At 54.7% G+C, this 137854-nt stretch overlaps 2 protein-coding genes across 10 annotated transcripts; both read left to right on the top strand.

Moving 5' to 3' along the window:
* Positions 1-73839: 73839 nt before the first annotated feature.
* Positions 73840-116910, top strand: LOC135190374 (histone-lysine N-methyltransferase PRDM16-like). Of its 9 annotated transcripts, none has more exons than XM_064171713.1 (9): positions 73840-73963; positions 82752-82857; positions 89284-89482; positions 93379-93526; positions 95034-95187; positions 98508-99909; positions 105274-105358; positions 112663-112832; positions 115517-116908. In XM_064171713.1, exons 1-9 carry the CDS (start codon positions 73862-73864, stop codon positions 115596-115598), a joined length of 2448 nt encoding a protein of 815 aa, XP_064027783.1. In that variant the 5' UTR covers positions 73840-73861; the 3' UTR covers positions 115599-116908. The 9 variants fall into 9 exon arrangements, with proteins under 9 accessions (XP_064027783.1, XP_064027782.1, XP_064027791.1 ...); XM_064171712.1 differs by having other exon boundaries at positions 105271-105358; XM_064171721.1 differs by lacking the exon at positions 73840-73963 and adding an exon at positions 78429-78455 and having other exon boundaries at positions 105271-105358; positions 115517-116907.
* A 355-nt stretch (positions 116911-117265) lies between these two features.
* LOC135190406 (histone-lysine N-methyltransferase PRDM16-like) lies at positions 117266-132320 on the top strand. Its single transcript, XM_064171759.1, has 6 exons — positions 117266-117270; positions 125487-125656; positions 127069-127243; positions 127836-128066; positions 129863-130037; positions 132186-132320. Exons 1-6 carry the CDS (start codon positions 117266-117268, stop codon positions 132318-132320), a joined length of 891 nt encoding a protein of 296 aa, XP_064027829.1.
* The last annotated feature ends 5534 nt before the right edge of the window (positions 132321-137854 follow it).

The following is a 137854-nucleotide window of genomic DNA, read 5'->3' as shown; positions in this document are numbered from 1 at the left end:
CAGGGTCCCTCCTGCTCCCTTTGCTCCTGCAGTGGCAGTAGTGAACTCAGGGTCCCTCCTGCTCCCTTTGCTCCTGCTGTGGCAGTAGTGAACTCAGGGTCCCTCCTGCTTCCTTCTCTGTAAAACTGCTTGGTAATGACCCAGTTCACCCCTGCCAGTTCTCTCTGCCCTCCTCCTCCTCAGGATGCTGCTTAATTCGCACTAATTACATTCCATTCTGACAGGAACTTGGACATTGTCTGCAGCTCTCAGGTGTTTTCAGTGCCCTGTTCTGAGGCTGGGATGGAAATGGCAGTGAAGTAGTGCATCGAAGTGGACTTTGTGTAGGGCAGTGCAGGAGTGGTTTGCAGGTAGTGTAACCTCTAAGCCACAAATACTCCTGGACTTTGCCTCTGGGGCTCCAATCTTGAGTTGTCCCTAGGATCCAGGGGGGTTGGTGAAGCTCAGCAGTGGTGGATTTGAATGATCAATACAGTTCTTGGCTCTTGGGGTGGTTTTGCTTTGGTTTGCTTCCAGCATCCCAGGGCAGATGCCTGAGAATAGTTCTGAAGTTGATGACCACTACAGGAATTTCTAATTCAAAGAGGCCACTGGTGCAGGAAAGGTCTTCTGCAGAAAGGAGAACACCTGCAGGGAAGGGGCATCCACAGCCTCCCTGAGCAACCTGCTCCACTGGCTACCCCACCCTCACTCTAAGGAATGTCTTCCTCACCTCCAGGCTCAGTCTCTCCTCTCCCAGCTCAAAGCCATTGTCCCTCATCCTGGCACACCCAGGCCTTGTCAAAAGTCCCTTCCCAGCTCTCCTGGAGCCTCTTCAGGTACTGGAAGGCTGCTCTGAGACCTCCCTGGAGCCTTCTCTTCTCCAGGCTGCGCAGCCCCAACCTGTCCCCGCAGGGGAGGTTCTCCAGCCCCTCATCACCTTTGTAGCCTCCCCTGGACCCTCTCCAACAGTACCATGCCCTTCTCGTGGTGGAGGATGATTCTGAGGACCCCTCAACCCTCCTCATTCGTGCTCTTGGTGCCCCTTTCAGAAGCAAGGAGCTGCCCTTTCCCCTCGCAGAGGGCAGGTGGGCACAGCCTGGTGGCTGTAGCCGTGTGGTGAGCACAACCCTGCCACAGCAGGCAGGCGGTGAGGAGCCAGGGAGCTGCACCTGGGGCTGGCAAGGAAGAGCTCTCCTGATGGAGGGAGATCTCCTCACCCAATCTCAAAGCCTCCAACGCTTGCCAAGGCTTTGTGCTGCTTCCAGAGGAGGAAGATAGGAGCCATTGTTGGAGCCTTAGGCAGGCTTTTAGGCACAGACAGGGTCGGGGAAGGAGTTGGATGTTTCCAAATATTGTATCATTTTAAAGTGCAGCCCCCATGAGCTGAGTGAAACGAGATACCCCCAGGCGAGCCCTGTCAGATAAAGCAGCTCTGTGTTTGCAGAGACAGAGGCACCCCGGACCCCAAATCCCTGGAGCTGTCTGTCAGAGAGGCATCGTTACGGAAATTAGCGGCGCAGAAATCCACCCTGATCAGTCAGCAGCAGCCTTATTAACTGTCCTACCACTGCCATTAGCAGAGGGCCTGGCCCCCGAGCAGGGCAGCAGGGCAAGGAGCCACCTTTGCCAGATTCAACCCCCCCCCAACCCCAACCCTGCCCCTCAGCCTCTTCCTCGCAGTGGAAATCGTTTTGGAGGTGAGGGGGAAATGATCTCCCCTTGACATCAGCTTCTTGTGCCTGGCAGAGCTAAGAAGTGTAGCATCCCAGAATGGTTTGGGTCATGGAGGGATCTTCAAGATGATCCAGTTCCAACCCCCTGCCATGGGCAGGGACACCTCCCACCAGGCAGGGTGGCCTCGTTCAGCCTGGCCTTGAGCATCTGCAGGGAGGGGACGTCCACAGCCTTCCTGGGCAACCTGTGCCAGAGTCTCCCTACCCTTGCTCTAAGGAATTTCTTCCTCATCTCCACTCTCAGTCTCCCCTCTCCCAGCTCAAAACCATTGTCCCTCATCCTGGCACTCCCAGCCTTTGTCACAAGTCCCTCCCCAGCTCTCCTGCAGCCCCTTCAGGCACTGGAAGGCAACTCTGAGGTCTCCTTGGAGCCTTCTCTTCTCCAGGCTGCACATCCCTAACTCTCCCAGCCTGTCCCCACAGGGGAGGTTCTCCAACCCTCTCATCACCTTCATGGCCTCCTGTGGACCCTCTCCAGCAGCTCCAGGTCCTTCTTCTGCTGGGTTCCCCAGAGCTGGAGGCAGTGCTGCAGGCGAGGTCTGAGCAGAGCAGAGCAGAGGGGCAGAATCCCCTCCCTGTGCTGCTGCTCTCCCTGCTCTGGCTGCAGCGAGCACACAGCTGGCTCTGGGCTGTCAGCAACCAGTGCTGGCTCCTGGGCACTTTGGCACCAAGTGACACCCCCAAGGCCTTCTCAGGCCATTAATGAGGGGAGCCAGTTCTGAGGGTGAGCTGCTTCTGCTCCTCAGTGTCCACCTGAGGTCTTCTGCCTGACCTTCCTTCTACCCAGGGCTGGCACAGGACTGACTTGAAGGAGGAGACCTCTGAGAGGGCTCTGACCACACTGCCAGGCTGGAGCTGGTTTAGTCCCTGGTGCCTGTAGTTCTGTGAGGCTGCTGCTTGCTTTGGGTGGTCCTGGCTGTCACTGGGCCAGTGCCCTGTCCTCAGAGGCTGTGCCTGGAATCATTGTGCTTAGCAGCCTGGGAGTCACCATAACCTCTCTGTGCTTGTTGACAAATTCACCTAACTAAGGAAAAAAACAACCACAGTGCCTGGCCCAGCTGAGCTGCTCCCAGGCATCTTCCACCCCAGCCCAGCCCTGGAACCTGTGAAGCTTTGCCTGAAACTTTGCCTGTAGTTTCTTCAACTGTTTTGGACCTCAGAACTCATTTCCTAGGAAAAAGAATGCCCTGGGAAGGGTCAGTTCCATGTCTGACCCTTGGCATCCCTGTCTCCTGCTGGCTTCAAGTGAGAGAAAATGAGATGTCAGCCTTGGGGGGAAGGATTCAGCCTGGGAAATGTCATCCTGGGCTGGAAATTTCAGCTTGGGAAATGTCACCCTGGAATGGAAAGACTCAGTCTCTGAAATGTCACCCCAGGGTGGAAGGATTCAGCCTGTAAAATGTCACCCTGGGATGGAAGGACTCAGCCTGTGAATCTTCCTGCAGCCTGTATCTGTGCCATAAGGGAAACACAGAGCAGACAGGGGATAAATACTTGAGGAAGACAGGATCCTTTTGTCTGCCTCTTTATCTGCAGGGGTGGCTGTGAGCCTTAAGTGCTGAAAGGGGCAAGTATGACACAAATAACCTTCACCCTTGACTGCACTGCCTGAGCCGGGTCCAAACGTGAGGAGAAGGGACAGGAGCAGGAGTTCCTTTAGATGACTTTTTCTGATGATAAGAGGGCAGAGAGGAGGAGGCAACCCTGTGGGAGCTGCTGCTGTCCCACAGCAAGGTGCCTGTGCCTCTGGAGGCAGAGCAAGGCAGCAGGACAGCCTGTGCCTGAGCTCTGGCACGTCCCTGCTGAGGTACCTGGAGCTGATTCTCCTCCAGAGAGGGCTGTGCTTGAGCTGCCTTGGAGCAGAGGTGAAGCAGCTGAGGAAAGGGATGGATTGAAGCACAAGGAGGGCAGGCTGAGGCTGAAGATGAGGATGCAATTCTTTAGAGGGAGAGTGAGGAGACACTGGGGCAGGTTGCCCAGGGAGGTTGTGGAGCACAGAAACACAGTGGTGAAAGACTGGCACAGGTTGCCCAGGGAGGTTGAGGAGCACAGAATCACAGTGGTGAAAGACTGGGACAGGTTGCCCAGGGAGGTTGAGGAGCACAGAATCACAGTGGTGAAAGACTGGGACAGGTTGCCCAGGGAGGTTGTGGAGCACAGAATCACAGTGGTGAAAGACTGGGACAGGTTGCCCAGGGAGGTTGTGGAGCACAGAATCACAGAATGGGATCAAAGATCCCATTCTGTGATTCTGTGCTCCACAACCTCCCTGAAGGTGTTCAAGGCCAGGCTGGATGAGACCATGAGCAACCTGGGCTGCTATGAGGTGCCCCTGCCCGTGGCAGGGATCTTTGAGCTCACTTCCAGCCCAACCCATCCTATGAGTGTGTGTGTCCATGGATCTGGTGCTGTGATGCTGTGGATCCCTCTCTGTGAACCTGGGGTTGGTTTGAAGGCTTCACAGAGCCTGTGTGGAACTCAGGGCAGGGATTTAGTCCTTGAGGACCAATGTCATGATCCCTTTAGGTTACATTCCAAAGAGCTCCTCAGGCTTTGTCAGTGCTCTAAACATTTGTGTTTAGCTTGCCACAGCCCACAGCATCTGCTTGTGTTTATGGTGTGAGCCAGCCGAGGCTGTTTGCTTTCTGCCTCTCCCTTCAGCAGAGCTTGGCAGGGAAATTCTCTTTCTTTTTAGAAAACACCTTTTAAAGATTATGCTTCAGATTGTAACTTCCCTGCTGGGAGGATTCAGAGCCCTGCAGCAGGCTGCCCAGAGAACCTCCATCTCTGCGGAGGTTCCAAACCCACTTGGACATTGTGACCCCAGGCAAGCTGCTGGGGGTGCTCCTGATGGGGCAGGGGGCTTGGAGTGGGTGAGCTCCAGGGGTCCCTTCCAACCCCTCCCTGCTGGGATTTGGGGGTGCTCTGTGTGACTTGGGTTCTTTTTAAGTGTCTTTCTGAAGGATGTAGGGAACTGCAAAGCCCTGCATGAAGCCCACACATGGACTCTGTGCTTGGCAGAGTTGGTGCTCAGGGGGCTTTGACACCATCATAGAATCACAGAATCAGGCAGGCTGGAAGAGAGCTCCAAGCTCAGCCAGCCCAACCTAGCACCCAGCCCTGCCCAACCAACCAGGCCATGGCACTCAGTGCCCCAGCCAGGCTTGGCTGCAACACCTCCAGGCACAGCAACTCCACCACCTCCCTGGGCAGCCCATTCCAATGCCAATCACTCTCTCTGCCAACAGCTTCCTCCTAACATCCAGCCTGAACCTGCCTGAACTCTCTCTGTGAAGTTGTCCAAGCTCAGGTCTAACTCTGGGGTGTTTGCAGAGCTGTTTGAGTCTGGCCACATTCAGGTCTCATCCATCAGACAGCTTTCCCCCTGTGGGGTCCTGGAGTAGGTTGTTAATGGTGAGGCAGCTCCTGCTGGGGCTCCAGGGAAAGGTAGGGAGGTGCAGCAGCAGCCAGGAGGAGGTAGAGCTGAGCAGCAGGAGAGGCTGGAGCGGGAAGGGGATGCTGTGGTGCCTGGGCTGCTGAGCAGGCTGCTGGGCCATGAAGGAGGTGCTCTGTTTGGTCCTGAGGGACCTCATTTCTGGTGGGATTAGCCGTAATTAGTGAGGCCTGACAGTGCTGAGCACTCAGCTCAGGCAGAGCATTGTAGGTCAAGCCTGTTTGGGGTTCCAGCACCACCAAGCTGTGGTCCTGCTCCACGCCTCAGTTCCTCATCTGCACAATGGCTTCAGCAGCTGCATGCTTGTCTGTCTGTCTGCCTGTCTGTCTGCCTGTCTGTCAGCAGCCTCATTGTGCAGCATCCAGGCCTCTGAGCATTTGGCTCCTTTGGAGCATTGAGCACTCTCCTTTCCTTGCTGGGATTCCCTCTGGTGTTTCTCAGCTGCTGTTCAGGGCAGGGCTTTGTGTTGCTGGCACAGCACAGCCCCGAGCAGTGCAGTGCCCTCTCTGGGTGGGTGTCTGGGTGCCAGGGCAGCCCTGGCATGGGCACCATGTCCTTTTTTGTCCTGGACAGAATCAGCTCTTGTTCCTCCTGTGGAGTGCAGTGCTTTGCACATCTGCATGAGGGACTCCATGGCTGTGCTATAGAAACACAGAATAGCTCAGGTTGGGAGTGACCTCAGTGACCATCATGTGCAGAGACACCTCTCAACTAGACCACATCTGACCTGGCTTTCAACACCCCCAGGCAGGAGGCAGCCACAGCCTCCCTGGGCAGCCTGTTCCAGACTCTCATCACCCTCACACTGGAGAATTTCCTCCTCAGCTCCAGTCTCACCCTGCTCTGCCTCAGCTCCAAACCATTCCCCCTTGGCCTGTCTCTGGACAACCTCAGGACAAGTTCCCTGTGCAGCCTTCCTGCAGGATCCCTCAGGCCCTGGCAGGCAGCTCTGAGGTCCCTCTGGAGCCTTCTCCTCTCCAGGCTGAGCATCCCCAGCTCCCTCAGCCTGTGCTCAGAGCAGAGCTGCTCCAGCCCCTGGCTCATCTTTGTGGCCTCACTCCAGCAGCTCTGTGTCCTCCTGGTGATGGAGGCACCAGAGCTGGATGCAGCAGCCTAAGGTTGGGGTCTCAGATGTGATCAGCTTCCCTGAGTGTGCCAGGCAAAGCCTCCTCCAGCTCCTCCGGGAGCATCTTTGTATGCACTCCCCACTCACACCCACCCTGAGCACTGCACCATCCCCATCCTTTTGTCCTTCAGGGAAATCCTCCTTTTCTCTTAATTGAAGCTGTGTTTGGATCTGCACAGGGGAAGTGTAGCTGTGTGCAGAGCTGTAGTTTGCTATAAAATAGATAGCCCCAGCTGGGAGTGCAGGAGAAAGCAGAGCCACACCAGGCAAACGCTGTGCTCGTGGCACTGATTGGGAGTGCAAATGAGATTTAGATTTCCCCCAGTCCCTACCAGCAGCTCAACATTTCCCTGTCCTTTGTGTATGAACATTTCCATTCCCATTTACAAAGGGTTTGAACTGGATTAGACTCCCACAGTCGCTTTGAAATCACAAAATACAACTTGGCTGACAGGAGCTGTTTAGAAACCTTTTGCAAACCTCCTCCCCCCCCCTCCCCCCCAAAAAAAAAAAGAGAAAAATAAGCAACCCACCAAAATGATCTTTCAGGAGCCTTAGCACTTAGCAGCTACAAAAAGTCTGCTTTTGTCTTGCCCCCTCTGCCAAGTTCCCTTTTTTGCCTTGCCACGAGGAGGATAAATTACTCCACTTGCAGAGATAAACCACGGAGAGGTGAGATTGCTGGAGCTGAAAGCTGGAACCTCCCAGCACTCTGTCCTCCTCTTCCAGCCTGAATTCAAAGCCCTGCCCCTGGCTGTGTCAATCAGGCACTTAATGAATACATTACTAAATGGGGTTGGGGTTCTGGGGTTTTTTTCTTCCCCCCCCCCCCCCCCTTCCCCTCCCCCTAGAAGATGCAATTAATGGTTTTGGCTTGAGACATCCAGCTTATAATAAATGTATGGAGTGCAGCAAAAGGTCTTGGGAGTGATTCAAGGAATTATCTGCAGAGAAAAATAAAGGCATCCAATGTTGCTCTGAGGGGTCTGAGCTGGGTTGGGGTAGGGCAGGGAGGGGGCAGTGGCACTTTGGATGTGCTGCCATAAATAGTCCCTGGCCTGACTGAATAAAATAGAGTAGAACAGAACAGAATAGGACAGAGCAGAATAGGACAGAACAGAGCAGAATAGGACAGAGCAGAATAGGACAGAACAGAACAGAATAGAGCAGAGCAAAATGGAATGGAATGGAATGGAATGGAATGGAATGGAATGGAATGGAATGGAATGGAATGGAATGGAATGGAATGGAATGGAATGGAATGGAATGGAATGGAATGGAATGGAATGGAATAGAACAGAATAGAACAGAACTGAACCAACCAGGTTGGAAGAGAGCTCCAAGCTCAGCCAGCCCAACCTAGCACCCAGCCCTGCCCAGTCAACCAGACCATGGCACTAAGTGCCCCAGCCAGGCTTGGCTTCAACACCTCCAGGCACGGTGACTCCACCACCTCCCTGGGCAGCCCATTCCAATGCCAATCACTCTCTCTGCCAACAACTTCCTTCTCACATCCAGCCTAGACCTGCCCTGGCACAGCTTGAGGCTGTGTCCCCTTCTTCTGTTGCTGGCTGCCTGGCAGCAGAGCCCAACCCCACCTGGCTACAGCCTCCCTTCAGGTAGTTGTAGACAGCAATGAGCTCTGCCCTGAGCCTCCTCTTCTGCAGGCTGCACACCCCCAGCTCCCTCAGCCTCTCCTCATCAGCTGGGAGAGGGCTGAGGGCATGGACACCAGGGCTGTGTTCCTGTGTGACCTGCCCTAGATGATCCTGCTCTGGCAGGGGGTTGGACTCAGTATGCTTTTGAGGTCCCTTCCAACCCCTAATGTTCTGTGGTTCTGTGCAAAGCCTCTTGTGCTGCTGCAGTCACAGCTTGGATTGGGACACTTGTCCAGCCCTCTGCACTCAGCAAGGACCCCTCCAGCTAGAGCAGGCTGCACAGGACTACAGCAAGACTGACCTTGAATATCTGCAGGTGTGAAGCCTCAACCACATCCCAGGGCAGCCTGTCCCAGTGCCTCACCACCTCCATGGTGCAGAACTTCCTCCTGATGTCCAACCTAACTCTGCTCCAGTTCCAAACCATTGCACTTCCTCCTATCCTCACAGGCCCTTCTGAACAGTCCCTCCCCAGCCTTCCTGTAGGTCCCCTTCAGATACTGAAGTGCAGCTCTAAGTAGTGCTCTTGTGTGGCCAGTGTGTACAAGAGTGTTGAATACAAGGAGGGAGATCTAGGAAGTTGCATCTTAGAATCCTAGAATGGGTTGGGTTGGAAGGGACCTTAAAGCTCATCCTGTTCCAACCCCCTGCTATGGGCAGGGACACCTCTCACTAGCCCAGGCTGCTCAAGGTCCTGTCCTAACCTGGCCTCAAACACCTCCAGAGAGGGAGGCTTCAGTAAAAAGAGGAAGAGGCTTTTCCTTCCACGATAGCAACTTCTGAAGCAGCAGTGAAATGCAAACTGACTGCAGCAGGAGAGCAGCAAAGAATTTTAGCAGGAGGTGCTGACAGCTTCTTTTAACCTTCCTGATGTTCTGCATGTATTAGTTTAGTGGCTGACTAACAGTATCTTTGGATCCATCTAGCCAAGAAGCCTCTTGACAGGGTAATTTTCCCCTCTTACTTGTTTCTGAAGGTTTGTGCTCTGAGGATGTGGTGATGGTGAGGTTGGAGGGCTTGGAGAGTTCCTCTGTCACAGGCAGGAGTGGCAAGCTCAGGGCAGAGCAATGGCACAAATCTGTTTCTGATGGGTGGAGGTGGTCCTTGAACTGGGTCACTGATAGTGAAAACCTGGTCTGTGAGTGGTTTCCCTGTACAGGCTGGGCAGTGCCTGGCTGGAGAGCAGCCCTCCTGAGAGGGACTTGGGGTGCTGCTGGAGGAGAAGCTCAATGTGAGCCAGCAGTGTGCACTTGCAGCCCAGAGAGCAACCAGAGCCTGGGCTGCAGCAGCAGCAGTGTGGGCAGCAGGGCCAGGGAGGTGATCCTGCCCCTCTGCTCTGCACTGCTTTGCTGAGACCCCACCTGGAGTACTGCATCCAGCTCTGGAGCCCCTGGGACAAGAGGGTATGGATGTGCTGGAAGTTGTCCAGAGAAGGGCCACGAGGATGAGCAGAGGGCTGGAGCTGCTCTGCTGTGAGGAGAGACTGAGGGAGTTGGGGCTGTGCAGGCTGGAGAGGAGAAGGCTCCAAGGTGACCGTGCAGTAGCTTAAGGGGCCTCCAAGAGAGCTGGGGAGGGACTTTTTAGGCTGTCAGTGACAGGACTGGAGGGAATGGAACAAAGCTGGAAATGGGGAGATACAGCCTGGATGTTAGGAAGAAGCATGAGGGTGCTGAGAGCCTGGCATGGGTTGCCCAGGGAGGGGGCTGAGGCCCCATGGCTGGAGGTGTTTGAGGCCAGGCTGGCTGAGGCTGTGTGCAGCCTGCTCTAGGGTAGGGTGTCCCTGGGCATGGCAGAGGGGTTGGAACTGGCTGCTCCTTGTGGTGCCTTCCAACCCTGACTGGTTGTGTGATTCAGTGATTCTGTGCTCAGGGTTGAGGCTGGCAGAGGAGAAGGCTTGCTGAGGAGAGAGAAGCCAGGAGGTCTCACTGTGTTTTATCCTGCTTTGCATTTCCATCCCTGGAAGCTGGAGGTGAATCCAACCTCATCAGTGAAGTTTGGGTGCTACTGGGTGCTGTGTCTGACTGCGATGCTTGGGCCCAGCCCAGCCCTGCAGGCTCCTGCTGTGCCTCTCAAGCTGTGCAGCTGCAGTCTGTGCCAGCCCCAGAGCCTTCTCCTCTCTCTTTCTCTCTGCCTGGACCTCAGCCACGTTTGCCCCTGCGGCGTGGCAGTGGGATGCTGTGTGGGTGTGCAGTGCATTCCCCACACAACAAGGGGCTTGGACTGTGAATTCCTGCTGCTGTCTGTGAGGAGCACCCAGAACAAGGCAGCTCGTCCTGGCTCACAGCTTTCCAACCAGAGGATGAGCCCTAAGGACTGCTTCTGAGATCCACAGGGCAGCTCTGGCTGGTGTCACAGGCTCACAGGATGTCAGGGGTTGGAAGGGACCCAAAGAGATCATCCAGTCCAACCCCCCTGCCAGAGCAGGACCATCCAATCTAGCTCAGGGCACACAGGAACACATCCAGACAGGCCTGGAAAGGCTCCAGAGAAGGAAACTCCACAGCATCTCTGGGCAGCCTGTTCCAGGCTCTGGGACCCTTAGAGGAGAGAAGTTCTCCCTTGTGCTGAGCTGGAACCTCCTGTGCCGAAGCCTCCATCCATTGCTCTTTGTCCTACCCCAGGGAGCAGTGAGCAGAGCCTGTCTCCCCCCTCCTGACCCCCAGCCCTCAGAGAGTTACAGACATTGATTCAATCCCCTCTCAGTCTTCTCCAGGCTAAAAAGTCTGCTGCAGCTCCAGCCTTGGCAGCCCTTTTGCCCCAGGTGAGCATGTGGAGGGCACGGACCCACGAGCTGCATGGTTCCAAAGAGAAGTGATCTCCAGAGGTGCCTTCCAGCCCCCACCCTGCTGCATCTGGGCCTTCTATAATCAACTCCTAAATTCCTTCCAGCTTCCAAGACAAAAGCTTCCCTGTCCCCCTCAGCTCTGCAAGCATCACCCAGAGCAGCCTGGTTCTGCACAGCCCTCTCAGCCCACACGTGTGGTGCCAGGGCTGGGGCTGGCAAGCTCTGCTCCCCACCACGTCAAGGGTTAACTGCCAACCCCCAACACAAACAAGAGATGCAAGCAAACAGTCCCCAGCAGAAATTGGACCCATCACTTCCCTCTAATGAAAACCAGATTCACTCCTCCAACAATCATTCCACTGTTCCTAGATACCCTTCCCAGCTCCAGAGGAGCATTATTGTTGTTTCTGTTAAACTACAACCCCCCAGCCCTGCCTTTTTAGAGGTGGCCTGCTCTGAGCTGTTTCCTCACCTGACTTTTCCTTCTGGAAAAGGCAAAACCATGGAAAGGTTTCTCAGGTCTGGCTGCTGAGACTCAAAGTGAAAGGAGAAAGGAGTCTGCAGTGTCCCTGGGCCAGACCCTGGTGTAAATCCATAGCAAATCAGTGCAGACAACTGCAGTCATGCGAGTCAGGGTCTTACATATGTGTCTTGAAGCCTTTTTCTGGGGGGAGGGGGACACCTAAAAGGGCTGTTTGTAGAGGGGATGAGCTTCAGGTGCCCCAGAGCCTCTCTGGCACACTGCCTGGGCACCCAAAGGGTCCTGGCCCCAGAGAGGTTCACTTCCTAGTGCACAGCTGGGCTGGGAGAGGTAAGCTGAGAGAGCAGAGCTCCTGGATGGCATCTCACAGCCCAGACCACTCGGTTCTGATCTCCTTCAGCAGATCCAAAGTGACCACAGCTGAGACACAGACGATTTTTTTCCCCCTTAGTGGGAAAAAAAAAGGCTCAGCTTTAAACCCAGACCAGTCTCTTAGTGCAACCTTGCAAGTGCAGCCTCCCTCCCCCACCCCTGCTGGGGCTGGGAATGGTTGTGCACATCCCTGCTCGGCTCTCCCATCTCCCGTGCCTGTGTTTCTTGGATGCCACTCGAAGGCTTTTGTGTGCTTGCAGCTTGCTGACCTGCTGAGCCACCAGAAACTTGCTCTCTAGCAACCTGATCAAAAGCTGCAGCCTGAAGGCTGTCCCTGGCTGTAGGCTTAGATTTCATGGTGGGGAACTGATTGGGGAAGGGATCCTGGATCAGGATGCAGACTTCTATCTCGCTGAGCGTTTCCTTCAAGCAGACAAATCAGCTCTGAGCCCTTTCTAGCTTTGCCCTGCCCTGTGGTATCTCCCAGCACAGTCAGGCTGTTCTGCTGGGGCCAGGACTGCAAACCCACACAAATATTCCACTGCTTTTGAAACCTCTTCCAAACAGACATTTGTTTTGGCTACAGCAGTGCTTGCCTTTTATTGCTGTCAGGAGATGCAGCAGTTCCAGCAATAACTCCTGGAAGGTGCTGGAGGCTCTTGGGTGAAGCTCTTGTCAGACACAGCAGGAGAGGGTTTTGCAGTGCACAGTGTCTGCTGAGGTGGACTTGGAGGAGGGCAGATGCACATTTAGGGCCTGTGTGACCTGTCCTGGGTGATCCTGCTCTGGCACAGAGATTGGACTGGATGGTCTCCAGAGGTCCTTGCTGACCCCTGACGTTCTGGGATTCTGTGGGAGTCAGTTCTATGCAGAATTATGAACCACAGAGTCATGGAATGGGTTGGAAGGGGCCTTTGAGATCATAGAGTCATGGAATGGGTTGGAAGGGGCCTTTGAGATGATGGAATCATGGAATAGGTTGGAAGGGGCCTTTGAGATGATGGAATCATGGAATAGGTTGGAAGGGGCCTTTGAGATCATAGAGTCATGGAATGGGTTGGAAGGGGCCTTTGAGATGATGGAATCATGGAATGGGTTGGAAGGGGCCTTTGAGATGATGGAATCATGGAATGGGTTGGAAGGGACCTTTGTGATCATAGAGTCATGGAATGGGTTGGAAGGGGCCTTTGAGATGATGGAATCATGGAATAGGTTGGAAGGGGCCTTTGAGATGATGGAATCATGGAATAGGTTGGAAGGGGCCTTTGTGATCATAGAGTCATGGAATGGGTTGGAAGGGACCTTCAAGATCATGGAATCATGGAATGGGTTGGAAGGGACCTTTCAGATCATGGAATCATGGAATGGGTTGGAAGGGGCCTCTGAGATCATAGAATCATGGAATGGGTTGGAAGGGACCTCCAATGATCACAGAGTCATGGAATGAGTTGGAAGGGACCTTTGAGATCATGGAATCGTGGAATGAGTTGGAAGGGACCTCCAAAGCTCACCCAGCCCAACCCCCCTGCAGCCAGCAGGGACATCCCTCACTAGAGCAGGTTGCCCAGAGCCTTCTCCAGCCTCACCTTGAATATCTCCAGGGATAGGCCTCCACCACCTCCCAGGGCATTCTGTTGCAGTGTTGCAGCAGCCTCCTGGTGCAGAACTTGTTCCTCACATCCAATCTCAATCTGCTCTGCTCTTACTCCAAACCATTGCCCTTGTCTTGTCCCTGCAGGCCTTTGGGAACAGTCCCTCTGCAGCCTTCCTGTAGCCCCTTTCAGCTGCTGGAAGGCAGCTCTTGGGTCTGCCTGGAGCCTTCTCCAGGCTGAAAATCCATCAGGTTCCTTTCCCACAGCCCTGTTATTCCATACATCCACTGTCTGAGTGCTCACTTGCTGCTTCTGGTGGTTGCTGAGCAGCTTCTGATGGTCACTGCTGCTCATTTCCCCCAGGGACTGGGCACTGCTGCTGGACAGAGGTACTGAGGTACCTTTAGCAGTTGCCTGAGAACACAGAGCAAGCTCCAAGAGCTGCTGAGGGCATCTTGCCCTCTCCTGGGTCTTTCCTGTGTCATCTGGCATCTGTTGGGGCATGGGAACCCCACCACTGACTTCAGCCAGCGCCAGACCCTGACCCTGCGCTCTGGGGGCAAAGCTGAGCTGCTCACTTTGATCTTGGCTCTCACAGGGTTCCTTTCCTCTTGCCTCCCTCCCCAGCATCTGGGTGCTTCTCTAAGTGGACTGGCCTAGGACCAGGCAGTTTGAGCTCTGGAAAGATGGAGTCTGTGCCCATGTAACACCCACCCTTGTGTGGTGCCAGCGTGCAGCTGTGGTCTGTGCCAGGGGCTGGCTTTGCTGTTGCAGGAGGACGTCCCTGAGGGTGCTGGCAGTGGGTCCTTCTGCAGGACTGGCAGCAGACTTGCAGTGCTGCCTCCTGACATGAAGTGTAGGGGCCTGCAGGGCATTCCCTGGGTGTGCAGCTGTGTGCAGCTGTGTGCTGCCATCTCCCTGAGCCTGGGACCTCAGGAAGAGGCGTTTCTGAGGAGCTGTGCCTGCTGGAGGTTGGTGTTTGCAGAGGGCTGCATCACTTCCCATTCCTTCCTGCAACACTCCCAAATCTGCTGACCCAAGCCAAAGCCTCTCCACTCTTCTGCTCTCGGGGAGGAGTTGGGGATTTGTGAATGTGTGAAAGCATTTGCTGCCAGTTGGAACTGGAAAGGAGCCTGGAAGAACCCAGAGCCTTCAGCAGGAAGGTTTCTAACACTGGCCCAGCTCCCAAGCCCAGGAAGCATTAATAGCAATAAATGTGAGCACCATTAGCACTTCCAAGGGCAGGATTTATTGGCCAGGCTGCTTGCAAAAGCTTCTTCAGTGGCATAATCTTCTTCATTTAAATAGGAAGCATCATTCATGGAGTCATTTCTCCTCTGGAGAAGAGGAGGCTCCCAGGTGAACTTCTTGTGGCCTTCCAGGATCTGAAAGGGGCTACAAAACAGCTGGGGAGGGACTTCTTAGGCTCTCAGGCAGTGCCAGGAGTGGGGGGAATGGAGCAAAGGTGGAGGTGGGGAGAGTGAGGCTGGAGGTGAGGAGGAAGTTGTTGAGCAGGAGAGTGGTGAGAGGCTGGAATGGGTTGCCCAGGGAGGGTGCTGAGGCCCCATGGCTGGAGGTGTTTGAGGCCAGGCTGGCTGAGGCTGTGGGCAGCCTGCTGTAGTGTGAGGTGTCCCTGCCCATGGCAGAGGGCTTGGAACTGGAGAAGCTTTAAGGTCCTTTCCAACCCTGACTGATTCTATGATTCTATGAAACTGGCTCCTTGCTTCCCTGGTCCCACATAACCCAGGGCAGAGCAGGAGGCAGCTAAGATCAGCCAAGGTCTGCTTTGGGCTCAGTGCTGCTGCTGCTGCTGCTGCTGCCCAATATGCACCAGCATGGCACTGAGCTCTCAGATCATTGAGTCATAGAACCATAGAATCAAGCAGGTTGGAAGAGAGCTCCAAGCTCAGCCAGCCCAACCTAGCACCCAGCCCTGCCCAACCAACCAGACCATGGCACTAAGTGCCCCAGCCAGCCTTGGCTTCAACACTTCCAGAGATTATGCCTCCACCTCCCTGGGCAGCCCATTCCAATGCCAATCACTCTCTCTGCCAACAACTTCCTCCTAACATCCAGCCTAGACCTGCCCTGGCACAACTTGAGTCTCTGTCCCCTTGTTCTGTTGCTGCTTGCCTGGCAGCAGAGCCCAACCCCACCTGGCTACAGCCTCCCTTCAGGTAGCTGCAGGCAGCAGTGAGGTCAGGATGGTGCAGGTTCTGCTCTCACTGCACTTTTGCTCTGTCCTTCCCCAGCCAACAAGCAGCAAGACTGGCAGTAGCCATCCCTGCCTGGCTGAAGTAAACCATCAGCAGGAGCAAACACTTGGCCACTCAGCACTGGGTTTAGTTAGCTGCTGTGTTTTGCTTGCTGCCTGCCTGCCTCTCCCAGGCCATGCTAATTGCTCTGCCTTTTTCCCATTACAAGGTATTTTTCCCCTCCCCATACACCCCCCCTAATGTCCTGCCCCTGTAGCCAGCCTGTTGCCTGTAAAATCCTCTCCTTTCCTCTCCTCCTTTGATCTGCTGCTTAGGGTTCACCTCCTTCATTTTTTGCAATTACCAGTCTGGAGTGAGGATGGCCCTGACCCCTGAGCAGCAGTCTGGCAGACACATGGGGCAGGAAGCTTGGCTTTTATTTCAGCCTTTGCCACCATTCATCTTGGATGGATTACAACAGTAGCAGCTCCAACTGTCCTGGAGGCCCTTTAGTGGGAAAGTAGAGGAAACCTCTTGGATAAAGGGAAATTTTCAGGCCAGAGCTCTCTGCTTGGAGATGGACTGCAGGGGAGAACATCTTTGGTGGCTTAGCTGATGAAAATTGACCTTCCAAATCATCTCTGGTGAACCAGAGAGGGAAGGAGAGGCAGCCTGAGGGCAGTGCTTCAGGAAAGTGCTGAGGGTTTAGTCTCACCTCTCAGGTTCTTTTTGGGGTGATCTTTGGCTTTGTGCTCTTCTCTAGCTTGGGCTGCTCCCTGCTGTTGTAAGGTGCACCCCCCTGGTTTCCAGCAGTGCCAGGGCAAGGGGGAATGGCTTCAGGCTGGAAGAAGATGGATTTAGGTGAGACATTAGGAAGCAATTCTTGCCAATGAGGGTGGGGAGACACTGACACAGGCCACCCAGGCAGGCTGTGGGTGTCCCTCCCTGGAGGTGTTCACAGTTGGATGAGGCCTTGAGCAACCTGGGCTGGTGGGAGGTCTGCAGAAGACCTTTCCTGCACCAGTGGCCTCTTTGAGTTAGAACTTTCGGTGGTGATCATCAACCTCAGAATTGTTCTCAGGCATTGCCCTGGGATGCTGGAAGCAGCTGTGGGAGTGTGAGCTTTGCCTCCTCTGCTGTGCCACTTCCCAGCCCAGCGTGCAAGCCCAGGCAGAGCTCTGCAGAGCAGGAGGATCTGCTGATTCCTTCAGCAGGGAAAAGCCAGGCCAGGCTCCTCTGCCAGGGGGAGGGGAGCCCCGGAGATGAGCCCGAGGAGTGACATTAGAGCTGTACCTGCCCGCCGAGGGCATCTGTGGATTTAAATGACATCTCAGGGGACAGGATCAGACTTCTGAATTCCATTCATCCATCAGATGAGAGAACAAGACCTGGCTTTCAGTCAGGGGGGGGGGGCTGGAGATTTCTCCTGCACTAAATGAGCTCAGACCACACAGATAAAGACCTTCTTCTGTTCCCTCTGAGCATTTCAGGGCAGAATCATCTGTCACTTGGCTCCAGCCTGGAGGCTTTTCAGCTCCAACTGAGGTGCAACAGGAACTCTTTTTAGACTCTTTGCCAGTCCCTCATTCCATTTGAACTCCCAGAGTTTGCCTCACAGCTTCTCAGAGCTTTAAGCACAGTGCCCAGCGTGTGGAACGCTGCAGGGACTGCCACAGCCCTGCCCCTGGCAGAGGGGAGGCTGACTCCTGCCTGGCAGCCTGTGCTCCCCAGAACTGCTGCTTTGGGGCTTTTGTGGCCAGTCACTCCTTTGCCCTCCACTGAACATCCTCCCAGCTTAGCCAAACCCAAACCTGTGGGCATGGCACTTGGGGGGCATGGTTTGGTGACCACTGTGGCTGATGGTTGGAGTGGATGACCTCAGAGGGCTCCTCCAGCCCAAACCATTCTGTGAGCCTGTGAAAAAGGAAGCAAAGCAAACCAGAAATAAGTAAAGCAGAGAACAAAGGAATGAATAAAGCAAGCAGCTAATTAAACAACAAATAAACAGATTAGTAGAGCAAACAACAAATGAATAAAGCAAACAAGAAATGAATCAGTGAATCAAACTGAAACTGAAATCATCTGTGCTTGAGGAGGCTTTCTTGGTGGATCCTCCACTGGGCTCTGTTGTGTCCAGTTTTGTCTGGATTCAAAGGTCAGAAACCCACAGCTGGTCTCAGAGAAGGGTCTTGAATATGACTCTCCCCTGTTCTTTTCTTTCCCATTGGCTTTAAGGCACTGCCTCCTGGGGCTGTCTCAGCCTGTACTGCTCACACATGGGATGGGTGTTGCAGGAGGCAGAAAAGGACTGGGATGAGCTTTGCAGCTTTGTAGTTGTCCTGGAAAAGAATCAGAGAATGGCAGAGTGGTCTGGATTGGAAGTGACCTCCAGAGGTCATTGAGGAGAGTGGGTGTAGAGCTGGAAGGGAAGACTTGGGTCTTCCAAGAGGCCTTGAGCAGCCAGGGCTAGTGGGAGGTGTCTTTAAGGATGATCTTTAAGGTCCCTTCCAACCCAACCCATCCTCTGAATCGATGGCAAAGCAAAGCACACAGAGATCAAAGCTGGATTCTGGCTTCATCTGTCAAGAGAAGCAAACCCTGCAGGGTGTAATGAAATGGCCTCGTGGTCCCAGCCTGTCAAACCCCAGGCTCATGGGAAGCTCTTCTGGGCTTGGGTTCAGTGTTTCAGCTTCATGTGCAGGACGAACGAGCTTGGGTAGGGTGGAAACAGGGATCTGAAATGTGACTCAGTGGCACATCTCCTGGGGAGCTGCCCTGCAAACACAGCCCCTCTGAGCTTCTCCATCAGCACACTCCAGCCTAACCATTCCCACCCAAATCCCAGCACTCAGGGCAGACCTCACTGCTGTGGCATCTCAGAGGAGCGGCTGCCTGCTGGACTTGCAGGGAGAATTCCCATCCAGAATGAGAATGAACACATGGATAGGGGAAAGGAAAGGAAAGGAAAGGAAAGGAAAGGAAAGGAAAGGAAAGGAAAGGAAAGGAAAGGAAAGGAAAGGAAAGGAAAGGAAAGGAAAGGAGAAAGGAAAAGAGAAAGGAAAAGAGAAAGGGAAGGGAAGGGAAAAGGAAAGGGAAGGAGAAAAGGGAAGGGAAAAGAAAAGGGAAGGGAAAAGGAAAGGAAAAGAGAAAAGAAAAGAGAAGGGAAAAGGAAAGGGAAGGAAATTAATAGAAAAGAGAAAAGGAAATTGGAAAGGAAAGGAAAGGAAAGGAAAGGAAAGGAAAGGAAAGGAAAGGAAAGGAAAGGAAAGGAAAGGAAAGGAAAGGAAAGGAAAGGAAAGGAAAGGAAAAAGGAAAAAGGAAAAAGGAAAAAGGAAAAAGGAAAAAGGAAAAAGGAAAAAGGAAAGGAAAGGAAAGGAAAGGAAAGGAAAGGAAAGGAAAGGAAAGGAAAGGAAAGGAAAGGAAAGGAAAGGAAAGGAAAGGAAAGGAAAGGAAAGGAAAGGAAAGGAAAGGAAAGGAAAGGAAAAAAGGAGAAGGAAAGAGAAAAGAAAAGAAAAGAAAAGAAAAGAAAAGAAAAGAAAAGAAAAGAAAAGAAAAGAAAAGAAAAGAAAAGAAAAGAAAAGAAAAGAAAAGAAAAGAGAAGAAGAGAAAAGAAAAGAAAAGAAAAGAAAAGAAAAGAAAAGAAAAGAAAAGAAAAGAAAAGAAAAGAAAAGAAAAGAGAGAAAAGAAGAAAAGAGGAAAGGAAAGAAGAAAGAAAAAGAGAAAGGAGAAGAGAAAGGAAAGGAAATGAAAGGAAAGGAAAGGAGAAAAGAAAAGAGAAAAAGGAAAGGGAAAGGAAAGGGGAAAGGAAGGGGGAGAGGAAGGTGAAAAGGAAAGGGCCTTTGAAGGCAAGGTTTCACTTCGCTGCAGAGGAGCAGCGGGCTGGGCGCGGCAGCCCGGGCTGGTTAACCTCGCGTCCTGAGGCTGCAGAGATCCGCTGCCAGCCTTGCGGCGCTGGGTTCGTGGTTCCTGGCACGTTGCATTAACTAATTTGAGCTGGAATTATCAAATTTGCTCATTGCTGCTAGCACTAATTTGAAACCTTACAATAAAGAACGGTTTGAGAGGCAGATGAAAGGTTGCCACCCACAGAGGCTCCAAGACCTGTCCCTGGTGGATCACAGCAAGGTTCGGAGAGATTTGGGGTAATTGCAGTCATGAGCTGGAGTTGATTGAAGAAAATTATACCCCAGTTTTTTACTACAGGCCTTTTTTTTTTTCCCCCTCCTTCTCCCTTCCTTTCTTTTTTTCCCTCTCCTCCTTTTTCTCCCCTTCCTTTTTATTGTGTGTGTGTGGCTTGTCTTAAATGATGCTGTGAAATGTTAGTGCAGGGAAGAGCAAGCATTGCCCTTGGAGTGACTTCGTTAAAACTTGGCTCCCAACTCACTCAGCTGAAGAATTCCTCCTGGAAAAGCTACCTGGCTTGCCCAAAGAGCCTTCACCTTTTATTCTCTCTGAGGTCTTTGTCCTGTAGGCAAAAAAAGGCATTGATGAAGTTCAAAATGAGATCAAATCTTTCCATTCTCGTGAGCAGGGAGAGGCTGAGGGAGCTGGGGGGGTGCAGCCTGCAGCAGAGGAGGCTCAGGGCAGAGCTCATTGCTGTCTGCAGCTGCCTGCAGGGAGGCTGTAGCCAGGTGGGGTTGGACTCTGCTGCCAGGCAAGCAGCAAAAGAAGAAGGGGACACAGCCTCAAGCTGTGGCAGGGCAGGTTCAGGCTGGATGTTGTTAGGAAGTTGTTGTCAGAGAGAGTGATTGGCATTGGAATGGGCTGCCCAGGGAGGTGGTGGAGTCTTTGTGCCTGGAGGTGTTGCAGCCAAGCCTGGCTGGGGCACTTAGTGCCATGGCCAGGGCTGGGTGCTAGGTTGGGCTGGGTGAGCTTGGAGCTCTCTTCCAACCTGCTTGCTTCTAGGGTTCTTTTTGTGGGAGAGGTTTCTCAGGTGCCAGGTTTGAAGATGACAGCTGGGAGCTGAAAGCAGTTTTCTCCACCTCAGCATCTCCTGCTGCATGCATCAGGCTCTTAGCTGACCTCTTCAGATCCCCCTGCTCACGGAGCTGGCAGCTGAAGCAGCGAGGCAGGCTGCAGCAGCAGGGGTCCTGAGAGAGGCATTTTCTTGCTGACCTTCTTGAAGATGGAGTCTAGATAAAGCTCAGTGTCAGAGGTGAGAGGTCAGCCTGGCTGCCTGGCCTGAGAGGGAAAATTGCCCTGCTTGCCACAGCCAGCTGTGTGTCAGCAGGAAGCTCAAGGAGGGTTTGCACTGGTGAATGTAGGCAGAGCTCTGGAAGAACAGAGCTGGGGCAGAGAAGGTCTCCTTATGCTCTGTATCACTCAAATGATGCTTCTGGAAGTGTCCTTCTCTGGTCAAAGTGAAAGGAGCAGGTTAGGGGATGGTGAACAGGCTTGGAGTCTGCAGTGTTCTCTGCTCTGGAGCCCGAGGGCTTGAAGCAGGCTGTGCAGATGGTGGAGTTCTGTGCTGTGGAACAAGTCCTTACCCAGCAGCCTCCTCCAGGGGCTTTGTTAAGGTGAGCAGGCTCAGTCCCCCTGCAGCTCCTGCTCGGGGCTAAGGAGCAGCAGCTCAGCAGTGCACTGCCACCAGGACCTGCTTCCTGCCCACACCTCTCACTTTGCAGTCTCCTTGAAGTGACATTTTCAGCTGAGAATCATCCTAAGGAGGTCACAGCAGGCCCTGGGATGGGAATCACCTCTGGGCATGGTGCCACTGCTGCTTGGAAGGGAGCCTGTCCTGGCAGAGGGGGGGCACACAGCTCACAGGAGCAGGAACTGAACTGTCCCACCATGGCCTGCAGCTGAATGCCTCTGCTGAGCTGCTCCCCCTGGTTCAAGGCCATCAAAAGTTCCATCTGAAGGTGAGGAGGAGCTTCTTTAATTGAAAGGTGACAGAGCACTGGAGCAGGCTGCCCAGAATGGTGCTGGATTCCCTACCTGGAGACACTCCAAACCCATCTGAGTTTTGCCCTTCTCTAGGTGACTCTGTCTGGGCAAGTTGCTGGACTGGATGATCTCCAGAGCTGCCTCCTAACCTTGGCACTCTGGGATTCAGGGATTCACTGACTCCCCAGACAAAAAGAAACTTGATCCATAGTGAGGTCCTTGGAAAGCTGCCACCCCTCTGAGCCCTGCTTGCCCTGTTCAGCAGACATCACTTCAGGAGCAGCACTTCAACTCAGCTGAAGGTTTGGGAGCAGTTTGGGAATTGTTCCTAACAAACTAATCCATGATCATTGGAGAGCCAAATTCTGAGAGATGGAAAACAGGGTGGGGGGAGAAATCCACCTGTCCTCTCCAGCCCTCTCCTGCCCCCATTTCTCTGTTCCTGGGCTCATTCTTGGCCAAACTCTGAGAGATGGAAAACAGGAAGGGGAGTGAAATCCACTTCCCCTCACCAGCTCTCCCCATCTCTCTGTTCTTGGGCTCATTCTTGGTCTCAGCACTCTGCTCTGAGAAGTTTCTCAGTAGACAACCCCAAAATGGCATCAAAGTGACCCCCCCCAAATGCTGGAGTTCAGCCCTGTGACAGATGCAGACCTGTGAGCCTTTGTCCCCCAGCCCCCAGGTGTGCCAACCCTGCATGGGCAGAGCTTCATTCAGCTTGCAAGTGCAGTGGAGAGCTGGAACCTTCTGCTGGCTGGCTTTGGGGGGAAGCTTTCTCAGCAGACAACCCCAAATGGCATCAAAGTGACCCCCCAAATGCTGGAGTTCAGCCCTGTGAGCCTTTGTCCCCCAGCCCCCAGGTGTGCCAACCCTGCATGGGCAGAGCTTCATTCAGCTTGCAAGTGCAGTGGAGAGCTGGAACCTTCTGCTGGCTGGCTTTGGGGGGAAGCTTTCTCAGCAGACAACCCCAAATGGCATCAAAGTGACCCCCCCCAAATGCTGGAGTTGAGCCCTGTGGCAGATGCAGACCTGTGAGCCTTTGTCCCCCAGCCCCCAGGTGTGCCAACCCTGCGTGGGCAGAGCTTCAGCCTGCAAGCGCAGCAGGGAGCTGGAACCTCCTGCTGGCTGGCTTTAGGAGGGAGATGCCCAGACCCTGTGAGGCTGCTCCTGGACAGTCTGTCCCCAACTCCAACCCAGGCAGTGCAGGGGAAAAAAAAAGGAGCTGTGCCTTTAACTGTCCCTGCAAGATGTCCGCAGCCTGAGCTGCCTCTGGTTTTGAAGAGGGAGCGCTTGGGGGCTAGTTCCAGAGCTCAGTGACAGAGAGGAAACAGGGCCAGGAATAAATGGCCTGTTGATTTACTCAAGTTACATCATTTTCTTCCCCTCAAGAGCCTATAAATCTCACGCTCCTTGTAAAAACAGAGTTTAAAAACAATTGAGAGCTTCTGAGGCGACCCCAAAGCTCGCAGCCTCCCACTCCAGAGCTGCCTTTCACAGCCTGCCCCACTTGCTTCACATTAGATACTGGGGAGCTCTGCTTCCAGCTAAGCAGCAGAAGCTGTTAAGATATTTTATAGTCATCCTCGTGGTTTAGATAACTCTCCCCATCCCCAGCAGATGCAGCTCTGGCTGAACAGCAGCCTGCCTGCCTGGCCCTGCAGCCCCCCTCCCCCCCCCAGTCCTTAATTCATGCAGTTGGGTTTCTCCTTTGTGATAGTTTGAGGCTAATTGGAGTATTTTAATGAGAAAAAAATAGATTATAGGTTGGGAAAAGGAAGAAGAAAATGCTGATGGATGCTGCACTCCGAGGCTTGGAAGGTGTCCAGAGAAGGGCAGCAAGGCTGGGGAGGGGCCTGGAGCACAGCCCTGGGAGGAGAGGCTGAGGGAGCTGGGGGTGTGCAGCCTGCAGCAGAGGAGGCTCAGGGCAGAGCTCATTGCTGTCTGCAGCTGCCTGCAGGGAGGCTGTAGCCAGGTGGGGTTGGGCTCTGCTGCCAGGCAGCCAGCAAGAGAAGAAGGGGACACAGCCTCAAGCTGTGCCAGGGCAGGTCTAGGCTGGATGTTAGGAGGAAGTTGTTGTCAGAGTGATTGGCATTGGAATGGGCTGCCCAGGGAGGTGGTGGAGTCCAGGATGATGTCCAAGAGGCATTTCCCAGCCTGAGCCAAGCTGTCTGATGGCTAACATCCAGCTTTGAACACCACAGCCCTGAAGTTCTGCTCTCTTTCTTGTCGCCGATAAGCTCTAAAGTGGCTTCTCTAATCCCAGGTATGCAAACACATTCAAACATGGGGACCCCTCTGCTGTTAATGCTTCCCTGGGCCTGCTCTCTGCTCCTTCCCTACATGGCAATCCCAAGCACAAATCCATGTTGGGCAGTGCCAGGCTGGAGAGCAGCCCTGAGCAGAGGGACTTGGGGGTGCTGCTGGAGGAGAAGCTCAGTAGGAGCCAGCAGTGTGCACTTGCAGCCCAGAAAGCCAAGCAGAGCCTGGGCTGCAGCAGCAGAAGTGTGGCCAGCAGGGCCAGGGAGGGGATTCTCCCCCTCTGCTCTGCTCTGCTGAGACCCCACCTGGAGTCCTGCATCCAGCTCTGGAGCCCCTGGGACAAGAGGGATGTGGAGATGCTGGAGTGTGTCCAGAGCAGGGCCAGGAGGATGCTGAGAGGCTGCAGCAGCTCTGCTGTGAGCACAGACTGAAAGAGTTGGGGCAGTGCAGGCTGCAGCAGAGGAGGCTCCCAGGTGACCTTCTTGTGGCCTTACAGCATCTGAAGGGAGCTACAAAAAGGCTGTTAGGGAGTGCCAGGACTGGGGGGGAATGGAGCAAAACTGGAGGTGGGGAGAGTGAGGCTGGAGGTGAGGAGGAAGTTGTTGAGCAGGAGAGTGGTGAGAGGCTGGGATGGGTTGCCCAGGGAGGTGGTTGAGGCCCCATGGCTGGAGGTGTTTGAGGCCAGGCTGGCTGAGGCTGTGTGCAGCCTGCTCTAGGGTAGGGTGTCCCTGGACATGGCAGGGGCTTGAAACTGGCTGCTCCTTGTGGTCCCTTCCAGCCCTGACTGATTCTATGCAGTCAATGGTTACTGCCCTTGGCCCTGCTGTTAGTGGCTGAAGTTGGAGATGGCAGAGTTTGTGTTTGGTTTATCAAAGGGGATGCTTTGATAGTGATACTGTGGTTAAGTGCAGGGCAAAGCAGAACTAACTGCTGAAACCAGCAGTTCCTTCTCGACTGAGGGTTGGGTTCTTTTCCATCTCTCCAAGGAAAGAAATAAACAGACAAGTTGACAGAGCTGGAAATGCTCACTCCTGGCTCACTGCCACCCCAGGGCTAGGGAGATGGAATCCCTACAGGCACAGCTCACATAAACTAAGTGGATTTGCTTCTCATTTGTGCAAACAGCAAGAAGGTAGCTGATGAATCGCTCTGTGGCCTGAGGGCTGCCTGGTGGTGGTGTCAAGCAGGAGTTTCTCCTGGGCTGTGTCCCTGCTACATTCCCATTTCAATTGGCACTTCCTTCTTGGAAGCCTCCAAAGGATTCCGGGGCTGGCTGAGAACATCTGGTGGCTGCTTCCCTCCCTTCTCAGAGCTTTTATCCTCCTCTTCCTAACGTGCCTGCTTGTGCCCTGGGTTGTTGTATGCCTCCCAAAGTAATTGAAACACTTCACAGTGAGAGTGGTGAGACGCTGGAGCAGGTTGCCCAGGGCTGCAGTTGAGGCAGACATCCAAGCTCAGCCTTGCTACATCCAAGCTCAGCCTTGCTGTGTCCCTGTGCAGCCTGCTCTAGTTGGAGGTGTCCTTGCTCCTTGCTTGGATAAGATGAGCTTTGAGGGTCCCTTCCAACCCGATGCAACCTTCTGTATCTGTGAGTCTGCAGGACCCACCCAGCTGGGCAGCTCCCGGGAGCTTTTGGGGAGCAGCAGCAGCAGCAGCAGGTTCTGCATTCCATCAGGTCCTGTGTCCCAGCAGGTCCTGCATCCCAGCAGGTTCTGCATCTCAGCAGGTCCTGCATCCCAGTAGGTCCTGCATCCCAACAGGTCCTGCATCCCAGCAGGTCCTGTGTCCCAGCAGGTCCTGCATCCCAACAGGTCCTGCATTCCAGCAGGTTCTGCATCCCAGCAGGTCCTGCATCCCAGCAGGTCCTGCATCCCAACAGGTCCTGCGTCCCAGCAGGTCCTGCATCCCAGCAGGTCCTGCATCCCAGCAGGTTCTGCATCCCAACATTTCCTTTCAGCAGGGCATTAAAAAGCAACTGGAGAGAAAAAAAGAGAAGGGAGACCTCACAGATGCCAAGAGCTGATGAGCACTGAGCTGTAGTGCTCCAGTTCCTCAGGCCTGCAGGCAGGCAGCAGCAGTGTTCATGCTGCTTGACAGTTATCTCCTCAGCAGCGTTGCTGGGCTCCTGCATCTCCTTTCAGCAGCTCCAGCGGGAGCTGACAGCAGAGGGGTTCTGCTTTGTCTCAGGGAAAGGGGGGAAAAAAGAGGGGGAAAAAAAGGGGGTGTGGGGAAAGATGGTCCTCTGGCAATAGCCAAGGCCACGCTGGAGCACCAAGGGGCACAATGTCCCCTCTGTCTCAGGGAGAAAATAGCTCCTGGCAGGAATCAGCTTTCAGGCAGCTGCCGAGCATCGCTCCCGTCGGGGCGGGCGAGCTGCAGGCTGCGGCGCAGATAACCTCTTATCAGGGCAGGTTGAATGCGCAGCTCGATTGCCTCACGCCGCTGCTCCCGCAGGAGCTGGCCCGGGGGAACATCAGATAGCAGCCCGGGGAAGGTGTGGCAAGGATGGGAGAAGTGGAGCTGGGAGGGAGGCTGCTGGCCCGGAGCGTGTGGGCAGCAGAGCTCCCTCGGCTTGGGGTGGTGGATATGAAAGGGCTGCAAGAAAGCTGGGGAGGGACTTTGGACGAGGGCTGGGAGTGGTAGGATGGGGGGCAGAGGATTGGAGCTTCAGGAGGGCAGATCTAGACTGGAGAGCAGGAAGAAGTTCTCGGCAGTGAGGGTGGGGAGACAGTGGCACAGGCTGCCCAGGGAGGCTGTGGGTGCCCTCTCACTGGAGGTGTTCAAGGCCAGGCTGGATGAAGCCTTGAGCAGCTGAGTCTAGTGAGAGGTGTCCCTGCCCCTGGCAGGGGTTGGGGCTGGGTGATCTCTCTGTGGTGTTGTGTTCCTCACCCTTTGCCCTGTGGTTTCATGCAGATGTCTGCTCTGATCTCTGTTGTGTGCATATTGCTGCAGGACCCTCAGGGAGCAGGAGATGTTCTTCAAGTTGGGTTTTTTTCTGTCTTCATATCAAAGTTAAGGCAAGAGCTGTCCAGGCACTGAAGTTCCTTTGACTGTCTGCATCCAAAAGGACCTGTCTGCAATCACAGAATCATTAAGGGTAGAAAAGCCCTTGGAGATCAAGTCCAGCCCCTCCCTGACCACTAAACCATGTTCTGAAATGCCACATCTCTTTATTTTGTGAACACCTCCAGGGATGGAGACATTCATGGTGAGATTCGTTGTGGCCCTGGGCAGCCTGATTCAGTTGAAGGTGTCCCTGCTGACTGCAGAGGGTGGGACAAGGTGGCCTTTGAAGGTCCCTTCCAGCCCTATGCACTCTGTGAATGGTGACTCCACCACTCCCCTGGGCAGCCTGTCCCAGTGCCCCACCAAACCCTTGTCTCACAGATGCCTGTCTCAGGGGTGGCATCATGCTTCTGTTAGTTGCAGCCTGTGCATCTCCTTTGCCCCTCAGCCCAAGGGTCTGTTGCTCCTTGCCACCCTGTCTTGATCTTTTTTGCACCACCTGCTTGGGGGTCTGAGGCAGCTACAAAAGTAAAGAGGAGAAAGCACAGAAAGCTGCTCAGGAGTTCAAAGGAGCAGAGGCACTTTGTTAGCTGCAGGCTCTTGGTGCTATCTTGTACATGACATAGTTTGCTGAGCAATTTGGTGGCCACTGTGCACTGTCAGCTCTCACTGCCCTGCCAGGCCACGCAGGCAGCCCACAGAAATGCTTTCATGTCACTTTTATCTGGCCCTGGAGGCCTGGGGCAGGTTTGCAGAGGTACATCTGAATTCTTCTTAACCCAGAGCCCTGGGGTCCTGCATGGCTCTCCTCAGGTGTGAGGTCTGCTGGCACAGAATGCCAGAATCCCATAGCAGAGAGGCTTGAAGGGCCCTTTGGAGATCATCCAGTGTGCACTTGCAGCCCAGAAAGCCACCAGAGCCTGGGCTGCAGCAGCAGAAGTGTGGCCAGCAGGGCCAGGGAGGGGATTCTCCCCCTCTGCTCTGCTCTGCTCTGCTCTGCTCTGCTGAGACCCCACCTGGAGTACTGCATCCAGCTCTGGAGCCCCTGGGACAAGAGGGATGTGGAGATGCTGGAGAGTGTCCAGAGCAGGGCCAGGAGGATGCTGAGAGGCTGCAGCAGCTCTGCTGTGAGCACAGCCTGAAAGAGTTGGGGCTGTGCAGGCTGGAGCAGAGGAGGCTTCCAGGTGACCTTCTTGTGGCCTTACAGCATCTGAAGGGGGCTACAAAAGATCTGTGGAGGGACTTTTGAGGCTGTCAGGGAGTGCCAGGAGTGGGGGGAATGGAGCAAAGGTGGAGGTGGGGAGAGTGAGGCTGGAGGTGAGGAGGAAGTTGTTGAGCATGAGAGTGGTGAGAGGCTGGAATGGGTTGCCCAGGGAGGGGGTTGAGGCCCCATGGCTGGAGGTGTTTGAGGCCAGGCTGGCTGAGGCTGTGTGCAGCCTGCTCTAGGGTAGGGTGTCCCTGGGCATGGCAGGGGCTTTGAACTGGCTGCTCCTTGTGCTCCCTTCCAACCCTGACTGATTCTGTGATTCTGTGATTCAGTCCAACCCCCCTGCTAAAGCAGAGGCTTCCAGAGCAGGTTGCCCAGGAGCACAGTGGCCAGCTGGGGCTGGAAGCTCTCCAGACAATCACACAATGGCAGGGGCTGGAAAGGACCTCTAGAGATCACTGCATCCAGCCCCCCTGTCAGAGCAGGACCCACACATCCAGGTGAGGTTTTAACATCTCCATAACCTCTCTGGACAGCTCCAGCACCCTCGGAGGGAAGAAGTTTCTCCTCACATTTCAGTGGAAGCTCATAGAATCATAGAATCAGGCAGGTTGGAAGAGAGCTCCAAGCTCAGCCAGCCCAACCTAGCACCCAGCCCTGGCCAAGCAACCAGACCATGGCACTAAGTGCCCCAGCCAGGCTTGGCTTGTCCTGAGGCTTCTGAAGGCTGATGGTTAGTTTTGAAGGGTAGAGGCTGAAAAGTTGTCTCAGAAGGGCAGGGCTTTTCTCCCAGATCATTAACACATCCAATTCTGCCACTTGAAATGCTCATGGGCACTCATCTTGTAGTGACCTTAATTGTCTCATGTCCTTTCCCCACCAAAGCTTCTCAGCTCAAGTGGTGTGGCTGTGAGACTTGATAAACCTCCTTCAAAGCCAGGCTGAGGTTGAAAGTCAGCTCTGATAAGGGCTGCTGTGTGCTGTGTCTGCAGTGAAGCAGCTGCCTGCCACTCACTTGGGATCTTGGGCTTCTGGCCCAGAGAAACCAAACACTGAAAGCAACCTTTTATTTGCTGAAGTTCTCATGCTTGGAGGTGGTTCTGAATTCAGTGCACATTGCCCCAGACTGGGCAGCTGTCAATCCCAGCTTGACAGGATGGAGCTGGGGCAGCTCATCTCAGCTTCACCATCACCTAGAGAGGTTGGAGCAGATGGTCCTTGGGGTCCCTTCCAACCTGGCACCCTGTGCTTGATCTGATTCAGATGTGTTCCTGATCTGACTGATCTCATTCAGATATCTGATCTGATTGATCCAAATGTCCTCCTGGTTTGGTTGATCTAGTGCAAATGCCCTCCTGACTGATCTGATCTCATCCAAATGTCCTCCTGATTTGGTTGATCTAATTCAAACATCCTCCTGACCTGACTCATCTGATCCAAATGCCCTCCTGGTTTGGTTGATCTAGTTCAGACATCCTCCTGATCTGATTCAAACATCCTCCTGGTCTGATTGATGTGATCCAAATGCCCATCTGGTTTGGTTGATCTAATTCAAATGTCCTTCTGACTGATGTGATTCAAATATCCTCCTGATCTGACTGATGTGATCCAAATGCCCTCCTGGTTTGGTTGATCTAGTTCAGACACCCTCTTGATCTGATTCAAACATCCTCCTGATCTGACTGATGTGATCCAAATGCCCTCCTGCTTTGGTTGATCTAGTTCAGATGTCCTCCTGATCTGGTTCAGACATCTTCCTGCACTGAGTGGTCTGGTGAAACGTCCCCTCCTGCCCTGCAGGCTGTTAAGAAGGAGAAGGTTGTTCCAAAGGGGTGTTGCAGGTGGAGCTTTGCTGTGTGCAGCCACACAACAAGAGCAGAGCAGAATTTGGTGCTCCTCTTCTTCCCAAAATCCCTCCCCCGGGAGCTGGTGTTTCTTTTATTGTGTGGAGCCAGAGAGCCACAGGACTTTGTCACCTGCTGGCTGCCCGGCAGAAATCAGATCCTGTCTCTGCAGCCTGGTTCAGGGTCAGGAGGTAAGGAGATAAGAGCTCTCTTTTGTGACTGGCAGCTTGGCTTTCAGAGAGCAGGAAGCAGGAATGAATGCAGGGAGAATGGCAGGAGTCAGGCCGGTGAAACTCCAGCCTGCTCTCATCTGATAAGGAGGAGACACTAAACTTAACACTGCCAGGGTGGCTCTGCTCCGGGAGGAGGCAGAGAGGCAGCCCCTGGCCTGCCCCTCTTTGCTGTGTGTGTTTGCAAGCAGAGCAGTAACATCGCTTAGCGCCGGGCAGGAGCAGCGCTGCTGACCCCTGCTCCTCTCACCTGCTGCTCTGCCCTGCTGCTGCTGCCTGCCCTGCTGCTGCTGCCTGCCCTGCTGCTGCTGCTCTGCCCTGCTGCTGCTGCTCTGCCCTGCTGCTGCTGCTCTGCCCTGCTGCTGCTGCCTGCCCTGCTGCTGCTGCCTGCCCTGCTGCTGCTGCTCTGCCCTGCTGCTGCTGCTCTGCCCTGCTGCTGCTGCCTGCCCTGCTGCTGCTGCCTGCCCTACTGCGGGAGGCACAGAGATCAGAGAGTCATAGAATCAAGCAGGTTGGAAGAGACCTCCAAGATCATCCAGTCCAACCTAGCACCCAGCCCTAGCCAGTCAACCAGACCATGGCACTGAGTGCCTCATCCAGTCTTTGCTTGAACACCTCCAGGCACACAGACTCCACCACCTCCCTGGGCAGCCCATTCCAATGCCAATCACTCTCTCTGCCAACAACTTCCTAACAACATCCAGCCTAGACCTGCCCTGGCACAGCTTGAGGCTGTGTCCCCTTGTTCTGCTGCTGGCTGCCTGGGAGAAGAGCCCAACCCCACCTGGCTACAGCCTCCCTTCAGAGAGCTGCAGACAGCAGTGAGCTCTGCCCTGAGCCTCCTCTGCTGCAGGCTGCACACCCCCAGCTCCCTCAGCCTCTCCTCACAGGGCTGTGCTCCAGGCCCCTCCCCAGCCTTGCTGCCCTTCTCCAAACACCTTCCAGCACCTCAACATCTCTCTTGAATTGAGGAGCCCAGAACTGGACACAGCACTCAAGGTGTGGCCTGAGCAGTGCTGAGTACAGGGGAAGAATAACCTCCCTTGTCCTGCTGCCCACACTGCTCCTGATGCAGGCCTGGATGCCATTGGCTCTGCTGCCCACCTGGGCACACTGCTGCCTCCTCTTCAGCTGCTCTGGGGCAGCTCCTGCCCAGCAACCCTCAAAGCCTGAGGGAAGGCAAATCTCTGGTACCACAGGCAGAGCTCTGAGAGGGAGCTGGCAGGAAGTGCTCCAGAAGTCTGTAGGCTCAGACTGGTTCAGGCTGGAAGAGCCCATGAAGATCAGTCAGTGCCCACCCCACAGGCAGGGCCACCAGGCTGCGGGGCTCTTGTCCCTGGGGAATGTCACTGTGTCTCAGGAGGAGCCAAGGTCAAACCATCTTGCCCTGGGCAAGCCTCAGCAGCCACTCTGTGCCCTCAAGGGCTGCAGGGTAGCAGAGGATGCAGTGCTGGGTGAGGGTCCCATCCAATCTCACTCTGTGGAGGGAGAGCCTGCTGGGGTGGGGTTAGGGCTGCTCATCTCTGCTTGGGGGATAAAGAGAAGTGATGCTGGCACAGCTTGTTCTTCTCTCCATCCCTTCAGTCATTTCCATGATGTCTTACATCCCTTCCATACTTTCCATCCCTTTCTATCCCTTCAATCATTTCCATGTCAGACATCTCAGCCTGGAGGTGAGGAGGAAGTTGTTGAGCAGGAGAGTGGTGAGAGGCTGGAATGGGTTGCCCAAGGAGGTGGTTGAGGCCCCATGGCTGGAGGTGTTTGAGGCCAGGCTGGCTGAGGCTGTGTGCAGCCTGCTCTAGGGTAGGGTGTCCCTGGACATGGCAGGGAGGGTTGGGACTGGCTGCTCCTTGTGGTCCCTTCCAACCCTGACTGATTCTGTAATTCTATTGATTCAGTCCAACCCCCTGCTAAAGCAGAGTGATTCTATGATTCTGTGAGTCTGTCCTCTATCCCTTCCATACTTTCCATCCCTTAAATCACTTCCATACTTTCCATCCCTTCTATCCCACTCCATCCCTTCTGTCCCACTCTATCCACTCCATCCCTTCTATCCCACTCTATTCCCTCCATCCCTTCTATTCCACTCTATCCCCTCCATCCCTTCTATCCCACTCTATCCCCTCCATCCCTTCTATCCCACTCTATCCCTTCCATCCCCTCCTTTAGCTGCAAACTTACACTTAAAGAGGAGCTGCTCTAATGAACCCCCAGCACAACTTCCAAATCCATGAAGTGGTTTTAGTTTTCTCCCAGCCTGTGTAAATGTAATCAGAATTTGCCTGCATCCAGCAGCCATTCCCCAGCAAATCATCAATTAATTGATTCCAATTACTCCTAATTGTTTCTCATACATTTCAATTAGTCTGCAGCGCTGGTGCCAGCAGCAGCAGTCAATTACACAAGCAATCAACATGCCTTTAATAGCTGTCCTGAAAAGAAGTTGTGAGAAAAGAGTTGAGGGAGGAAGGAGACAACCTCGTGGGTGTCTGTGCCACTGGCTGACCTCTCAGCTGATTTCTGGAGACAGAAAACAACCAAAGTCGAGGCTGATGTTGTTGGTAGGTGAAGGAGTCAGAGCCTCCCAAGAAACCATTCTCTCCTCATGCTCAGATGGAACCTCCTGGGTTGCAGTTTGTGCCCCTTGCCCCTTGTCCTGCCACTGGCTACCACTAAGTCTGGTCCCAGCCTCTTGCACCTCACAAATGCTTCAGCTCCATCTGAGCATTGCTCAGATCCCCTCTGGGGCTGCTCTTCTGCAGGCTTTCAGCCTTTGCTCCTCACATTGCTGCTCAGGCCCCTCAGCAGCTTTGTAGCTCTGCTGGACTTCTCCAGTAGTTCCCTGTCTCTGCTGAACTGAGGAGCCCAGAGCTGGACTCAGTATTCCAGCTGTGACCTCACTTAAAATCACAGAATCAGTCAGGGTTAGAAGGGACCACAAGGATCAGCCAGTTCCAACCCCCTGCCATGCCCAGGGACACTTCACACTACATCAGGCTGCCCACAGCCTCATCTAGCCTGGCCTTAAACACCTCCAGGGATGAGGCTTCCACCACCTCCCATTGCAGCCTCTCACCACTCTCCTGCTCAACAACTTCCTCCTCACCTCCAGCCTCACTCTCCCCACCTCCAGCTTTGCTCCATCCCCCCCAGTCCTGCCACTGCCTGTCACTTGTTGCTGTTATTATTTTTACCTTCATTATTTAGCCATTTGCAGTTGTTTTCTGTCTCCATCCTTGTCAGAAAGAAGTGGCTGGAGTTGGCTGGCAGTGCCCAGCTCTGTGATGCATCCCAGCATCATTTCTCAGCAGGGAAGCAGCCAGATCACTCTTACTGTTGTGACAGCTGAGACTTGGCTGTGAAGCTGGGGAGGAAAAGATCTGCATTTGGAATACCCTGAAAGAAGATGTTCATCCAGACCTCAGGCTTCAACAGATCCCCTTGCCAAGCTGTCCTCCCAAAGCTGTGGTAGCTGTGCCACAAATGCTTTGAGTTAGAGAGAACCTCCAAGATCATCCATTCCAACCTCCCTGCCCTGGGCAGGGACACTTCTCACCAGCCCAGCCTGCTCATGTCCTCATCCAGCCTGACCTTGAGCACTTCCAGGGAGGTTGTGGAGCACAGGATCACAGAATGTGATCTTTGATCACATTCTGTGATCCTGTGCTCCACAACCTCCCTGGAGGTGTTCATTCTGTGCTCCACAACCTCTCTGGGCAACCTGTGCCAGTGTCTCCTCACCCTCACTGCCAAGAATTTCTTCCTCACCTCCAGTCTCAATCTGCCCTCTTCAAGCTTCAGCCTATTCCCTCTCAGCCTGGCACTACTCACCCTCGTGTTTATGTACTTGATAATGAAGGGTAACTCCTGCTTGAAACTAAACACCCTTCCTTAGAGCTTTGTGCTGAGTGTGGGCAGATTGTGACCAGGCTTCTGCTGGCCATATTGCAGTAATTTGAAGAGGTGGTGGGGAGGTGGAATGAAGATGGGTGAGGGTAAGGTGAGATGAGATGAGATGGGTGAGGGTAAGGAGGAATGAGGTGGGTGTGGGTAAGGTGAGATGGGTGAGGGTGAGGTGGAATGAGATGGGTGGTGGGTAAGGAGAAAGGAGATGGATGAGGGTAAGGTGGAATGAGATGGGTGGTGGGTAAGGAGAAAGGAGATGGATGAGGGTAAGGTGGAATGAGATGGGTGAGGGTAAGGTGGAATGAGATGGGTGAGGGTAAGGAGGAATGAGATGGGTGAGGGTAAGGTGGACTGAGATGGGTGAGGGTAAGGAGAAAGGAGATGGATGAGGGTAAGATCAGATGAGATGGGTGAGGGTAAGGTGAGATGAGATGGGTGAGGGTGAGGTGGAATGAAGATGGGTGAGGGTAAGGAGGAATGAGATGGGTGTGGGTAAGGAGAAAGGAGATGGGTGAGGGTAAGGAGGAATGAGATGGGTAAGGGTGAGGTGGAAAGAGATGGGTGAGGGTAAGGAGGAATGAGATGGGTGAGGGTAAAGTGGAATGAGATGGGTGATGGGTAAGGTGAGATGAGGTGGATATGGGTAAGGTAGAATGAAGATGGGTGGCAGGTAAAGTGAAATGAAGATGGGTGGTGGGTGAGGTGAGATGAAGATAGATGGTAAGGAGGAATGAGATGGGTGGTGGGTTATGGTGGAATGAGATGAGTGGTGGGTAAAGAGAAAGGAGATGGGTGTGGGTAAGGTGGAATGAAGATGGGTGGTGGGTAAGGAGAAAGGAGATAAGTGTGGGTAAGGTGGAATGAGATGGGTGAGGGTAAGGTGGAATGAGATGAGTGGTGGGTAAGGAGAAAGGAGATAAGTGTGGGTAAGGTGGAATGAGATGGGTGAGGGTAAGGTGGAATGAGATGAATGGTGGGTAAGGAGAAAGGAGATAAGTGTGGGTAAGGTGGAATGAGATGAGTGGTGGGTAAAGAGAAAGGAGATGAGTGTGGGTAAGGTGGAATGAGATGGGTGTGGGTAAGGTGAGATGAGATGGGTGTGGGTAAGGTGAGATGAGATGGGTGAGGGTAAGGTGAGATGAGGTGGGTGAGGGTAAGGTGAATTAAGGATTGGCAGCCTAACAATGTGAATGCTGTCAGCAGAAGAGCAGTGCTGGGGCTGCTGGGTGTGCTGTGGCCTGAGTGCAGTGATAACAGGCTCAGTGGTTTAATGAATGTTGGTGGGGGTTAGCTGTGGCTGGACTCCATTCTCAGCAGGGTAAAGATGTAGCACCGAACAAAGCCTGGGGTCCTGAGGTCAGGGACTGTCACTATGGAGCTGATATCAGTTTCAGAGCAGACAGGAGCAGATTTGGTTTATCTGACAGTGGGCATTGTGTGGGGAGAGTTGGCAGCCCTAATAATTAGAGATGGGAGCAGTGCTGAGGAAACCTGCTCAGCCTGTAATCAATCTTGGGGGCAAAGAGGGAGCAAAGGAACCAAGGCACACCTGCGAGCTGCAGGGGACTTGAAAGGCTCAGGGAAAGTCAGATCCCATCTCCTGCAAACACGAGAAGCTTTCTCAGCATTCCAGCTGCAGCTCTGAATACAGCAGAGAAAACAATCCAGGCCACCTTCAGGGTCCATTTGCTCTGCTGTCACTGCCGGAGGGGCTTGGGGTGGCTCCTGCTGCCCCCAGCAGCACTGCACGGCAAGGTCGTTCCCTTCGGCAGGGAGGACTCGCAGAGAGCATCCTGCCGAGGCTGGAGTTGCAGCGGGAGGGAAGCTGTGCCCGACCTTCAGGCGAGGCTCTGGGATGCCACAGTTCCTTGTCACCCATGCCAGGCACCCACTACGCTTTGCAGATGCAGGGCTGAGCCTCTTCAGAGCCACGGACTGCGTCGGGCTGGAAGGGACCCTCCAAGGGCATCTTGTCCAAGCCCCCTGCAGGCAGCAGGGACACCTCCAGCTAGAGCAGGCTGCGCAGGGACGCAGCCAAGTGTGACCTTGAATGTCTGCGGGGATGGAGCCTCAACCACAGCCCTGCTCCACCCTCACTGTGCACAGCTCCCTCCTGATGTCCAACCTAACTCTGCCCTGCTCCACTTTCAAACCTCTGCCTTTTCCTGTCCCCACAGGCCCTTCTCAGCAGCCCTTCCCCAGCCTACCTGCAGGACTCTTCACCACTCTTCACCTTTGTTCCTGCTTTGGGCTGCCGCTGGGGTCTGTCTTGCTTGCTCTCTGCTGAGAGCCGTGGATGCATTGGGACATCTCGTTGCAGTTGGGTGCTTGCAAGCAGATGCAGCAGCCAAACTACTTGGAATTGGTGTGGGGAAAGAGGAGGAGAGGTTCAGGAGCTCTCTGCCTCCACCAGCAGCATGTTTGCTGCCTTCTGATTTCCATATTCCACCTCTCAGCCCCGTTTTGTTTCTGCACAGGCACCAAAAGGAGGCTCCTGGAGCACAGAAATTTGTTTGCAAAGCCTCTTTAAGTTGCTAAGAAAACACCAGGACAGGCAAAAGGCTTTGAACTTTCCCCAGCTACAGCTTTCAGAGGTTGCTCTTTCAGACAGTGCCTTGAACATTCCCCGAGGGAATAATTATTTTGGGCAGACCTGCATTGATCCAGGCTAACTTTCCAGCAGTGTGCTCTGCACAGCAGGTGTCCTTGGCACTCTCCTCCATGTCTTCAGGAAAGAAAGCTGACAGCAAGCTCAATAACCCAACAGCTTCCCCATTGATCATCTCTGGAGTCAGAAAATTCAGCAGGCAGCAGGCTGCTAAATTATTAACTAAACGTCATCATTCCCAGGGGAAATGTTCTCCTGGATGGGCTTGGGGAGAGCAAAATGAGCCTGCACAGGGAGCAGACAAAGGAATATTCTCGGCTCCTGTGAAGGCAAACTGGAATGTGTGAGGGGGAGGAGGGCACTGCATGGGAAAGGAAGCGACAGGACAAAGCCATCTGCAGCCTGGAGGGCTCCTGGCAGGGTCTCTGTTGATGCAGAGCAGCTCAGCAGGCTCCTGGTGGTGCTGCAGTTCCCACTTGGGACATATCCATGCAGAGGGTTGATGTCAAGGGATGGTTTGAAGCTAAGAGAGAGCAGGGTTAGACTGGGTCTTAGGAAGGAGTTCTTCAGTATGAGGGTGGAACAGGCTGCCCAGGGAGGCTGTGGCTGCCTCCTGCTTGGGGGTGTTCAAGGTCAGGCTGAATGAGACCTTAGGCAGCTGAGTTGAATTGGACAAGGGAGGTTCTTCTGCCCCTGTGCTCAGCACTGCTCAGGCCACACTTGAGTGCTGTGTCCAGTTCTGGGCTCCTCCAGTCAAGAGAGATGTTGAGGTGCTGGAAGGTGTTGAGAGAAGGGCAGCAAGGCTGGGGAGGGGCCTGGAGCACAGCCCTGTGAGGAGAGGCTGAGGGAGCTGGGGGTGTGCAGCCTGCAGCAGAGGAGGCTCAGGGCACAGCCTCAAGCTGTGCCAGGGCAGGTTCAGGATGGATGTTGTTAGGAAGTTGTTGTCAGAGAGAGTGATTGGCATTGGAATGGGCTGCCCAGGGAGGTGGTGGAGTGGCTGTGCCTGGAGGTGTTGCAGCCAAGGCTGGCTGGGGCACTTAGTGCCATGGTCTGGTTGGTTGGGCAGGGCTGGGTGCTAGGTTGGGCTGGCTGAGCTTGGAGCTCTCTTCCAACCTGCTTGATTCTATGATTCTATGATCTTTCCTACTACTGTCCCCAGATAGAGTGGCCTTGCCAGCTGCCAGCCTGGAGAGGGAGAGAAGGCAGAGCATTGTCCCTGGCTGCCCTGAGCATGCTGCAGGATCTCCTCTGCAGCCAGTGCCTATTTTGGTCTGCTGAGCCCTCCCAGTTTAGGCACTGCTGCCCCTCATGCTCCCAGTGCCCATTGTGCTTGTCTCTGCTGCAGTGATCAGAGATCACATTGGGTGCTTCTGTGCTCCACAACCTCCCTGCAGGTGTTCAAGACCAGCTTGGATGAAGCCTTGAGCAACCTCTTCTACGTGGGAGATGTCCCTGCCCATGTCAGGGATGCTCTTCGAGGTCCCTTCCAACCCAACCCACTCTCTGATTCTGTAATCTCTAAAGGAAAAGATGCAGTGCTGATGTCAGAGCCCCCAAGCAGCTGTGCTTTGGCTGCAGTGACAGCAGTGCCCCAGCAGCTTTGCCCTGCCACTGCAGCACTGACAGCAGGGGACAGCTGCTGCTGCCTCACTGCGTTGCTGCCGGCAAGTAGCAAAGCAAAGCTCATTCCTGTGCCCCCCCTGGGTGCTTGTCTGAGAGCTCATCCCCTGGCAGCTGCTGCTGAGCTTGTCTCCTGGCTGCATTCCTAGACGTGCTCTGTGTCTCCCAGCCCTGCAGCAGATAAGATAGAGCAGGCATTCCCCGGGAGGTGTCAGCGGGGTGCTGCATGACACACGATGAGTGGCAGAGGCAGTGGAGAGGTGCTGATGTGGCCACATTGGTTAATGAGGTCAGAGCTGAAGTTGCTGCCCCACTGATAACCTGCGAATCCCAATCATGTGCAGATAGCAGGAGGAGGCTGTGCTCCAGGCCTGGCCCTCTGCTCTTTCTTGCTGCACCCAATCCAAAGAGAAAAGCAGCTGGGAGGATGCTTCCAGAAGGGCAGCACTCACTTTGCTGACAGCTCCCAAAGCTGGCCCAAGCTGTGGGGAAGCAGAGGGGTGAGAAATGTCTGCCTAGGTTCTGGACAGTCTGCTGTGGAGAGCCCTGCAGGATGCTCCTGGATGAGGGGAGAATTGTTGGGCTGGAGTCACAGTGCTGAAGAACACAGGGCCACAGCTGGGCTTGTCTGCAGCTGTCTCAGCACCACTGGCAAGAGCCTGGCCCCAGCCTCTTGCTCCCAACAGGTCCTTTTAGCTCCTGATGAGCATAGAAGCAACAGCAGCATAGAAGCATAGAATCAGTCAGGGTTGGAAGGGACCACAAGGAGCAGCCAGTTCCAAGCCCCTGCCATGCCCAGGGACACCTCACACTGGATCAGGCTGCACACAGCCTCAGCCAGCCTGGCCTTAAACACCTCCAGGGATGAGGCTTCCACCACCTCCCTGGGCAACCCTTGCCAGCCTCTCACCACCTTCATGCTGAAGAACTTCTTCCTAACATCCAGTCTGAACCTACCCATATCTAGATGCCCTCTGGGATATCAGATCCCCTCTGGGGCTGCTCTTTACCAGGCTCTCAGCCTTTGCTTCTCACAGAGCTGCTCCAGGCCCCTCAGCAGCTTTGCAGCCTCCCCTCAATCAATGCACTCTTTAATCCAGAAGATCCAGAACTACTTCTTCTTCCAGTGCTTTCCTTCCAAGGTGCTTCTCCTGCCTGAGGAGAGAATTGTTGGACTGGATTCAGGGTGCTGAGGGTGGCTGAGAGCACAGAGCTCCAGCTGGCTTTGTGTGCAGGTTGTGGACTTTGGTCTGAATGTCCCAAGGCTTAGTGAAAGCCTTTTTTGCCACTGGACACATCTCAAAAGAGTTGCTGCTGTCCTCAGACAATGCTCCTGTGCACTGGTGGTTCTGAAAATGGGGAGGGAACCTTCCTCATGCCTCCCAACAAAGAGCTGCATGTCAGTGAGGGTAGTTTTAGTCCAGAGGAGATGGAGTCTGCCTGCAGCTCCATAGGGCTGCAGAGCTCTCATGGTCCTCTGCACAGGCAGTGTGCTCCTGGGCCAAGAGTGATGGGTGGTGTGGGAGCACCAGCCTCTGAGGTGTTCATAGCAGGAGAGCCTGTGATGGGCTTTAGGTGACCTCCAGAGTGCTGCAGGAGCTGTGGAAGGTGTGAAAGTGCCAACTTGAGAGGTGTTCATAGCAGGGGAGGCTGTGGTGGGCTTTAGGTGACCCCCAGAGTGCTGCAGAAGGGAGAAGCTTCTGTTTGGAACACATCCAGATGAGAGCTGCCTCCTGAGCTGCTTGTCCCTGCTCTGCGTGGAGCACCCCTGGCTGTCCCTCTGCCCTCTGCAGGGGCACTTCACTGTTGCTTGGCAGCTCTCAGAGCCACGTTGAGAGGGCTTTGGGCTTGCTTTGTGCCACGGGCAAAGGTTTGCTCGTGGACAGTCCTGTTGCCACCTCAGCACAGCCTGAGGGTTTGGAAACCTCTTCCAACGTGCTGTGATTTCCCTTCTTTCTCTCTGGGTAAACAAGTCAAGAGCTGGCAGCCTCTCGTGGTGCTGGTGGTGAACTTTGTGTCCTTCCCTTCTTAGCAGCTCAGGTCTAATTTATTTAATCATGGGAGCAAACTTTCAAAGGGCTCTGAGCCTTCCCCTTTTGTTTCTGAGGTTCTGATGTATTTTTAGAGCTCCTGAGTGTGCACTGGAGAAGAATTAATGATTGTTTTGGGTTTGTTGGTACCCAGAGGTTGGCAAAAAAGAAGGGATTTGCAGACTTTGAACACCTCAGGGGCTTTGTGCTGTGCCTTGTGTGTTGTTGGGCTTTTCATGGTGATTTGGGTTGTAGTGCGAGTCCAGCGCTGTTGAAAGGTGACAGCCCAAGCCCAGGCAGCTCCTCACACAGCAGCTTTAACCTCAGCAGCAGACTGGACCTCCCCAGGAGGTCTCAGCAGTCAGCTGGGCATGAGGGGCAGCCCAGAAGCAGGGAGGGAGATGGTCCTTGGTGTGCCAGGTGAGGGCTCAGCTGCACCAAGCGCTGCAGAAGCAGCTGAGGTTCCCTCACGGTGTGATAAACACTTGGGGAGTCCATGCTGGCATCACAGAACCCCAACAGGGTGGGGGTGGAAGGGACCTCTGGAGATCACCCAATCCAACCTCCCTGTTCCAGCAGGGCACCCACAGCAGCTTGCCCAGGAGCACAATGGCCAGGAGGAGTTGGGGTGTCCCCAGAGAAGGAGACTCCACAACCTCTCTGGGCAGCCTGCTCCAAGCCTCCAGCACCCTCACACCAAAGGTTTTTGTCCTCCTCTTCAGATAGAACCTCCTGGGTTGCAGTTTGTGCCCCTTGGCCCTTGGCCTGCCACTGGGCACCACTAGCAAGAGCCCAGCCTCATCCTCTCACCTCCCCCCAGCCTTCAGCTCTTGCTGAGCATTGCTCAGCTGCCCTCTGGGGCTGCTCTTCTGCAGGCTCTCAGCCTTTGCTCCTCACATCTTCAGAGCCTCCACTGGACTCTCCCCAGCAGTTCCCTGTCTCTGCTGATCTGAGGAGCCCAGAGCTGCCCCCAGGCCTGCAGATGTGCCCTCAGCAGGACGTTCTGAGCCAGGCCGTGGGGGCACAGGGTTCAGCCAGGTCTGTGCGCTCGGTGTGCCGCAGAGGGTGCAGTGCACTGCTCTGCAGTGCAGGGGTGAGGGCTGCCTCTGGGGTCAGCTCCTGTGCCCATGCTCACCCCACTCAATGCCCTGTTTGTTCCAGAAGATCCAGGGTGCTGCACTTTGGCTACAACAACCCCATGCAGAGATACAGGCTGGGGTCAGAGTGGCTGAGAGCAGCCAGACAGAGAGGGATCTGGGGGTGCTGATTGATACCTGCCTGAACATGAGCCAGCAGTGTGCCCAGGTGGCCAAGAGAGCCAGTGGCATCCTGGCCTGCATCAGGAATGGTGTGGTCAGCAGGAGCAGGGAGGTCATTCTGCCCCTGTACTCTGCACTGGTTAGACCACACCTTGAGTGCTGTGTTCAGTTCTGGGCCCCCCAGTTTAGGAGGGACATTGAAATGCTTGAGCGTGTCCAGAGAAGGGCAACGAGGCTGGGGAGAGGCCTTGAGCACAGCCCTACGAGGAGAGGCTGAGGGAACTGGGATTGGTTAGCCTGGAGAAGAGGAGGCTCAGGGCAGACCTTATTGCTGTCTACAACTACCTGAGGGGAGGTTGTGGCCAGGGGGAGGTTGCTCTCTTCTCTCAGGTGGCCAGCACCAGAAAGAGAGGACACAGCCTCAGGCTGCACCAGGGGAGATTTAGGCTGGAGGTGAGGAGAAAGTTCTTCCCTGAGAGAGTCATTGGACACTGGAATGGGCTGCCCGGGGAGGTGGTGGAGTCGCCGTCCCTGGAGCTGTTCAAGGCAAGGTTGGATGTGGCACTTGGTGCCATGGTCTGGCCTTGAGCTCTGTGCTAAAGGGTTGGACTTGATGATCTGTGAGGTCTCTTCCAACCCTGATGATACTGTGGTACTGTGAACTTCTTTCCTTCTTCCAGGGCTCGCTTTTGAATTCCTTCTGAGATCAGCCTGCAGCACAGCAGCTTGTCTTGGGCTGCTCCCAGCAGGGCTCTTGCAGCTCTGCAGGCTTGGGAGAGTAGAAAGCTTTGCTGCCTGGAATTGCAGCTCAAACCTTCACCTCCTGGAAGCTCCACTGTGTGGCCCTGAGCCTCACAACTTGGGAAAAGCCTCGTTTGGAAAAGGCTTTGCTTTCCCAAGTGCCAAGTACAGCCCAACTGCTGAGTGCTCCCCACTGCTGCAGACTGCCATTTACTGGGGAGTCTTCAGAGTCCTCCCCTGCCCTCTCTGGGGGTTTCAGACCTTTCTCTCCCAAGCAGCAGGAGCAGTCCCTGCTCCCTTGGGGTCTTGGGCAGCATTTTGCTGGGGCTGTGCCCTCCTCCCCAGCTTTGTGCTTTCTGGCAGCCCAGGTGAGGAGGGTGGAACCCTGCAGTGGCCCAGGTGGTGCCGTAAAAAGGTGTCACAATCCTTCATCTGTTTCCCTTGCAGAGCTGCTCTCAAGCAGTGGCAGCAGCAGACCTCTGTGCTTGGCATGGGGATGTTTTATGAGGTTTCTTCCCAGCCCCACAGGCTGCTTTCCCACAGCTCTCCTGTGGCTCTGAACCCAGGTGGCAGCTGCTGGTCCCCCAGCCCCTGCCCTGCCTCTGGGCTGACTGCTCTGCATCCGGAGCTCCTGGAGCCACCTCAGCGATTGGTGAGGAGATGCCAGAGGTTGACCTGCCATGCCTGGGCAGCCTTTGCTGCAGTGCTTCCCCCAGCTCTGAGGAGTGAGGTTGCTGTTGGGATTAGGCTGTGTGGAACAGGGAAGGTTTCACCTTAACATGAGGAGAAACTTCTTCACAGTGAGGGTGGCAGAGCTCTGGAGCAGGCTGCGCTGAGGGGTTGTGGAGTCTCCTTCTCTGGAGGCTTTCAAACCCCTCCTGGGTGTGGTCCTGTGTGACCTGCCCTGGGTGATGCTGCCTTGGCAGGGAGGGTTGGCCTGGATGATCTCTGGAGGTCTCTTCCAACCTCTGCAGTTCTGTGATTCTGTCCTGGGACTACAGCTGGTGCTGTTGGCTTGGTTTTGTTGTGAGATGCTCTGTTTCTGCTGTCAGGGGAAGTAATCTGCTGCTTAATGCTCCTCAAGACTATTTTCTGGCTAAGGGGATTAATCTCCAGCCCCTGCTGATGTACCAGGATCCTCAGTAAGATGAATTTACCATTTCCATGTGGCTGGTGGAGAGTTCTTCTGCAGGCCCCAGCCCTGAGGAGGTGCTGGCTGGGATGTTTCTCAGTGGCAGTTGGCATTTGGAACCTCTCAACATTGGTGAGGAATAAAAATAGAACAGCAGGAGCCAGACAGACCCCAGCAGTGTGAGGTTTTAGTGACCAGCCTGCAGTGCCTCCTCACCTTCTGCAGAGCATCGTCTGAGCAAGGATGGGTGGACTCAGTGACCTTAGAGGTCCTTTCCATCCACCATTCTCTGGTCCTCTGAAAACCAGGTCTTAGCTCTGCTCCCTAGAGTCAAGCCAGGCAGCTTCTGTAGCAGTTGGAAGGCAGAAGGGCTCTGCAGTGGGACCTTGAGCACCTGGACAGATGGGCAGAGTCCAAGGGGATGGCATTCAATAGCTCCAAGTGCTGGTGCTGCACTTTGGCCATCATAACCCCATGCAGAGATACAGGCTGGGGTCAGAGTGGCTGAGAGCAGCCAGACAGAGAGGGATCTGGGGGTGCTGATTGATACCCACCTGAACATGAGCCAGCAGTGTGCCCAGGTGGCCAAGAGAGCCAGTGGCATCCTGGCCTGCATCAGCAATGGTGTGGCCAGCAGGAGCAGGGAGGTCATTCTGCCCCTGTACTCTGCACTGGTTAGACCACACCTTGAGTGCTGTGTTCAGTTCTGGGCCCCCCAGTTTAGGAGGGACATTGAGATGCTTGAGTGTGTCCAGAGAAGGGCAACGAGGCTGGGGAGAGGCCTTGAGCACAGCCCTACGAGGAGAGGCTGAGGGAGCTGGGATTGGTTAGCCTGGAGAAGAGGAGGCTCAGGGCAGACCTTATTGCTGTCTGCAACTACCTGAGGGGTGGTTGTGGCCAGGAGGAGGTTGCTCTCTTCTCTCAGGTGGCCAGCACCAGAACGAGAGGACACAGCCTCAGGCTGCACCAGGGGAGATTTAGGCTGGAGGTGAGGAGAAAGTTCTTCCCTGAGAGAGTCATTGGGCACTGGAATGGGCTGCCCGGGGAGGTGGTGGAGTCGCCGTCCCTGGAGCTGTTCAAGGCAGGACTGGACGTGGCACTTGGTGCCATGGTCTGGCCTTGAGCTCTGTGCTAAAGGGTTGGACTTGATGATCTGTGAGGTCTCTTCCAGCCTTGGTGATACTGTGATACAGTTTCTCCTTCTCCTTGCCCACTGCATGGAGCACTTCTCCCTGCCAGGGAGCTTCTGTGCTCACCTTGTTGGCTCTGTGGTCTCCTCTGTGCTCTGTTGCCGCACAAGCAGCAGCTGAGGACATTGTCCTGAGGTCACTGAGGGCTTCCAAGCTCCACATCTTTGTGCTTCCCTCCCCCCAGATTGCTTTAAGTGGAGGATGCTGAATAGTTAATTGCACAGCTTATGACAGCAGCTTGGCCTGGCAGATCATCTGCAGCTCTTGACTGGGAGCCATTGGTTGGAGATGTGAGAAAGATGCTGTCCTGCTGTGCCAGGGGTCAGGGGGCCAGGCAGGACTCAGCCTCGCTACGCTTCAAGCTCTCAACATTCCTGCTGAGTTTCTGGGGACCTCTCCCGGGCCTGTGCTTTGTAATGAGGTTTCCAGGCAGCCAGAGGTGCCTCTGCCTCTCTCAACTGATGGCACCAAGCAGCAGCAGTGCCCCTTGGCTGCCTGCTTTGCATTGGCTTCTCCCCTAACATCGGTCGTGAGGCGCTCTGCCACGTGGAGCATCAGCCTCACCTCTGCTGCTTTTGGTCCCATCTTGGCCTGAATGCTTTGCTTTCAGACTAAAAGTCATCCCCTGCCTTCAGCTCTTTGGTTACTCCTGCAGCCTCCTGCCCTGCTTTGGCTTTGGGCAGAGATTTTGTGTCTGAGTCACTGTGGGATGAGAAAAGCTTTACCTGCGTTGGGTGCTGGCTGGGGCATGAGCTCAGCCATAGCCCCACGTCCCTCTGGGCTGTCCTCCTATTCATTCTCTCCTCTTTTTGTCTCTCACTCTTCCTCCCTCCATGGGCCCAGCCTCTGTGATTAAGTCTGCAGCTCTCCTGCTGTTTTTAATAGGCCTGGAGACCTGACCATCTGATGAGAACCAAACTGCACAGCGTGCTCCTGAATACTTGCACTGGAATCTCCTAATGCAGGGTATTAATCATCACTGTCAAACCATTCAGGCCCTAAATGTGTCCACCCAGTCTAAAATTATACTGAGCAGGAGGGGGGAAAGGACATGGCCCATAGTAAAAGCAGACATTAGGCAGTCCCCTGACGTCCCAGGCACGATGGCACTGGCCAGGTTGGCACAAAACAGCTCCCACAGAATGGTCTCTTTGGGACTGGCAGATGCAGAGGTTTCAGAACAAGCACAGGGAGTTGAAGGAGGCTTTGGGGGCTTCTTCTTGCATGTCCTGGCACACACTCCTGGGGGGTGGTTTGCTGTGTTTGGAGGCCCCATGGCTGGAGGTGTTTAAGGCCAGGCTGGGTGGAGGCTGTGGGCAGCCTGATCTAGGGTATGGTGTCACTGCCCGTGGCAGGGGGGTTGGAACTGGCTGATCCTTGTGGTCCCTTCAACCCCTGACTGATTCTGTGAGTTTGGATGCACCTTGGTGATCTTAATGAGTGCTTGGTGCAGTTGACTCTTCTCAGAGCACTGCCAGTAGAATCCAGTCCCTGCCAAACCAGTCACTGCCATACTGGGCTGATTAGTCTGCATCCTGGGCTCAAGGACTCCTTCCCAGACTTGAATTTGAGCCTAGGGAATGTGGCCCTGGAGCACAGGCTGCAGGAAGGTGAGGCTGGGCACTGTGAATGAAACAAAGCATGTCTGAAACTCTTCTGGAGCACTTCTGCTGTGAGGAGAGACTGAGGGAGCTGGGGCTGTGCAGGCTGGAGAGGAGAAGGCTCCCAGGTGACCTTATTGTGGTCTTGCAGTATCTGAAGGGGGCTAGAAGAAAGCTGGGGAGGGACTTTTTAGGCTGTCAGGTAGTGGTAGGACTGGGGGGGATGGAACAAAGCTGGGAATGGGCAGATTCAGACTGCTAGGAAGAAGTTGTTCAGCATGAGGGTGGTGAGAGCCTGGAAGGGGCTGCCCAGGGAGGTGGTGGAAGCCTCACCCCGGAGGTGTTTAAGGCCAGGCTGGATGAGGCTGTGTGCAGCCTGAGGTAGTGTGAGGTGTGCCTGGGCATGGCAGGGGGTTTGAACTGGCTGCTCCTTGTGGTCCCTTCCAACACTGACTGATTCTGTGATTCTGATTCTTCTGGCCAACCTCATGACATTCAGCAGGGCCAAATGGAAGGTCCTGCACCTGGATGGGCACAGCTCCAGGCTGGGTGGGGAATGGCTGAGAGCAGCCCTGAGGAACAAGCCCTGGGGGTCTGGGGTGATGAAAAGCTCCACAGGAGGCTGCAGGGTGAGTGTAGCCCAGACACAACCCTGTGCTGGGCTGCCCTGTGTGGGCAGCAGGGCAAGGGAGGGGATTCTGCCCCTTGGCTCTGCTCTCCTCAGACCCCACCTGCAGTCCTGGGGGCAGTTCTGGAGCCCCCAGCACAAGCAGGACATGGAACTGTTGGAGCCAGTCCAGAGGAGGCCACCAAGATGCTGAGAGGGCTGCAGCAGCTCTGCTCTGAGCACAGGCTGAGAGAGTTGGGGCTCTGCAGCCTGGAGAAGAGAAGGCTTCAAGGAGACCTTGGAGTGGCCTTGCAGGATCTGAAGGGGGCTATAGGAAAGCTGGGGAGGGACTATTGACAAGGTCTGGTAATGACAGGATGAGGAGGAATGGGTTTGAACTGGCAGAGGGGAGATTCAAACTGGATGTTAGGAAAGGATTCTTTGCAGTGAGGGTGGTGAGACACTGGCACAGGCTGAGGGTAGTGAGACACTGGCACAGGTTGCCCAGGGAGGTTGTGGAGCACAGAATCACCCAATGTGATCAAAGATCACATTGGGTGATTCTGTGCTCCACAACCTCCCTGGAGGTGTTCAAGGCCAGGTTGGATGAGGCCATGAGGCTGGTGGGAGGTGTCCCTGCCCATGGCAAGACCTTGCCCATGCCCATTGGGACACAACCAGCAGGTGATGGCTGCAGCTCCTCTCTCTGCTCTCAACCACAGCAGCTGTAGAGCCCTGGGCCAGCTGTAGCAAGCAGCAGTTCTCCTCCACTGCCAGCCTAATTTCCTGCACTCACCTCAAGACATTGGAACTGCTGCTTGGAGACTTTGGCCTTGGCAATTCCAGCAGCCAGGCCAGGCACACTGGAGAGCTTCCCTGTGGGATGGCAGAACCTTCACCCTCACAAAGCAGGGCTGAGAGTGCCCAGAGAGCACAGCCTCATGAGCCTGGGGGATGGAGGGGGGGGAGGGGGGGTGATTGTGGTTGTGCCATAGCTCAAGAGCCCCAAATGGAGGCATCAATAAATCCAACATTCAGGAATCATAAAACTTTACCACTCACCTTATGTAACTTTTATTTTACACTCGATTAACTTTTATGAGCAAGCCCCAAGAATAAAGGCATTCTTAGTGGAGAGAATTGGAAACAGCCTTTGGAGGGTAGGGGGGGAGGACAGAAATAAAGAGGGGGTGTGTGGGGGAACACACATTCTGCTCTGAGGGGTTTGTGGCAGCTTGGAAGGAGAATCATAGAATGGTTTTGTTTGGAAGGGACCTCAAAGCTCAGCCAGTTTCAACCTCCTGTCATAGGCAGGGGCAGCTCCCACTGGAAGAGGTTGCTCAAGGCTTCATCCAACCTGGCCTTGAACACCTCCAGGGAGGTTGTGGAGCACAGAATCTTTGATCACATTGGGTGATTCTGTGCTCCACAACCTCCCTGGGCAACCTGTGCCAGTGTCTCACCATCCTCAACCTGTGCCAGTGTCTCACCACCCTCACTGTAAAGAACCCTTTCCTAACATCCAGTTTCAATCTCCCCTCTGCCAGTTCAAACCCATTCCTCCTCATCCTGTCTTTACCAGACCTTGTCAATAGTCCCTCCCCAGCCTTCCTGTAGCCCACTTCAGATCCTGCAAGGCCACTCCAAGGTCTCCTTGAAGCCTTCTCTTCTCCAGGCTGCACAGCCCCAACTCTCTCAGCCTGTGCTCAGAGCAGAGCTGCTGCAGCCCTCTGAGCATCTTCATGGCCTCCTCTGCACTGGCTCCAACACTTCCATGTCCTGCTTGTGCTGAGGGCTCTTGAACTGCCCCCAGGACTGCAGGTGGGGTGTGAGGAGAGCAGAGCCAAGGGGCAGAATCCCCTCCCTTGCCCTGCTGCCCACACTGCTCTTGCTGCAGCCCAGCACTGTGATTCTGTGCTCCACAACCTCCCTGGGCAAACCTGTGCCAGTTTCACCCTACCCTCCCTGGCATGAATTTCCTCCTCATCTCCAGTCTCAGTCTACCATCAGCTTCTCTTCCTTCCTCACTGTCTTCTTTTCCAAGCCAGCCCCCAGTGTGCTGAACAGGACTTCATTTGCACAGGGAAATGTGCAAATGAGAGAGGGAGAGAGAAGAGAATGCAGTACTCAGCACCCAGCACCCAGCACCCAGCACCAGCTGCCCACCTCTGCCTGCACATTTCCACACAGGGGCTGCAAGGAAGCTTCCCAAACCTTTTCCCTCCTTTCCCTCTGTGCCTTTACTTTATTTTCACCTAGTGAAAACAAACTCAAAGCAGCTGGCTCTGTGGCTGAGTGCAAACAGAGAATGTCCCTTTTATGTCTGTCATTAGGTGTATTAATTGGTCTGAGTGGCTAAGGAGATGCTGCAGTCCCTTCAGTTCAGTTTGCCACGGGTTTGATGTTTTCCATTAGGAGAAAAGGAGGATTTCCCTGAAGGACAAAAGGATGGGGATGGTGCAGTGCTCAGGGTGGGTGTGAGTGGAGAGTGCATACAAAGATGCTCCCCTCGGAGCTGGAGGAGGCTTTGCCTGGCACATTCAGGGAAGCTGATCACATCTGAGACCCCAACCTTGGCTGCTGCATCCAGCTGTGGTGCCTCCATCACCAGGAGGACACAGAGCTGCTGGAGTGAGGCCACAAAGATGAGCCAGGGGCTGGAGCAGCTCTGCTGTGAGCACAGGCTGAAGGAGCTGGGGGCAGCCTGGAGAGGAGAAGACTCCAGAGGGACCTCAGAGCTGCCTGCCAGGACCTGAAGGGACCCAGGGAGGTGGTGGAAGCCTCATCCCTGGAGGTGTTTAAGGCCAGGCTGGATGAGGCTGTGGGCAGCCTGAGGTAGTGTGAGTTGTCTTTGGGCATGGCAGGGGCTTGGAACTGGCTGCTCCTTGTGGTCCCTTCCAACCCTGACTGATTCTGTGATTCTAAAGTATCCCTGAGAAGACCTCCCAAGGCCCAGCTGCCATTTGATGGTGGCAGTGAGGCTCTGTGACTCTGGTTCTGGCTGTGTGTGAAGGACTGGCTTGTTCCAAGCTGTTTAAAGAGTCCTCTCCTTGGTTAACCTGCAGCAGAGGAGGCTCAGGGCAGAGCTCATTGCTGTCAGCAGCTCCCTGCAGGGAGGCTGTAGCCAGGTGGGGTTGGGCTCTGCTGCCAGGCACCCAGCAGCAGAACAAGGGGACACAGCCTCAAGCTGTGCCAGGGCAGGTCTAGGCTGGATGTTGTTAGGAAGTTGTTGTCAGAGAGAGTGATTGGCATTGGAATGGGCTGCCCAGGGAGGTGGTGGAGTTGCTGTGGCTGGAGGTGTTGCAGCCAAGGCTGGCTGGGGCACTTAGTGCCATGGTCTGGTTGGTTGGGCAGGGCTGGGTGCTAGGTTGGGCTGGCTGAGCTTGGAGCTCTCTTCCAACCTGCTTGATTCTATGATCACTGCTGAGTGCAGCTTTGTGTCTCCTCATCACCACCTTCTGGTGCACTCTCTGGAGGGTAACTGACATCTGCTAAGGACCATTTTATCCCCTGGGTGTCTGCAGCATTGCTTCCAGAGCTGCATGATTAGTTTTGTCCAGGCCATAGGAAAAAGTGATACTGTAGCTGGCATCCCAGTGTTAGGTCATATTAAAACCATCTGCAACAAATCTTTATTTGCAGTTAACTTTGGAGTTCAGGTTTCAGCTTCTGCTCCACCTGTCAGCAGTGTTTATCCTCATAAACTTTCACAGCTTCTTTTATTCAGTTTCAGGTCCCTTCTGAGGGAGCTTTTCAGGACTTTTTGGCAACCTTCAGCTCACTTTGCCCAGCGAAATTGCACTGCTTGGAGTGGAAAAGATTCAGGTTTAATGCAGCTCAAAGACCTGCAGGAGAACTGAATGTGTTTCCCTGGGATTTCCAGGGAACAAGCCTCCTGTGGATTTCTCTGGCCTAGGAAAATGAAGGCTCTGGGGGAGCTGTCTGCAGACTTGGAGCACAAACTGCTCTGGATTTGGTGTGGCTCAGTGGTTCTGCTCAGGCTCAGGAGGGCTGCGTGGCTGTGGGCTGCTCTGAAGGCATTTCCAGCTCCGTTTGCTGCTGTCTCAGGATCCATATTGGGTCAGGAGGCTCTTTAGGGATGCTCTCAGCTCAGCTGTGTTGGTTTAGGGTTAGCTCATCTCAGAGAAGATGCTCAGAGGGCTGGAGCAGCTCTGCTGTGAGGACAGGCTACAAGAGTTGGAGCTCTTCAGCCTGGAGAAGGCTTCAAGGAGACCTTGGAGTGGCCTTGCAGCATCTGAAGGGGGCTACAGGAAGGCTGGGGAGGGACTATTGACAAGGTCTTGTAATGACAGGATGAGGAGGAATGGGTTTGAAGTGGGAGAGGGGAGACTGAAACTGGATGTCAGGAAAGGATTCCTTGCAGTGAGGGTGGTGAGACACTGGCAGAGGTTGAGAGTGGTGAGAGACTGGCACAGGTTGAGGGTGGTGAGACACTGGCACAGGTTGAGGGTGGTGAGACACTGGCACAGGTTGCCCAGGGAGGTTGTGGAGCACAGAATCACCCAATGTGATCAAAGATTCTGTGCTCCACAACCTCCCTGGAGGTGTTCAAGGCCAGGTTGGATGAAGCATCCTCTTCTAGTGGGAGCTGTCCCTGCTGGTTGGAACTGGCTGAGCTTTGAGATCCCTTCCAACCTAAACCATTCCATGACTCTAAGGTAGTAGCTGACTGAGCTCCCTCCAGGAGCTGCTGGCTTTATGGCAAAACACCAGAGAGGCTTTGTTTATCAGTGATCAGTGCCTTGGTGCTTTGGTTTCAGTGCCTTGCTTGAGAAGAGGCTGCTGCTGGTGGCTTCCTTCCCCATGCCCTCTGCACAGCCCTGCAGGCTGCCTGCTCCTCACCACATCAAACAGGGCAGGGCAGCAGAACACCAAATAGACAAACCAGTCAGCATTCACTGCTGTAAACCTGAGTTAATTAGGGGCTCTGGTTTCCTGACTGCTTGGGGGACACAGACTGCTGGATCTGGCTCCTTCAGAGAGGTTTAAACCCTTTTTTTCCCTCCCTCATTGATGAGTTCTAATCCTTCTCCTTGGTCTTCCATCCTAAAGCACCAGCAGTTTCTGACTGTAAGTGGCTGTCAGGTTGTTGTCAGCAGGGTTGGGTGTGCCAGAGCAAACAACCCTTCTGCTGCTCTGGAAGAGTTGGGGGGGTTGATGATTCCCTCTGAAGTGTGTTCTCCACTCTGCTGTCTGCTGCTTGGTATTCCCAGGGGGGTCCAGGGACCAGTTGCTGTGCAGGTGTCTGCTCTTGGAGTTCCCAGAGCTGCCCACTGAAGCAGTGCTGCTGACTGACATTCCTGCATCCCAGCCTGGCCCAATCCTGAGGGAAAGGTGGCCAAGAAGGCCAACAGCCTCCTGGCCTGGATCAGAACTGGTGTGGCCAGCAGGAGTAGGGAGGTGCTCATGCCCCTGTGCTCAGCACTCCTGAGAGCACAGCTCGAGTGCTGTGGCCAGTTTGGGTCAGCACAGCACAGGAGGGACACTGAGGTGCTGGAGCAGGGGCAGAGAAGGGCAATGAGGCTGGGGAGAGGTCTGGAGAACAGGACCTGTGAGGAGCAGCTGAGGGAGCTGGGGGGGTTTAGTCTGGAGAAGAGGAGGCTGAGAGGGGACCTTAGTGCCCTCTACAGCTACCTAAAAGGAGGCTACAGTGAGGCTGGAGCTGGTCTCTTCTCCCAAATTACTAATGCTGGGACAGGAGGAAATGGCCTCAAGTTGCCTCAGGGCAGGTTTAGGTTGGCTGTTGGGAGGAAGTTCTTTGCTGAGCAGGTGCTCAGGCACTGGCACAGGCTGCCCAGGGAGGTGGTGGAGTCACCATCCCTGGAGGTGTTTCAGAGGAGAGTGGCTGTGGTGCTTGAGGCTCTGGTCTGGTGATGAAGGCTGCTGGGATGAAGGTTGGACTGGATGCTCCTGGTGGTCTTTTGCAACCACAGCAACTCACAGTGCTGAGATGTGGTGCTGAGGGGCTTGGGTTAGCCAAGAGCTGGTCACTGTGAAACTGATGGTTGGGCTCCAGGAGCTTGAAGGGCTTTGCCAATCTAAGCATCTCTGGGACTCTGGGACTCTGTGAAAGAGGTCCACTGAGAGCTGGGAGAGGTTAGCCATGCTGTGACTGGCACTGTGAGCACACTGTGAATCAAGTGAGGGATCCAAGGATCTTCTGAGATCCTGTGCCAGGCGCCAGCTTGGTCACTTCTGAGTGACATGAGCTTCATTCCATTGCCCAGAAAGAAAGCAACCCAAAAGCCACTTACTCTAGAGGAAAATGGCTCTGGAAGTGGCTGATGAGCACTGCCCCTGAGGCTGTCATGCTGCACACTTGTGGCAGTAGTATCTCATGCTGACAGGTTGCAGCCAAAGGGGGAGGACCAAGCTGTGGCTCCTCATGGAGTAGGTGTTCTGGTACCTAGAGCTAGTGGCCTCCTGCTTTTGCCTCCTTCATGTCTGCCTGCTGCAGTCCCAGGAATGTGTGAATCTTGAGGCAACACTCAACTCTTCCAGGGTCTCATCCAGCCTTTCCTAGGAGCAGTGAGTTTTCCACCTTGAGATCTGTTTTCTTCTCTCCTGCACTGCTACATTTGAGCCTTTTGTTATTTTTTTTGGTGGAGCTTTCTGCCTCATCTCCCACAAATCAACTTTTCAAGCACTCAGAAGGTCCAAGTTCAGCTGATCACAGGATCACAGCCAGAGGGTGAGCCCTAAGGACTTCCTCTGAGATCCACAGGGCAGCTCTGGCTGGTGTCACAGGCTCACAGGATGTCAGGGGTTGGAAGGGACCCAAAGAGATCATCCAGTCCAACCCCCCCACCAGAGCAGGACCATCCAGTCTAGCTCAGGTCACACAGGAACACATCCAGACAGGCATGGAAAGGCTCCAGAGAAGGAGACTCCACAACCTCTCTGGGCAGCCTGCGCCAGTGCTCTGGGACCCTTCCAGGAAAGAAGTTCCCCCTTGTGCTGAGCTGGAACCTCCTGTGCTGCAGCTTCCATCCATTGCTGCTTGTCCTCTCCCAGGGAGCAGTGAGCAGAGCCTGTCCCCCCCCTCCTCACCCCCAGCCCTCAGATATTTATAGACATTGATTAAATCCCCTCTGAGTCTTCTCCAGCCTAAGCAGCCCCAGGTCCCTCAGCCTCTCCTCGTCAGGCAGTGCTGCAGTCCCCTCCTCATCTTCATAGCTTTCCACTGGACCCTCTCCAGCAGATCCCTGTCCCTCTGAAACTGAAGGCAGCACTCCAGATGATGTCTCAGCAGGGCAGAGCAGAGGGAGGGGACAACCTCCCTGGATCTGCTGGACACACTGTTCTTAAAACACCCCAAGATCCCCTTGACCTTCTTGGCCACCAGGGCACATTGCTGTGGCATGGCGATCCTCAGTCTCCTTTTCAGATGCTTGCCATGGCAGCAGCTCATCCTCAGGCCAAGCAGAGAGGTGCTCTTGCTGCTGAAGGGAGCAGGAACAAAGCAGAAGGCCACACTGCTGCTGGAGCCCTCTGGGCAAACAGCACAGAGCTGAGCTCAGCACTGAGTGCAGAGCTGAGAACCTTCCCAGAGCTGACATGAGAGCAGAGAGCTGCCACCCAGAGCACTTGCTGGCCTGGTGTCAAACAGCAGGAGCATCCTGAGCAAGGCTGTGCAGGTGCCCTGCAGCTCAGACTGTGCAGAGCAGGAGGCTGGCTGCAAGGTGAGCCTGGTGCATGTGTAGGGGTTTAAAGCACTGCTTGTTGGTCAAGCAGGGTATGAGCAGCCACACTTGGGGTGCATAGAGCTGCTTCTGTCACCACTCCATCCTTGCTGGCTTCCTTTTGATGCCTAAGCAAAGGCAGCCATTCTGTAGCCACATGGAAATAATGGCTGCTGTGTGTCCTCTGCCATCCCCTTTCCTCCTTTAATGATCCCCATTTGGGGGGGGGTGGGAGCAGAGAGGTGAGAGGTGGGGGGGAGCCTGGCCACAGCCATAAACCAGCCTGCAAACAAGCTTCATCTTTGTAGCTCAGAAGAGTGCCTTCTGGATGGTTTTAATCTCTTTGACCTCATGGCAGAGAGAGAGAGAGAGGGAGGGAAGTGAAGAAATTGTGACAAACACCAGCTCTTTAGTGCCAGGTTTGTTGCTGCCTGGAGTGCCCTAAGGGTTAATGTAACAGTTTTAAGTCCTTCAATCACATCCCCCCCCCCAGCCACCACCCCCACCCCCAACCAGAGAACGCTTCCAAATAATCCCTTTATAATAGACCCTTCTCCACAGATTGTATCTAACCCATGCATTAATGGGGCCCGTTGGTGTCAAGCATTTCAACAACTGCAGCCCAGCCCACAGGCTCTGGGAGCCTCTTTTCCAGCTCCCAGACCTTAATGATCTTTTGCCTCCCCCCACCCCCCCCCCCCCTCTGACTTTCGCTCCCCTGCTGCAGGGACAAAATTAAACCACCGTGGATGGCAAAATAGTTATTTGCTGCCCAGGCAATTAGAAGACTTCCAAAACTCTCCAGCACTGAAGGCCAGATGGACTTTATGGAAACCAGACCCTGGCCACAGCTTTAATTATCAGGAGCCAGGGCGAGCTCTGGACGGCCGCAGGGAGTGCACCCCAAAGCCTTGCACGGGGGTGGGTTGTTTCCCCCCCCCATAAAGTTTTATGGCTCCTTAAAGAAACAGCATCCAGAGATTTTTTTTTTATGAGGCCTAATCATTCACTAATGCCTGCCCTGAGTGCACCTGTGGCACTGCCCCCGGGCACAGCACCGCGCTGGGCAGCTTATTGCAGAGCGCTTGGCTGGGCTGCTGCATGTGTGCCAGGGACAGCCTGGGCTCCCTGCCCTGCCTGGGCTGCTTTGCTGCAGCTGGGCTCACTCATCTGCCTTGGCTGCCTTCCCTTGCCTTAGCTGGGCTCATTCATCTGCCTTAGCTGCCTTCCCTTGCCTTAGCTGGGCTCACTCATCTGCCTTGGCTGCCTTCCTTTGCCTTAGCTGGGCTCACTCATCTTCCTTAGCTGCCTCCCTTTGCCTTAGCTGGGCTCATCTGCCGTAGTTGGCTTCCCTTGCCTTAGCTGGGCTCACTCATCTGCCTTAGCTGCCTTCCCTTGCCTTAGCTGGGCTCACTCATCTGCCTTAGCTGCCTTCCCTTGCCTTAGCTGGGCTCACTCATCTGCTTTGGCTGCCTTCCTTTGCCTTAGCTGGGCTCACTCATCTTCCTTAGCTGCCTTCCCTTGCCTTAGCTGGGCTCACTCATCTTCCTTAGCTGCCTTCCCTTGCCTTAGCTGGGCTCACTCATCTGCCTTGGCTGCCTCCCTTTGCCTTAGCTGGGCTCATTCATCTGCCTTAGTTGGCTTCCCTTGCCTTAGCTGGGCTCACTCATCTGCCTTGGCTGCCTTCCCTTGCCTTAGCTGGGCTCACTCATCTGCCTTGGCTGCCTTCCTTTGCCTTAGCTGGGCTCATTCATCTGCCTTGGCTGCCTTCCCTTGCCTTAGCTGGGCTCACACATCTGCTTGGCTGCCTTCCCTTGCCTTAGCTGGGCTCACTCATCTGCTTAGCTGCCTTCCCTTGCCTTAGCTGGGCTCATTTGCCTTTATCAGACATTCAGGCTGGGCTCCTTCGGTTTAGCTGGGCTCATTTTCTTTAACTGGACTCATTTCCCTCAGCTGGGCTCACTCATTTTCTTTAGCAGGGTTCCTTTGCATTAGCTGAGCTCATTTTCCTTAGCTGGGCTCCCTCATTTCCCTTAGCTGGGTTCACTCATTTTCCTTGCCTGGGCTCATTGTCTTTAACTGGACTCATTCCCCTTAGGGGGGCTCTGTCATTCCCCTTAGCTGGGCTCATTCCCCTCAGCTGGGCTCCCTTCCCTCAGCCAGCAGTCACTGTCATAAGGAACAGAGAGCTTTCTAGATCCATAGGATGCTTTGGTTGGAGAGGACCTTGAAGCCACAGGCAGGGACACCTCCCACCAACCCAGGCTACTCAAGGCTTTGAACATCTCCAGGGATGAAGCAACCATAAGTTCTCTGGGCAACCTCTTCCAGTGTCTCACCACCCTCATAGTAAGGAATTTCTTCCCTTTGCAGCCCCCCAGATGTTGCAGTTCCACAGGCAGAGGCAGGCGCTCATGCTCGGGGGGGCCGAGCTGGGGCAGAGCTGTCCCAGAGCAGCATTTGGGCTGTGCCACCCAGGTGCTGAGCGGGCACCCTGCTCTTCAGCTGGGCTGCTTGTGTCTTTTTGCTGCTCCTTCACATCCCTGGCAGACTATGGGGCTGGTGGGAAGTGGGAGGGCAACATTTGGGTACCAACCGGGCAGCTGCTCTCTGGCTGCGTGAGGCACGTGGCAGGGATGAGCAGGTCAGGGCTGGCTGGCAGCAGGGGGAAGGTGGCACCGAGGAATGCATCTCCCATGGTTGTTAAAAGTCAGATTTGCTAATGAGGGCCACTTGAGGGACGTGCTGACAGCCACAGAACATACTGGGTGTGTTAGCTGCAGCGCTGCTGGAGTGAAGTCAGCTCTCTCTCCCTAGGCTTTCTCATTACTTCATGCACTTGGCAGCTGCTAACAGACTGGACAAGCTTAGCCAAAATAAGAACTGATGTAGAAACATGGAAAAGACTATTTAGCATTTCCAAACATTCTTCCTGGGGAGATGGCAGGAGGGGGAGGAGGAACTGCTCTGTCTCTCTGTTTTCTTTCTGTGGTGCTATCAGATGTGAGCAGCTCCCTGGCAGGGAGGGCAGATGTCTCTGCTGAGCATCTGCTTAGTTCCTTTCAGCCTGGTAGCTTTGGCCCCAGCCCCACCAAGTTGCCCCAGCAAGCTGTCTCAACCTCACCAAGCCATCCCAGCCTCACCAAGCTGCTCCAACCTCAGCAACCTGCCCCAGCCCCACCAAGCTGCCCCAGCCCCACCAAACTGCCCCAACCTCAGGAACCTGCCCCAGCCCCACCAACCTGCCTCAGCCCCAGCAACCTGCCCCAGCCCCACCAAACTGCTCCAACCTCAGCAACCTGCCCCAGCCCCACCAAACTGCTCCAACCTCAGCAACCTGCCCCAGCCCCACCAAACTGCTCCAACCTCAGCAACCTGCCCCAGCCCCACCAAACTGCTCCAACCTCAGCAACCTGCCCCAGCCCCACCAAACTGCCCCAACCTCAGCAACCTGCCCCAGCCCCATCAAGCTGCTCCAGCCCCACCAAACTGCCCCAGCCCCATCAAGCTGCTCCAGCCCCACCAAACTGCTCCACCCTCAGCAGCCTGCCCCAGCCCCACCAAGCCATCCCAGCCTCACCAAGCTGCTCCAACCTCAGCAACCTGCCCCAGCCCCACCAAGCTGCCCCAGCCTCACCAAACTGCTCCAACCTCAGCAACCTGCCCCAGCCCCACCAAGCTGCCCCAGCCCCACCAAACTGCTCCACTCTCAGCAGCCTGTCCCAGCCCCACCAAGCTGCCCCAGTCCCATCAAGCTGCTCCATCAACCTGCCCCAGCCCCACCAAGCTGCCCCAGCCCCACCAAGCCACCCCACACAGCTCCACGTCCTGGTGCTGGCGGTACAAAGTGCTCTTGTACTGAAGATATCAGTTCCAAAAGGAGCTGGTAGTAAACTGAGAGTATTTGGATAAACTTGCTGGCCCTCAGGACTAGAAAAGGACTTTTGTTCATGTCAAGGAGAAGTCTGTTACGTTAGCAGAGGATGGCTGGATCTGGGCCAGTAAAAACTGAGCTTGGAAGTCTAAAAACTGATGAGGAGTGTCAAGAGAAGGGTCTTGTGCTTGAGGTCAGAGAGTTATTTTTATTTATTAGAATGCAAGATCTACATCTCTGGCCCAGCTCTGCTCTGCAGCAACACCTCCCTCGGGAGCCTCGTCCCTCAAGGACGGGAGCACTGTGCCAAGGGAGGAGCTGGAGGTCAGGCTGCTACCTCTGCTTGCTGGCAACTTGATTGCAAGGCAGAGGAAGAGCCAAAAGCTTCCATCCAGCACAGTTTATTCTGTTTGCTTCCAACAGCAGAAGCAAGTCTGGGGCAGCTGGTGCCAGCCCCAGCTGCAGGGCACCGGGATGGAGTAGCTTACACACACCAGAGTGAGGGCAGCTTTGCCTCCCAAACCTTCTCCCATGCCCAGAGCAGTTTACAAACACTGCTGTGGGTATTTACAAACAGATTGCTCCTGTTTTGCTCTTGGGAACTAACAGGAAGACCAAGCAGGCAGAGCCCTTGCTGCCAGGAGAGCCCTGCAGAGGGACCTGGCCAGGATGGATGGGTGGGCAGAGGCCAAGGGGATGAGATTGAACAAGGCCAAGTGCAGGGTTCTGCACTTTGGCCACAACAACCCCAAGCAGCACTACAGGCTGGGAACAGAGTGGCTGAGAGCAGCCAGGCAGAGAGGGACCTGGAGGTGCTGGCAGAGAAGAGCTGCAGAGGAGGCAGCAGTGCCCAGGTGGGCAGCAGAGCCAATGGCATCCTGGGCTGGCTCAGGAGCAGTGTGGGCAGCAGGACAAGGGAGGTTCTTGTGCCCCTGTGCTCAGCACTGCTCAGGCCACCCCTGGAGTGCTGTGTCCAGTTCTGGGCTCCTCCATTCAGGAGAGATGTTTCTGTATTACCTTTAACTTGTAGTGTAGCTGTAAATATGTAACTCTCTGCTTCCATCTTGTGCTAAGCTGTGAATGTAAAGCTTCAGTCCTGAACTTCCAGCTGGGCTGAGTCTAGCCTGGGGGATTTCATAGGAGTAGGGGGGCAGGTAACTCCCAGACCATCACAGGTGGAAATCCCCTGCTGTTAGATTGGATGTTATGTTTAAAGGCTGGAGGATTAGGTCTCAATAAACTGTTTCAGCAGCATTTCAAGGCTCATGCACTTGCTGCAAGGTGAGGGTTTGCAGAAAGGGTGAGGGCAGTGGTGCTATTTTCATCACTTTTCACTTGCCCTGCATGCTAAAGCAGTGTTAAAAAGGGGACAGGCTGCTCCCTGCTTTGCACTGAATCCAATCTCTTGATTGCAGTCCAAAGGAATCAGTAGGGTCCTGTGTTCTCTGCTTGAAAATCATAGAGTCATAGAAGCAAGCAGGTTGGAAGAGACCTCCAAGCTCTTCCAGTCCAACCTAGCACCCAGCCCTGACTCTATGGCTATTTTAATGAGTTCATCTCAAACAAGGCTGGCTGGGGTGCACTGAACCTCCCAGCAGTGCTCTCTTGGCTGAATCCCTCTGTGCCTCCCTTTGCCACCTGTGATCACAGAAACACAGAATCAGCCAGGCTGGAAGAGAGCTCCAAGCTCACCCAGCCCAACCTAGCACCCAGCCCTGCCCAACCAACCAGACCATGGCACTAAGTGCCCCAGCCAGGCTTGGCTTCAACATCTCCAGGCACACAGACTCCACCACCTCCCTGGGCAGCCCATTCCAATGCCAATCACTCTCTCTGCCAGCAACTTCCTCCTAACATCCAGCCTAGACCTGCCCTGGCACAGCTTGAGGCTGTGTCCCCTTGTTCTGTTGCTGGCTGCCTGGCAGCAGAGCCCAACCCCACCTGGCTACAGCCTCCCTGCAGGCAGCTGCAGACAGCAATGAGCTCTGCCCTGAGCCTCCTCTTCTGCAGGCTGCACACCCCCAGCTCCCTCAGCCTCTCCTCACAGGGCTGTGCTCCAGGCCCCTCCCCAGCCTTGCTGCCCTTCTCTGGACGCCTTCCAGCACCTCAACATCTCTCTTGACTGGAGGAGCCCAGAACTGGACACAGCAGTAAGAAGCAATTCATAGATGAGAAGCCCTTCCATAGGAATCAGGCACTCACCATTGCAGTTGCTGCTAATGCAGAAAGCTTCCAGGTTATTCTCAGATGGACCTTTAGGGCTTGACCTAAAGTCAGACATTTTTTCTTTTCCAGGAGTGTCATTTCAGTGGTGGGAGAGTGCTCAGTTTGAGGAGACAACCAAGGCCACATCTAGTGTGACCTGAGGGAATAATCTGCTTTTCTGTGCTGCCCATAGCTTAAATTTGGCTCCCCAGTTCAAGAGAGACAGGGACCTGCCAGAGAGAGTCCAGCAGAGAGCCATGAGCATGGCTGGGGGACTTGAGCATCTCCTGTAATGAGAGAGGCTGAGAGCCCTGGGGCTGTTTAGTCTGGAGAAGAGAAGGCTGAGAGGAGATCTGAGCAATGTGTGCAAGTATCTGAGGGGTGGAGGTCAGTGGCTGGGGCCAAGCTCTTTTGGGTGGTCAGCAGCAGTATCAACAGGACAGCAGTCAGGAGCAACAGCTACAAACTGGTACAGAGAAGGTTTCAGCTCAACATGAGGAGAAACTTCTTCACAGTGAGGGTGGCAGAGCCCTGGAGCAGGCTGCCCAGAGAGGTTGTGGAGTCTCCTTCTGTGGAGACTGAAAACCTGCCTGGATGCACTCCTGTGTGACCTCCCCTGGGTGATGCTGCTCGGCAGGGAGGTTGGACTGGACGATCTCTGGAGGTCCTTTCCAACCTCTAAAGTGCTTTGATTCTGTGATTGTGTAAATACCTCCTCCAGCCTCCTTCTCTGGGCTGTGTGCCCTGGCTGGTGTCTGAGCAGCAGCAGCGGGGGCAAGGTGCTGTGTGCCAGCCGTGCCAGCAGATGCAGTGACAGCTGTGATGGTGACAGCCTCCTAACGAGCAACCTCTGGAGGAGGAGCAGACACTGACACGCAGGGGAAGAGCTGCCCAGACAGGAGGGAGGTTCCCTTCTCCTGCCCCGAGGATCCTGATGCTGTGCTCTCACAGCTGAGTGTGTTCCCATACTGCAGCAGGGCCATTCTGGAGAGCAAGAGTTTGCTGTCCTCAGCTCCATCAGAGCCTGGCTTGCTGAGAGCTGAGAGGATTGCCTTTTTCTCCCTTTCCCTTTGGATTCCAAACAGCTCATCTTGGAGCAGGAGCCCTCTCCTGTTGTGTTAGAGGGTGGATGAAAGTGCAGGCTGTTGCCTGAGCTGTCTGTAAGTCCTGAGATAAGGAACTCTGCTTGGAGCTAATCAGAATCTCCCTAACTCAAACCTGACTTGCAAGGGGGTCTGGCATGACAGAGCCAGGGATGTTTTGAGACCTGCTGTCAGAGAAACAGACCTGTTGGAGCTGCAGGAGCCAGACAAGCTGAGCAGAGGCAGATCTCTGTGTCCCCTTCAGCTGATGCTTCCCATCTGAGCAGCATCCCTCTGCTGAACTGTCTTTTGACCCAGAGATGGTAGAAGATCTGAGCTGGAGCTTTTGCAATGTTGTTGCTCAGCATATTCCATTGTCATGAGAATCGATTCCCCAGCAGAGATCATTTCATAAGTAGGTGAATTGGCTCAGGGTAAAGTTCATCCAGGCAGCCCCTGGGACTCTGCAGTTTACCCTTGCACTTCCTTCCAGCTGGGATCTCAGGCTGGGAGGGGCAGACAAGACACTTGCTTAGCTTCAGCTGCAGAGAGGCCAAATCAGCAAGGTTTGGAAGGAGATGACTGAATCAGCCCTGCTCTGGTCAGGGTTTTGAGAAGAGGAACAAGTTTTGGCTTAAAGAATGCCAGAGCTTGCTTTAAAAAGGGAGATTTCTGCACCTCGGAGTGCAAGGAGGTGGCAGAGCCCTGGGGGGATGCAGATGCCTGGGGAAAGAAGCCAACAGCCCATGGATGGTGTAAGGAAGTAAAAGGTCTGTAGATAAGAAGCTCCTTGAGCCAGCTGTGCTTGTCCCTTCCAGCAGAGAGCCCAGCAAGGACCTGCCTGCACTGCTGCTTTTGTTCACCCCTGGGGTCAGAGAGGTTGACCTGCAGGTGGCTGTCAGGAGGTGGCTCCCTTCTGTGCAGCAAGCTACCTCGAGGTCTTCAGGTAGCAAAGAGACTCCAAAACCTTCTTGTTCTGGTACAGAAACAAACCTCTTGGGGCAAAGACATTGGCCCTGGTGTCCCCAGTTCCCGTTTGGTGGTGCTTGGGCTGGAGCTGGGCTGTGTGTTAGAAGTAGAATCATAGAATCACAGAATCAAGCAGGTTGGAAGAGAGCTCCAAGCTCAGCCAGCCCAACCTAGCACCCAGCCCTGGCCCAACCAACCAGACCATGGCTGCCAGGCTTTTCTTGAACACCTCCAGGGATGGCAACTCCACCACCTCCCTGGGCAGCCCATTCCAATGCCAATCACTCTCTCTGCCAGGAACTTCCTCCTAACATCCAGCCTAGACCTGCCCTGGCACAGCTTGAGGCTGTGTCCCCTTCTTCTGTTGCTGGTTGCCTGGCAGCAGAGCCCAACCCCACCTGGCTACAGCCTCCCTGCAGGCAGCTGCAGACAGCAATGAGCTCTGCCCTGAGCCTCCTCTGCTGCAGGCTGCACACCCCCAGCTCCCTCAGCCTCTCCTCACAGGGCTGTGCTCCAGGCCCCTCACCAGCCTTGCTGCCCTTCTCTCAACACCTTCCAGCACCTCAACATCTCTCTTGAATTGAGGGGCCCAGAACTGGACACAGCACTCAAGCTGTGGCCTGAGCAGTGCTGAGCACAGGGGCACAAGAACCTCCCTTGTCCTGCTGCCCACACTGCTCCTGAGCCAGCCCAGGATGCCATTGGCTCTGCTGCCCACCTGGGCACACTGCTGCCTCATCTTCAGCCTACTCTCTACCAGTACCCCCAGGTCCCTTTCCTCCTGGCTGCTCTCAGCCACTCTGTCTCCAGCCTGTAGTGCTGCTTGGGGTTGTTGAGGCCAAAGTGCAGACCCTGCACTTGGCCTTGTTAAATGTCATCCCCTTGGCATCTGCCCACCCATCCAGCCTGTCTAGGTCCCTTCAGGATGTAGAGCAGATGAACAATCCTCATCATCCTCAGGAGGACACTGGAAGTACCCTGGGGATCTGCTTTCCTCACCTTGCTCTCACACCCAGCAAACATCCCTGTGCTGTGGGGCCAAGGGGTGGAACAAGCCTGGAGGCTCCTTGCTCCCTTCTCCAAGCCCAAAGCAGGGAGGATGCTTTAATGCTTGGGGGTTGGACTCGGTGGTCTCCTTGGGCCCCTTCCAACCCCTAACATCCTGTGAGCCTGTGAACTGGGCACCTGCTCCCAGGCCAGGGAGCTGTCCTCCTTGGCTCTCTAGCAGCCCAAGCAAGATGAGAACTCATGCTTGGTTCTCCTTTGCAGCCCTCTCTGAGCTGCCCCAGGTCTGTGTAGCACCTCAGGCTGCAGCCTTTGTGCTCTGCCAGCACTGCCCCAGGACCTGCTGCTTCTGCCCAACCTGAGCATCCCCAAGGGCAGGTCAAGCACCAGACCTCAGGGAAAGGATTGGTTGTGCCCTCTGGGGAGATCTCTTGCCCTCTTGTGCATACACATTTCAAACAGCTGAGCAGGCAGCAGCAGCAGGATGTAGCTGAGCAGTGTGGGAGCCTCTGGTGCTCTGTGGAAGGGCTGCAGAGCTTCAGCAGCTCTGTTTTGCACCTTCTTCTGGGGGTGTTCTTGGTGCACATCAGCTGTGAGGAGCTCACAGGTGTGAACTCTGTGGGAGGTGAGCAGCAGAGTGTAACTACAGCAGGGCTCCCAGGGCTGTTGTGTTGCTTGCAGCCTACCCTGCCAGGCAGGTGGATTCCCTTTCCCCCCCCCAGCAGGGAAGTTTGATTTGTGGGGGTGTTCAGAACGTGGGCCCAGCACCAAAACCAGGTGTCAAGGTCACTCCAGATACTCAGCTCTAAAAATAAGTTCTCTTCTCAGCCTAAAGGGTGAGTCACAGAAGTTGTGGCCCTCAAAAGACACCACAGAGCAGAGCCTTGGTTGGCTGCCTGAGAGTCACTCAGCTGCATCTGCCTGTGCCCTGCACCCCCAAAGCTGGCAGTGAAAAGGGAAACCCCTGCAGGTCAGGAACCTCAGCTCACTGAGTTCCCTCCTCTTTCCCTTGGGATAATTGGTGCTCTAATTTGCTTCATGTGTTATGAAGGGCATTATCAAGGGCAAGCTGAGAGCAAGGGTTTGCAGGGGGAGGGAGTGGAGCTGCCAGCACTGTCCCAGGAGTTCTTCCTCAGGAGGAGGCTGGGAAGGGGCCATAAGACAAGGTTATTCCAGAGATCCATGGAATGGTCAGGGTTGGAAGGGACCTTAAAGATCATCCTGCTCCAACCCCTGCCATGGGCAGGGATACTTTCCACCAGCCCAGGCTGCTCATGGCCTCATCCAGCCTAGCCTTGATCACCTCCAGGGAGATCACATTCTGTGATTCTGGGATCCACAGCTTCTCTGGGCAGCCTGTGCCAGTGCCTCCCCACCCTCACTGCCAAGAATTTCTTCCTCATCTCCAATCTCAGTCTGCCCTCCTCAAGCTCAAATCCATTTCCCCTCATCCTATCACTCCCAGCCCTTGTCAAAAGTCCCTCTCCAGCTCTCCTGCAGCCTCTCCAGGTACTGCAGAGCAGCTCTAAAGTCTCCCTGAAGCCTTCTCTTCTCCAGGCTGAGCAGCTCCAACTCTTCCAGCCTGTCCCCACAGCAGAGGAGCTCCATCCCTCTGATCATCTCATCCTTGATACCACAGGAAGGCTAGCAGAGGGCTGGAGTTTGGTGGCTGCTGTGAGCAGCCTGACTGGGCAGTTGAGGGCTCTGTTGCTTTTTTGGCCAGCCTGTGAAATGCAGCCAATGGTTTTGGCACCCGAGGCTGGCAGTAAATCACTCTGAAGAGGTCTTGATGTTAGTGGTGTTCCACAGCTCCACTCCCCAAACGTTGTTAAAATAAAGCTGTAGGAAGAAGAAATGATTTAAGGCAAGGAGCAGTGACTGGTCCAGCCCAACAACCTCCACAGGAGCTGACCAGGGCCGTGTTTGCCTTACCTACAGGGCAAAAGGCATTTTCCTTGGGTGGCTCATGCTGGGTGATGCTTCTCTTGCCTCTTTTAGTGTGCAGTGTAAAGCCTCAGTTCCTGGAAACAAGAGATTAGCCCAGGAGCTCAGGCTGCATCCTTGCTGGCAGCAGAGGAACCCCAGGGTCAGTTACAGACAGCTAAAAGAGAGCAAAAGGGATGATAGAAGAGTGCAAGGTGGGGAGGGACCCCAAGGGTCGTCTGCCCCAACCTTTCTAGGTGACAGTGGAGTTGAGATGAGCTGGCCCAGCAGCCTGCCAAGCTGAGGCTTAGGACTGCCCAGTGTAGAGGAGCCAACTGCTGCCCTCACAGAGCAGCAGTTCCAGAGGGGCAGCAGACCTTTGGAAGGCTCAGCTGGGTCCAGGCACTCTCAAAAATGCTTGCAAGGCTTGGGTGACTCTCCAGACTGCAGTGCTCTGGAGATGGCACAGGGCCTGTAGGACAGAGGCAGCCCTTTCCCCTCTGATCTCTCCTGGACTTTCAATGCAGTGTTAAAAAGAGTGAGAAGGATCCTGGTTGGTTGGATTTTTGTGGCAGAAGCATAGAATCAGGCAGGGTTGGAAGGGACCACAAGGAGCAGCCAGCTCCAGCCCCCTGCCATGGGCAGGGACACCTCACACTAGAGCAGGCTGCACACAGCCTCAGCCAGCCTGGCCTTAAACACCTCCAGGGATGAGGCTTCCACCACCTCCCTGGGCAACCCATTCCAGCCTCTCACCACTCTCATGCTGAACAACTTCTTCCTAACAGTCTGAATCTGCCCATTCCCAGATTGGTTCCATCCCCCCAGATCTATTACCACCTGACAACCTAAAAAGTCCCTCCCCAGCTTTCTTGTAGCCCCCTTCAGACCCTGAAAAGTCATCATCCTGCAGTCATTTAACTGCACTAAGAGCATGGACCTGGAGTCCTCTGGAGCTCTGTGAGGAGGTCCTCTCCTATGAGCACAGACTGAAAGAGTTGAGGCTGTGCAGGCTGGAGCAGAGGAGGCTCCCAGGTGACCTTCCTGTGGCCTTCCAGCATCTGAAGGGGGCTACAAAAAAGCTGGGGAGGGACTTTTGAGGCTGTCAGGGAGTGCCAGGAGTGGGGGGAATGGAGCAAAGCTGGAGGTGGGGAGAGTGAGGCTGGAGGTGAGGAGGAGGTTGTTGAGCAGGAGAGTGGTGAGAGGCTGGAATGGGTTGCCCAGGGAGGGGGTTGAGGCCCCATGGCTGGAGGTGTTTGAGGCCAGGCTGGCTGAGGCTGTGTGCAGCCTGCTCTAGGGTAGGGTGTCCCTGGGCATGACAGGGGGGTTGGCACTGGCTGCTCCTTGTGGTCCCTTCCAGCCCTGCCTGGTTCTATGATTCTGTGAGGTTTGAAGATGAGGATGTGAGCAGCTTGCCCTGGGTGCTGGTGAGAGCTCTGCTGCAGGAGCAGAGCCAGAGCACAGGCAGAGGCTTTCAGGGAACAGCCTTTTCTCTGCTTCCCCTCTGGAGTGCCCGAGGAGGGAGAGCTGACTGCAGGCTGTTGTGGAGGAACTCTGCTTTGGGACAGGAGATCCACACGAGGAGATGCTCCCAGCCCTTCCTGCAGCCCTGAGCCGGGAGCAGCAAAGGAGCTGGGCTTGGCTCAACAGCTCTTCCCAGGGCTTTGCAGTGCTGTGACCTGGGTTTGTCTGCCACGTTTCTCATTAACTCTTTGTCAAGCCACCAGGAAGCCTGCTTAATTGCAGGCAGAGGGCTGGATTTATGAGTTCATCCAGGCTTCGTGTCTGCACATTGACAGAGGTGTTTTGCTGGATGAAGTCTTTCTCTCTTCATTTCGTGGCAAGAATGGACTTTCTGTTTCACTTACTTCTGAAGAGTCATAAATTGCAGCAGGCCCTCCCTCCCCTTCACTGAAAGAGAAACACAACAAAACTTCATGGCAACAGTTTAGTGCTCTGCAGCAGCCTGTGGGTCATTAGAGGGGGAAAAAGGGGGAGGGAGAAATAAGGGGAGGGGGAGAGAAAGAAGGGGAGAGGGAGAGAAAGAAGAGGAGAGGGAGAGAAAGAAGAGGAGGGGGGAGAGAAAGAAGGGGAGAGGGAGAGAAAGAAGGGGAGAGGGAGAGAAAGAAGGGGAGAGGGACAGAAAGAAGAGGAGGGGGAGAGAAAGAAGGGGAGAGGGAGAGAAAGAAGAGGAGAGGGAGAGAAAGAAGAGGAGGGGGAGAGGAAGAAGAGGAGGGGGGAGAGAATGAAGTGGAGAGGGAGAGAAAGAAGGGGAGAGGGAGAGAAAGAAGGGGAGAGGGAGAAAGAGAAGAGGAGAGGGAGAGAAAGAAGGGGAGGGGGAGAGAAAGAAGGGGAGAGGGAGAGAAAGAAGGGGAGAGGGAGAGAAAGAAGAGGAGGGGGAGAGGAAGAAGAGGAGGGAGAGAGAAGGGGGAGAGAAGGGGGAGAGAAAGAAGGGGAGGGGGAAGAGAAAGAAGTAGGGGAGAGAAAGAGGAAGAAGGAGAGAAAGAGGAGGGAGGAGAGAAAGAAGGGGAGAGGGAATGAAAGAAGGGGGAAGTAAAGGGGGGAGAGAAAGAAGGGAGGGAAGAGAAAGAAGGGGAGGGGAGAGAGAAAGAAGGGGAGAGGGAGAGAAAGAAGGAGAGGGGGAAAAGAAAGAAGTAGGGGAGAGAAAGAAGGGGAGAGGGAGAGAAAGAAGGAGAGAGGGAAAAGAAAGAAGTAGGGGAGAGAAAGAAGGGGAGAGGGAGTGAAAGAAGGGGAGGAGGGAGAGAAAGGAGTGGGGAAAGAAAGAAAGAAAAGGGGACAGAAATAAGGAAGGGAAGAGAAAGAAGGGAGAGAGAGAGAAAGAAGGGAGAGAGAAAGAAGGGAGAGAGAGAGAAAGAAGGCGAGAGGGGAGAGAAAGAAGGGGAGAGGGGAGAAAAAGAAGGGGAGAGAGAGAAAGAAAGGGAGGGGGGGAGAGAGAAAGAAAGGGAGAGAGGAGAGAAAGAAGTGGGGGGGGGGGAGAAATCAGCCTCTAACTGCTGCCAAATAAAATGCCTGCATCAGCCAAACTGTCAGAGGCAGATCCTGCAGCTATGGGATGAGAAGGTTTATTACACTTCGGGCTTCTGGGGAGGGATGTTATAGCAACAGGAGGCTGGGTCAGCTCATGGCAAACTCCTGGTTGCTCCGTTTCTCCATGCACACTAGGAATCCATTAAGCGACCTGACGACAGATCCCCAGGCATTCCAACCCTCAGCACACCTCTGCCGGGGCCAGGCCTTGGAGGCTGCCCATTAAAACCTGAAAGGAACAGCCCAGCAGAGAGCCCACAAATTAGAGAGGCAGGAAACCTCAAATGATGTGCAAAAAAACTTGGTCAACGGTCAAGAGAAAGTTTTCCATCACTTCTGCTTCATAACTCAGCATTTCTGATGCTCATAAATTAGCCTTTGTGAGATCAATGAAGCCTTTTGGACCCAACCCCCCCCGAGGGCTGTGCAGGCAGGCAGCAGATGAAGCTGCAAAGTGAGTCCTGCGACATGACAGCGATTTCCTTTGGGCTGCAGAGAGATGAGGCTGAAGCACAGCTCCAGCCGGCAGGCAGGGGCTGCAGCCAAGGATCCCTGTCTCGGAGCTGGGGTCACTTGGGACTCCTCTGGTCCACATCAGCTCCAGGGTGGGTTGTTCTCAACCCAGCCAGAAGAGGAGAAGAGCAGAGGATCGTTTTGCCGTCTCAGGAAGGCAAAAGGATGGCACTGTTAGCAAGCAGGGGCAGTGAGGCTGAGTGCCTGATCCCCAGCTGGAGCTGAAGACAAAAGCCATGGGAGGTGCCTGGAGCTGAGGAAAAGCAGGGACTGAGCTCAGCAGCTGCAGTAGAGGGGGCAGAGGGACTTTGGGGCATGTCCAGGGAGTGAAAAGCAGTGAGGACTCCCTGGCTGAGTGGTGGATAAAATGGAAGAGTGATCAGAGGGGAGATGAGGCAGAGGAAGGGCTCCCACAATCATTAACTTCAGCAGGATGCCCACAGGCTGTGGGCCAGGTGAAAGCTTTGCCAGCAGGGCTGAGGGTGCAGATGGCTCCCAGGCTGCCTGTGCTGTGTCCTGAGGAGAAGGCAGCACAGACCAGGCCTTCTTGCTCTGAACACAGCTTCTTGGGGCAGTGATGCTGCAGTTCAGGCCTCAGAGCATCCAGGAGGGGCAGTCTGCTGCACTGGTGCTGGCTGCAGTAGCAGCACATCATGGCCTTAGACTTGCCAAACTGGTACCAGCCCTAACTCTCTGCTCCCTTTTCTTCTGATAACTTCTTTTTGTGCCTGAGCCCATCAGAGACCTCTCTACCAGCCCAGTGGGTTGAGAGCCAGCCTGAACACAGAGAGCAAGCAGGAGTGCAGCTGTGAAATGCCAGCTCCACCTGCTCAGCTTCCTGACAATTCCCTGGGATTTTCTGCTGGATTTTCTCCTTCCTGTGCCATCATTTTCTGCCTGTTGGTGCTAAACACCTGATGGCAGCCCAGGGATGCAGAGCTGTCTCTGGAGGAGTGGTCTTATGAGCTAAACTACTGATCAGTCTTTGACAGAGGTGAACTTTGTTCTGGTCTCAGCTGTGGACAGCAGCACCTGAAGGGGGCTACAAGCAGGCTGCAGAGAGACTGTTCCCAAAGGCTTGCAGGGACAGGACAAGGGCACTGGTTTGGAATGAGAGCAGAGCAGACTGAGATCGGATGTCAGGAACAGGTTCTGCACCAGGAGGCTGCTGGAGCACTGCAGCAGGTTGCTCAGGGAGGTGGTTGTGGCCCCATCTGTGGAGATATTCCAGGTGAGGCTGGAGAAGGCTCTGAGCAACCTGCTCCAGTGGAGGATGTCCCTGCTAGCTGCAGGGGGTTGAGCTGGTTGAGCTTTGGAAGTCCCTTCTAACCCATTCCATGAGTTCCTCCCAAACCAGGCTGGCTGGAGTGCACTGAACCTTCCAGCAGTGCTCTCTTGGCTGAGTCCCTCTGTGCTTCCCTTTGCCACCTGTGATCATAGAAGCATAGGATCAAGCAGGTTGGAAGAGAGCTCCAAGCTCAGCCAGTCCAACCTAGCACCCAGCCCTGCCCAACCAACCAGACCATGGCACTAAGTGCCCCAGCCAGGCTTGGCTTCAACACCTCCAGGCACAGCCACTCCACCACCTCCCTGGGCAGCCCATTCCAATGCCAATCACTCTTGCTGTGAAGAACTTCCTCCTAACATCCAGCCTCAACCTGCCCTGGCACAGCTTGAGGCTGTGTCCCCTTCTGTTGCTGGCTGCCTGGCAGCAGAGCCCAACCCCACCTGGCTACAGCCTCCCTGCAGGCAGCTGCAGACAGCAATGAGCTCTGCCCTGAGTCTCCTCTGCTGCAGGCTGCACACCCCCAGCTCCCTCAGCCTCTCCTCACAGGGCTGTGCTCCAGGCCCCTCCCCAGCCTTGCTGCCCTTCTCTGGACACCTTCCAGCACCTCAACATCTCTCTTGAATTGAGGAGCCCAGAACTGGACACAGCACTGCAGGTGTGGCCTGAGCAGTGCTGAGCACAGGGGCAGAATAACCTCCCTTGTCCTGCTGCCCACACTGCTCCTGAGCCAGCCCAGGATGCCATTGGCTCTGCTGCCCACCTGGTCCCTAGGTGACACCATCTGCTCCCTTTGCTTCCTCCACTGGATTTTCTTCAGTGCTGCAGAGCTCTCTTGGTGCTTCTTCTAAAGACCACCCAAAAGAGGGGTGTCTGTGCCTCCCAGAGCAAGGCTGCCAACAGCAAAGCTTTCTGCTTACAGACAGTGGTTTGCAAACAGTTGGGTTGAAGCATTTTGGCAGAGGAAATTTCTGATTTCCTTCTGGTCTGAGCTGGAAGAAGATGTGGTGAAAGATTTCAGTTTGCTGTTCCGGAGTTTTCAAAGGTGAGGGGAAGAGAGACTTGAGAATGTTCTCTGTGTGCACGTTTGAGAGTGATTGGTGCTCACAGATGGACTTCTCAGGGGGTTTTGAGGGTTTAAATTGTGACACAGAGCATGAGAAAAGAGCCTGAGTGTGTGAACTTGGTCTTGAATCAGAGGTGTGAACCACAAGGAGCTGGGCTCGCTCGAGAGTGCCCCTGCCCTGTGCCTGCAGCAGCTCAGTTACTGCACTCTGCAGCTCACCAAGGCTGGCAAAATCATCCTAGCCTTGGACTTGGACACTGAAGCATCTTACAAGTTGCAGAGGCTCCAAGGCAGGTTGAATGAGGCCTTGAGCATCCTGGGCTAGAAGGTACCAGGCCATGAGGTTGGAGCTGGATGATCTCAGAGGTCCCTTCCAACCCAACCTGTTCTGTGACTATGAAATTAACCTTTTCAGGTGCTTGCCAGGCTTGGCCACCTCTTGCTGTTTGGTGTTGCTGCTGAGCTTCTGCCCACTCCTCTGCTTGGTTTTGTCCACCCTTTGTTTAGCTGCTCCAGTTTCAAGGGCTCCTCGTGGACAACAACAGAAGCAAACTGCTTGACACAGGGCAGCAGTGTGCCAGATGCAGTCACTCAGCAATGCTGCTGGGCTTTGGGTCCTGGTACCTTGTTCCATTTCTGGAGCAGAGTGAGTGTGTGTGAAAAACAGGGGCTGAGGTTCTCAGGGTTTCATACAAGCTCTGGGTTTTTTTTTTTTTCTTCTCTCTCATTCTGATCTGTGAGATTTCACACCCCCTTCTCTGGGTTTTCAAGCTCCACTCAGATCAAACCACAGGTGATTTCTAGCTTAAGGCAGGACCTGACTCTGAAGCTCTCAGGCTTTGTGCAGGGGCCCTGCAAAGCAGCTGGTGAATGTGAGCTGAATTCTGGGGGTTCCCAGAGTTATCTGTCTTCAACCAAACAGTCCCACTCTAAGACAAGAGGGTGTCTGTAAGGAACAGCTAGGAAGTAAAACTCTGCTACTGGCTGGGTAGTCCTGGGGCTGTATTAGAATCATAGAATGGTTTAGGTTGGAAGTGACCTCAAGGATCATCCAGTTCCAACCCCCCCACCATAGGCAGGGACACCTCCCACTAGAGCAGGTTACTCAAAGACTCATCCAACCTGGCCTTAAACACCTCCAGGGAGGAAGCAGCCACAGCCTCCCTGGGCTACCTGTGCCAGTGTCTCACCACCCTCACTGTGAGCAACTTCCTCCTAACATTCCAAGCTGGCTGCATTCTGTGACTGCTGCTGTGATTTGCCCAATTTAACACACACAGCTTGACAAAAACGGTGGTGGGGGAGGTGGGAGACCAGAGCATGTCTGCTGGGAGCTCTCCTAGCCACGTTTCCTGGCCCTGGAGTGCCACAGAGCCAGTGCTGGCATGGTCCTGAGCTCTGCAGGTGCTCAGTGCAGGGGTGCCAGCTGGCAGAGTCACTGCAAGGTCTCTCAGCCTGCCCTTACACTTGATTCATGGCTGCCACCACTCTGGCTTCATTTCTCCTTTCCTTTGTTCCTACCTTTTTCTCTTTTTCTCTGTTCTGAAATAGATGGGAAAGTGTCCTCTGTACCCCACGAGCCTGAGAGAATTCACTGTTGGTAGAAGCACCTTAAGAACTTCTGATGACTGAAGTGATTTGCACTGACACGAGGGCTGGCAGGGGCAGAGAGGCTGGCAGGGGTAGAGGGGCTGGCAGAGGCAGAGAGACTGATAGGGGCAGAGAGGCTGGTAGGGGCAGAGAGGCTGGTAGGGGTAGAGAGGCTGGTAGGGGCAGAGAGGCTGGTAGGGGTAGAGAGGCTGGCAGGGGCAGAGAGACTGATAGGGGCAGAGAGGCTGGTAGGGGCAGAGAGGCTGGTAGGAGTAGAGAGGCTGGTAGGGGTAGAGAGGCTGGTAGGGGTAGAGGGGCTGGCAGGGGTAGAGAGGCAGGCAGGGGCAGAGAGGCTGATAGGGGTAGAGAGACTGATAGGGGTAGAGAGGCTGGCAGAGGTAGAGGGAAAGCTGAGTCTAGGGATAAAAAAGGAGTCTGTGTATTCAGGAGGCCCACTTGAGAGCAGGGCTCAAAGGACTTCTCCTCCTTTTGGTGCTGGTCTGAGGGAGCTGCCAAGTGGATCATTGGTGTGAGATGCTGAGCATCGTTTGTGTGTCTTCAGACTTCCCTGCTTGGCTTAAGAGAGGAAAAGTGCCAGGTCTGCCTGGTCAGACAGGGCTTTGCTTCAGGCCACAACCCTTTAATGAAGCCTTTCTGCCCCCACACTTGGGCTTTTAAGTAGAATCATAGAATGGTTTAAGTTGGAAGGGACCTCACAGCTCATCCAGTTCTGACCCACTGCCATAGGCAGGGACACCTCCCACTAGAACAGGTTGCTCAAGGCCTCATCCAAACTGGCCTTGAACACCTCCAGGGGTTTTATTTGGAAGGATTCTTCTTTTGCACAGTTGTAGTCCTGAGCCTGTTACTCGTGGCCAGCTCTGATGTGAGTCCTCAGAGGTTCTGCTAACCAGAACTAAGAGCTGATCGCAGCTGTCTCTGTCTTCACCACCCAGCTCTCTCCTTTCTAGTTCTTGTTTGGAGCCACGCACTGCAAATGAAATCCTCCTTCTTCCTCAACCCCAGATGAACCAAACATTTCTTCTCCTGCTTCCCTACAGGTTGCTGACGACCTGGGGAGTGAGAAGTTCTGCATGGATGCGAGCCAGAGCGGGGCTGGGAACTGGCTGAAGTACATCCGTGTAGCCTGCTCCTGTGATGAACAAAATCTTGCTGTCTGCCACCTTAACGACCAGGTAAGGGCTGCCTGGACCAGGTGCTAGCCTGCTGTGTTCACCTCACCACTTCCACACACCCCGGGGGGGAGGGGAGGGGTTGGCCAGAGGATAGTGTGAGAAGGAAGCACTGAGCGGAGGGGACCGACAGTCCCTGCAGTGCCTGACAGGCTGCCCAGGGAGGTCACCATCCCTGGAGGTGGTCCAGAAACGTGTGGAGATGGCACTTGGGGACATGGTTTGGTGGCTGTGGTGGACTTAGGTTGAAGGTTGGACTCAGTGATCTTAGAGGTCTTCTCCAACCTAAGCAGTTTTATGGTTCTGTGGTTCACCTGTGAGCAGCTCTGCTGCCATGGCCCCAACACTATCTACAACCCCTGGAGTCTTGGGGTCTTCCAGTCCTCATTTTGTGGTGGGGGAAGATGCTGTGGAATGTTAACCCCGGGTGTGAAACAGAGCACAGCAGGAGCAGTGGAATCTGGGGGTGGCTGTTGGGTTGCCAGCAAACTGTAGCAAGTTGGTTTCCCAGCTGAGGTGAGCAAGGAGCTGTAAGCTGCAAGCTCCCTGCTCACCTCAGCTGGGAGCAAACTTGCTCCCTGCTCACTTACTGTCTGAGTTTAGTAAGAGGGAGAGTAGGAGATGGTTTGGGAGTCTGCTGAGGAGGAAGAAAAGTGAGAAGCTAAGAGGCTGGTGGAGCAGGCTGGAGGTGGGGGTGTGGGTGAGGGATGTTCCAGGGAATTAACAGGATCTTGATTGTGTCAGCTAAGGGTTCTAAGGTTCTTTGAAGCTTAAACCCCAGAATGGATTCAAGATGAGCAATCCCAAGATGGGAGTTCCTCAAACCACAAGATGAGCACAACTCAGCTGCAGGTCAGGGAGCAACAGGACTAGGGGGAATGGAGCAAAGCTGGAGGTGGGGAGAGTGAGGCTGGAGGTGAGGTGGAAGTTGTTGAGCAGGAGAGTGGTGAGAGGCTGGAATGGGTTGCTCAGGGAGGTGGTTGTGGCCCCATGGCTGGAGGTGTTTGAGGCCAGGCTGGCTGAGGCTGTGTGCAGCCTGCTCTAGGGTAGGGTGTCCCTGGGCATGGCAGGGGGCTTGGGACTGGATGATCTTGGAGGTCTCTTCCAACCCTGACTGATTCTGTGATTAAGTCACCTAACAGGGATGGGCAATGCCCTCTGAGTGGTGCCAGCAGCTAACAAGCAGGAGGCACATTTGGGTGCAGTCAGACAATGAGCTGAGGGTAGAAAAATGCCCTTCTGCCAAACCCATTGCAGAATGCACCTGACAGGGAAGCTGGAGTGAATCTGAAGTGAGCCAGCTCCTGTAAGACAAGAGCTCAGGGTGCACCAGGATGTCAGCCCACTCTGTGAACTTGGCTCCTGGTCTAAAATGCTTTTAGACAACTCAACTTTGGATATAGTTAAATATACAGACACACAGACACACAAAACCACCACAAATGCTGGTGGTAATTTAAGCAATCTAGGAGATGTAGAGGCACAAAGCCCCAAATTTCAGCCTGCTTCGTCCAAATGAGCTGCTGATTGCTGCCCACTCACCACTGCTCACAAGGGCTCTTACAGCAAGGAGCCTCCGACCCAAGAGCCAACACTTATTTATCATCAGCTCCTTGTCTTACACCCTGAGCTGCTCTCTGTGGCACAGGCAGGGCTGGCCCCGTGTCTCTGCTGCCCAGGTAAATCAGGGAAACACAGAATGGTAGTGGCTGGAAGAGACCTCTGGAGCTCATCCAGTCCAATCTCCCTGCCAAAGAAGAGTCATCCATGGTAGGTCACACGGGAACATATCCAGGTGGGTTTGGAAAGTCTCCAGAGAAGGAGATTTCCACAACCTCTCTGGGCAGCCTGCTCCAGGGCTCTCAATCCTCACAGTAAAGAAGTTTCTCCTGATGTTGGGGTGGATTAAGTATCTCAGGAGGACATCATCTCTCAAGGGACCTCCCCTTAGGTCTTTATAAGAACTAAGAGAGCCATGTAGCTGCCATATGCTTTGAAAAGGGATCCCCTCGTTTTCCTAGGGGGATGTGCTGAGAAAAGGACACATGTCCTGATCTGGAACTCTCTGCTTTTGTGTGCACAGAGCTCCGTGTAGAGTTTGCTCAGAGGAGATCCCGCTGGGGGCTGCCGCATCGAGCACCCCGCGGGGCAGAACGGGGAGAGCTCAGAGAGCTCTCAGGAAGGAAAGATCTCAAAAGAGAAGAGAGCCCAGAGGGGAGAGGTCTCAAGCCAGAGTGCTCCTAGAGCCGGAAACATCAATTTTCAGAGTGACTAAGCACTGCTGCTTTCTCCTCACTGCTGTCTCCTAGCGCTGCCTTTAGCTTCATTTAATGCCTCGTTCCTAGCAGGGTACATTTATGCTTTCCCCCTCTAACAGGGACTCAGAAAGCAGGGAGAGAAAGGCTTTATCACTGCCATTGGGTAGGCAGGCAATGATTTTGCCTGGCAAAGGTTTGTTTGGAAGTACAAAAAGAAAAGAAAAGCTTTTGCAAGAGAAGATTACTCAGGGAATAACAAAGCAGCTTTGTGGTGGGAAAAGCCTGGACAAGCTTTTCATCCTCTCGGGAACATGAACAAGTTTACCTGGAGGGGGGGGGGAGATGGTCCACAACACACCAAGGCACAGCCCAGACCTCTTTCTGTTCTTCCATACACTGCTCTACCTTGAGAGCATTCCCAGGAATGCACAGACAATTCTCCTGGATTTTTGGTAAGGGAATTGAGAGCAGAATCTGGACCTCTGAATGCTGGGGGGGGGGTTCCCCCCACCCAATTTAAAGTGCTGCTAGTTAGGAAGAGAACAGCTGAGACCTTTCATTAACTATTTTTCTATTGTGAAGCCAATTTTTCTCCCCCCCTCTCACCTAAAGGAATGTTCCTCATTTCCCTTTGTATTTATTCTTACTGGGTAGGTAAACAAAGAGCAGATCCTTGATTGACTGAGAAATTTGTGCTTCTAAGGGAGGAGTGGGGGGGAAAAAATGATCCAAAAATGATAAGATTTGTTAAATGCATCTGGAAAAAAAACAGCGATTCAGGATTTGGGTTTTATTTGTTCCTGTGGCTGCTGCTGCTGCCTTCACGGGGCAAATCCTGCAGCAGTTCAGCTGCTCTCATTCAGGAGACTGAAATATTAAGGAGAATATAGGTAGTAAATAAAGCAGTCAGGAGGTTTTTTGGGATGCTAGGTGTTGCTTTTGTTTGTGTTACATTTATTGGAGCTAGCAGGAGCTAGAGTGATGGGGAGGGGGGGGGAGAAATCAGCCTCCTATTCACTAACCCGTCTCAGATGTGCGTGGAGAACAGAGACCTTTTAGCAGGCTTTTAACATCCAGATTTGGGGAGCTTGTGCAGGATTCCTAGGGATGGGACACAATGGCTTAAAAAAAAAAAGAGGAAATACAAAGCATTGTGGCTCGGTCGAAACAAAAGGAAGGCGACTCCAAAGGAGGAAAACATCTGAACAAAAGCAAAACGCGCAGCCCCGCTCCGGCCAGGCACGCAGGAGGCCAAACTTCGCCCTGCTTGCTGCTGCTCAAGCCCCACGCACGGCTCTGAGCCCTGCCTTGCACCGACAGCGGTAAAGCGTTTGCCTTGTTCTCTCCTTTGGGTTGCGGCTGCAGTTCCCTGTTAGCAAGGCAAGACTCTAAAGCAACCACTTTTCGGCTCGTTTTGTCTTTGTCCATCACCTCCGCCGCAGGGAGGAAGGGTTCTGGTCTTTAGGGAAGCGCTGCAGCTGTCTGCCCAGCTCGCCGGTGCCCTTCTTGCCCTAAATTGCAGCGGTGTTGCTGCAAGGAAGGGGAGATCAATAGCAGGCACAGCTCATGACAGCAGGTAAACAGCGCTGGTTCGAGCTGGTCGCCTAAATAGCGAGGGGAAGACTCGGGCAGACTTTTCTCAGTCGTGTTCCATCTCCGCCTGCCGCCTCGGCACTGGGAACAGGGAAGCAGAGGATTGTTTCTCAGCTGTGTCTGTCTCCAGCCCACTTCATCTCAGAGCAGAGATGCGCAGCGCTGTGTGCCCTGCTCAGCCTCGGCACTGGGAACAGTGAAGCAGAGGATTGTTTCTCAGCTGTGTGTCTCCAGATCACTTTGTCTCAGAGCAAAGATGCGCAGCGCTGTGTGCCCTGCTCAGCCTCGGCACTGGGAACAGGGAAGCAGAGGATTGTTTCTCAGCTGTGTCTGTCTCCAGCCCACTTTATCTCAGAGCAAAGATGCGCAGCGCTGTGTGCCCTGCTCAGCCTCGGCACTGGGAACAGGGAAGCAGAGGATTGTTTCTCAGCTGTGTCTGTCTCCAGCCCACTTTATCTCAGAGCAAAGATGCGCAGCTCGGTGTGCCCTGCTCAGCCTCGGCACTGGGAACAGGGAAGCAGGGAATTGTTTCTCAGCTGTGTGTCTCCAGATCACTTTATCTCAGAGCAGAGATGCGCAGCGCTGTGTGCCCTGCTCAGCCTCGGCACTGGGAACAGGGAAGCAGAGGATTGTTTCTCAGCTGTGTCTGTCTCCAGCCCACTTTATCTCAGAGCAAAGATGCGCAGCGCTGTGTGCCCTGCTCAGCCTCGGCACTGGGAACAGGGAAGCAGGGAATTGTTTCTCAGCTGTGTCTGTCTCCAGACCACTTTGTCTCAGAGCAAAGATGCGCAGCGCTGTGTGCCCTGCTCAGCCTCGGCACTGGGAACAGTGAAGCAGGGAATTGTTTCTCAGCTGTGTCTGTCTCCAGCCCACTTTATCTCAGAGCAAAGATGCGCAGCTCGGTGTGCCCCGCTCAGCCTCGGCGTGTGCCGCCGTGCTGCAGTTTGGCATTATTGATACTTTCAGTCACTGCAACCAAATTGTTTGGTTCTGTGCCGCTAAAACCTCACAGCCAGCGCCAGCTTCTTGGCACTCCGAGTCCCCTTCCGCGGGAGCAGTTACAGAGCAGATCCATGCTGGAGAAGGATTTCTCCGGGGGTGGGGGGGGGGAAGGGGGAGGAATGAGGTTATTTTACTTTCCTCTTTCAAAACTTCTTTAGCACCCCGTGCCTAGAATAATTCTGCTAAAAAACACGAGATGTGCTGTTTTCCATCGGCCCCAACTCCGACTTCTGTCGTTAGCTTATTTTTTTTTATGCCAAGGAGAACCGAGTGGGTGGTGTGGAGAGAGAGAGAGAGATGCCCCTTTTCTGGGGAGAAATAAAACGCTAATGCATGGAATTGGTGCTAGAAATTACGAACAGAAAACGATTTGTGGCCGTAAATGCCCTGACGGATTGGTCAAGGCTTTGGTGCACCACAAAATAAGGAGAGGAAAGGCAGCAGCACTTTCAGTTCGTTCAGACGGTCAGTAGCGTGATCGCAAGGTGAAGTTAATTACCGTAATGAAATGTTTGATGAAATTAAGGTGGCTCCGGCAGGATCTGGCTCTTCCCTAATGGTTAGCGAGGGCTGCGCTGCGTATCTTGAAAGGCTGCAGCAGATGTGGGGTTTGGCTGCGCGAAGCTACTTTGTTCTGGGAGCGAACAGGAGGGGGAAAGGAGTTAAAAGAAGGCAAGGCAGTGGCAGCCTCAGCCAGTCGGTGTCAGAATCCTAAAGGATTCCCCCCTCCCGGTGTAAAATTTGTGGCTGACTTTAAGAATTGGGTGGAACTTTTAGATCGTGGTTCGTGTTTTGGTGCTCGTTTTGGTTTGGGGTTAGTAGCCAAAAGAGAAATGTCTTTTAAGAGCTGTTTTGGGCGTTTGGTTGTTCTCGTTTGGTTTCTTTTCTCTTTGCTAGCTGCAAGTGATGGTAAATTATTCGTTCAGTTTTCCTGAGCTTTGTGCTTGTTCCTCATCTTTCGTTTTGTTTTTCAGGCAGGGTTTGTCATAAACTCAGTGTGGTTTGGTGCTGGAAAAGGCTTTTCTCGTTGAATAAGCAAGCAGGAAAGAGAGATAATGACAAATAAATTAAATATATTTATATTAAATAGAGATAGAAAGGAAAATTCTGTCCCACTTGTAGTTTGGAGTGGAATCCATGGAAATTCTCTCTCAGATCCACGTGGAACAGTTGCGTTCACCTCCTTACAGCTGTTCTTTTGCTGTCCCGTTTGCACCGCTCAGGATTTTTCAGCTAAGGGTCTCAAAAGTACAGCCAGATCCTGAGGTGCCTCCAGCTGCACAGGTTCACTTCTTTCCTGGCTGTGTTCCTCGGCTAGATGAGGATGGGTTTGTGTTTAGTGGCGGAATTGCTTCACAAACCTGTGGGAAACGCTGGTGAAAGTTCCGTGGAGGATTGTTGCAAGTGCAGGGATGAGGCTGTGCGGTTTGGGGCATCTTGGCAATGTCAGTCAGGTTTGATTTCTGGAGTTAAATGATTGGGTTTGCGTCCGTGGCACTGCTGCTGCTTTGGCCGTGTGGCTAAGGACCGTGGCTGGTCCTTTTCTGCTGGGCAGCACCGGGCAGTTGGGACACGAAACACTGAAGTGTTTCGGTGGCTTTGCAGCTGGAACGGCAGGAGGGTTAGAGGACGCTTAGGAGAGAAGAAACGGAGGCGACTGGAGAAATTCCAGCCCCGGTGTGGGCATTATTTACCGGAACGGCTGCGTTGAGCGGGGCCGCATCCCTCGGGTTCTTGGCGGTGATTGCCTCTCTTCCCCTCCCCGCTGGCCTCCGGTACAGCGGCAGCAGCTCCCCGCAGCCCGGACGGGCTCGGAGCCGCTCCGGCCCCAACTTCCCCTTCCCTCCGCTCCGTGCCGCAGCTCCCGGCCCTGCCAGGGAGGAGCCCCAAGCCTGCGGGGGATGGCCTCTGGGGACGGGGCTGTGCCGCCGGAGCCGCTGAGCCTCGTCCGGAGCCGACAGGTCAGGAGTCTCCTGGGCTCACGCCCGGCACGGCCCCGCTCGGCAGCGGCCGGAGCCCCGCGGGCGGCCTCGCCGGTGTCAGGCGGCCGCGACCGGGCCGGGGACATCCCGCGGGCGGCGGAGCGGGGCCGTGGGCGGGCGGAGCCTGCCCCCTGCTGGGGCCGCGCTGCCGGGACCGGGAGCCCAGCGCTGCCGGGAGCCCAGCGCTGTCGGGGCCGCTGCCCGGCTGCTTGCTGGGGAGGGTGGGAGTCCCGGGGCGGGCGGCGGCTGCCGGGGCTGCCCGGGCACGGCGCCTTGTGCCGGAGCGGAGCCTCCGCGGGGGGCTGCGGCACGGCCGCGGGCGTGCGGTGCCGGGACGCGGGTCTGAGGCTGCAGGGCTGCTCGTGTGGGCTGCGAACCGGCTTCTGCGTTCGGATGAAAGGGTGGAGGGCGAGGGGAGAGAGTCAGGCACTTGTCAGCGGTGCCCAGCGCCGGGGCAAGGGACACAAACTGCAAGCCAGGAGGCTCCATCTGCGCATGGAGCAACTTGTTTGGTGTGAGGGTGCTGGAGCCCTGGGGCAGGCTGCCCGGAGAGGTTGTGCAGCCTCCTGCTCTGGACAGATTCGACCCCCAAGTGGACACTGTGATCGTGGGCAAGCTGCTGTGGGTGCGCTGCTTGAGCAGGAGGGTTGGAGTGGGTGATGCCCAGAGGTCCCTCCCAGCCCCACCATGCTGGGATTTGGGGATTCTGGGTGTGCTGTTTGGTGGGTTTTAAGTAGCTTTTGGAAGGATGCTCTGTAGAGAGCTGCAAAGATCTGCATTAGAAGCACAGCAGTAGCATCCTGCTCTCGGCAGAGCCTGTCCTCAGGAAGCAGTGGTGTTGATGGCAGTGCCCACCAGCAGTGTGTGGCTTCCATTGTGTGGCAGTTTGGTTCTCCATCCCTACAAGCAGCCAGCATCACTTCATCCTGCTCCTGCAAACCAGCTGCTGTCAGCACACAGCCACCCCACAAACGCTGCCCTCCTGTCAGAAGGAATGAAGCTGTTGGGGTCCACTTGTGTGTAAGCCCTTTGTCACTGGGCTGACAGCCATGGCTTCTCCTTGGTTTGGGGCTGGAATGCTGGAAGTGGCCTTCAGCTCCTGTTCTGCACCCACAAAGTGGTGTGAGTGAAGCCTGCAGCTGGTGCATGGCTTCTGCCCTTGGTTTCAGCCTGGTTCGGTTCGTCCTCGGGTGTAATGGTGAAGGTCTGGGAGGTGAGCAGTGCTCCATCAGTGCATCTTGGAAGGTCTGAGAGGTGGACAAGGGCACCTCAGAGGGTTCAGGTGAGCAGAGTTGAGCTTGATGCATCTCAGAGGGTTCAGACGAGCAGAGTTGAGCTTGATGCATCTCAGAAGGTTCAGGTGAGCAGAGTTGAGCTTGATGCATCTCAGAGGGTTCCTGTGAGCAGTGCTGGGCACAGTGCATCTCAGAAGGTTCACATGAGCAGTGCTGGGCTCAGTGCCTCTCAGAGGGTCCAAGTTCTGTGATAAGAGATCTGAACAGGGATAACCTGTTCACCTGGCATGGTTCAGGTCTTGTCTTTAGGGCTCAGGCTGTAGGTGAGACCAACCTACACCTCCAGCCTCTCTGTTCACTAGGCCAGTCTGGGTTTAGAGAAGAAGCTTAAATGTGTCCATTCCACGAGTTGAGCCTTCCCTTGGCTATCACAACCCCCCTGAGCTCACAGGAGGTAGGGCAAACGGTGGGAAGATTTGGTGTAGTTCCAGTGAGAGTGGCTGGTGCCACAAACACTCCTTCATTGTCCAACCACGGGAGCTGCTGACACAGGTGGAGTGAAAGGAAGGCAGAAAACAAGAGCTCTCAGCAGCAATTATCCCCCAGATCAAGTGACAGCCTCCCCTGCTAGCTGGAACGCTCTGAGTCATTGGTGAACGTGTGAAATGCAAGGTCCTTGCAACGTTTAACATCTCTCTCCATTTCTGTTTCTGATTCCCAGATCTATTATAAAGTTATTAAAGAGATTGAGCCAGGAGAAGAGCTCTTGGTGTATTTGAAGGAAGGTGGTGGTTATTCCCTTGGGAACATGGCGCCCAGCATGGAAGGTAAGGTCTCCTTTTGCTAGACAGGACCTTTCTGCACCTCTCACCAGCAAACCCAGCGGTGCTGAGAGCCTCAGTTAGTGCCAGACTGGGGCCAAACCCTGACTGGTCCCTGCCCCTTCTGAGCTGTCACTGTTGGATGCCTCTTTCCACTCTCTCTCTGGTGAGACTAGCTGCTGAGAGCAGAAGTTTGCATTGACCTCGAGGGCACCCAGCAGATGAATTTGCTGCTTCTCTTGGAGGAACAGCTTGGGGTTGGGTGTGACTGGAGGTGCCCAGGGTCACCGTGTTTCTTTGGGTGCAATGGAAATGGGCCACACCTTGCCTCCAAGGCTTGCAAAACACTGCTCTGCAGAGCTCCTGGATCTTCTTTTTAGTGCTGCATGAGGATGGTGATGACTTAACCTTGGCATAAGAAGCAGCATGGAGCTTCTGCTCATCACTCTCTTGGACTGTTGAGTGCTTTGGGTTCAAGCTGAAAGTCTGTGAGTGAAGGGAGTGACCAGGTAGCAGCTGCTGGCTCACCAAAATGGCAGGTTTGGGGGTTTTCAGTATTCTCCCCCCAAAAAAGTTAATGATTTTCTGATCATTAGAGAAGAGAAGGCTCCAGGGAGACCTTAGAGCTGCGGTTCAGTGTCTGAAGGGGACCAACAGGCAGGCTGGGAAGGGGCTGTTCAGAGGGCCTGTGGGGATAGGATGAGGGCAGTGGTTTGAACCTGTATCATGGCAGAATTAGGTTGGACATCAGGAGGGAATTCTGCACAGTGAAGGTGGTGAGCCCCTGGGACAGGCTGCCCAGGGCTGTGGTTGAGGCCCCATCCTTGGAGTCATTAATGATTACATTTAGTGTGCCCTGTGCAGCCTGCTCTATCAGGAGGTGTCCCTACTGAGTGTAGAGGGCTTGGATAAGATGCTCTTGGAGGGTCCCTTCCAACCCAATGCAATCTGTGATCCTTGAGAGCAAGCCAGAGAGGTGAATCATTTCTGCACCCAGGATGGCTTTGCATTTGATGCCAGGGAGAGCTCAGAACCCTGAGCACCTCATTGCACTTCCCCTCCTGCCAGGCTTTTATTGGAACAAGCCCAAGGGTGCTCCTGCTTTTCCATCCTTCCCCTGACATAACCTTCAGCTGCTTCTTCCTGCTCACCTCTACCCCTTTTGCCACGTAATTGCTGCCAAATTAGAAGGAGCCAACGCTTAAATATTTGACTTCTTAATACTTTTTGCTCTTTCCCCTCCCCCTTCTTTTTGCCACCTTGGCTAATGCCATCTTCCTGCTGCCTCTGCCACCCTTATTCCCAGCCTTGAATTAACGAGAAAGCAAATGCAAAATTGTTCAGCACAAAGATAATTATCATTGGGAAAAAAAAAAAAGAGAGAGAGAGGGAAAAAAAGAAGGGAGGCAAAAAAAGGGAGAGAAATCTTTTATCCAAACCCCAGCCAAACACAGCAGACCCCTTATCACTGCAGGAATTTTGAGTAGGGCACTTGAACTCCTTTGAGCTTGGAGCCTGGCAGATTAGCATGTAGATGCCACATAATTGTGTTCCCCTTGGTTTCTCTGAAAGCTATTAGGCACTGATTTATTTTTCTCTTACATTCCTGCTTTGTCCTGAGTGTTACTGATGGAACTTAAGATAGGCACCACACAACCACAGATTTGACAAACAAGACACAGAGAACAGGCAGCAATTTTTGTGTGACTGGGTTGGAGTTTTTTGTTGGTTTTGGTTTGTGTTTTTTTCTTTTTTTTTTTCCCTCTCTATTTTTTTTTCCCCTTTTCCTTTTTCTTTATTCTTTCCTTCTCCCTGCGAGGTACCAAAAGCAGGAACCTTTTTGTGAAGGGTGCTGAAAGAAAGAGGGAGAATCTTAGAATCAGTCAGGGTTGGAAGAGACCACAAGGAGCAGCCAGTTCCAGACCCCCTGCCATGGCCAGGGACATCCTACCCTAGAGCAGGCTGCACACAGCCTCAGCCAGCCTGGCCTCAAACACCTCCAGCCATGGGGCCTCAACCACCTCCCTGGGCAACCCATTCCAGCCTCTCACCACTCTCCTGCTCAACAACTTCCTCCTCACCTCCAGTATGAGATGTCTGACATGGAAATGATTGAAGGGATAGAAAGGGATGGAAGGGATGGAGGACACTAAGTGCCCCTTCCAGGCTTGGCTTCAACACCTCCAGGCACAGCAACTCCACCACCTCCCTGGGCAGCCCATTCCAGTGCCAATCACTCTCTCTGACAACAACTTCCTCCTAACATCCAGCCTGAACCTGCCCTGGCACAGCTTGAGGCTGTGTCCCCTTCTTCTCTTGCTGGCTGCCTGGCAGCAGAGCCCAACCCCACCTGGCTACAGCCTCCCTGCAGGGAGCTGCAGACAGCAATGAGCTCTGCCCTGAGCCTCCTCTGCTGCAGGCTGCACACCCCCAGCTCCCTCAGCCTCTCCTCACAGGGCTGTGCTCCAGGCCCTTCCCCAGCCTTGCTGCCCTTCTCTGGACACCTTCCAACACCTTAACATGTGTTTGATGATGGCCAGGACATGTGGCTGCTGCAGCAGGAGCCTGGGCAAAAGAGAGTCCTGTCAGTGCAAGCAAAGTCTGACTGGCAGCTCCTCAGCTTGTGGAAGCTTAACTACAGCAACCTCCTCCAACTGCATGGAGCTTGTGTGGGATCTGGAGCTCTGCTGACAAAGGACAAGGAGAATTAGAACCAAGCTCTCATTTTAACAGTTAATCCTGAGGCTCTTTGCCTACCCTGGAATGCAGTAGAAGGGACAAAAAGATGTCAGTGATGACAGGCAGTGCTCTGTCCAGGTGTCTGCTTTGGAATGGGGTCTTGTCAGTTGTCCTTCTTTAGCTGAGCATGTTGTAGTTCTCCATGGGTAGTTTTCCCAACCCAAGGTGAATTTCTGGTTCCTAGAGGATATTTTTGGGTGAATTAAGGTACAATAAATCATTGAAGTCTCCCAACTGAAGAAGAATCCCATATGGATTTGTAGAAGTGATGCATTTTCCTCTGAAGTCAAAAGAAGAGAACAGAGCAAACCTGTTCCCTGCATTCCAAATTTCCAGCTTTGGGGAATTGCCAGTTTGAGCTTGAGAGATGCTGGGGGGCTCTAGGAGCATCTTAAGAGGTGAAGCTGCTGATCTGGAAGGCTTTCAGGAGACCATTCTCACCTTGAGCCATCTCTGTGTTTGCAAGGGGGAGACATTAAATTTGAGGGCTGTGAGGTGCCAGAGCTGGCTGGAGTCAGGAGGGATTTATCCTGGCACTGCACAGCTCAATGGGCTGTGGGAGTCAGACAAGCTCCTACCCACCTACTTCTCCAAGAGGAGAGCAAAGAACAGAACTCAGGCCACGTTTGCTGGTGCCAGTGACACTTGGGAGTGCAGTTTGACATCCCAGGCTGGGAAAAGTGAAGGCTGCAGCAGATACAGCCCTAGGGCAGAGCTAATGTGAGGAGAGATGGCACCTGGAGGCTGTGGCCTCAGCCTCTGCAGTGCCTGCCTTGGGCGTGCTCACTGCTGTCAGGCTTGCCTCTGTTCACCCCAGCTCTGGATGTGTGGGGACTGAAAAGGTCCCCAGCACACCTAGTCACAGCCTTTGCCCCTCCTTACTTGCTGCTTTCATGCTGAGAAGGTTTTTGGTCCCTAAACGTGCAGAGGAATGGTGCTGGGTGCTGCTCTTCCAAGATGACAGGTCAGGATGCTGCAATGCTTTTGTTTCCCTCATGAAGAGCAGTTTGGGTTATTTTAGTGCTGGATTATGCACAGTCTCTTGATGCTGCTAGGGAGGGTTGGATACCCTGGTTTCCAGGTTTCCCTCCCCAGGGACATAAAGTGCATGAGGTACATTCTGGCTGCTGTGCTGCCAAATGCTGCACAGCAGAATTCCTCTGGGGAGCAGAGCAGGGTCTGATCCCCTTGGCTATGAGGCTGCTGACAGCAGTTAGAGAATCAGGATTGGAAGGGACCACAAGGAGCAGCCAGTTCCAACCCCCGTGCCATGCCCAGGGACACCCTATCCTAGAGCAGCCTGGCCTCAAACACCTCCAGGGATGGGGCCTCAACCACCTGATCAGTTCCAGAGGATCTGATCAGTCAGAAGGAGCTGCACTGGGACAAGTTTTTTCCCCTTAGCTCTCCTTTCTTAGTCACAATCCCTTTTCCCCTCCCAAAGGACAACATCACCCCCCTGGATCTGGGCGTTTGGTTTCTTTCACATCCCTCTGCTCTTCAGCTGAGGAGCTCCTGGAGCAGCTGTGGATTTCCCTCCTTCAGGGTGCAGCCTCACAAGCCCTGCTGCTGGCTAACCCAGCAAGGCTCAGCTGCTGCCCTCCTGCTGCTGTTTTCTCTTTTCAGCTGCGTTTGACTTTCTTCCAGCTCGTGGGCATGGCCACACTTTCCGTGTAGGTGGCACCACGCTGGGTTTCATCTGCCTACAGAGCTCGCTGCAGCAGCTGGAGGGGATCTCATCTTTCTCAGTCACCACAGCAGCAAGTCAGAGGCTGGTGGTGTGCAGGGGCACAGGGCGAAAACCACAGCCTGGGCTTGAAAAGGCTCCTCTGAGAGCAGCAGAGAGGAGAGAGCAGTGCCCCGGAGCAGGCGGCGAAGCGGCGGTCGCTGGGTGTGATGCTGCTGCTCTGCTCCTGCTCAGCTCACACCTGGAACAAAACTCACCCTGATTTATTTCAACCCCCCACCCCCACCCCGTGGCAGACCTCAAAGCACAGCCCAGGTGGTGGTAACAACATTCATAGCATCCTAGAACGGGTTGGGTTGAAAGGGACCTGGAAGATGATCTAATGCCAACTCTCTGCCATGGGCAGGGACACCTCTTGCTAGTCCAGATCCAGCCTGGTCTTGAACACCTCCAGGGAGGAGACATTCACAACCTCCCTGAGCAACCTGTGCCAGTGTGGGTTGTGGGTTCCCCCTTCAGTGAGGATGGGGAGGCACTGGCACAGGTTGCCCAGGGAAGTTGTGGATGCTCCTTCTTGGAGGTGTTCAAGGCCAGGCTGGATGATGAAGTTTTTCCTGTCCAAGCTGGTGTTGAACACCTCCAGGAGGAGGAGGACATCCACAACCTCCCTGGGCAACCTGTGCCAATGTCTCCCTATCCTCACTGAAGGGGCAATCCACAACCCACACTGGCACAGGTTGCCCAGGGAGGTTGTGGATGTCCTCCTCCCTTCCCTGGAGGTGTTCAAGGCCAAGCTGGGTGAGGCCTTGACCAAGCTGGGCTGGTGGGAGGTGTCCTTCCCTATGGCAAGGGTTTGGAACTGGATGAACTTCAAGGTCACTTCCATTCTAGGATTTTAGCACAAGCTAAGTGAAGCAAAGGTGTCAGAAAAAGGAGACCAAATGTAAGCCAGGACAGAGTGGGACAGGATGAGGTGACCCCAGCAAACCAGTGGTGGCCAGGAGCTGCTGTATCAAGCTGGCTGCAAGCTGGAGGAACCCAGAGCTATCCCAAACTCCCTCCCAGAGGTTGTTCTCCTGGAAAATTTACAGCTCTGAGCCAATTGTTTGGCTTGGCAGGATGGTCAGGATGCTGCCTTGTAAACTTAATAATAGCTGCCCTCTTTTTAATTTGTTTGACCTTGACTGGAGTAATTTATGACCTGCATCACAGCCTTGCCTTGGCTCTTTCTTTTCTTTCAAAGACAAAAAACCAGCCCCAAACAGCACAGCACCAAAGAATGTGGCTCCTTTCGGGTGTTTTTGGTCTCCTTTCCATGATACTCAGGGTTTGAACTCCTGAGCAGTTGTGTCAGGATAGTGTTGGGAAGAGATTTTGTCAGGCAAGGAGCTTCTCCAGGCTTGTGCCCTGCCTGGTGGCTCTGTCTGAGGATGGTTTGGGCTTGTTGCTTCTGAAGGAAAGCTCAAACCCTCTCAGTGCAAGCACTCAGGTCCAGGGCAGCCTGGCTGGGTGCTGCAGCTCCTGATCCTCGTGGCTCTGCACACCTCAGCCACACAAGGAGGTCTCTCCTGGTTGTGTGATTCGCTTCTTTCTCTCGATGCTTAAAGTGAAAGCAGCCTGCTGGCACAGCCTGCCCTGGGCTCTCTTTCTGTCACTCACAGAAGTCCTCTCTCTGGGTGTGTGTTGGTAGATCCCCACTCACACTGAGGCTGGGGAGGTTTAGATTAGACCTTAGGAAATAGTTTTTTCATGGAGAGAGTGGTCAGGGAGTGGAATGAGCTGCCCAGGGAGGTGCTGGAGTCACCCAGCCTGGACGCGTTTAAAGGTCGCTTAGGGCTATGGTTTAAAGTGACTCTTGTAGAGTAGGGTTCTAGGTTGGACTTGGTGCTCCTGAGGGGCTCTGCCAAGCTGCGTGGTTCTGTGGGGTCTGTACTGTGCTCAGTGCTGGCTGGGGGGGCTGCAGGCTGTGCTGCAGCTGCAGGGGGCCCTGTTGCTGTGTGTTGCAGAGGAGCACACGTTCCGCTGCGAGGACTGCGACGAGCTGCTGCACTCCAAGCTGGACCTGCGGCGCCACAAGAAGTACTCCTGCAGCGCTGTCAGCTCCCTCTACGAGACCCTCAGCGACGAGATCAAGCAAGAAGGGCTCGGGGATGGGCAGGTCTATGAGTGCAAGGACTGCGAGAGGATGTTCCCCAACAAATACAGGTACCAGAAGCTGGCCAGAGACCCTCCCCCCCGGCCTGGCCCCTTCGCTGCTCGGCAGTGCTGTCCCGTGGTGGGAAGCGTGGGACCAAGGTGGAGCTGGGGACAGCTCCAGAGATGGAGCTTTCCTTTCTCCAGAGGTTAGGGAGTGTCACTTGTAGGGTCCTGCAGTGGCACAGTGCTGGATTTCACCCTGCTTCCTTAGACTGATGCTTCAGTTCAGTGGTGGGACTCACAGGTTGTTCATAGAGTGGTTTAGGCTGGAAGAGACCTTAAAGATCATCTAGTTCCAAGCTCCCCTGGCACTAACAGGGACTTCAGTGGCAATTTAAAGTTCAAATGATTGTTTTCTGACTTCTCTGGGACCTTTTTTGGGCTGTGACAGGGTTGATAGACCTGTAAGACAAGCATGAGGCTGGAGGGGGGGGCACAGAAAGCAGAGAGGTTATTCTCCAGCTCTTAGTTTTGTTGGCTTAGGCAGTTGTGAACAAGACTTGAACTTCTCTTGTCTGTTAAAGAAATAATTTGGGGTCAAATAAGGTGGTTTTTTTTTAACTGAAAGTTTGTATCTTGCAAGAATCAGCTGCTAGTCTTCAAATGCTGCTTGAAAGCAGAGATCTAGATGGACCAAGTGACCTTCAGAGGTCCTTTCCAAGCCAGGGCACTCTCATCTTAGACCTTTAAATGGCTCAAAATGAGGAAGCAGTTTGAGGAAGCTGAGGGGTGAGTTTTCAGTCTTTGTAGGATTGGGTTTGTTTGCATCCTGGCTTCTGTGTTGAAGGTTTTCTCCACAGCAGCTTCCAGCACTCAGCATCTTGAGGTCAGCTTAGGAGCTGTGTTGGTGATGCCCTGTGTGAGTCACCTCTCTGTGTTTCCTGGCTCCCCTTTGGGACCGGCAGCGGCGCTGGGGCTGATTTGGAGGAGTTAAGAGAAGCAAAACCACTTCAAGTCCCTTTTGTCCCTTTAGTGGTTGCTTATCCCTGCGAGCAAGGCATTCAGAGCCATCTGGTCAAGCCAGTTTTAGGGATTCAAACGTTGTGGCTGGGTTGGGGTGCCAGTTTCCCTGGATTTCCTGGGAGCAGTGGGCATGACAGACCCTGGCTGTGTCTGGGATGTGTCTCGCTTCAGGTCCAGTCTCTGTCTGTGCACTGCTGGCAGAGGAGCAGAGAGCTCCTGGAGCAAGCACAGCTTTGCAGTGCCCATAGGTAAAAGGGACCAGCAAATGACCTGTCCAAAGATCAAACACCTCGAAAGGACCAAGGGCAGAACACAAACCCTGTCCTGGCTAGTGTTCAGCACCTCTTCCTGTGGGATTCCTCAGAGTCATCACCCCAAAACATTCCTTTACAGACCTGTAATTCAGAAGGAAGTGTGGCAGAGCATTTGTTGGTCACCAGAGTGTTCAAGACAGATACCTTGAGCTTGGAGCAACACTCCCTATGTGTGCTGGCATGGAGAGCCAGTTCTGAGCACCTCCAGGAGAGGTCTTTCCAAGGTATTTCCAGCTGAAATCAGGTGGAAATATTCCAGCTCACTACTCCCAGACTTTCCTCCACTTGGAAAAGGTTTGGAGTTGTGTTAGGGGCTTATTGGGTGCACTGCCTTTAGACCACTGGGTCCAACTCTTTCAGTTGGGCTTCTCTTAAGCAGCAGAAAGTTCTTGGTTTTGTTTGGACAGGAGAAACAAAGTCACAACTGAGTGTGTGCCACACTGCTGGGTTTGGTGGAGCTGGGGGAGAACAGCCACAGCCATCCCTCTCCCTACACCTAGAAAGCCTCTCTGCCAGCCAGCCCCCTGCCAGCCAGCCTGGATGCTCTTATAACTTCTCAGAAGCTAACACAGATGGAATCAGAAGTGCCACTGGGGACCCAAAATTGAGCAGTTAGCAGCTAAAGAAAGAAATGTTTTGCTAATCCCAGTAGGTCTTTGCCTCTAAACAGCATATTAGTGTGTCCATATTTGCTCTAAATAAAGTCATACATCACAGTTAAGCAGGAAGGGGTTTTCAGGGATGGATCTGGGAGGCAGACAGCCTGGAGAACAGCATTTCTGAGCAGACTCAATGTTGCTTCCTGAGCAGGGCTGCAGTGGCACTGCTGAGGGTCATGCTCAGAAGTAGTGACCACCTGAGTTGAAGGAAGGAGAGCTTCTCTAGCCTGGAGAAAAGGGAGCTGAGAGGAGACCTTCTGGTCCTCTATGAGTGCCTGAAAGGAGGTTAGGGTGAGGTGGGGGTTGGTCTTTAGAACGAGAGGAAGTGGCCTGAAACTGCATCAGAGGAGATTTAGGTCAGAGATGAGTTTAAATTCCTGTCCTGCAAGAAGAGAAGAGGCTGCCCAAGGAGGTGGTGGAGTCCCCATCCCTGGAGGTGTGCAAGGAGCATGTGGCCATGACACCTGGGCACATGGCTTAGTGGCCATGGTGGTGTTGGGTTCAAGGTTGGACTGGATGATCTTAGAGGTCTATTCCACCCCAAACAATTCTGTGGTTGTTCAAGGAACTGGCAGGCTGGTGGCTGCTGACATGCACAGGTGGCTGCTGACATGCACAGGTCGAGTTGCTGGGCAGGCTGCAGTCCCACCGAGCCCACAGGGCACACAGATTCCAGTGCAGGTCCACTCTTCTCCACCTTGGTGCAGGCAAGTGCCAGGGTGCTGGTCCCACAGCCATGCAGAGAGCCATAGTGGGAGAGATCATAGTCCCAGGATGTGTCAAGGCTGAGCTGTTCCCTCGGTTTCCCTGTCACAGTGCCCGGGGGGAGTAAGGTCCTCTCAGAGCACTTGCTGAAGCCTGGCAGGATCCCCCAGCAGTGTTTGGTGTTCCTGTAACCAGTACAGGCCTGCTGAGGAGTTCAGTGTGGGGCTGGAGGGGATGCCAGGCAGGAGCAGGTTTCACACAGGTTTGTCCATCACAAGTCTCAGCAGAGCTGTACCCAGAGCTGCTGCACAGCCACGCTGGAGGCAGCAGAGGACACAGAGCTGCTTGCTCAGTTTCTCCGAGCTGGCCTGGGAGGTGCAGGGTTTCCAGCCTGCTTGGTGCCTTTTCCATCACTTAGGCTTCCACAGAGTGTCTTCCCAGCCTCCACTCCTGCCTCAGTGCCTCCAGCAGTGGCTTTCCTGGGCTGTCATAGCTCAGCTGGTGGCTCAGCAGCACACTGCCTGCTGATGCACCAGGGTGGTGCTGGGGAGAGTGGAGCAGCCTGTGCCTGAAAAGCCCTCCCTGCCCTAGCCCCATCCCAGCAGCCACTCCAGGTTGCCATTGTCCTCCTGGGGTGGGTGAGGCTGCTAGGTGGCAGAGGCTGGAATTGTCGAGTTCAGTACTGAAAGATGCCTGACACTGGGGAGTGAGAAGTGTTTGCACCTGATGAGGTTTCTTTCCAGTGTTCAGTTGCTGTGCTTATGCCCATGAAAGCAGCACCAGGATAGCTCAACAGCAGCTCATATCTTGTCTCTCCCTGTGGGGATGCCACAGGAGCCTTGGTCACAGATTGCTCATTTTTCCCTTCAGGGGTGGGGCTGGTTTTCCCTTCCCCCCCTTGTAAAAATGGCCTTGGTTGTCTACTGAGAACTAGCATCAAGCACACCTCGAGGCAGAGCAGGGATCTGGAGCAGCTTCCTCCTGCCAAGGAGATGCCAGCAGCAGAGCAGGTGTTTGCATGATGCTGCACCTCTCATGGGCAGTGTGCTCCTCACCCCCTCTTCACAAAGGCTTTTGCAGTCCTGCTGGGTGGGAGCTGTTAGCTCTGGAACCCCCTCAAGCCCCCACAACCTGCTTCTCTGTCACCGTCTCTGACCACCTGTCTCGGTTCACACCTCCCAACACAGGGCAGGAGTTCCTGCCCTGGCTGTAGGTGGCCAGCTGAGGTGGGTGCTCAGGAGCTCAGGCAGTCTCTCTTCCCCAGCCTGGAGCAGCACATGGTGATCCACACGGAGGAGAGGGAGTACAAGTGTGACCAGTGTCCCAAGGCTTTCAACTGGAAATCCAACCTGATCCGGCACCAAATGTCTCACGACAGCGGCAAACGGTTTGAATGTGAAAACTGTGTGAAGGTATGGGGCAGGGCAGGCTGCCTGGGGACAGCTGTGCTGGGAGAGGGGGCTGGCACCTGGGCAGAGGGGCCTGCAGGATGGGTGAGCCGTGCTGCTGTGGTCTGGTGGCCTGGCTGTGGTGTGGAGCGTGGCTGCAGAGGGAGAGAGAGGTGCTCAGCTGGCCCCTGCGTCGCCTTTACATGTGGAGCTCAGCCTGGCCTTGAGCAGCTCACCTCTGGCCTTTGCCAGTGTCCACACTCAGGTCACCTGGATGCTGGGGAGCCTGCTGGGGTGGTGGGTGAGCATTTTGGGGAGGCAGATGTGGGTAAGCCAGGAGCTGCCTAGCTGTGAGCAGCAGAAGCCTTGGGGAGCCTGCAGCAGCCTGGCAGGACACAGCTCAGCCCTGCTTTGTGTGGGTCAGGCGCTGCAACAGGCTGCCAGGGAGGTGATGGAGTCCCCATCCTTGGAGGTGCTCAAGAGAGGTGTGGATTGGGGACATGGATTGGAGGGGAGACCTCATTGCTGTCTACGGCTACCTGAAGGGACATTGTGGAGAGGCTGCTGCTGGGCTTTTCTCACAGGTAGTTGGAGACAGAAGAAGGGGGAATGGCCCCAGGCTGAGGCTGGGGAGGTTCAGATTGGACATTGGAGAAAAGTTTTTCATGGAGAGAGTGGTCAGGTAGTGGAATGAGCTGCCCAGGGAGGTGTTGGAGTCACCCAGCCTGGATGTGTTTCAGAGTTGTCTGGATGTGGAGCTTGGGGCTATGGTTTAAGGTGAATCTTGTAGAGTAGGGATATAGGTTGGACTTGATGATGTTCCTGAGGGGCTTTGCCAGCCTGGATGTTTCTGTGGTTCTGGCTTTGTGGCAATGGTGGTGTGAGGTTGCTGGTTGGACTGGGTGGTCTCAGAGAGGTTTTCCAGCCCAACTGATTGGCTGATTCTGTGGTTAGCTGTGAGCAGCAGGCAGGGAGCAACCAGGGACGCTGGTGCCAAGGCCTCCCAGCAGAATCACAGAACATCTTTGGTTGGAAGAGACCTTCAAGGTCATCCAGTCCAACCTTCAAGGTCATCCACACAGTATCACAGTATCATCAGGGTTGGAAGAGACCTCACAGATCATCAAGTCCAACCCTTTACTACAGAGCTCAAGGCCAGACCATGGCACCAAGTGCCACGTCCAACCCTGCCTTGAACAGCTCCAGGGACGGCGACTCCACCACCTCCCCGGGCAGCCCATTCCAGTGTCCAATGACTCTCTCAGTGAAGAACTTTCCCAGTCCAACCTTCAACCTGGCATTGCAAAGTCATCACCAAACCACATCCCCAAGCAGCAGGGATGGCGACCCCCACCCTGGGCAGACCATCCCTGCCTTCGAGAGCCCTTTCAGCCGCAATCCAGCATCTCTCCTAGATGCCAGCTTGCACTCAAGGGCCTCGGAGCCCTCTGCCAACAGAACCCGTTCTCTCTAAGGCTTCTGTGCCCGTCCCCACTCGGTCTGCCCTCCCTGAAGGTGTTTTCTCCCCTAGGTGTTTACGGACCCCAGCAACCTCCAGCGGCACATCCGCTCGCAGCACGTGGGTGCGCGGGCACACGCCTGCCCCGACTGCGGCAAGACCTTCGCCACCTCCTCGGGCCTCAAGCAGCACAAGCACATCCACAGCACTGTCAAACCTTTCATATGTAAGTTGTCACGGCCAAGCACGCAGCTCCAGCTTGGTCTATAATTGCCTGTATCCTGCGCCCCCCCCCCCATCCCAGGAGTGGCTGTAATTGCGTAGGTCAGAGCCCAGGATGAACTTCCGCAGCAATTTGGGCTTTGGGGCTTTCTTTTTCCCCCTTCCCCTTCCTTCTTCTTCCCTCCCCTTTTCCCTTCTTGCATGTTCCCTGTTTTTTCAGTAAACATTCCTGGCAGTTTGTGACTTTCTTGACAAGTTAAAAGCTGAGGCTCTCAGCAGTCCTCATATCTTTTCTTTCACTCCTCCCTCCCTCCCTCTCTCTCTCTCTTTCTCTCTCTCTCTTTTTTTGCTTTAATAATTTCTGAATGCTCACCTTGGGGACATAAATAAAGAGCTGACACAAGCCTGCTCGAAATGGTTTTCAGGGGTGCCTCAAATCCCTCAGCTGCTGTAAAGAGTTTGGAGTAGACACAAGAAATAGTCAATAGAAAGAAGGAGGGAGGAGGTCTTTCAGAGGGGGGATGGAGTTGGGGAGGGGGCTGGGGTCCTTCTTTATTTTGCTCCACGTTTCATCCAGGTACTGCTTGGAAGCCAAATAAAGAGCAGGTGACCATGGCCTGAGTGCCCTCTTCAGTGGAGCATTTCCAGGAGGGCTTTTTCCCCTGAGGGCTGTGCAGCTCCTCTCCTGGCATTCCCGGGGCTGTGCTGCTCCTCTCCTGGCATTCCCGGGGCTGTGCTGCTCCTCTCCTGGCATTCCCGGGGCCGTGCAGCTCCTCTCCTGGCATTCCCGGGGCCGTGCAGCTCCTCTCCTGGCATTCCTGAGGCCGAGCAGCTCCTCTCCTGGCATTCCCGGGGCCGTGCAGCTCCTCTCCTGGCATTCCCGGGGCAGCGCAGCACATCTCTCCTGGCATTCCCGGGGCCGTGCAGCTCCTCTCCTGGCATTCCTGAGGCCGTGCAGCTCCTCTCCTGGCATTCCCGGGGCTGTGCAGCTCCTCTCCTGGCATTCCCCGGGCCGTGCAGCTCCTCTCCTGGCATTCCCGGGGCCGTGCAGCTCCTCTCCTGGCATTCCCGGGGCCGTGCAGCTCCTCTCCTGGCATTCCCGGGGCCGTGCAGCACATCTCCTCTCCTGGCATTCCCGGGGCCGTGCAGCTCCTCTCCTGGCATTCCCAGGGCCGTGCAGCTCCTCTCCTGGCATTCCCGGGGCCGTGCAGCTCCTCTCCTGGCATTCCCGGGGCAGCGCAGCACATCTCCTCTCCTGGCATTCCCGGGGCCGTGCAGCTCCTCTCCTGGCATTCCCGGGGCCGTGCAGCTCCTCTCCTGGCATTCCCGGGGCCATATGTTATTTTAATGGCCACAGCACTTCTCGGTTCGGGAGAGCTGCGCAGGGCAGGGGCTTGTGTCACAAGCAAGCAATCAGAGCTTCAGGGCCCACTCCTGGGCAAGCAGAGCTCTTCAGGGCACGGAGAGGCTCTGCCTTTAATTCCAGGCTTTGATCTTGTGCTGGGGAAGCCACCGAACCCACTCTGCCTTTTTTCCCCCCCCCCCCTCTTGGTGTAATGGGAACAGCATGGCAGAGGGTCCTGGGAGAGTGGTTTCATTAGTGTGCCGTGAGATAATCAGCTGGGTGTCAGCAGAGGAAGAAGAAAGCCTCCTCTTGCTCGTTCTGATGCAATCCTTCACTTGGCGACGGGCACATGAAAGAGCTCGTTTGGGTCCCCTCGCATGGCTGCAGCCAGATGAGTGATTTCTGCTCATAATCTCCTCACTCTCACCTCATAAGAATTAGGGAGTTGTCAGTCTGCATCAGCCTGTGAGCCAACTGCAGGCTGCTTCTGCCTGCTGCAGCCCTGCCAGGTGGAGTCACATGTGGGGATATGGAACCCATTAGCAGCTTTAGGGGAGCCCCGAGGAGGGACGGGCTGGGAGCTTTGTCTTTCCCCTTCAAGAGTTGGGGTGTGGAGAGCCTTTGTTGGTTGTTTGTTCGGAGAGTTTTGGATGTGGTCCTTGCCTGCTGCCACCGACATCCCTTTGTGCCATGCCAGGTGGTGCTAACAGCAGCTCTCTGGTGACAGGAGTGTGTTAATGCCCCAAGAAGTGGAGTTTATTCCTACCTTGAAAGAGGCAGATCATAAAAAGTCAGGAGTGTTTTGATACCTTGGAAAACTTCGGGTGGGATTTTTGTTTTCCCCTGCTTTGCCCAGTTCCTGCCACACCAGCAAGGTCTGCAGGTGACAGAGGTCATAAAAGCTTTCCCCCCCACCCCACCCCCTCTTGGAAGGGCTGGCATTTACAGGTCGTTAAAGCAGAGGCTGAGGCAGGGTTAGCTGGGGATGTCTTGCTAGTTTAGTGACTGCAAGATCTCACCTTGCTTCGGCCTGAGCTCAGTATTTACAGCCCGTCCCCGCGGGGTGGTTGCTGACTATTAATGGCATTAAGAAGGGGCAGGTTTGGTTCAGCGAGGCAAAAGAGCTGCTCCCTTCAAGCCTCCCCGGTGCCCCCTGCCACGCCGGCGCTGCAGGGCCAGCAGCTGAGCTCATGGCAACAGAGCTCACAGCATCAGCGTTGCTGTCTTGATTGAAAAGTCCACTCCCCAAAAAGGTCGAGCAGGAATCCCAGAGTGCCAGGCTCCTGGAAGGGAGCCCGAGGGTCATCTGCTCCAAGCTTTCTAGGTGATGGAGTTGCACTGAGCTGGCTCAGCTCCCTGCCAAACTGAGGCTACAAGAGGGCACATCTCAGAGCCTCCTGCCTAGAGAAGCCTTCAGCAAGAGACTCCACAGAAACCTGCAGGGGTTGGGCTCTGCTGCCAGGCAGCCAGGGACAGGACAAGGGGACACAGCCTCCAGTTGTGCCAGGGGAGGTCTAGGCTGGGTGTTAGGAGGAAGTTGTTGTCAGAGAGAGTGATTGGCATTGGAATGGGCTGCCCAGGGAGGTGGTGGAGTCTCTGTGCTTGGAGGTGTTGCAGCCAAGCCTGGCTGGGACACTTAGTGCCATGGTCTGGTTGGTTGGCCAGGGCTGGGTGCTAGGTTGTGTTGGATGAGCTTGGAGCTCTCTTCCAACCTACTTGATTCTATGAAAATCCTCTTGTCCTATCCCTTGTTACTTGGGATCAGAACCTGACCCTCTGGAGGGAAGCCTCAGCAGGAGGAGCACAGGAGGTGGCTTCCAGAGACCCCCTCCCAGCAGGCGCAGCCTGCTCCTTCCCTCGGCTGCTTTCAGGGTGGAGCAGGGTGGCAGGGGGCAGGCAGGGCAGGGCTGGGCAGCGCCGGTGCCGTGTGCTGTTAATTTCATACTGCTGTTGTTGTTTGGCTTCTGTTGACGCTTTAGGTGAGGTCTGTCACAAGTCCTACACGCAGTTCTCCAACCTCTGCCGGCACAAGCGGATGCACGCAGACTGCCGCACGCAGATCAAGTGCAAGGACTGCGGGCAGATGTTCAGCACTACCTCCTCCCTCAACAAACACCGACGCTTCTGCGAGGGCAAGAACCATTACCCCCCGGGGGGCATCTTTGCCCCCGGCCTCCCCCTCACGCCCACCTCCATCATGGACAAATCCAAGCCCTCTCCCAACCTCAACCACGCCAGCCTGGGATTTAACGATTACTTTCCGTCCCGCCCGCACCCCGGGGGGCTCCCCTTCTCGCCTGCCCCCCCAGCGTTTCCCGCCCTCACTCCGGGGTTCCCAGGGATTTTCCCACCTTCTCTGTATCCCAGGCCCCCCTTGTTGCCACCCACGCAGCTGCTCAAAAGTCCCCTCAACCACACGCCCGACGCGAAGCTTCCGAGCCCCCTCGGGAACCCTGCGCTCCCTCTGGTCTCCGCAGTGAGCAACAGCAACCAGGCTGCTCCAGGAGAGGAGAAATGCGAAAGCAGCCTGGAGAACTCCTACCTGGAGAAGCTCAAAGCCAGGAACAGCGACATGTCCGACGGCAGCGACTTCGAGGACGTCAACACGACCACGGGCACGGATCTGGACACCACTACCGGCACCGGCTCCGACCTGGACAGCGACGCGGAGAGCGACAGGGACAAAACGAAAGACAAGAGCAAGCAGAGCGAGAGCAAGGCAGACTTTGTCAGCAGCTCCGTGTCTGCCAGCTCCACCAACAGCACCAGCGAGATCCCCCTCTTCTACTCTCAGCATTCCTTCTTCCCTCCCCCCGAGGAGCACCTGCTGCCCGCCGCGGGAGCCGCCAGCGACTCCATCAAAGCCATCGCCTCCATCGCCGAGAAGTATTTCGGGCCTGGCTTTATGGGGATGCAGGAGAAAAAGATGGGCTCGCTCCCATATCATTCCATGTTCCCCTTCCAGTTCCTGCCCAACTTCCCCCATTCCCTCTACCCTTTCACGGAGAGGACCCTCAACCACAACTTGCTGGTCAAGGCAGAACCAAAGTCACCCAGGGACCTCCACAAAGTAGGCAGCACCAGCTCGGAGTCGCCCTTCGATCTCACCACCAAGCCAAAAGAGATGAAGCCAATCTTGCCCCCGCCTAAGGTGCTGCCAGCCCCAGCCTCGGGGGAGGAGCAGCCCCTGGATCTGAGCATTGGCAACCGCATCCGAGCCAGCCAGAACGGAGGGAGGGAGCCGCGCAAGAACCACGTTTATGGGGAGAGGAAGCTAATGGCAAGTGAAGTCTTACCCAAGATTTCCCAGTCTCAACTGCCTCAGCAGCCATCCCTGCATTATGCTAAGCCATCACCCTTTTTCATGGACCCCATCTACAGGTATTAACATACCCTGCCTTAAGGCTTTCCTCTAACGAGCTCCTTTTCCAGCTGGCATCACCTCTGCAGGCAGGTGGGGCTGGGGATCGTTTGGGAGGAGTCCGTTGTCCTCCTCACCCTCCTTACAGCACCTCGAGGAGGCTGAACCCAGAGGGCTAATGGGAAGCTCTGCTGGTCGGTGTGTGGAGAACACCCTCTTGTGCTGCTAGAGAGGGAACTTGCCCCGGTTCAGGCCTCTCCCATGAGCCACCCCTCAGATGGCACTTCTGCTGCTGGGGAAATTCCAGAGGTTTGATTCGATAAGAATGCAGAGTTCAGCTGCTTCCAGCCTGGGCTCTCATGGTTTGGGAATGAGTCAGGAGCCCTGGGAGCCTGGAATTGCAGCTCTCCCACTGACTGGCTTGATGGCCTTTTGTCAGCTGCTTCACCTTTCTTCCTCTCCACACCACTCCCCCTCAACCCTCTTTTTTTTTCCTGTCTTAATTCCCCGTGGTGGAGTTGTTCACTTGAGAGGAGCTGCTGCTGTGGGCTCAGCCCTTCAAAAGGAGTGAGTCTGGAGTAACAAGTGGTGTGCCAACACCTGGGATTGTGTGCTGTGATCCAGATCTCACACTGCTTGCAGACTTACCTTGCTCAGGAGGTGCCACAGGGCTTCCAGGTGTGCTGCAGAGAGGTTTGAGACAGAGCCGGCTTTAGTTCATGCCCAGAATGAGCTGCAGGTGTAAAGCAACGTGGCTGAAGCTACCCAAATGTCACCTAAACCTGCAGAGGGAATGGATTCAGAAGATGTCAAGGGACAACTTGAGTCTGTGGTTGGGTTAAAGCTTCTTATAAAGCCTCTTTCTAAAGAAATGTGCCGCAGAGTTTGGGGCTGCTCAGCCTGGAGAGGAGAAGGCTGCAGGGAGACCTCAGAGCAGCCTGAAGGGGGGTGCAGAGGAGCTGGGGAAGGACTTTTGACAAGGGACTAGGAATGACAGGGTGAGGGGGAATGGTTTGAAGCTTGATGAGGGCAGATTTAGACTGCAGAGTAGGAAGAAATTCTTTGCAGTGAGGCTGGGGAGACACTGGCACAGGTTGCCCAGGGAGGTTGTGGATGCTCCCTCCCTGGAGGTGTTCTAGGCCAGGCTGGATGAGACTTTGAGCAGCCTGTGCTGGTGGGAGATGTCCCTGCCCATGGCAGGGGATTGGAACTGGCTGGGCTTTGAGGTCCCTTCCAACCCAAACCATTCCATTGTTGTTTTAAGGTTTCTAGTGAGGGTGCCAGTAAGTTTGTGCCTTACCCAGCTGGGCACTGGCTTTGGTACCTTCCAGCTGCAGAGATGTTCTGGGTGTGTAGCAAATGAAGTTTGCTTTCAACAAAGTCCAGTCAGAAGAGAGGTCCCAAAGCAGTTTGATTTAGACATGAAGAAGGCAATTAACTCTCCTTTGGGAGATGGGTGGCAACAGCCAACAGTCTGTAGCCTCCTGGGTTTGGTGTCTCCTGAGGCAGGTGGTTTGTCCTTGTGTTCCTCGAGCTATGTGTGAGCTTGGTGAGCCCAGCTGTGCTCCAGCCCACAGGAAGGTGAAGTGGCAAGCTGCAGGAGCTGCAAGGGCTCCTGGGCACCACAGAGTCAGGGTGTCAGCACTGGGGTGGCTCTCCTGAGTGTTCTAAGGGCTGTGGACAAGCAGGGCTGGTATAGCCTCCTCTGAAAGCAGGCCAGGAGAACAGCACCGTTGGCACTGCCATGCTGCTGGTTGCTGTGGGAAAAAATGATGTCGATGTCTGGGCCAGGCCAGGGAGCTGTCAGCTGAGCTGAGGATTAGTGAGCCCTCCCTGTGAGCCCTCCCTGTGAGCCCTCCCTGCTCGCTGCTAGCAAAGCCCTTGGGGCTGCTGCTCTGGCTCTTGCTTTTCTGTCTGTGATGGCAACGGGCACAGAACATGAGTTCTGTCTGAGACCTACAGTGGTCATCTCCTGCTGGAAAAAGGGAGGAATGATGTAAGCAAGCCCATGGTGGTGTGTGTCAAAAAATAAAAGGACTTCTGGAGAAACAACTCAATGGGTAGAGAGGGAAAAGCTTTGCCTGAGCTCAGGGCCCTGCCACCTCTGGGTGTTCTCAGCTGGAACGTTAAAATAGCATGGGCTGGGAAAGCTGCTGCCAGTGCAAACAGCAGCCCCAGGAACCCCATGGAGGTCCAGCTGACAGATGGAGGTGAAGGTTGGGGGCATCACTGGTTGCATTCCCTGGCATGAGTTAAAATGGCAAGGCAGTGGTGGAGCTGCTCAGAGCAGACTCCTGCCGCAGTAAGCTCCCCAGCCCCGCGCCCAGCTCCCTGCTGCCAACACGGGGAAGCACTTGGGCTCTTTAGCAGGCTCCTTCAGCTGCTTTGGCTGCTTCGTTTTGCTCCCAGAGGCCACTTAAATCCTTGGCATTTTCTGCTGGTGATCTCATTGACTGCATCCAGACAGGCTGAGATCAGGGCAGCGCTTAGCTGGGGCTGGGCACGGTGACGTTCTCGGGTCTGCTCCATCCCGCGGTGCCTGAGCAACAGCTCTGAGCAGGCTCTGAGGGCCTGGGGATGTTGGTGGTGTTCCCATTGCCTGACAGCAGGAGATGACTGAGCTCATGTAAGGTTCTATGTCTGTGGTACAGGAGAGGAAAGGGACCTGGGGGTACTGATTGATAGTAGGCTGAAGATGAGGCAGCAGTGTGCCCAGGTGGCCAAGAGAGCCAATGGCATCCTGGGCTGGCTCAGGAGCAGTGTGGGCAGTAGGACAAGGGAGGTTCTTCTGCCCCTGTGCTCAGCACTGCTCAGGCCACACTTTGAGTGCTGTGTCCAGTTCTGGGCCCCTCAATTCAAGAGAGATGTTGAGGTGCTGGAACATGTCCAGAGAAGGGCAACAAAGCTGGTGAGGGGCCTGGAACACAAACCCTCCGAGGAGAGGCTGAGGGAGCTGAGGTTGTTTAGCCTGGAGAAGAGGAGGCTCAGGGCAGAGCTCATTGCAGTCTACAACTACCTGCAGGGACATTGTAGCCAGGTGGGGGGTGGCCTCTTCTCCCAGGCAACCAGCAACAGAAGAAGGGGACACAACCTCAAGCTGTGCCAGGGGAGGTCTAGGCTGGATGTTGTTAGGAAGTTGTTGGCAGAGAGAGTGATTGGCATTGGAATGGGCTGCCCAGGGAGGTGGTGGAGTCTCTGTGGCTGGAGGTGTTGAAGCCAAGGCTGGCTGGGGCACTTAGTGCCATGGTCTGGTTTACTGGATAGGGCTGGGTGCTAGGTTGGAGTGGATGAGCTTGGAGGTCTCTTCCAACCTGGTTGATTCTATGATTCTGCTGCTGCTGTCAGGGTCCAGCAGGCAGCCCCTGGGCACTGTCCTGGGCTCGGCAGGTGGGCAAGGGGAAAAACTGCTTCATAGATGGCATCAGGTTGGAAGGGACCCTCAAAGGTCATCCTGTCCAACCTCCCCTGCAGTGAGCAAGGACACCTCTCGAAGAGGTTGGACCAGATGATCCTTGGGTCCCTTGCAAACTGGCAGTCTGTGACCCTCTGTGATTTTTGTGATCTCCAACCAGAGCAGGTTGCTCAGGGCCACAGCAAGTTTGATCTTGAGTGTCTCCAGGGCCGAGGCCTCAGCCACCTTCCTGGGCAACCTGTTCCAAGGTCTCCTCACCCTCACTGTACAGGACTTCCTCCTGATGTCCAGCCTGGATCTGCCCCTGCTCTAGTTCCAAACCATTGCTCTCATCCTGTCACCACAGGCCCTTTCAGACAATCCTTCTCCTTCCTCTTTGCTCTTCTGCCTTGTATCAGGGAGCAGCTCCTCATGTCTTGTTCCATAGGCTGCTGTTTCTCTGGGCAATCCTGCCCAGTTACAGACACCTTCCACAGCACAGCAATTCTGACTCCCAGCTCTCCTCTTCCACCTCAGAGAAATCCAATGCAGATTAAAGGCAACACTCAGCATGAGCCAGCCCTGTGACTCTGGAGGAATTTGATCATCACCAATCATCTGGAATGCAGCAAAATCCTTTGCTGTCCTTTGTGCCCTTCCAGTGGAGTTCAGATCACTCTGAGCTGTTGGGTTGGTGCTGGTTTAGCTGAGGTGGACTCCAGTCAGCAACCAACAGATGCAGCTGCATTCATTGCAGGCACTTTCCTTCTGCTTTTCCCTCTCCCCAGAGGACATTTCAGTTTCTCCTTTGGGTGATCCCATGCCATGGGTATCATAGAATGGTTCAGGTTGGGAGGGACCTCAAAGCTCAGCCAGTTTCAATCCCCTGTCATAGGCAGGGACACCTCCCACTAGAAGAGGTCACTCAATGCCTCATCCAGCCTGGTCTTGAACACCTCCCTGGGCAACCTGTGCCAGTGTCTCACCACCCTCACTGCACAGAACCCTTTCCTAACATCCAGTTTGAATCTCCCCTCTGCCAGTTCAAACCCATTCCTCCTCATCCTGTCATTACCAGACCTTGTCAGTAGTCCCTCCCCAGCCTTCCTGTAGACCTCCTTCAGATCCTGGAAGGCCACTCCAAGGTCTCCTCAAAGCCTTTTCCTCTCCAGGCTGCAGAACCCCAACTCTCTCAGCCTGTCCTCATAGCAGAGCTGCTGCAGCCCTCAGCATCTTGGTGGCCTCCTCTGGACTCACTCTAACAGTTCCATGTCCTGCTGGGTTGTCCTTGTAGGTTTCCCTGTAAGGAGAATGTTCTTTGAACTCAAAGCCAATGTTCTCCAAAAGCAGGAGCCAAACCTGCTTGGATCACCTCTGCATAGTTTGAGCATGGGATGTCTGGATGGGCCAGATGGCACCAGCAGAGCTCAGGTTCTGAGGGCACTTTGGAGATGTCTCATTACCCCTTTAGCTTTTTAAACTGCTGTCCACAAATGCTTGTTAAGGAAGGTCAATATAAAACACTTAACGACCCCAGCAGCCTTGAGGCTGCAGAGCCTGGCCCAGGCTTCTCCCTTTACCTCCAGACCAACTCTCAGACACGTTTGTTTCCACACAGTGGCTGCCTGCAGTGGGCTCCAGAGCTTCTCCCATCTACCCATAGCTCTGGCTGGCAGTGTAGGGCTTTGCTCACCACAGCAGAGGCTCTCTGGATCTAGATCCCATTTGAGTGGGAAGATCCAAATGATTTCTGAGGCTTCAGTCTGACAGCTGCAAGAGCACTGCCCGAAGGAGGGGATGGATCCATTCTCATCTCCTTTTCCAGGACAGCTTTTGAGTCCTAACTTGTAGCACCCAGTAGTAGGGGAAGCAGCTGTTTGTGTCCAGAGGAGAGCAACCTTCTGCATCTGCTTTCCCCAGCTGCAGGTGGTGTGGCTGCTGCTGCTGCTGCTGCCCTGGGAGGTATGTAACCCTCTGTCTTGTTGTCCAGCAGGGTGGAGAAGCGGAAGGTGACAGACCCTGTGGGTGCCCTAAAGGAGAAGTACCTGCGACCCTCCCCGCTGCTTTTTCACCCCCAGGTAAAGCAGAGCTGTTGTGATGTGGTGTTGGTTGAATGCTGAGAGGTTTGGGGAGGGGGAGGAGCTGGTGCAAACAGGTCACTTGGGGCAGAGTCCTCTAAGGATCTGATGGGAAGCTCCTCTGTTTTCCACCAGCTGCCTTCAGATGCGTTTAGTTCCACACCTGGGTGGAGGATGGTGGGTTGAGGATGGTGGGTTGAGGATGGTGGGTTGAGGATGGTGGGTTGAGGATGGTGCTTGCTATGCTTTGCTGAGGGTTTGTTTTTGTGTGGACAGAAGCAGGGATGAGGTCTGGACATCTCCACTGATCTGCCAAACTTCCCTTTCCCATGTCTGCATCATTTTTCTTCTGGACCCCCCCCTACCCTCACCCTGGTGCAGTCATTTGTGTCAGTGCAGGACTGCCCAGCAGCCAAGCAGTAGTATTTTCTACCTGCTTGATGTTCCCTGACATCACCTAGGAAGTGTGAAAGTGCAGGGCTGTGGAGAACCAACCAGGGTTCAGATCTGCCTGCCCCAGAAGGTGCCAGGGTTCTTGTGTCCTGTCCTTCCTGCTCCACTGAACAAGGGGACACAGTCTCAAGTTGTGCCAGGGGAGGTCTAGGCTGGATGTTAGGAGGAAGTTCTGCACAGAGAGAGTGATTGGCATTGGAATGGGCTGCCCAGGGAGGTGGTGGAGGCACTGTCCCTGGAGGTGTTCAAGAAAAGACTGGATGAGACACTTAGTGCCATGGTCTGGTTGACTGGCTAGGGCTGGGTGCTAGGTTGGACTGGATGAGCTTGGAGGTCTCTTCCAACATGCCTGATCCTATGATTCTCTTGACAGCCCACGGATGTGTGCTCCCTCTGCATCTGCTTCAGCTCTGAGTCACTGCACAGCAGTGGGAAATGCTTCTGGCCAGCTTTCCCATTTGCAGTGCACTGAGAGTGTCACCCCAGCAGCCCCCAGTGCAGCTGGGCCAGGCCTTTATCCAGGCTCTTGGAAAGGTGCAGCTGAGGCTGGTGCCACCAAGGCTGTTGCTGAGAACCAGCCTGGCTCACACAACCGCGGTAGCTGAGCTGCCCCAGGGTGGTGTCATCCTTGTCCTTCCTCGCTCCATAATGGCCCTCTGGCCCTGGTTCAGTGGCCTCAGGTTGAAGGCTGGACTCGATGGTCCCAGAGGTCTCTCCCAACTACCTGAGGGGTGGTTGTGGCCAGGAGGAGGTTGCTCTCTTCTCTCAGGTGGCCAGCACCAGAACAAGAGGACACAGCCTCAGGCTGTGCCAGGGGAAATTTAGGCTGGAGGTGAGGAGAAAGTTCTTCCCTGAGAGAGTCATTGGACACTGGAATGGGCTGCCCGGGGAGGTGGTGGAGTCGCCGTCCCTGGGGCACTTCAAGGCAAGGTTGGACGTGGCACTTGGTGCCATGGTCTGGCCTTGAGCTCTGTGGTAAAGGGTTGGACTTGATGATCTGTGAGGTCTCTTCCAACCCTGATGATACTGTGACACTGTGATACTGTGAACAGAAGCAATCCTGTGATTCTGGAGCCATGGTGGAGCAAGTTCTGCCCCACGCCGCCTGCTGTCCTCTACAGGGTGACAGGCACCAGCCAGCCTCTGTCTGCCCTGCTGGGAGCTGGGCTCTGTGGCTGTTCTTCTGCTCTCCTTCCCCTTCACATGCATTGTTCTCCTCTGATAGTGTTTCCCACCTTAGATAAATACCCTGCAGGTTTGTGGAAGCTGGATCCTGGTAGCTTTCACAGCTAAACTTAGTTCCCTCATTGTTTTGCATCAGGCTCAGAGTTTGGTTAATAACTTCCCCCGATTTTTCCTCCATGGAGGCTGGATAATGGTGACAGGCTGGCCAGGAACATCCTGTGTTTGTGTGAGTTAGAATAGTGGGGATGGCTGCCTGGGCCTGGGCTGATAGCAGGGAGGAGCTGGAGTGGCACAGCCACCCGATGGGGACGATGAGAACCACACCGAGCCCGGGCAGGAGAAGCCTTGGCTGGGAGGGTGTTAACATTGTTCCTGAAAGCCTGACCACGTCCTCTTCCCGTGGCAGGGAAAAGACCTGGAAGGTCTGGTTATCTCTAGTAGCTTATCACACAGAGGAGCTGAAAATTTACAATCACTCCAGCCCCAAACTTCCTGAGAAGGGATTTTTAATAACGTGGGCTGCTGTGTGAGGATGCCTTGGTCTGGGAGCTCCTGTTCCCATGCTCTGCACTCTGGATGCAGAGAGCAGGGACAGGTCATGTCTGGAAGCACAGAAGGACTTCGGTTGGAAAAGACCTTTAAGATCATCCAGGTCAACTGTACCAAGGCTGATGCTAAACCATGGCCCTCAGCACCACATCTCTGCCTCTTTTTAACCCTTCCAGAGGTGGGGATTCCACCACCTCCCTGGGCAGCTTGTGCCAGGCATTGAGAAGCCTTTCATAGAATCAGCTAGGTTGGAAGAGAGCTCCAAGCTCATCCAGTCCAACCTAGCACCCAGCCCTGTCCAGTCAGCCAGACCATGGCACTAAGTGCCCCAGCCAAGCTTTTTCTGAACACCTTTCAGTGAAGAAGTTTGAGAAGCCACTGAAGAAGTCAGTCACATCATTGCTTGAGAGTGTGAGCTGCTGACTGCCAGATGCCCATCCTGTGTTACCCTTGCCCTAAGCAATTCTGATTTCATGGGCTCCTTCCTTCCATCTTCTGCATCAGGACCACCCTTCATACACCAGGTCACTTAGGGAGGTGCTCTCTGTGTGCTCCTCTCGCTCTAAGCATGAGTTACAGAATCACAGCATGGCTCAGGTTGGAAGGGATCTCCGAGGCCATCTGCTGGGGCAGGTCCCCTGCCTCTGCCATTGTCCAGAGCCTCGTGGAGAAGAGACAACATAAATAGATGGTGCAACTTAGTGATAACTTAATGGGGGACCTTTTCTCACCTGTTCAGTTCCTTTTTCTTCTCCCTTTCACCTGGGTGAGAGTCCTCCTCTCACTCTAAGCAGGAGTCACAGAAGGGCTCAGGTTGGAAGGGATCTCTGAGATCATCTGCTGGGGCAGGGACATCTCTCACCTAGACTTGGTTGCTGAAGGTCTCTTCCAGCCTGGCTTTGAACCCCCTTAGAATCATAGAATCAAGCAGGTTGGAAGAGACCTCCAAGCTCATCCAGTCCAACCTAGCACCCAGCCCTAGCCAGTCAACCAGACCATGGCACCAAGTGCCTCATCCAGGCTTTGCTTGAAGACCTCCAGGGACGGTGCCTCCACCACCTCCCTGGGCAGCCCATTCCAATGCCAATCACTCTCTCTGTGCAGAACTTCCTCCTAACATCCAGCCTATACTTTCCCTGGCACAACTTGAGACTGTGTCCCCTTGTTCTGTTGCTGGTTACCTGGGAGAAGAGGCCACCCCCACCTGGCTACAGCCTCCCTGCAGGTAGTTGTAGACTGCAATGAGCTCTGCCCTGAGCCTCCTCTGCTGCAGGCTGCACACCCCCAGCTCCCTCAGCCTCTCCTCATAGGGTTTGTGTTCCAGGCCCCTCACCAGCTTTGTTGCCCTTCTCTGGACACCTTCCAGCACCTCAACATCTCTTGAATTGAGGGGCCCAGAACTGGACAAGGCACCCAGTTAGGGAGGGAGGTCTGCTCTTTTCTGTGACTCATTCCCCAGCCCCCACAGAGGACCCCGTGTGGGGCATGCTGGAGCCAGCAGCCACGCTGAGCCCTGAGCCTGCAGAAGATGCTGTCTGCAAGTGGCTTTCAGGCACCGTTTCCATCCTGAGCCAGCCCTCGCTAGCAGCTCCCCTGCCTCTGCCATTGTCTCTTTTCCACGAGGCTCTGGACAACATAAATAAGTGGTGTAACTTAGTGATAACTTAATGGGGGACCTTTTCTCACCTGTTCAGTTCCTTTTTCTTCTCCCTTTCCTCCTGGCTGATGATGATGATAAGCAGGCAGTTGTTCCTTAAATAGCAAAGTGCCTGTGCCAGCGGCGAGCCCGGGGCAGGCACTGAGCGTTCCGAGCCTTGCCCACGGCTCTGGGAGGCAGCAAACAGCTCTGCCTAAGTGCCTGAAGCGGAGGGGATACAACAAAGGACATCTCCAGGTAGTGCCGCCAAGGGCTTGAGTGGCACAGCTCGGCAAGATCCAGAGAGGGCTTTGAAACGCGATGGTTTTGTTACATGACTGGCAGCTGGGGCAGAGCTTTCGCTGGAAACGATCAAGCAACCTTTTCAAGGGGCTGCTGCTGCTAAGTGTTACTTACTATTTATCAGGGGCTGGGAGAGCCTCCAGCCAAGGGGCTGGGGATCTATTATGGGCAAATGGGGTTTTTACTCCTCCTCTATTTTGACCTTTTTTTTTTAACGGCTTATGAACGGCTGTCAGCCCTCCACGATGTATTCTGGGCCGATTAAGACAACTTTGCAACCCCCCTCCTCTTTTATTTCATAGTCATATATTTTAAACAATATCTTGGCTCTCTTTCCTTCCCTCCCAACCCCCTCCTCGAGCCCAGTTTAATAAAGTGTAAACGTGCAAAAGGTCAGCCCTTCCTCCACAATAGAGCATCTCCTTTTGATAGATGGCTTCCTACTGCCTTCCGCCTGCTGGCTGTCCCCAGCCCGGCCCGGCTGCTCCGCCCGGGCTGCCGCTCCCCCTGCTGCTGCTCCCCTCTCTCCCTCTGATGTCATCCCCAGCGAGCAGGCAGCTTTTATTGCTGCCTTGTTTGCTTTATCCCTCTTCGCTGCTCGCTGGCTTGAGAAGTGCTCTCAGGAGTGCTCGCAGGGGAAGGTTGTTGGGGATGTCAGCCTGCTCCTGGGGGCTGCACTTCTAGCTCGGGTTTGGGCTTCCTGGTTTGCTCTGACGAAGGTAACCCCGGGTTGCTTTAGAGCTCGTTGGCACACAGGCTGCCTTCTGCCTTTCCTCTCCTTTTCCTTTTTTCTTGGCTTCTTTCTTTCCCTTTTTGATTTCCTTTTTGCACTTTTCCTGCTTCCTTGCCCCCCCTCTGCTCCTTGCAGCCTTCCCTTGGAATCATAGAATCAGGCAGGTTGGAAGAGAGCTCCAAGCTCAGCCAGCCCAACCTAGCACCCAGCCCTGCCCAATCAACCAGACCATGGCACTAAGTGCCTCAGCCAGGCTTTGCTTCAACACCTCCAGGCACAGCAACTCCACCACCTCCCTGGGCAGCCCATTCCAATGCCAATCACTCTCTCTGACAACAACTTCCTCCTAACATCCAGCCTGAACCTGCCCTGGCACAGCTTGAGGCTGTGTCCCCTTCTTCTGTTGCTGGCTGCCTGGCAGCAGAGCCCAACCCCACCTGGCTACAGCCTCCCTTCAGGCAGCTGCAGACAGCAATGAGCTCTGCCCTGAGCCTCCTCTTCTCCAGGCTGCACACCCCCAGCTCCCTCAGCCTCTCCTCACAGGACTGCTCCAGGCCTCTCCTCAGTGTTGCTGCCCTTCTCTGGACACCTTCCAGCACCTCAAGCTTCCAGACATAAAGCTCTTGATGTTCCAATGATATGATATTAAGCTATGCATTGTTGCCATTCTATGGCCTATCCCTGGAATGTTCACCTCTCCACTCAGAGCTTCCACTTCCAAGTTTGTCTGCTCCCAATTTGCTTTATGCCTGAGCTAGAAACCCAGCTCAAATGGCCACACCTCACCACAGCAGATGGGCAAACCCAAGAGATGGATGGTCACAGTGTTCCCACCACAGCTTGGTCCCAGGGAGTCCAAGTGCTGGATCCCTTCTGCATGCAGCAGCTGAGATGCTCACATCCCCACAGAGCCAGCGAATGCAGCTCCCCAGCCCCCTGTGCTTCCTCCATCCCCACTCCAGATCCCTGCCCAAACAGACTTTCACTCTGGTTCTGGATGTGCTCCTCCTGACCGTAACTGACTCAGCTCGCAGTTCAGCCATCTCCCACCCATCCTCCCATCACCTCCACTGGCTTCTGAGCCTTTCTTACATCAAACTGAAATGTTGGGCACTTCCTGGGCACACTCCCTGTGGACCCACTCCATCCTGAGTCTGTCTTCACTCATCCTCTCCCACACTGCTCCCTCATCACTCTCCAGCCTCACTTTCTCCTCTGTCTGAGCTCTCTGTGCTTGTACCTTCCCCTGTGCTCACTCCTATTCCACTTTGGATTCTCCTGCCCAGAGAGTCTCCATCCTCTCTGGCCTTGCCTTGCCCACAGCTCACTGCTGCTGTCCCTCTGAGCCCATGCAAGGGTGATGGATGCTGCAGGAAAAATCACCCTCCTTGCTTTCCAGTGAGAAGAGGGTTTGGGTGGTGAGTTCTACACCCAGCAGCTGGCTGCAGGGTCTGATCTCAGTGTCAGGAACAGGGAGCCCAAATGTATGTGGTGATAATTTTTACCTGAAGTGCTGAAGGTGAGCACAAGGCCATTGCAGAAGGTCACCTGTGCCTCACTGCTGAGCTTTGGTGCTTACTGCATGGCTTTGCCAAGTGTCTTATTCTTCCCCTGTACTCAGCACTGGTCAGGCCACACCTTGAGTAATGTGTCCAGTTCTGGGCCCCTCAATTCAAGAAAGATGTTGAGGTGCTGGAACATGTCCAGAGAAGGGCAACAAAGCTGGTGAGGGGCCTGGAGCACAAATCCTATGAGGGGAGGTTGAGGGAGCTGGGCCTGTTTAGCCTGGAGAAGAGGAGGCTCAGGGGTGATCTTATTACTGTCTACAACTACCTGAAGGGGCATTGTAGCCAGGTGGGGTTGGTCTCTTCTCCCAGGTAACCAGCAACAGAACAAGGGGACACAGTCTCAAGTTGTGCCAGGGTAGGTATAGGCTGGATGTTAGGAAGAAGTTCTTCACAGAGAGATGATTGGCATTGGAATGGGCTGCCCAGGGAGGTGGTGGAGGCACTGTCCCTGGAGGTCTTCAAGCAAAGCCTGGCTGAGGCACTTAGTGCCATGGTCCAGTTGATTGGATAGGGCTGGGTGCTAGGTTGGACTGGATGAGCTTGGAGCTCTCTTCCAAACTGATTGATTCTATGATTCCATGATTCTATGATTCCTCAGAGGCCTCTTTTCTTCTCTGCCTCTGTCCCAGTTTGGGGCCATGAGCTAACCGAGACTGGAGGACAGAAATGACTCTTACCCTTTCCAGGGCTCTGGGGTGGACTTCTATCCCTATGGTTTTGTTAAGGGAGCCCTAGGATCCCTCAAACTACCACAGCCTGCTTCTGGGAGCAAGGGCAAAGCCCAGCAGCAGCCTGGTGCTAAAAGCTGTGTCGTAGGCTTCGGGTACTGCTCTTGCTGTGAGGTTTTACGACTCGAGGTCTTGCCTTGCACTCCTAGATGTCAGCCATAGAAACAATGACGGAGAAACTGGAGAGCTTTGCAGCCATGAAGGCAGACACTGGCAGCTCCCTGCAGCCCCTTCCACACCACCCCTTCAACTTCCGATCGCCACCGCCCACGCTCTCCGACCCCATCCTGCGCAAGGGCAAGGAGCGCTACACCTGCAGGTAAGGGCACCCCCACGAGTCAGGCTAAACCCCCAGCTGGTGAGGGCACCCCTGCCAGCATCCCACCCCTGCCAGGATCCCACCCCTGCCAGCATCCCACCCCTGCCAGCATCCCACCCCTGCCAGCATCCCATCCCTGCCAGCATCCCACCCCTGCCAGCATCCCACCTCTGCCAGCATCCCATCCCTGCCAGCATCCCCAGCCAGCATCCCACCCCTGCCAGCATCCCACCCCTGCCAGCATTCCCACCCCTGCCAGCATTCCCACCCCTGCCAGCATCCCACCCCTGCCATCATCCCACCCCTGCCAGCATCCCATCCCTGCCAGCATCCCCACCCCAGCACGCAACAGAGCAGCCTCTCATGGGCGCCTTTGCCGTCGGGGCCAGGGGTGGGAGGAAAAGCAAGAAGCAGCCGAATTAGAACAGAGCATTCTGATGACTAATTCCCTCTGCCACGGCATGTTTTGTCTGGTGGCAAATCAGCATCTTCTGTTTTCTTTGCAATTGTGAATAACCTTGAGAGCAGATCTGGAGATTCTCAAAGCAGGCAGAGCTCTCCGAGCCAAGGCTCCCACGTGTGGCAGCAGAGGCTGCGGCTCACGGCGCCAGCGCAGCCTCAGCTGGGCAGGAGAAGGGAGTTTTTCGAGGGCAAGGCAGGAAGCACCATTCCCTCACGCTGCTGTGCCCACAGAAATCCACACGGATCACTGCAGCATCCAGGGCTGCATCACTGGGGAGGAAAGCCCTGAGTCTGCTCGCACAGCTCTGCCCAGCACTGCTCGAGCTTCTTGTGCTGGCTCCCGCAGCTCTCCCCTGGGGTGCAGGGAGTGGAGATCTGTTGAGTTTGGAGTATTTCTTACGTTCAGCTTTGCCACAAATAGGCTCAAATTTTAGCTGTGGATTGAGGGAGTTGAGGGCTGTGAAGTCTGGGGAGGAGAAGGCTCCCAGGTGACCTTAGTGTGACCTTTCAGTATCTTAAGGGAGCCTACAGGAAGATTTAAATGGGATGTTAGGAAGAAGTTCTTTACAGGATGGGTTGGAAGGGATCTTAAAGCTCATCCAGTTCCAACCCTCTGCCGTGGGCAGAGAGCTTATTGTGGTCGTTCTGTTTCTTAAGAGGGCTACAAGAAAGCTGGGGAGGGACTTTTTAGGCTGTCAGGGAGTGATAGGACTGGGAGGAATGGAACAAAGCTGGAAATGGGGAGATTCAGACTGGGTGTTAGGAGGAAGTTGTTCAGCATGAGAGTGGTGAGAGCCTGGAATGGGTTGCCCAGGGAGGTGGTGGAAGCCTCATCTCTGGAGGTGTTTAAGGCCAGGCTGGATGAGGCTGTGGACAGCCTGATCTAGTGTGAGGTGTCCCTGGGCATGGCAGGTGGGTTGGAACTGGCTGCTTCTTGTGGTCCCTTCCAACCCTGACTGATTCTGTGGCTCTATAAATGTGAGGTTTCTGCCTACAGCAGGTTCTAGACTTAGATTTACACTCTCAAGGTCACATTTGGGTTTTCCCTGCTGATGAACATGCAGCAGCTTAATGGTTAATGGAGCTTCATGGATCAGTGGCACTGGAGATAAGGGTGAAAGGAGGAGGATGAACAGCAGCCTAGTGGGAGGTGTCCTTTCCCATGGCAGGAGATTGGAACTACATGATCTTTAAGGTCCCTTCCAACCCAAACCAGTCCAAGATTCTGGACATCTGAAGGTGCTGAAAGTCTCTGAAATTAAGGAAGCCTACTCCTCAGGTTCCACCAAATGTCACCCTTCATCCTTCCCAATTTGTGTTCTTATTTATTCATCCCTCTCTTCCCTTTTTGAGTTAAGTGGGCATCCAGCTTACTGTGGAGCACAGTCCCTTCTCTCATGTCACCTCCCAGTGCTGTATTTCCTTGTTCTAAGCAGGTTCCCACTGGTTTCTCCCTGAAGCAGTCACTCAGTGCTGCAGCTTTTAGCCAGAGGAAAATTCTCTCAGCTCTGAGAAGGATGAGCAAGGATAATCTGCAGGATGAGCAACCAAAGAGGGCTACAAAGGAGATGTATAAAATCTCTGGAGATGGACAATCTGGAAACATTACCCTGAGGCAGGACCAAGGTGGTGAGGGGCAAGCAGGAGGTTCTTTACAGAGCCCAGGAGTTCAGCAGAGGACCTCATTGCCATGGCACCTTGGGCATGTCCAAAGCTTCCATGTGCCCAAAAAGCTTTGAGAAAGTTAGGTGGGGAAAGCTCAGCAAAAGGGTATCAGAGTGAGGTCACTGGAGCTGGTGATGTCTCAAAGGCACAGCAATGGTGGAGGGCTGGAAGCCTTCTGCTGTGAGGCCAGGCTGAGAGAGCTGAGGATGTTCAGCCTGGAGAAGAGAAGGCTCCAGGGAGACCTTCTGGTGCCTTTTCAGTGCTTAAAGGAAGCTGGGGACAGACCTGTTAGCAAGGCCTGTTGTGACAGGGCAAGGGCTGAGGGGGTTCAACTCAAAGAGGGGGATTTTGTGCACTGAGGGTGGAGAAACACTGGCCCAGGTTGGACAGAGGTGGTAAAACCCTGGCTCAGGCTGAACAGGACCATGGTTGAAGACGTTGGACCAGATGACCTCTGCATGTCCCTTGCCAGCCAGAGCATTCTGCTGGGCTGTTTGTGCTCCTGTGCTGTGGCAGGGCTGGCATTCACTGACAGTTCCTTTGGCTTCCCCCTGCAGGTACTGTGGTAAGATCTTCCCACGCTCAGCCAACCTGACCAGGCACCTGCGGACACACACTGGAGAGCAGCCCTACAGGTGATGCTGCCCCCTCCCTGCCCCATCCCCATCCCTGCCTTCCTTCAGCACTGCCCGAGCTGCTCTAGGAGGCTGTGCCAGCCTCACCCCCCAGCCCTGCAGCACGCCGTGACTCACAGCTCTGTCTGTTGGATGTGCCAGCCAAAAGCCCTCAGGCTCGGCGGCTCCCAGGCAGACACTTCGCTTATGCTGTAGCTGGCACAGGAGGGCTCTGCTTCGCGGGGCTGTTTAGCACTCACCCCAGGCATTCATCTCGGGGACAGCTGAAGGTGCTGAATGCCTCTGAACCTCGGGCTGGTTTGAAGGCCTTGCCAGGGCTTGCTCGAGGGTTTTTTTCTTTCTTAATGCATGTCTGAGGTGCCTGCAGTGAGGGATCAAACGAGAAGAGAAGGGAAGCTCTGTGCTCTGTCTACTTGGAAAGCAGAGCTAAGGAGGGGGGGTCCTGCCTTGAATCAAGGAGCTGAAGAAGTAGTTCACTCCCTGCTAGGACAGGACCCTGCATTACTATTTTCTGCTAATTGTGGCTGGCTTGATCTGAGTTTCCTGCTTCATTCTGCCTGTTGGCTGTACAGAAAGGCCCATTGCAGGGCTACCCTGCCTGCAGGCACGGAGTGGAGTGGCAACCACCCGTGGCTGGGGTTCCTCTTGGGGTTCCAAATGGCTCAGATCTGAGTGAAACACAACAGGCAATCAGTCTTAGCCTTTTTTCTTGATGGATATCTGAGGTGCCTGGAGTAAGGGATCAGAGAAGAGAAGAGAAGAGAAGAGAAGAGAAGAGAAGAGAAGAGAAGAGAAGAGAAGAGAAGAGAAGAGAAGAGAAGAGAAGAGAAGAGAAGAGAAGAGAAGAGAAGAGAAGAGAAGAGAAGAGAAGAGAAGAGAAGAGAAGAGAAGAGAAGAGAAGAGAAGAGAAGAGAAGAGAGCAGCTCTGTGCTCTTGTTGACTTGCAAATCTGAGCTAAGGAGGGCTCCTACCTTAAATCCTGGAGCTCCAAAGGGCTGAGCAGAAGGAGAAGTTCTCTCCCTGCTAGGGCAGAAGCCTGCATTACTACCCTGCCTGTAGGCACGGGGTGAAGTTACAGCCACCCATGCTGGGGTTCCTCTTGGGGTTCCAAGTGGCCCAAATCTGAGTGAAACACAACAGGCAATCAGTCTGAGTCTGTGTGTGTCCAGGCATGTGAGGGGATATTTCTCATGGCAGACCCAGTGGGGATGATTTCCCTCCTGGATTTTTCTCTTTGTTTCTTTGCAGTTTTGGGGGCAAAAAAAACCCTAAAAGCAAAATCTGCTTTGGTTGGTTTCTTGTCAGAGTAGGTCCTTGCATGAGCAGAGGAGAAGGAATGGCTGAGTGGAGAGCTCCCAGCTCTGTGCTTCCTGTGGTGTGGTTTGTGCTTTGTCAAACCAGGGTAGCAATCCAGGTTAGGTTTTTTGGGGTGGGGAGGGGGCTGCTGTTGTGGTTGTTTGCACACACAGAGCAAGTTCCCAACAAGAGGCAGGAGAGAAAGGAGAGGAGGAAAAGGAAACCACAACACATGTCTGAGCAGCCCCAGGGCTGCCTGGCCAAAGGGAGCCCATTTGTAGGCAGCTCCTTTCTCCCACACTTTAATCCTTGCTCCATACAGAGCCACTTTTCTTTTCATTTCATTTTTTCCATCCTGAATCCTTGAGTGTAGACATGAGGTAAATCAGACCTGGATGGCTTTTGGAGCCATTCCTCCATTCTGTTATTTGATCTGCTCTGAATGAGGGCTGTGTGTTCCCTGCAGCCCCTTTCTGGCTGCTGGGGGCTTGCTCCCCATTAGCCCCAGATTTGTTAGTTCAGTTTTCTTCCAGAAAAGGAGACTTGCAACGTGACAAAGGTTGGGAAAGTAAAGATTTCTTTGCTTTCTTCTCCCAGAAAATGGCCCATCTGTGTGCTTTGGGGTGAGTGGGTTTTTTTTTTCCTCCCCCTTGTAGCAGAGGTTTGACTTCAGGACAATGTTGCCTTCTGATGGCGCTCCTGAGAGTTGCTGCTGCCCTTGCAGAGGAGCTTAATTATCATTGAGTTTTTGCTGCTCTCAGAGAGCTGACATTTCCAGCTTCTGCAGCAAGAACTGCTCTGGAGCCTTCTTTTGCAAGGATGCAGGGAAAAGGCTGACTTAGAATCACAGGACATTATGGGTTGGAAGTGACCTCGGGAGATGATCCAGTCCAACCCCTCAGGGTTTCTCTGCTGTCTTGCTTAGAACTTTGCTTTGGGTTGCTTAAATGCTTCTGTTGGGTTTTGGTTTAGCCCAAACCCATGGATTTGGTGATGTCCAAATCTGAATTTAGATGTTCTCAAAGCTGGCCTCAAGCCACCAAATGTCCAAGCCACCAAACCAATGTTTTCCTGCTGTCTTGCTTGGAACTTTGCTTTGGGTTATTTAGATGCTTCTGTTGGGTTTTGGTTTAGCCCAAACCCATGGATTTGATGATGTCCAAATCTGAATTCAAATGTTCCCAAGGCTGGCCTAAAGCCACCAAATGTCCAAGCCACCAAACCAGTGTTTTCCTGCTGTCTTGCTTGGAACTTTGCTTTGGGCTGTTTAAATGCTCCTGTTGGGTTTTGGTTTAGCCCAAACCCATGGATTTGGTGATGTCCAAATCTGAATTTAGATGTTCTCAAAGCTGGCCTCAAGCCACCAAATGTCCAAGCCACCAAACCACTGTTTTCCTGCTGTCTTGCTTGGAACTTTGCTTTGGGTTGTTTAAATGCTCCTGTTAGGTTTTGGTTTAGTTCATACCCATGGATTTGGTGATGTCCAAATCTGAATTCAGATGTCCCCAAGGCTGGCCTCAAGCCACCAAATATCCAAGCCACCAAACCAGTGTTTTCCTGCTGTCTTGCTTAGAACTTTGCTTTGGGTTGTTTAGATGCTTCTGTTGGGTTTTGTTTTAGCCCAAACCCATGGATTTGGTGATGTCCAAATCTGAATTCAAATGTTCTCAAGGCTGGCCTCAAGCCACCCAATGTCCAAGGGTAGATCAAGAAACAGGCCAGAGAAGGAGATGCTTTGGTTCAGGTTCCTGAACCTGTTCTGATTGTCCTGATTGCTTCAGCTTTCTCCTTATTTAATTATGGATAAAGCAGGAATTAAAAGCACAGAAGCAGCAAGGAGGCAAATGAACTCTTTTTGTAAAGGAGAAAAGAGAAAACTCCTTTGTAAAGAAAAAAGAGAAGAGAAGGCTCCAGGGGGACCTTACAGCAGCCTTCTGGTACCTGAAGAAGGCTGCAGGAGAGCTGGGGAGGGATTTGACAAGGGCTTGGATGAGAGGGGATGGATTGAAGCTTGAGGAGGGCAGATTGAAACTTGAGATGAGGAAGAAATTCTTATCAGTGAGGGTGGTGAGACACTGGCACAGGCTGCCCAGGGAGGTTGTGGATCACAAACAGTGAGGGTGATGAGACACTGGCACAGGTTGCCCAGGGAGGTTGTGGATCACAAACAGTGAGGGTGATGAGACACTGGCACAGGTTGCCCAGGGAGGTTGTGGAGCACAGAATCACCCAATGTGATCAAAGATCACATTGGGTGATTCTGTGCTCCACAACCTCCCTGGAGGTGTTCAGGACCAGGTTGGATGAGACCTTGAGCAACCTGTGCTGGTGGGAGGTGTCCCTGCCCATGGCAGGGGAGTTGGAACTGGCTGAGCTTGAAGGTCTCTTCCAGCCCACCCCAGTCTGTGATTTTATGATTCTGTGAAGCTTTTCAACACCTGGGCCAGGTGAGGATGAGGATGTGTCATAGCTATAAGCTTGCTGCTTTAGCTTTGGTTTTGTTCTCTGGAGTCACAGAATCACTACAAACAACTTGGGCTGGGCACAGCTAAAGCTGTTTGCTTCAGCAAAACTTCCTCCTTCCAAATGCTCATCCCTGCAGGATGACTTCTCATTGATGCTGGAATTGCAGCTGAGCCCAAAGCATGCTCAGGGATTCCTCCTCTGTAGATGTGCTTCCTGATGTCTGCTTTGAGTCTGGTTTTCTTTCATTGCCTTTCAGACCCCTGTGTCCTGTTGCCTGCATTAAGGTCAAGCCAGCAGCTAAAGCTGATGTCTGCCTTGTCACTTAGGCCTGCAGCTGGTTCCATCAGATCCCTTCTTCCTCAGGTTCTTGTCTTTGAATGGAGCCTGAGTTCATCCCTGGTGTAGATGCACTTGAGGCTGAGTTATTACTCAGAAGAGGAGTAGCTGTCTGTGGGGTTTGTGCTCTGCTGCCTCAATCCTGCCTTCCCACTGCTGCTGCTCCTCAGTGCAGGGCACATTTCTGCCCAGAGCCCATTGCCATTCACAGGCTCACAGGATGTCAGAGGTTGGAAGGGACCCAAAGAGATCAGCCAGTCCAACCCCCCAGCCAGAGCAGGACCATCCAATCTAGCTCAGGGCACACAGGAACACATCCAGACAGGCCTGGAAAGGTTCCAGAGAAGGATACTCCACAGCCTCTCTGGGCAGCCTGTGCCAGGGCTCTGGGACCCTCACAGCAAAGAAGTTCCTCCTTGTGCTGAGCTGGAACCTCCTGTGCTGCAGCTTCCATCCATTGCTCCTTGTCCTATCCCAGGGAGCAGTGAGCAGAGCCTGTCCCCCCTCTCCTGACCCCAAGTCTTCAGATGTTTATAACCATTGATTCAATCCCCTCTCAGTCTTCTCTTCTCCAGCCTAAGCAGCCCCAGGGCCCTCAGCCTCTCCTCATCAGGCATTCGCCTCTGTCGTGTGCCAGGTGGTACCAAACTGCCACTTACTCCTCACCTCACTTTGCTGCCTCTGCTTCCCTCTTTACTTGTGTCTTCCCAGGTATCTGAGCCCTCCTGGCTGCTTGCTGTCCCCAGAGCTCCCCAGCTCCAGTTTGGCTCCTTCCCAGCCATCATTCATTCCCCCATGCTGTTCTCCCAGCCCGTTGGTGTGTCACTCGGAGCCGATAAGGAGGAAGCTTTACCAGCATCCTGCCTGGCTGTTTGCAAAGCAAATACTGCAGCTCTGGAGTTTTATTCTCCTGCCTCTCCACTCACCTCTTCCCTGCACTGAAGCTGGTTCCTCTGTCTGGGCCATTTGTTTAGATTAAATCCAGCAGAGATCCAAGTAGTGACCCCTCTGGGACCACAAATAACTGCGGTGCCTCCCTCGCCCCTCTGCTTTCAGGCCCCTTTCCAATGCCCCTCTGTGCTCTGTTTTTCTAACAAGCTCTTTATCCTTCCTCCATCCCCTACCCTGGGTCCACATAGCTCATGCTTAGGGCCAGGACCTGTCAGAGGCAACTTTTCAAAGGCTTCCTGAACATCTAAATAAATGGAGGTGCAGGAGGCCAGGCTGCTCCTGCCCGGCGCACGCAGCTGCTGCCTTTGAAGTCGCTGGAGCTGCTCCTGGCAGTGGTGCAGGGGAGACCTGGCTGGGTACCCAGGGCAGCCCTGGTGCCCCTCGTTGTGCCCTGCTCTAGGTGAGACCTGGCTGGGTACCCAGGGCAGCCCTGGTGCCCCCGTTGTGCCCTGCTCTAGGTGAGATCTGGCTGGGTACCCAGGGCAGCCCTGGTGCCCCTCGTTGTGCCCTGCTCTAGGTGAGACCTGGCTGGGTACCCAGGGCAGCCCTGGTGCCCCTCGTTGTGCCCTGCTCTAGGTGAGACCTGGCTGGGTACCCAGGGCAGCCCTGGTGCCTCCTGTTGTGCCCTGCTCTAGGTGAGACCTTGCTGGGTATGCAGGGCAGTCCTGATGCCCCCTGTTGTGCCCTGCTCTAGGTGAGACCTGGCTGGGTACCCAGGGCAGCCCTGGTGCCCCTCGTTGTGGCCTGCTCTAGGTGAGACCTTGCTGGGTACCTAGGGCAGCCCTGATGCCCCCTGTTGTGCCCTGCTCTAAGTGACACCTTGCTGGGTACCCAGGGCAGCCCTGCTGTCCCCAGTTGTGCCCTGTTCTAGGTGAGACCTGGCTGGGTACCTAGGGCAGCCCTGGTGCCCCTCCTTGTGCCCTGCTCTAGGTGAGATCTGGCTGGGTACCCTGGGCAGCCCTGGTGCCCCTCCTTGTGCCCTGCTCTAGGTGAGATCTGGCTGGGTACATAGGGCAGCCCTGCTGCCCCTCGTTGTGCCCTGCTCTAGGTGAGACCTTGCTGGGTACCCAGGGCAGCCCTGGTGCCCCTCGTTGTGCCCTGCTCTAAGTGAGACCTGGCTGGGTACCCAGGGCAGCCCTGGTGCCCCTCCTTGTGCCCTGCTCTAGGTGAGCCCTTGCTGGGTATGCAGGGCAGCCCTGATGGTCCCCCTTGTGCCCTGCACTACATGAGCCCAAATAAAGGAGAGTTTGGCTTCAAAGGGCATGGAGCTGGTGAGGACAGGCAGGGAGCGAGAGGCTTGGGCAGCAGGGCTGAGGAGGGGCTGGTGGCAGAGCAGCAGAAGCGCCGTGGCAGCCCCGTGGCAGCGCAGGGACGCTGTGATGTTGGCTGCTTTGGGCACCGCAGCTCTCCGAAGTGCTGAGAGCAGCTTCCCTGGCGGGCAGGAGGGGAGCAGGGGCTGGCAGCCTGCGTGTGCTGAGCTCAGCCTCTCCAACCTGTGCTTGCTGCTTGCTGAGCTTTCAGTCCCATCTTGTTTTCTTTGCTCCTTAGCTTTGTGGTTTCAGGAAGAATGAGAAAGAAAAACTCCTGAGGTCTGAGCAAGCTCTGAGGTTCTCCTTTCCACCCCCCCGGGTTCCTCATCATAAAGGTTCATTATTTGCAGCAGCTTTGTTCTCCTTGGGTTGGTTTAGCAGTAGGAAGCTCGGAGGTGGACATGGAATCCATAAACAGGCAGCAAGAGAGGGTGTTCCAGCAAGGCAACCCTGCTCCTTCCAACAATAACACCCAGGGCTTGCTCCAGCCCCAGCTGTGCCACAGCTGGGAGCTGTGGTTCACAGCAGAGGTTTCACACTCTCACCTTCCTCCTGCCTCCTGTGGGTGGAGGAAACACCACCGTGGCCTCAGCCCCAAGGCAAACCCAGTGGCACACCTGCGTGACAGGGGCACGGGAGAGGTTCTGGTGCCCTCTGCGTGGCTTGGGCTGATGGAAATGGCTCAGGTGTGCCCCGAGGAGGCAGGTCTGTACCTCGGGTCACAGCTCAGCTCAGTGGGACAAGCTGTGCTGTGGGTGAGAGGAGCACAGGGCAGCTCCGTGGCCCTCTGCTGCCATGTGGAGGCTTAGGGGCAGGTTTGATTTCTGTCCCCCGGTGCCCAGGGTGTGCAGAGCTCTCTGTGGGAGAGAGGATTTGCCTTTCACAGGAGGGCAGGGGTTGGAAGGGACCTCAATTTCATAGAATCAGACACCTCCAAGCTCATCCACTCCAACCTAGCACCCAGCCCTGCCCAACCAACCAGACCATGGCACTAAGTGCCCCAGCCAGCCTTGGCTGCAACACCTCCAGGCACTCCAGCACCTCCCTGGGCAGCCCATTCCAATGCCAATCACTCTCTCTGACAACAACTTCCTAACAACATCCAGCCTAGACCTGCCCTGGCACAAACTGCCTCGAGGAAGGCAGCTTTGTTGAGGTGCAGATGATGCATTTACAGGGACTGGGGGGACTGAGGGGAGCTGGGTCTGGTGTAGCTGTGGTCCTGAACCGCTCTGTGGTGGCTCGAAGCTGCCCTCTGCAGTCCATCAGCTGCCTCCTGCTCTGCTCCGCCAGCGGACGGGGCTGAGCTCACCAAGGCTAAGCAAAGCTTTGGACTTAGCTGGGGATGTCTGAGTGCAGAGCCCAGGAACCAGTTCCCAGCACACAGAACCTGAGTCCTGCAGAGGTTTGCTTCTCAGAGGGAGCATTTCTTCGGTCAGCACTTTCCTCAAACCTTCTGTCCTGGCTCCTTCCCTGCTGCATGTTTTCAGCCTAGCCCAGGCTGAGTGCTCAGGAGGGAATCATAGAATCAAGCATGCTGAAAGAGAGCTCCAAGCTCAGCCAGCCCAACCTAGCACCCAGCCCTGCCCAACCAACCAGACCATGGCACTAAGTGTCCCAGCCAGGCTTGGCTTCAATACCTCCAGCCATGGCCACTCCACCACATCCCTGGGCAGCCCATTGCAATGCCAATCACTCTCTCTGCCAGGAGCTTCCTCCTCACATCCAGCCTGAACCTGCCCTGGCACAGCTTGAGGCTGTGTCCCCTTGTTCTGTTGCTGGGTGCCTGGCAGCAGAGCCCAACCCCACCTGGCTACAGCCTCCCTGCAGGCAGCTGCAGGCAGCAATGAGCTCTGCCCTGAGCCTCCTCTGCTGCAGGCTGCACCCCCCCAGCTCCCTCAGCCTCTCCTCAGAGGACTGTGTTCCAGGCCCCTCCCCAGCCTTGCTGCACTTCTCTGGACACCTTCCAGCACCTCAACATCTCTCTTGAATTGACGAGCCCAGAACTGGACACAGCACTCCAGGTGTGGCCTGAGCAGTGCTGAGCTCAGGGGCAGAATAACCTCCCTTGTCCTGCTGCCCACACTGCTCCTGAGCCAGCCCAGGATGCCATTGGCTCTGCTGCCCACCTGGGCACACTGCTGCCTCCTCTGCAGCTCCTCTCTCCCAGCACCCCCAGCTCCCTCTCTGCCTGGCTGCTCTCAGCCACTCTGTCCCCAGCCTGCAGTGCTGCTTGGGGTTGTTGTGGCCAAAGTGCAGAACCCTGCACTTGGCCTTGTTCAGTCTCATCCCCTTGGCCTCTGCCCACCCATCCAGCCTGGCCAGGTCCCTCTGCAGGGCTCTGCTACCCTCCAACACCTCCACATCTGCTCCTAGCTGGACTCAGTCCCCTGTTCCAGATCATGTTTTCCTTGCAGGCTGGGCTGTGTTCCTTGGGAGCTGTGTGTAGGGCAGGCTGTGCTGCTGCACCCTGACAGCCACCAGCACCTGCACACCCACCTTGGATTTCTCTGTGTGCAGATGACTGTCACAGAGGGATGTGTTTTATATGTTTCATCTCCCTCCCTTCTTCTCCTGTCTTCTTTTGCCTCCCTCCACAGACATATTTCACCTCCTTGCCCTACCAAATGAGGAGTGTGGGCAGCAGGGCAGGAGAGGGCATTCTGCTGCCCCTTTGCTCTGCTCAGACCCCACCTCCAATCCTGCCTCCTCTTCTGGTATCTCCATCACCAGAAGGGTGCAGAGCTGCTGGAGTGAGGCCAGAGGAGGCCACAAAGATGAGCCAGGGGCTGGAGCAGCTCTGCTGTGATCACAGGCTGAGAGAGCTGGGAATGTGCAGCCCAAAGAGGAGAAGGCTCCAGAGGGACCTTAGTGCTGCCTGCCAGTGCCTGAGGGGATCCTACAGGAAGGCTGCAGAGGAACTGTTGCTGAGGGTGTCTGGAGAAGGCCAAAGGGGAAGGGTTTGAAGCTGAGGCAGAGTAGGGTTAGACTGGGAGCTGAGGAAGAAGTTGTTCAATGTGAGGGTGGTGAGACTCTGGCACAGGCTGCCCTGGGAGGCTGTGGCTGCCTCCTCCCTGGAGGTGTTCAAGGCCAGACTGGATGAGTCCTTGAGCAACTGAGTCTATCTGAGAGGTGTCCCTGGGCATAGTGGGGAGGTTGGAGGAGATGAGCTCTGAAGTCCCTTCCCAGCTGAGCCACGCTGTGAGCCTGTGAATCATTTCCCCTTCTTGGTTATTTTTTTCCCCCCATTCACCTGGAAATGTAATCATTTTGTCTCAGATGCTTATTTGTTTGGACTCCTCACTTCTTAATTCATCCTGATCCTTTCCTTGTGCTCCTTGAGTCACAACCATCTCCCCCTGTCTGGGCTGATGAATGCCTCCTGCTTCCCAGCTCCTCAGCTGGCTGAAGATTTATTTATGGGCCAACCTTTTCTGCCTTTCTGACAGTCACATTTTCCTCTCTCATTCCATTTGTTTTTTTTTCCCCCCTCTCTCACGTTGCACTCTTTGGCTCTGGCTCCTGTTTTCCAGGTGTAAATACTGTGACAGGTCATTCAGCATCTCCTCCAACCTCCAGCGGCACGTCCGGAACATCCACAACAAGGAGAAGCCATTCAAGTGCCACCTCTGCAACCGCTGCTTCGGGCAGCAGACCAACCTGGACAGGCATCTGAAGAAGCATGAGCATGAGAATGTACCAGGTAGGAAAGGGCACAGCTCTGTGCTTGGCATGGGGCAGGACACCACGGCTTGGTCTCTCTTGGCTGTGGGTAGTCAGCTTGGATGCTGTGTCCAGCTCTGCTGCCCCTCCCCATAGAATTATAGAATCAACCAGGTTGGAAGAGAGCTCCAAGATCATCCAGTCCAACCTAGCACCCAGCCCTATCCAATCAACCAGACCATGGCACTAAGTGCCTCATCCAGGCTTTTCTTGAACACCTCCAGGGACGGTGCCTCCACCACCTCCCTGGGCAGCCCATTCCAGTGCCAATCACTCTCTCTGTGAAGAACTTCCTCCTAACATCCAGCCTAGACCTACCCTGGCACAACTTGAGACTGTGTCCCCTTGTTCTATTGCTGGTTGCCTGGGAGAAGAGGCCACCCCCCACCTGGCTACAATGCCCCTTCAGGTAGTTGTAGACAGTAATAAGATCACCCCTGAGCCTCCTCTTCTCCAGGCTAAACAGGCCCAGCTGAGTGGCTCCAGAGCAGTGACCATGGCACTGACTGGCTCTAGGTCAGTGACCATGGCACCAGTTCCAGGGCAGTGACCATGGCACTGACTGGCTCCAGGGCAGTGACCACGGTGCTGAGTGGCTCCAGGGCAGTGACCATGGCGCTGACTATCTAGGTCAGTGACCATGGCACCAGTTCCAGGGCAGTGACCATGGCACTGACTGGCTCCAGGGCAGTGACCACAGTGCTGACTGGCTCTAGGTCAGTGACCATGGCACTGACTAGCTCCAGGGCAGTGACCACGGTGCTGACTGGCTCTAGGTCAGTGACCATGGCACTGACTAGCTCCAGGGCAGTGACCGTGGCACTGACTGGCTCTAGGTCAGTGACCATGGCACTGACTGGCTCCAGGACAGTGACCACGGTGCTGACTGGCTCTAGGTCAGTGACCATGGCACTGACTAGCTCCAGGGCAGTGACCGTGGCCCTGCCTTCCTGAAGGTTCTGCCCAGGAGCACAGCCTCAGCCTGTGAGCTCTCCTGACACAAGGCTGATGTGGCCATGTCAAGCTCCATGAGGATTTCCAGCCCAAAATGCATTTACAGCCTGTGTGAAGGTCAGGAGGAGAAAATGGACTTAGGTGTGGGATAAAATCCGTGTGCTGAGACCAGCTGAGAGACTTCCCAGCCGAGGGAAAGAGGGATGGGAAGGAGGCAAAGAGCTGTGCAGTGGAGGGTGGCTCTGGAGCTGTGGCTGCTGAGCATCAGCTCTGCTTGGCCGTGGGGCTGCAGCCTGGCAAACAGCAGCTTCCTTTGGCAGCTTTGCCCCAGGAGGTTGCTCTTGACTCGTGCATGCTTAGTGAGAGGATTCTTGTGTGATGTTTCCCAGCTTTGGCAAGGTCTGACTGTCCTCTTGTGGTCTTGTTCCTCTCCCACAGTGAGCCAGCACTCTGGAGTCATCACAAACCACCTTGGGACCAGTGCCTCTTCCCCAAACTCGGAATCAGACAACCATGCACTTTTAGATGAAAAAGAGGATTCCTATTTCTCTGAAATCAGGAACTTTATTGCCAATAGTGAGCTGAATCAAGCAGCAGCTCTAGCAGATAAAAGGTAGCCCAGCAAGTACAATGCCTGGTGGGAGGTGTTGTTAATGAGGTTCAAAGGCTGGTCAGGCTCTCTCCTACCCCTGGTTTAAAACCCTCAGAAGAGAGAAATGAACCAAATTTGGAAGGAAAATGCATTCAGCTGTGGTGTGAAGGGGTTTCAGAGTGACCTAAGCTAGAAGAGCTGACCTGCAGAGCCACCAGGGCTTGGGGATGTGGCTGTGGGGATGAAAGCAACCACAGAGCAGGTTGCAGGGGCAGGCTGGCTGCTGCCATGGGCTCCAGGGCAGCAGCTGAGAGCCAACAGGGGTGTTCTAAGAGCCCAGCACTGAAATCCAGGCCCAACAAGACTGTAGCTGAGGGGGTTGGTGCATGCTGGACATGCCTGCTAGTCCTGGAGGCACTGAGGGCTGTGTTTGAAGTGCTGGGTCAGGCTGGTTTGCCTTTGGGTCTGTGTGCATCCAGCTGGCTGTGCCCTCACCCGTGGGTTATGGAGTCACCCAGGTCTTGCAGTCAGTGAGGAAGCAGGGCTTAGGCACCTGGCAGCTTTGCTTTCTCACTCATCCTTCTTTCCCCCCCGCCTTGACTGACCACTGCAGGCCAGAAATCCAGGATATGGATGGCAATTCCCAGTGCCATGGATTAGCAAACGAGAAAACAGAAGAGGTGGATGATGAAGATGAAGAACTGGAAGAGGAAGACGATGACAGCCTGACAGGGAAGTCCCAGGATGAAACAGTATCACCCACTGCAGAGCCCCGAGGAGCGTTCGAGGACGAGGAAGATGAGGAGCCCACATCTCTCACCATGAGCTTTGAGCACAGCCGAAGGTGAGGTGTGCCAGTCCCCCTGGGAGCTCCTGTGGGGCTCAGCTCTGCCCTGTGTTGGTGGTGGATCATGGGTGCTGTTGTGTTGGTTTTCAAGCCATTGTGTCACACCTCCCCTTTGGTTTGAGGGGCTCCATTCTCACCTTGCTGAGGGACACGAAACAAGTGGACTGCAAGGAGGACCTTGGTTTGGTGGCCACGGTGGTGTTAGGGTGAAGGTTGGACTGGATGAGCTCTGAGAGCTGTTCCAGCCCATCTGGTGATGCTCTAAGGTGTAGAGCCAAGGCTGGGAGAGTTTGTGTCAGGAGAACATTGAAGTCCAGCACAGCAAAGGGCAGTGTCAGGGGAGAGCCATGAGGATGCTTAGAGGGCTGCAGCAGCTCTGCTATGAGAACAGGCTACAGGAGTTGGGGCTCTTTGGCCTGGAGGGAGAGAAAGCTTTGAGGAGACCTTGGAGTGGCCTTCCAATATCTGAAGGGGACCTACAGGAAGGCTGGAGAGGGACTATTGACAAGGTCTTGTCATGACAGGACGAGGAGGAATGGGTTTGAACTGGCAGAGGGGAGATTGAAAGTGGATGTTAGGAAAGGGTTCTTTGCAGTGAGGGTGGTGAGACACTGGCACAGGTTGCCCAAGGAGGTTGTGGAACACAGAATCACCCAATGTGATCTTTGATCACATTGGGTGATTCTGTGCTCCACAACCTCCCTGGAGGTGTTCAGGACCAGGTTGGATGAAGCCTTGAGCAACCTCTTCTAGTGGAAGGTGTCCCTGCCTATGGCAGGGGGTTGGAACTGGCTGATCCTTGAGGTCCCTTCCAACCTAAACCATTCTGTGCTTCTATGACCTCTAATGATCTCTTCCTCTCCAAACACTGCTCAGGGCAAGGAAGAGGCACATGTGTGCCACCCCTGGGTGTTGGGCTGCTCTGCCCAGCTTAGTTGCAACAAAATGTTGGCTTCAAGTGAGGAAAAGCAAAGCTTTTTTTTCTTCTCGAGGTCAGGGAATGTCCAGACAGAACTGCAGTTGGTGTCTCTTAGTGCAGCCTTAGCCTCCTTTTTGCCTCAGTTTCCCAGCTGGTAGAAGTAGCAACTGTCCATGATGCATCTGCCTTGCTCTCAGTGCATCACTGCTGTCAGTGCAACCCAGCTGGAGCACAGCAGCATCCTCCAGACAGGGATCTGAGAGGGGCTGCAGGAGAGCTGGGAGGGACTCTTGATAAGGGCTGGGAGTCACAGGATGAGAGACAATGGCTTTGAGCTGGGAGAGGGCAGATTGAGACTGGAGATGAGCAGGAAATTCTTGCCAGTGAGGGTGGTGAGACACTGGCACAGGCTGCCCAGGGAGGCTGTGGATGTGCCCTCCCTGGAGGTGTTCAAGACCAGGTCAGATGAGGCCTCGAGCAGCTGAGTCTAGCGGGAGGTGTCCCTGCCCGTGGCAGGGAGTTGGAGCTGGATGATCTTTAAGGTCCTTTCCAAGCCATTCTGTGATCCAGTGTCTTGACCTTTCAAGGAGTGAGCAGCACCTGGGCATCTCCTCAGAGCAGAGCAGCCCTGTTGGGTGCCAACCCTGCCCAGCACTGCCCCTGTTAGCACCTGGCCCTGCTCTCCACTTCTTCGCTCCCCGCATTCGCTGTCGTTTTGCTGTCTGTCTGTCTGTCCCTTCACCACACATGTGGCTCCTGAGCCTCACCTCCATGGTATGTGCATGCAGGCACTGGGTTAGCAGCACAGCTTGGCTAGATGTGGCCAGTGAGAGCAGCTAACAACAGGTGCCCCTTCCCCTGGTCCTTGGTACAGGTGTGGTGAGGAGGACGAAGCCGGCTTGTTAGCTTTGGAGCAGATGCCGCCTTTTGGGAAGGGGCTGGACCTCCGCAGAGCAGCCGAGGAAGCATTTGAAGTTAAAGATGTGTTTAATGCCACCTTAGACTCTGAGGCAATAAAACAGACTCTGTACAGGCAGGCTAAAAACCAGGTGGGTATCCGACCAACCTTTTCTCTAGCTTGCCGCCAGCGCGGGCCGCAGCAGCCAGCCTCTAGCGCAGGGCTCTGCTCCCCCTTCCAGTCAGCAGGAATCCTGAGTGGCAGGTGGGGATGGTGTGGGAGCTGTGTGTTGTGCCTGCACTGGAAGAGAGGATCAGAGGGGGCATCACTTGGAGGGCAGCAGGGTCAGTGTACTCAGCAGCAGGAAGGTGCCTGCGGGGAAGGCTGGAGGCGTCTGTCTGTAGCCGGCTGTGCGGCTGCTGCTCAGCTGCACCCTTGGCACACGCTGAGACAGTGGAGGTTTGGTCTGCAGAGGCAGTGCCCAGCTCCTTGGGTTGGAGCACAGAAGGTGTGATAGACACAAATATTTCCAGGAGTCACAGGCCAGCGAGTCTGGAGACCTCCTCCTTCATCTCCCTCATCCCTGAAAACCGTCACGTGGAATTCTGCCCTGGGAGCTAGAGCAGGTCACCCCCAGCCAGAAGCCTCAAGGTGGCATCTCAGCAGCTCCTGGAGGGCTGGGGAGCAGCTCCTTTTGTGCTCTCTGCTTTCATTAATCCAGAACAGTCTGGTACTAGAAGTTCAGCTCTTGGTGCCTGCAGAGGCCTCCCACAACAGAGCTGTTCAGTGAGGTGACACCACCGGGTTGGGGGCAGCATGGACAGCCCTCTGGGGGGGGGGGTGTTGGTTGAGTCCAGTTGGTTGAGTCCAGCTGTTGCCTTAGAGTCTCTTTCTAGCCCTCAAGCAACAGAATTTGTCATGAGATCTGTTTTAAATGCCCAGCAAAGCAGGAGCTTAGTGCAGTTGCCAAGCTGGAAGTGGATTTTGGCTTAGCATCACCTAGAACTTGTGAAGTTCTTGTCCTCCTCCTGCCCTGGGTGCTAGAGCTGGAGCTGGGGCAGGTCTGCTTGGAGCTAGGACTCATCTTTCTGCGCCAGACTCATCTGAACTCAAGCCTCTTGCCTGACTCTTCATGTGTCCTGTTACTAACACACCAAATGTGCTACCTCTGTAGCACCAGCTTGCTTTTCAGCAGCTGTGCTGCATCGTCAGGTCCAGCCTGGGCTTGCACGGGGTAGGGGCAGCAGTTTAGGGGCTTCTTAATTAGTTGTACAGTGTCTGAGTGCAGGACGGGTGGCACTTAAAGCACAGCATGTGGCTGAACCAGTCTGAGCCAGCCTCTGTGCTGGGATTGCCAGAGCAGCCCAGAGCTGCCTGCAGAGCACAGCACTCCGTGGGGGGTGGCTGCCTCCTCAGCAGCCCTAGCAGGGAGCTTATCCATGGCAGGGCAGAGCTGTTCCTCTGCCAGCTCCAAAGCACCCATCTGTGGGCTTGGCAAGGAGATGTGGCTCCCAGCTTTTGGGCAGGAGAGGCTGAGGTTGGATAGCCAGTTCTGAGTGTCCCTGCTGCAGCTGTGTTACCAAGGCTCCTGTTGTGCATCCCACATTGTCCTGACGTCCTGGATAGTCGATGGTCTCTGTCTGTTGTCCTGCAAAGGGCTGTGTGTGGGGGCAGGCTCAGCGTGAAGGAGAGGGCTCCCTGGGCACGGTCCTGCTGCCGAGTAGGAGCAGCTGAGGTGGAGCAGGGAGGCTGGCACCGTGTCACACCCCCAGGGTGTGAGGTCCTCTCCTGAGTCTTCACACCGCTCCCGTGGGCTGTGGGAGGACACAGAGGTGTGTGAGACAAGCCTTGGAGGAGGGAGAGCATCTAGGTGACAAAGAGCAAGGTTCTCAGAGGGAAAAGAGACATCCTGGTGGGTGCTGTTAACCACTGCCCTGCAGCCACCCCAGCAGCAACGCCCCAGTGACACCAGTGAGCATTTGGTGGCTGTATCCCCAAACACTCCTGAGCAGTGAGGGTTGGGCCTGGGGGGTTGTGTCCAAGTGCAGAGCTGGCACAGGAAGGGTTTGGCCCTGCTAAATCCAGTGGGAATGGAGGCCTCTGCTGAGCCTATGGCAGTTTGGCAGAGCTGAGGGTGATGGGCATCATCCCAGGGTGTGACACGGAGACCTGCTGGCACGTTCTTAGCCCCTGCCAAAGGGTGCCAGCTGGCCCACGTCTGCTGCAGGGTTTTAGGTGGTGCTGCCTGTGCTGCCTGGGCTCTCACAGCTGCCCTCTGCATTGCTCTCTCCCCCTGCAGGCTTATGCAATGATGCTGTCCCTGTCCGAGAACGCTCCCCTCCACGCGTCCGCCCAGAGCTCGCTGGGTGCTTGGTTGGACATGGCAGGAGCAGCTTCCGAGTCGGGGACCTTTAACCCCATCAACCACCTCTGAGAGGTCACCAAGGCACTGGCCAGAGCCCAAGCGAGGAGGCAGTGGTGCTGCAACTGCCCTGGCAACAACCCTAGCAAGCAGAAGGTGGATGAGAAGGGCCTCAGGGAGCCGTCTGGACTTGTGGCTGAGCAGGAGACCTGGCCCAGCCCACCCTGCGTGCCCTGATCCTGCCCACCCACAGCTTCTCATTCCTAATTTATCAGAAGGAACCTCTCCCAAACTGGATTCAACCCCAAGGCAGCCCTGGGAGCTCCCAGTCTGTAGGAACAGCTCGAGCAAGAGGTGAACTGCAGCAGTGCAATCAGACACTGGCCCCTCTCCCAGTCCAGACCAGTATCACTGAGCCAGCAAAGCCCGCGGAGGAAGGGGAGCCCGAAACCATGTGGTAGCCTTTCCACACAAGGAGAGAGCCAGCTGTGACCTGTCCCTGCTGCAGCTCTGACCCAGTCACTGGAGTTCTGCCAGGGAAGGGTAATCCCAGCCCCTTTAAGCTGACCCCCACCCCTGCCCTGGAAGGATCTGAAATTCCCTGCTCCCCCAGGAATCCTGCCCTGCCCCTTGCTCCCACTGGCACAATGCCAAGCTGCTGGAACCTGAGGCCACAGCACACCGTGGCCAGTGTCCTGCTTGAGAGATCTTCAGGCCAGAGCACTGCTGGGGTTGGGTTTGTCAAAGGACCCTGCAAATCTGTGCTCAGGAGCTGCTGTGCCCTGAGTGCCCTTCTGCCTGCCAGCGCTGCGAGGTGGAGAGCGCTGCCCGCGCCTGGGGCCTGAGCTGCTGCTTGCACCTGACCTGCTGGAGAAGAAGCCATGCTCAGCTCAGCAAGCCTGCTGCCAGGGGCTGGGGGGCACTGCCCCACGCCTGAGCCCTGGAAATGCTTGGGCTGTCCCAGGCTGAGGGGTCCTGGGGTGAACCTGGAGAGGTGCAGCTGTGTGCGGTGGGCGAGGACTGCTCAGCCACATCTCCTTTATCCCCCAGGCTGCTTTCAGAGGGGCAGCCTCTCACTGCTGGGGGTGTCTTGGAGCTGGGGCAGGAGCTCCTGGCTGGTGCTGTTGTTTTGGCATGCTGGATGGGTGCTCGTGGGTCACACACTGCTGTCTGGCCCTGAAATGGAAGTGGGAAGGTTTCAGATTGCCTTGGTGCAGCCACCTCAGGTGTGCAGCCTCCTGTTGAGGCACAGAGCTAAGGGTGGAATCAACTCTCTGACTGCACAATCCCCCACAGGTGAGGGATTTAAAATCACCCCAAAGCCTCATCTCCTTGACTGGCACAAAGCAGCTTCCAGACATGCTGTGGTGGTTGTGCTGTTCTACATCACAGTCCTGTCCTGCTGCTGCAGGAGGGAGGTTGGAGGCCAAGCTGCACCTCAGAGCAGACAGGAAAGCAGGGAGACCTTGCAGAGGCTCACACTGGCTGCACAAGTCAAGGCCAGAATGTGTGTCCTGAGCCTTTCTGAGTTAAGTTGAGCATCTGAAAACCAGAAGTGCCAAGGTTTGGCAAGCTGCTGTGTGCACAGAGGTCCCTGCACCTCCTCCATGGCAGTGCTGTGTCAGGACCCTGCCCAGCTGTCTCTCTGGCACCCACTGCCAGCAGGGCTGAGAACTTCTCCCGTTAACTCCAGCATATTTTAGTGCTGGATGTGCTGCTAGGAAGCATCCAGGTGATGACTGCTGGCAGCACTGGGAGGAGGGCTCACCTCAGAGGCACAGCTCACAGTGGGCAGTGCATCTGCCTGGCATGGAGGAGGGACAGAGGCTTCTGTGTCACTTCAGGGTGGAGGAGCACAAGGAGGAAGCCTCATTCCAGCATGCCAACCCAAAGCTGCTCCAGCACAGTAGAGGTTGTGCTGGGAACCATGCAGCCAGGAGCACACTTGGGGCTGGCTCTCAAGAGCCAGCAGCCTCAGGCTGGCCATGGAGGAAAGCAGCTGGAGTAGCTTTGGTGGAGAAGGACTAAGAGGTTGAGCTAACAGCAGCAGCAGCAGCAGATGGTCCAGGAAATTTCACCCTTCCTTTTTTGGCTTTCCACAACCCCTGTGAAAGTGCCCAAGGCTCTGAGACCAACAGTCAGCATCACCTGAACTGCTTCATGTATTTGCACAAAGCTCTGGGGCAAAGGCAGCCTGAGAGCTGCCACTGGCAGCAGCAGCCAGGCTCTGCCAAGGGCACAGGAGCCTCCTGGCCCACCACAGCAGCTGCTGCTGCTGCAGCACAGCCCTGCCCAGGCACTTGGCCTTGAATTGATTCCCACCAGGGCCAACTGAAGAGACTCAAAGAATTGTTTCTTCTCCTGGTAGGATTGGTTTGAACCTGTACAGAACTTGTCAGTGTGTGCTCAGCCTTCTCTGCTTTCTTGCTCCCTTTCCAGCACTGTTTGCATTAGAGCTCATCCTTGGGAAGAAATCATCTTCTCAGGAGGCTGTAGTGAAGGACCAAAAGGTGGCACCAAGGTTGGATCTTGTGTGGTTGCTAAGCAGGGAGCAGGAAGATGTTGCCCATGTGCCAAATGCCCCTGATCAATCCTGCCAGGCTCCAGACAATCACTCAGACCTTTCCCTTCCTTGCCTTCCAGTGACCTTTGCACCACACAAAGGTTTCTCTTTGTTTCCTTGGCTGGTTGGGAAGTGAAGGCAGCCCCCAGGAGCCAGCAGCCCCTCCCCACCTGTCCTTCACCTTCACAGGCTCTGCAGGGCCCCCAAACAAAGGGCTGGACAAAGGCCTGGGAGCTGCTGGGGACAGCTTAGGGCTGGCAAGTGCTGCCATTGTGCCAGCAAGTGATGCCACCATGCCTTGCCCTAGGAAAGCCCTGACCTGCAGCCAGCTTGCAAGCTTCACCCCTCGGTGCACAGAGACTCATCCAGTGCTCAGGGGTCAGGGATCCAGCTGCACCCAAGCTGCAGCTGTGGGGCTCCTGCTGTAACTCACCCATCAGAGCATCTTTCTGCTCAGGGCCCACAGTGCTCTCTGAGTCCTCAGAACAAGACCTGTGGTGGCTGTGAGTGTTTGTGAGCTCTGCCCTGGGCTGCCTTGGTCAGCACTGAAACACTCTTGGAGTTGCCACCGCACTCCTCAGGCGAGGAGGTGACAGGGCAGCAGCCAGCTGGTCTCCAAAGTGTGCTGCAAGCACCGAGCAGTGCAGGGGATCCCGTGAGGCTTTCTCGGGGGGGGGGGGTGGTCTTCCTGCAGTGTCTCACCCTCCTCTCCACTGCCTTGTTCCTCCAGCAGCAGTTTGTCAGCAGCTCCTGGCTCAGCAGGCACCATCTCCCCTGCAGGGCTGTCCTGTGCTCCCCAGGCTCTCCAAGAGCCAGGGCTGGCAGTGCCCAACCCAGCCAAGGGTTTAGGACATGGCAAATAGAGGGGATCCAAATCATGAAATGATTGATTGCTTTTCCTGCTTCCTGATTGACTTCCTTCCCATTTCCTCTAGCTGGAGTCTGTTTGTTGCAGCATCTCTCTCCAGCCCCTTTAGCTGCAGCATCTCTCTCCAGCCCCTTTAGCTGCAGCATCTCTCTCCAGCCCCTTTAGCTGCAGGATCTCTCTCCAGCCCCTTTAGCTGCAGGTTCTCTCTCTAGCCCCTTTAGCTGCAGCATCTCTCTCCAGCCCCTTTAGCTGCAGGATCTCTCTCCAGCCCTTTTAGCTGCAGCATCTCTCTCCAGCCCCTTTAGCTGCAGGATCTCTCTCCAGCCCCTTTAGCTGCAGCATCTCTCTCCATCCCCTTTAGCTGCAGGTTCTCTCTCTAGCCCCTTTAGCTGCAGCATCTCTCTCCAGCCCCTTTAGCTGCAGGATTTCTCTCCAGCCTCTCTGATTTAGCACTGATTCCAAGTTTAATTTCCCCACAGCTCAGATAAATGAAGAGGAAATCTCCCCAGACCTCTCTTTATCTGGGAGCTTTCATTTGATTGCACTTGAAACCCATTGCAGCTCCCAGCAGATGTCTAGGTCGTGGTTTGCTGCCACAGACAAAAGCCATCCCTGCTTCTGAAGGATGCTTCTGAGGGCTGTGGTGCTGAGGAGGGTCCTGCCACAGCTTGCTGCCCACTGTGGGTGGTGGGAAGGTCTGGGCCTCTTGGCTTCCATGAGACATCTTCCCACCTGAGCTAGCTAGGGAGGAGAAACCAGGTCTGTTGTATGTCCTTCCCTCACTCTTGCCTGCCCAGGTGCTCATGCCAGTCCCTGTGGGTGATGCTGAAAGCTTGGAGGTGGCAAGCATGTGGGTGCAGCAGGGATGAGAGAACAAAATCCAGAGCAAGCCAGGTGCTGTGGGATGTTCCCAGCACACCTTGGAAGCACCTGGCTTGTAGGGCTAGGATGAGAGGGGACAGATTGAGGCTTGAGAAGGGCGGATTAAAAGCGGAGATGAGGAAAGACATTCTTGGTAGTAGGGGTGGGGAGACACTGGCCCAGGTTGCCCAGGGAGGTTGTGGAGCACAGAATCATCCAATGTGATCAAAGATCTGGTTCTGTGCTCCACCACGTCCCTGGAGGTGTCGGAGGCCAGGCTGGATAAAACCTCGAGCGACCTGGGCCAGTGGGAGGCGTCCTTGCCCCGTGGCAGGGAGGTTGGAACTGGATGGTCTCGAAGGTCCCTTCCAACCCGAGCAGGCTGAGCCTCCGTGGCCACAGAGGAGTGGAAGTTTTTGGCTGCTCCCCGATCAGCACTTAAGAGCTCCTGCCCCTGCCGGGCGCGGGGCGTTCCTGGAGCCACTTGCACAATGACCTGGGACCTGTCGGACTCTGCAAGCATCAAAGCACTGGATCGTGAGCCCCCTCCCCTCCCCCGGCCCGTCTCGATCTGCTGAGTAGCGCTGGGCTGTGCCGTGCTGCGAGCGTGCCAGGGGGGAGCCAGGGGCACCCCGAGGGCATCCCCTGCGCTCCCGGGCGGCGGTCAGTAGCCTGTTCGCAAAGCCATGAACCTTCTCCTCTGTTAGTGCTGAGTGGTAACTGTGATTATTGAATGATTCCAGGATTATTTGGGTTTGTTTGTTAGTATTTTGGGGTTTGTTTGTTTTTTTTTGTTTTGTTTGAATTTTGGTTCCTCTCTTCTGTCGTTAATTCTTAATTACCACTTTGGGGGTGGGAATAAAGAAAGGAAGAAAAAAAAAAAGAAGGAAAAAGAAATGAAAAGGAAAAAAAAAGATAATGGAAAGGAAAAAAAAATAAGGAAACGAATGGAAAGGAAAAAAAAATGAACTAAGGAAACGAATGGAAAGGAAAAAAATGAACTAAGGAAATTAATGGAAAGAAAAAAATTAACTAAGGAAACGAATGGAAAGGAAAAAAAATGAACTAAGGAAACGAATGGAAAGGAAAAAAATGAACTAAGGAAATGAATGGAAAGGAAAAAAATGAACTAAGGAAACGAATGGAAAGGGAAAAAATGAACTAAGGAAATGAAAGGAAAAAAATGAAATAAGGAAATTAATGAAATGAAAAAAAAAAAGAAAATAAGAAAATTAATGGAAAGGAAAAAAATGAAATAAGGAAATTAATGAAATGAAAAAAAAAAGAAAATAAGAAAATGAATGAAAAGAAAAA

This window comes from Pogoniulus pusillus, chromosome 36 (genome assembly GCF_015220805.1).
Source record: "Pogoniulus pusillus isolate bPogPus1 chromosome 36, bPogPus1.pri, whole genome shotgun sequence".
In the NCBI taxonomy this organism is placed as follows: Eukaryota; Metazoa; Chordata; class Aves; order Piciformes; family Lybiidae; genus Pogoniulus; species Pogoniulus pusillus.
Note: the sequence above shows the minus strand (reverse complement) of the source record. Positions and strands in the feature narration are given on the sequence as shown.

Excerpts from the sequence above, each read along its gene's own strand:
- LOC135190406 (XM_064171759.1), top strand. Across the intron at positions 125,657-127,068 it reads TGAGCATGAGAATGTACCAG|TGAGCCAGCACTCTGGAGTC; the intron begins GTAGGAAAGGGC and ends CCTCTCCCACAG. Across the intron at positions 127,244-127,835 it reads GCAGCTCTAGCAGATAAAAG|GCCAGAAATCCAGGATATGG; the intron begins GTAGCCCAGCAA and ends TGACCACTGCAG.
- LOC135190374 (XM_064171712.1), top strand. The coding sequence starts at position 73,862 with ATGGATGCGAGCCAGAGCGGGGCTGGGAACTGGCTGAAGTACATCCGT. Across the intron at positions 89,483-93,378 it reads ATGTTCCCCAACAAATACAG|CCTGGAGCAGCACATGGTGA; the intron begins GTACCAGAAGCT and ends TCTCTTCCCCAG. Across the intron at positions 105,359-112,662 it reads CGCTGCTTTTTCACCCCCAG|ATGTCAGCCATAGAAACAAT; the intron begins GTAAAGCAGAGC and ends TTGCACTCCTAG.